The 137,973-nt window shown below is 59.6% G+C and overlaps 2 protein-coding genes across 4 annotated transcripts; one reads left to right on the forward strand and one right to left on the reverse strand.

Annotated features, from left to right (window-relative positions):
- Window positions 1-44,255: 44,255 nt before the first annotated feature.
- Window positions 44,256-88,859, forward strand: ADARB1 (adenosine deaminase RNA specific B1). Of its 2 annotated transcripts, none has more exons than XM_059164932.1 (9): window positions 44,256-44,330; window positions 47,470-48,404; window positions 52,757-52,871; window positions 54,813-54,981; window positions 55,811-55,959; window positions 57,139-57,307; window positions 66,891-67,072; window positions 84,341-84,475; window positions 85,377-88,859. In XM_059164932.1, exons 1-9 carry the CDS (start codon window positions 44,303-44,305, stop codon window positions 85,715-85,717), a joined length of 2,223 nt encoding a protein of 740 aa, XP_059020915.1. In that variant the 5' UTR covers window positions 44,256-44,302; the 3' UTR covers window positions 85,718-88,859. The 2 variants fall into 2 exon arrangements, with proteins under 2 accessions (XP_059020915.1, XP_059020916.1); XM_059164933.1 differs by having other exon boundaries at window positions 84,341-84,519; window positions 85,377-85,697.
- A 15,577-nt stretch (window positions 88,860-104,436) lies between these two features.
- Window positions 104,437-113,614, reverse strand: POFUT2 (protein O-fucosyltransferase 2). 2 transcript variants are annotated; one of them, XM_059164940.1, is made up of 9 exons: window positions 113,440-113,614; window positions 112,346-112,596; window positions 110,216-110,360; window positions 109,630-109,740; window positions 108,234-108,300; window positions 107,317-107,442; window positions 106,460-106,640; window positions 106,132-106,255; window positions 105,209-105,502 (listed from the first exon to the last, which is right to left on the reverse strand). In XM_059164940.1, the coding sequence occupies exons 1-9, from the start codon at window positions 113,571-113,573 to the stop codon at window positions 105,349-105,351; spliced, it is 1,293 nt and encodes a 430-aa protein (XP_059020923.1). In that variant the 5' UTR covers window positions 113,574-113,614; the 3' UTR covers window positions 105,209-105,348. The 2 variants fall into 2 exon arrangements, with proteins under 2 accessions (XP_059020924.1, XP_059020923.1); XM_059164941.1 differs by lacking the exon at window positions 110,216-110,360 and having other exon boundaries at window positions 104,437-105,502; window positions 109,630-109,679.
- Between the last annotated feature and the right edge of the window lie 24,359 nt (window positions 113,615-137,973).

The following is a 137,973-nucleotide window of genomic DNA, read 5'->3' on the forward strand; positions in this document are numbered from 1 at the left end:
CCACACTTGACGGATCCTTTGGCGAGGTCCAGAATTCCAGGTTCTGAAAATCTTCCCTTCAAACTCAGAGAACATCTCCTGTTCTTTTCCCTAGTCCGGTGTTGCCGCGGAGAAGTCAGCCGCCCGCCGATCCTCGCTCTTCACGGGTCCGGGTCTTCCGCTCTCCCCTGCGCCTCTGGCGCTGATGCCTTGATGGGGGACCGCCCTGTGCTCTGATCTGCTCCTCTTCCGAGACCAAATGGCCACGTTTGGATCCCCCCCTTTGGAAAGCCCCAGACCGTCTTTGCAGGGCAATTCTCCGGCTCAGCCTAGAAGTGAGAGCACTGCCCCGAGGCGCTTGCTCTTCGGAGCCCGGTCTCTGCTGTCTTGCACTGTGGTTCCCGCCGCTCCTTCAGGTCGACCCGATTCCGTCTTCTTGCCTTGACCACGGACGGAGTCCCCGTGTCTGTTGCTCAGCCCGCTTCCTCACGGTTCATTCCTCGGATGGTTCATTGCCAGGAAGTGCCTTTTTTGCCATTTTGATGGGGTTTTGGGAGGAGAAGAAAGAAGATATGTACTTTCTCACCATTTTCAATAAAAAGCCTTTTAATCTTTTTTTAAATTTTTTTTTTTTTTTTTTTTTTTTTTTTTTAAGAGAGCGAGTAGGGAGACTCCACACTCAGTACGGAGCCCAGCATGGGGCTCCATCTCACAACCCCAAGACCGTGACCTGAGCTGAAATCCAGCCGGAGGCCCCACTGACTGAGTCACTCAGCCCCCCCAACCTTTTCAGATCACTCTTAATGGCAAGATTCCACACCTTGAATATCTGTAACATGGTGGTTTTTTTTCTAGTGGAAAATTGCTCAGCTTTATCAAAGAATTGGTTAGAGATGAAGCGAGCCGGCTCAGGAAATCCGTCGGCAGCATGTGTGAGTTCTTTATGAGAGACGTGGTACTTTCCACCTGTCATTTTAGAGTGTGTAAGGGCCGTCCGTCTGCGTCAGCACAGCGGGGTAACCGTCCCGTTACCTTGTAGTGTGTGGCAAGTCAGAGCTCGCACTCTGAGACCGAAGGTTGCCAGTGAATGGAGTGTCACTGCCTTATCGAAACTGGGCAGGGGGGGCGGTTCTATACGTCTGTTTCAAAACGAGGCTGGAGATGATTCATGACACCGAGAAGTTTAGTTATTAAAAAAATATGCATAAAAACCGGATGAAATTTTCATCACTGTGGACACAAATAACCCATATTACACCAAAGCGCACCGGTAAAGCAAAATTTACATCATAGTGATAGACGCAGGGACAGTCGTCGTGGAAGCCCGTGGTCACTTAGGGCGGTGAGGAATGGTGACCGCCGTCTGGACTGCGGGCCTGTGGCCCTCTGCCGCTGTGTGTGGGAGCCGCACGGCTCGGAACTGAGCTGGGGGCCTGTCAGCGCTGGTGACGCTTCTGGTCTAGGTGACGAATCCCACTGTTAATGCACCTCCCTCTGTAGGTCACCATGGACGAGCCACCGCCGTGTGGGAAAAGAAGGGCCTGAAGTGTTGCCGGTTCGGTGCCACAGAGAGGACTGGGCTTCGGTCCGTTCGGGGTCCTCCGAGAGGTCCTTCTGAGCGCCTGATCGAAGCCGCGGACGTTGTCGTTAGAGAGATGCACGTGGGCTTAGAGACACACCATTTTGTGCACGATTTTGCCTTTCTCGTGGATGTGAAGCCTTGAGGGATACCTGCTCCGGACCCGTGTGGGAAGCGGCTGTTTCTCTGCCCGGGGCCGTCACCCAGGCTGGGGCCCGCGCACGGGTACGAGCAAAGGCCGTGCGGGCTGGGGTGCACCTCCCCGCCCCCGCCACGCCCTCTGTCTCTGCTCCGGTACCTTAAGGGGGACACGCGTGGATCTTCGAGGACACCCCCCCCCGAGCTGTCGCCAGCTCTGCTGCCCTCGGTCCTCCCGAGGGAAGGAACATGCGGCGATGTCTGTGTACTTGAGCTATTCTCATGATTGCCAAGAAAACAGTGTCTTCATTTTATCAGCTGCCTTTTTTCCCTCTGTTCTCAGTTTTTCACAGTTGGATCACATTGTTTGAGAAAAATGTCAGGTTCATTGTACTGAGGGAAATGTAGGAAAACACCAGTTTGGATTATTAAAGACTCTCAATTAAAGCTCTTAGAAAGAAAACGTAGAAGCTTTTACTTAAATTGCAGGAAGTTAACACGGACGCTCTCCTGAAGAAAACGTCTCGTCCCACAGGCCGCTCGCTTTTATCTCCACCTTCCTCGTCGCTTATTTTCTCTCGAAGGTCGCGTCCGTCCCGAATCGCATCCGTTAGGGATTCTCCCAGATTGGGGTCAGCGGGCGGCCCACATCCCGGCTGTGGGGTGCGGGGAGACGTCCTCATGGGCCTCGTGAGGGGAGGTGGCGTGGGCCTGGGCGTGGGTCTGGAGCCCCTGGCTCAGCCTTTCTCTCTGTCCCGCCGAGAGCTGCGCCTCCCCGGCTGTCTGGGGCGCAGCCTCGCCTGCCACCCCTGCCGTTTCCGGGCTGCGAGTTGCCTGGTGGCCTGTCCGTGGGGTTGGCGGGCGCCTTGGCCCTGCCCCGCGCTCCGTCCCGCTCCTGCGCAGGCTGCAGCCGGGTCGCCGCCTCAGCTGTCGGTCCCGGCTCGCTCGCCTTCTTGCGTCGGATGGATGTCACAACCCACCGTCGAGCCTTTAATGTTAGTGATTTTAGTCTTCAGTGTTTCTTATTGATAGGAAGTTTCTTCCTTCCTGAGTCTGACTGGTTCTTCATTTTCCCGTTTCTCTCTGGTTTTGTGTTCGGAGAGAGCGCGCCTGGGGCTCGGAGGGGCCGAGAGAGGGGGAGAGAGAACCTCAGGCGGGCTCCCCGCTGAGCACGGAGCCCGACACGGGGCTCGGTCCCTGACCCTAAGGTCACCGCCTGAGCGGGAATCGGGAGTCGGAGGCCGACGCGACGGAGCCACGGGCGCCAGCCCCGGCTCTCTGCTCGCTACTGACCGGGGATCTCCCGCGTCATGGGCTTGGCAGCTCCGCGCACCCGCAGGTCTGTGTCTTTTGTCTCTTGGAGATGCTGCTTGCCCTTCAGGCCTTGCTTCCTGTGGGAGTCTCACTGTTTACTCTCAGTGGTATGGATTCTTCGAGGCCTCAGATGATGGTGCATTTTTCCAGAGACGGTGTTCCTTCGTCTCTGCCACGTGTCTGTGTATACCACTAGTGCAGGGAAAGCTTTTCTTTGGGGCCCTTTGGCTATGTCTTGGGGCATCTGGATGGTGTGATTTGGGGCTCGGGAGATTGGCTTCTGACACACCTTGCCAGGGAGCTTCTGTTCCTTTTGTTCACCAAGGAGAGGAGGCGTTGGCATCCCCTGGTTAAAAACTTAAATCTGGTGTTACATATGACAGTGAGATCTATTTGAGAGATTTCTGTAAAATAGTGAAAGGTGGTTTTTAGACAATTCATCTCCTTGCAGTGGATAATATTACACTAAATTTTAGTGTTTGGTAAATAACCTGAATCATCTTAAAATTATAATGTCACTTAAATACAGACGTCCTATCTGTTTGGCTTTGAATGAACTTGTGAAGCTGTTCGTCGGACACGAGTGTGTTGAGAGCAGCGGGGATGTTGCAGTCCACGGAGGCCGCAGGTGCATGATGACCGAGGAGACCCGCGGCCACAGGTCCCTCGGCAAGCTTAGGGCTTGCGGACTGTTCTAGACCTTGAAGTCTGTTGGGGGTCCTGGAGCTGCCCACTGCCTGGGGCTGCAGTGCCCCCCGTGCGCGGCCGGACAGGTCTGCGCCCCCGTCATAGGAGGGCTCTCAGAATCATCTTCCCGTCCACTCTCTTTTTCTTACTTGGCTTTGCCTTTGTGGAGAGGTGGTCGCCTGTCTTGCTTTTGTTCGTGGTATAATCCAGCCCGAGTTTCTTATGGGAGCACCTTGTCCCCTGCGTGTGCGTGTGCACTGCAGACACGGGGGCGGGCCTCGGGCCCGCGGCTCTCATGCTCCACGACGGGCTGGGGCCTGAAGTGCTTCTCTGTGGGTCGTGTTTGTTTGCTAGCAGTGATGAGGCAAAATCAGTCCTCATTTTTATGAAAAATCACTCTGTAAGACAACGGGGGAAAGTCGTAATAAAAGCAATGTGGCTGATCCTCTCTGCTGGTGTCGGGGATCTCTCGCACGACCCTATTAATCGTGGGAGACCAAGGGCTCGAGTCCCGCCCGTAAGCGGTGCTGACTCCTAATGATATGCCATATGTAACTAAATAGAATTAAAAAAACAAATAAAAACAAAAAAAACAAAGGTGTGGGCTCCCGGGAGGCAGCCCTCCGCTTCCCGCTGCCCGAGTACACAGGCCAGCCTGCAGCGGGTGGCGTGGACCAGGACAGGAGGTCCCTGTGTGCGGCACTGCTGCCGCGCCGGCATGGCCCCCCGTAGCACAGCCCCCTCTCCTGGCCGGTTGGCCTTTCTGGGTTGTTTTGCCGTATGTGGCCAAAGGGTGGACAGTTGTCCCGAAGGGAGCGGGTGCGGAGGGCAGGGAGGCTCAGAGCCCCCATGTCCTTCTCGCCGACCTTCCGTACCTGACATCCCGGTGGCTGAGGCCGTCCCCTCCGTGCCGTGACCTGAGACGCTGGTCTTTCGGGCTGGGATGATGCGGGTGCCACCCCCTACGCCCAGGGTCACTCGCCTGCTTGACCTCAGTGCTCCCTCCTTCCTTCCTCTGTCGCTGTCTCTCCGCGCACGCGCCTTGTGTCTGTGAGAGCAGAGCTCATGCCCAGGGCCGCGAGCAGGGTCCCTCCGGGAAGGGTCACACACCAGCAGAGTGGGGCTGGAGGGGAGAACTCTCTGGCCTGTTTAATGAGCTGTTTTAATGTTTGCAGCCAGCTTTAATGTCCCATAAAACATTAGATTACTCAGAGTTTAAAAAAATCATGTTTTCCCTCAGGTCACACAAATATTTTCAGTAACGTTTCCTAATTCGTTTCAGAAAATAAGATGAGGGGTTTTAAAATATAAAGCAAAGTAGTTTGTTTTTAAAGCCAGCTTTTTGGAGGTGTAGTTGATATGCCAAACAGCACGTATTTTAACTTGTGCAGCTTGGAAAGTTTTGAGACGCCGGAGAGGTGGTGGGACAGTGAAGGTGTTGAACGTGCGTCGCCGTTGGGGTCCCCGGCCTATCCTCTCCCTGCCCGGGCCACCGCCCCCTCCTTGTTGTCACATGGATCCCTCTGCCTCTTCGAGAGTTTCATGTAAATAGGGTCAGACAGTGGGTACTTTTGTCTGGCTTGGTTCACTCCCCGTTACTGCTCCGAGATTCATCTGTGCCGTGTGTCCTGGTTCATTCTAAAGCAGTCCTTCTAACGAGGCGAAAGACGTTCTCACTTGCTAAGAAAACGGAGTATGCTGAATTCGGGAAGTCGAAGGGATGACCAAGTCCATCGTGCTGGTTTTGTTAAGACCAGAACGCCGGGGAAGTGGAGGGAAGGGCGCCCGGGCTTTGTGGTTGACGTGGCGGGCGCAGTGTTGAGTCAAGGCCTCCGGACTGAGCGGGTCCCACGCTCCGCACCGGGGAGAGGGCGTGCGTCCTCCGCCTGAGCTGGGCCCCGCTCGGGCCCAGAACACAGAACAGAATGTGCTCTGCAAACCACTTCAAATAATATTAAAAAATCCAGATCAAACCAGGACCTCTGGACTAGAGCACTGTTTCCTCTTGCATTTCTCCTCCCTAGAAGCACCGAGGCAAGGGAGCCTGCGCCCTCCTCTCGGCCTCTTGATAACGCCGGGTGCCTGGCGGCGCGCCCGCGGCCCGCGCTGCCCAGTGGGTTTGGTCCCCTGTGGCGGTGCTCTCGCCTCGGAAGTGCTCACTGGTTCCTCAGCACGGGAAGACCTTACCTCTGCCCGTGGTCCCTAACGCAGAACGGACTTGTTCCTTCGGAGATGTCAGGCAGCCGGGGCGTTGTTGACGTCCAAGTATCGACGACTGTAGTTCACGTACTTTGAAGGTTTTTATAGTTGAAGACAACTGAAAAATGCCTCTCTTCTGAAGTTTCCTCTTTTCTTTCGATTTTCTCATGTTGGTTCTTGGAAATTCCATCACCCCTTTGACAGCGTCAGGGTCCTTGGAGCCACCCGCTGGGGGCACTGGCCCCGCCGCCGTCCCTCTGTCCCTGGCTGCCCTCCCAGACTCCAGCCGTGGCCCCCGGAGCCAGGAGAGCCGTCCCTCTGAAGACAGGCCAGAGCGCTTCCTTACCAAAGTGCGTGTGCAGTGCGTCTGCTGAGGGGCCGCCCCCGTCCGCCTCGGAAGCATCTTGACAGGCCCTCTGGGCTCATCTCAGCTGAGGAACTGTGTCCTTCTGGAGCCTCTGGGCTCATGACTCCGGCCCCACCGTGGCCCTGCTCTCCGTGCCCCCCGGCTTCTGGTCCTTCTCTTGGGGAACGGATTCTTAGGACTGACAAAGCACTTAATATGGAAGACGCTGTTGAAAATTAGGAAGAAGGCTTCTGTCTCTTAGCATCTTCCATTGGCTGCTTATTTCCTTCATTTGTCTTGAGCGTATCAAGCCTTTCTATCCTGAAATAATTGTCGTCTCTAGACACGAGAGACCGAGTAGCCGCCGAACATCTCTGTTTAGCTGTGTGGTCTAGTTACGTGTGTATGAGATGGACAGTGAGAGTAGTTACTTTTTGGCAGAGGAAAGCCCTAATTTCCACGGTCTAATTAAATTATGATGATAACTTTCACTTTAAAGGAAATGCAGTGGTTTTACTTAGTGCAGTTACTACCGGCACAGCAAGTCCGTTGAGTGTCGGGGGTTTCGTGTCTTTGAGTGGGACTAGTCCTGTCCTGCTGTCGGCGCTGGGCTTGGAAGCCCCGTGTGAGCCCTGTGTCATGGACAGCGCCGTGGCCCCGAGTCTCCTCGTGGTAGCAGGGAATTGGGCATCAGATGGTGTGGAGACCCCTGCAGCTCGGCCCTGCTTTCAGGGAGCCAGGAGCGGGTACTGGGAGAAGGCTCCAGAAAGGCGGTGGTGTGGGGTGAGCTGGGCTGTTGCCCTCGAGCGTTGCAGGAGCTGGAGGCCCCAGAGCGGCCACAGTGGTGGTCCCACACGACCTCCATGCCCTGTCCATGTCCTCGGGCCACCCCAGGGCCCACTGTTTCTTGGGGTGGCTCCGAGCAGATTGAGGTTTTGGTAACTCATTCCTTGCCTGGAGGGCATGTCTCCCTGTGCTTCTGCCTCCTGGGTTTCTCCCTTGAGACCTCTCCCTGCCTCACCGGCTTCCCCCCAGGCTGGTGGCGGTTGGCACCCCTGGTGCTCTAGCTCCTACCTTCCCTGCTGCCGACAGTTGGCTGCCGGTGGTGTCAGCCAGTCACTTGCTGCACGTTAGTAACGGCACGGCCACCGCTTGGTTCTGTCGTGGTAGAGCGTCCTCGGTGGGTACGGTGGTCACCGTTGGCCGTTTCTGGGTCCCGTTGCTGGGGGTTTCCTAGGCACGTTTGTTGTGAGTTCCGTTGTTCCTGCAGAAGCGTGCATGTGTGAAGGGTGATTTTCCTTACGTGTCCTGTCCCCGGCACCCGGCAGCGGAGACACCGCACACGCTGCGGGTCCGCGCCTCCCTCGTGCTGCTCGTTCGTGGCCCCCGCCGCCTGCGCTCCAGCGCATGGCCCTGCTCCCCGGCTGGCCGCGGGGGCGTGTGTCCCTACGCAGTCAGCCTCCATGTCACCTGCCGGTGGCGTCGCGGGTGCCCTCCGCGCCTCTCTCGGTTCCTTAGTGCGGCAGGTTACATTCGTTGGTTTTCGTCCACTGACTCGATTCTACACTCCTGGAGTGAACCCGTCCGGACCGTGTATCAGCCTTTCCGAAGGTCGTTGGATTGAGTTTGCGGATCTTTCCATTAGGATTTTTACGTTTGCATTCGTGGGTCAGTTTGGCTGACACTCTGAGCGTGATTTTTGTGTTGATTCTTGTTCTTTGTAGTTGAGTCAGATTTTCTATTTCTTCCTCAGTCAGTTTTGATAACTTATATTTTTCTTAGAACTTGTTCATTATACCTAAGTTTACAAAATTTTTGAAATAAAGTTCCTAATACCCTCTTACTATATTTTTAGTGTGAGACTTTGGCACGGTAATTCTGTCCTGGTGTCTCTTGCTGCCTGACGCCCTCCCCCGCCCCCAAATAAAGCGCAGCTCGTGGCTGGAGCAACCCCCATGCGGTTTCGGCGCTGACGCTGTGGGGCAGGAGGGGGGCAGGGTGCAGCAGGGACTGTTCGTCTGTGCTCCGTGGGCCTGGGACCTCTGCAGGGCCCCTGGGTGACCGGAAGTGGCCGTGTGTCTGCATCGCTGGTCCCCGCAGTCAGCATCTTGTCCATCTTGTCCAAGGAGGCTTCCTGAGTGATGTGGCGGGCACCTGCCTGGGTGGACGCGGGCCCATCCTCGGTGTAGACACACAGCGGGGTGGGCTCAGCCGCAGAACCGGCTTCCTGCACGGAGAGTTCTCAGAGCAGCTCCAGAAGGCACGGGGCCCGCACGCAGTGACCCTTCCGCGTGCACCCGACCCTCCGTGGTGGGCCTAGAGCCTGCTGAGCCTCTCAGGGACGCCTTGAAAGGACCACTCCGCTTTGTGGCAGGGGTGCCCCATCAAGGTGGGCACCCGGTTCTCCACTACCATTTCTAGGGCCTCCTCTCTCTCCTCTGTGTGTTGGGATTAGCCCGGCCAGCGTCCGTCCGTGTGTGGCTGCTAGTCTGTGTGATGAATGCAGGTTTATTTCTTCCTCCCCCCCCCTCCCATTTCTTTGGGCTTATTTTGCACTTATTTTGTTCTTCTGGGCTTATTTTTGTTCTGAGGTGGGGATTCACGATTTTCCCCCCTTTTCTAAAAGGGGGAGTGTTAGGCTACGCATTTCCCTCTGGTGTGCTGCCTTATCTGCATGCCACATGTTTCCACGTGGCATCTCTTTGGTTTTTAGGTTTAAGTAATTTCTGGCTTCTGCTGGGATTATTTCAACTATGGATGCCTTAGAAGAACACCGCCTAACTCACAAGCGCACGGAGGCCTCTCTAGTTATCTTGGCATGGGACGCTGTGCGTGGCGCAGTGGGGGGCCGTGAGCTGACCCCCGCCCCCGGGGCCCCACTGTTCGCTAGATGCGTCCCGGCACGTCTGTTCTGGACGCAGGCCTCTGCATCCCTGCTCTGCAGCGTGTTCCTGGCGCTGCTCCCTGCTCTCTGTCAGCTGCGTTGCTACGGCCCCCAGGACCACAGCCTTCTCCGTCTTTGCCTTCTGTCATGCCCCTGCTGTGACTGTCGCTGTCCCTGGGCCCAGCCCTCCACGACTGTGACTCCGTTCAGTCCTCACAATGCCATATGTGGCACCATCCTCCACGTGACCGCCAGGACCTGGAGGCTGCCCCACTCCTGCAGCTGCGGAGCCGGGCGGCATCCCAAGGCCACCCTCTTGCCTTGGGAACCCACAGCTCTACAGTCCCCAGGGTGTGTGGCAGCTCCCACCGCCCCATTCCTGTTCGTCCTGCTGACGCTTTGCAGTTGGCAGAAGCTATCCCCACGTGAGTCCGGCTCCCCCGGGGCAGCTGTACTGGGCTGTCCTGGTCCTGGTCCCTCCGGCTGACATCAGGGCTCCGACTTCTGCCCTCACTCTGGGCCAGCGGGTCACAGCATGGCCACTGGAACTGGCTTCTGTGAGCCGCGGCCGTGTTCTTCCTGCTGGTTCCCTTCTCTGTACCGTCAGACCTTGACTGGTGTGGTGACATGTGAATTCTTCCACACATCGTCCTTCCTCGGATTGTGGAGGCTCCGGGTCCTGCTCTTTGTTCCTTGTTGGGGGGGCGCCCTGTGTCTCCTGTACACCCTCCAGCAGGGCAGGAGCGATGGCCAGATTACCGAGCAGATAGGGGTGGCGTGGAGGACGGGGTGAGGGCACGGCACTCCCACTTCCTCTGCTGTCCTCAGCTGGGAGCGGAGACAGGACCGGCGGGGCGCTAACGGCTCAGTGACAGTGTGTGCAGACCTCTGTGCTCGGCCCCGACGCCTCTGTGCCGGATGGGGCGAGCCCAGGCTGAGAGGCCATTGTCGTCAGTCACTGTCAGCCCGGCGACAACAGCATGGGACGTGGGGACCGTGTCTGAGACCTGTCCTTACAGGCCTGCTGACATGTGTTACCGACAAACGGAGTCACGGCTGAGAGATGTGGGGCTTAGAGACGGGTCACTTCTGACCCTGGAGGCCCCATAGCCAGGGCACATGGCCCCAGGAGGTTCGTGGTGACTGGACTAAATCTGCAGGTGGGGCCCCTCCGCGTTCAGAGATGCACCGGTCTACACTTGCTGCCGGTCTTCTGGGCGCCCCCTCGGGGACTTACTCACTCTTCCCTGTGGGCGCAGCTCTGCGCCGGGGAGGCCGCACTCTGGACTCTCCCCTCATGCGGATATCGGTTTGTTTCTCTAAAAGAAAGTGTCGACATGCGTGTTTAGGCTTTGTCAGTATATAAGCATGTTGAGATGCTCCCTTTAATGAGCTGTGAGTTGAGAACATCTGTGCCAAGAGGAAGTGGCGTGGCGACGTTTCTGTGACGCACGCGTGGCCGGTGTCTTCGAAGCCCAGGCGGGAAGGGCAGGGGAGGCCCGCTTCTGTGCGTTTCTGATGTCTGTACGCATGCTTGGGTGCGTGCCACATGTGTGCACGTGGCCTTTCATCTTCCCGAAGATGACAGGTGCGCAGGGGGTTTCCCCGGAGGCCTCCCTCCGCAGCTCGTGGGTTGGCGCGTTTCCATCCGGACGCGGCCGGCGCGGGCGTGCACACCTGCCTCTCGTGAGCGTCAGGGTGGAGGTGAGGCTCATGGCTGTGCACCTGCTGTAGGAACGCGCGGAGGACACCAAAAATGACTCAAGCTTCTATTTAGAATGAGGACTTTTAATTAACAGTGTTTATTATTAGAATTCTCATCTGAAGTGTTGAGCGGGTGAAGTGATTGGGTCTTTCTCTTGCACAGAGTGAAGTCTCTCCAGCCCGGCATGGCGAGCTCCGGGAGTGACTGAAGGAGACGGGTCCCTTGGCCCCGCCTGCACCCGGGCCGCTCTGCCCAGGGTCCGAGCAAACACAGACGCTACACAAATCTAAAGGTAAGGTATAAACTTGCAAAATCCTGCAGATGTCTGATGGACTAAAAAACACCTTTTGCTTGATGTAAACTGATGAATTAAGGCTGTTTGCCCTATTAAGCAATTAAGGTGTGTTTTCTTAGTAACTTACAGCCCAGATCGCCGGCTGGGCTCGTCATCTCCGGGGACTTCTTGCAGGGCCAGCGCCGCTCGGGGTCGGTGCGCTGCTGCCCCCCCGTGGCTGTGTGGCCAAGAGCGGCCCCGGCGTCCTGGCTCCACCGGGTGCTGCCGTGCCTCCTGCCCGGCACCGAATTACGCTTGCTGGAAGCTTTTTACCATATGCTAGTGCCTTTGAGGTGATTAAAGGGAAACTTATTCAGTACTTACTTGTTTGGTGACTATTATGTGATTCAGCATCTGCTTTTGAGAGAAATTGAGGCAAATTTAAAGTCCCGATGAAGTTAATCCTAAGATTAATTTGCGGCTGTGGAGTCACTAATTCGACGAAGTTGGGTTTTCAACATCCAAGAGGACTTGTCTTGGGGAAGAAGCATGAGGAAGTCGCCGTGGAGGCTGCTGGAAGCCCGTGCTGGCTCCCCGTTCGCAGAGGCTGACAGGCAGCTGGCGACTCGGGCAACTGCCGCAGGAGTGGGCGCTGAGCTCCCGGTGGGCAGGGGTGCCCGCCGTCTGGGGGGGTGCAGGTGCACCCACGTCTGCTGGTCGTTTCGAAGTCTGGACGTGTCGGGAGCGGGAGGTGACGAGCTCCCAGGGAAGGGAAGGTTTGCTCTCTAACCGTAGGCCCCACCCCCACCCCTTCTGGCCCAAGAGCCCTGAAAGCGCGGAAGGGGTGAAGTTCTGGTTATTTCCCTCTGCCGTGCCGGTGGGGGTGCCTTCAGCCCCAGCTCTTCTGTGAGCCGGATTAGGGGCATGAAATCAGCGTCCCTGTAGCTAGAGGGTGTGGACAGGTGGTGAGTGGCACCGAGCGGCTGAGTCTGCAGGAAGCACCGTCCCTCCGTGTCGCTGGGGTCGTGCAGTCGGCGACAACCTACATGTGGTGCCGAGGCAGTGAGCACCACGGTCGCTGTGTCCCGTATGCCAGACGGCAAGTATTTCTGTCCCATGAAGCGTGCACCGGGGAAATGAATTATTCGTGATCCGTAGAAATAAATTGTCCTTAAAGGCATAGGAGCAATACCGAGGCCTGAAGGAGGGCCGCGGAGCGCATGCTGCGGAGTGAGGGGCCGAGCAGTGGGCAGCACAGCGACTCGGAGGCCCCCTTCTACGGGCGCTCCTCCGTGGCTGTTCCCGCGGCAGAGGAGAGAGGTCGTATTTCTCCCATAAAATGAAAGCTGATTTGGCAACACATAGTCTGACGTATGACACCTTTCCTTTTCCAGGGTGGTTTGGGAAGAAAAGTAAGCCCGAAAGCTTCTGGGCGGCCCGAGCCTTTGCCTGGGTGTGCCGCTGCCCCCCAGCCCACCAGGCCCTGCGGCTTCCGCAGAAGCCCGGGGCGCCTGGCGACCCCACAGCGCATAGCTTCATTTGGTTCCATGTGTGCTCGCTGCTTTTGCCTGCCTCGAAGAGATGGAGTTGTTTCTTGTGTCTTCTTTTCTAAAAATTTAAAAAGATTTAATCTATTTATTTGGCAGAGAGAGAGCGCACAAGCAGGCAGGCGGGGGTGCAGAGGGAGAGGGAGAAGCAGGCTTCCCGCTGAGCAGGGAGCCCGGCCACAATGACGCGGGGCTCGACCCCAGGACCCCGGGATCATGACCTGAGCTGCAGGCAGACGCTCCACCGACGGAGCCCCCCAGGCGCCCTGTTTCATGTGTCTTACACGTGAGTGTCTGCCGCGGTTGGGGCAGCTGGGGTTTCGCCTGAGGACGCCTGCAGTGTCTCCCCGGGGGCTCCCCCACGAGAGGGGCTGGGAAGCCACGACGCTTGTGCTTCTCATCACCACCACACCCGGACACTTTTCTGGAACAAATATTTATGAACTCCCCCGCGGTACTCTGAGTGAGGATGACAGAAGGCGCTACTTTGTATCATTCTCACCATACAATTTGAAAGAGGCATGTAGTGCCCACGCCCAGTAAAAGAGAAATTACGAGCGCACAATACAGGCCCCTTGAGTCATCCAGTGCGCGGCGCCCGGTACTCAGGCTCGGCTGCTGGCCGGGGACACCGAGGCGTGCCCTGTGGTGCCGGCACCTGCGGCTGGTGGCTCACCTCCGGCTACACCTGCAGCCTGGGGCGGTTCCGAAGGACACTGGCCCGCTCTTGCCTGTCCCCATGTGTCTGTTCTGTGTTTGCACGGTCAGGTGTGCAAAGACCAGAGAAACGCCTCATGCTTCAATGTAAGACCCAGTGGGGGTCTGGGCTGGGAGCTGGGGGGCTGTCTTCCCCACCGCGTCAGTCCTTTGGTGCAGGAGGCTTCTGTGTTTCTGGGACCGTCCTGTGTGTCCCCGTGGCGCCCTCGCCTGCAGAGCGCCGGAAGCACCCAGCTGGGTGGTGAGCGGCCATCAGGAGGGTGCTCCCTGGGAGCCTTGGGCCCAGAGTCAGCGGCAGTACCGGGTGGTGTCCCGGACGGCTGTCCCCTGGGGCTGTCCCGCAGGGCCTCCCGTGCTGTGTCTCCAGCTCACGGTGGAGGCGGTAACGGGATGCCGGGGAGCAAGTGACGCGGGTGTCCACGTGACAGTAATCCAGGTGGCATGTCCCAACAGTGAGGGCTGTTGCGGTGAAGGTTAACGCTGCAGTGGCACCAAGCTTTGGATTTTTTTTTTTAAAGATTTTATACATTTATTTGACAGAGATCACAAGTAGACAGAGAGGCAGGGTGGGGGTGGGGGTGGGGGTGGAGGAGAGGCAGGCTCCCCGCCGAGCAGAGAGCCCGACCTGGGACTTGATCCCATGACCCGAGCCGAAGGCAGCGGCCCAGTGAGCCACCCAGGCGCCCCGAGCCTTGAATCTATGGATCATGGCAATAGCTTGACCTTTTTTCCTTTAAAAGTGGTCTCGCTTTTGAGGAGCTGTTGGGCACAGATGACGCCTCCGTTTAGAAGCGTTCCTGAACTTTCCCGGACAGAGTCTGGCTGCAAATGAGCTGTGATTCTCTTTTTCTGGCATTGGTCACTGTCCCCGAGAAGGTGTCTCTGTGGGTCTGGCCTGGCTCATGGGGCTTCGCCGGACAAGGTGTTGGTGTCTCTGCGGTGCTGCGAGCTCAGACCCACAGCAGTAGCTGCAGCGGGAGACACGTCCTGCCCAGAGTTCTGGCCTCGGGGATGCTCTTCCAGCCGTGCCGCCGGCACTGGTGGGCTCTTGTGCGGTGGAACTGGGGAGCCGGAGTGGACGCGGCCCCCCGGGGTGAAGCTCCGCATCTCCTCGCGACCTCGGCTTGGATGGCCCCTGTAGGGCACCATGGCCCGCCCGGGGCGTGTGGCGAGAGGAGGAGCTGCTTCCAGGGGCGTGATGGCCCCCCAGATGGCACTGAGCTTCCCGCATCCCGGGAGGGTCCGTGGGGAACCCGCGCCCCAGGGCAGGCGCTCCCGCCCAGTGTGGCGCGGTCCCTGGAGACGCAGGGCGCTTGGTGAGCGGCCGCCGGCCCTGCTCCGGCGCGTGAAGCCAGTGGGACGGCGCTTCAGCCGGCGGGAGGCGCTGTGGGCCGTGCGGGGCTCCCGGCCCGGAGAAGACAGAGCTTTCTGCGGAGGCTCTTCCCAGGGCGGTGCTCGCAGGGACCCTGGCGCCCTGTGGGCCGCGTCACGCTGAACGGAGGGAAGGCGTGCGGATGGGCTCTGGGCTCCTTGCCAGACCCGCGCCCACGGTTCCAGCAGGTGCCGGCGCCCCCACCGCAGCTGCGCGGAGAAAGCCGGCGCCGCGGGCCTCCCTCCGGGTTCTGGGACCTGGGGGCTGGAGCATGGGAGGACCGAGGGTGGCTTCCCTTCTGGACGTCTCGAGGAGGGGGCAGGGGTCTCATGCTCACTGCAGAGCTGCTTTAGAGGCCTGGGAGGGGGGCTGGGACCTCGCGGGACAGTGGTATCTGCTGCTGCCCTGACAAAAGTGGGGGCAGGAGTGAGGTGGCTTCCTGGGCTGCAGCGGAACCCACCGGAAGGGTGCAGGGCTGTTTTCTGTGGGACGGGAGCACCGGGTAGGGGCGCTGCCGAGCAGGGGCTCGTGGGGCACTCCAGCCACCCGGTGCGTCTCTGACTGTGGGAGGGGGTGTGGTGGGGGGGTAGGGCGGAGGGAGAGGGTAGGGGTGTGGAAGGGCAGGGCAGGGCCTGGGTGGATGCCTGTCCCGCGGGGCCGACGCCGGGTCTGTGTTGTATCCGTTTTTATCCAAGTGATGCCTTCATAGGCAGGTCACCTAATTCAGGCTTTTGATGAAAATCGGCCATCCGTAGCCTTCACTTTCCTCTGATGTTTTTAAAAAGTTGTAGATATTTATACCTCGGGGTTGGTCAGTGTTAGGACCCGCTGCCCGTGACAGCGCCGCAGTGCAAGGGGCCCCCGGAGGGAGGGCTGCCCCGCACAGCAGCCATGCTCGGGCTCACGGGCTGGGGGAGGTCCCAGCTGTCCCGGCCCGACTCTGCTCTGTGTGTGGCCCGTCATGCGTGAGCTCACCTGCTGCTCCCCTACGGCGACAGAGCGTGCGCGGATGACAGAGTGTGCGTGGATGCCGTCTCAGGAGGTTCCCAGAAGCCTCTACGTCACACTTCTGTGAGACACGACTTCAGTTCCATGACACGGCCAGTCCCAGGGGGCTGGGAGTGTCATTCTTGGTGACGCGGCACGTGGGTGCTCTGCATCAGAGGAAGGAGGCAGTGGATGTTGGGATGAAGGTGGCAGTCCCTGCCGTACTTTCGTTTCTAAATAATAACTTTGCTGGTTTGTGATTTACATATTTTAGACGTTATCTGTTGATGTTTAGTTCAGATACCAGCAGCTTGAGCTCACGTCACCCTTTTTTTGCCCTTCTTTGTTGTGTTATGTGGGAATGGTTTTGGCTGAAAGTCCCAGAATGCATGACCTACAGTGCCTTACAGAGTGGGGATTTACTCCTTCACTTCATCGTGCAGAATGCAAACGCAGGTTGTTGCTAGAGTTGGTTGATGGTGCAGCCGTGTCAGAGGTCTGGATCTGTGTCTCACTGCTTCTCCTAACTCTTCTCTCATGGTGCACTGTGGCTGCTGAAGCTCCAGCCATCACATTTGTAGTCAATGCAACAATAACTGGGAATGGTCAGGCATCATGGCCCATGTCTGTCCTTTACATCAGGGCATTCCAGAAACCTCCATCATACTTTCATTTATAGCTTCTTATCTAGCACTATCCTGTGGCCAGCTGCTGTCCCAAGGGACCCTGAGAACACGAGTGTCTGACTCTTGTAGCACCCTTGGTGAAGGCAGGGAGCACGAGGCCAGGCAGCCCGGACTGGCAGCCATGTTCTTGTACTGCTTGTCCAAGGAAGCGGTTCTTAACCCTGGAGCTCAGGCTGCCTCCCAGCGGCCCGCTGCGTCAGGCGCGTGCAGACACCGGCCCTGCCCGTCTCCTCCTTCTCACTCTGCTGCTCCGCAGGTCTGGGTCCCGCCCGCTTTCCTCCTTTTACATAATCAAAGCAGAAAACTTTATTTTCTGTTCTGTCATCATGCGTCAGTCCGTTCCCAATTCGTAAGTGGTGTTTGTGTTATCACGAGGAGTAACTGTTCATTAGAGTCAAGAAAAATGTGTGTGGCCGTCCTCCCTTCTCCGTCATCCCCGTGCCCTCGCCGCCGTGTGCGCACTCCTCTTCCAGCTCTCTCTGCGCATGGTGGACGGTCGTGTCGCGCTTGAACATACCTTATCGTTGGCTCGATCGCGCCTTTCTGGTGCACGCTTCCTTTTCCTGAAGCTCACGACGATGCGGCCCGAGGAACAGAGCGGGCGGGAGCGTGGCCCTCCCCGTGGCAGCCCTGCGTCCCCAGGCCCCCTGCTCGGCCCCCGCGCCCAGCCTCCAGGTCTGTGCGCCGGGAGTGGCAGGGGTGCTGCAGCAGCCACGGGCACGCGGGGGCCGGTCTGGGCACGGCTGCCCGTGGAGCGCGTGTCGTGTCCTCGTCGGGTGAGGACCTGCACGCTCCATTACTCCCAAGCCTTGTCCGCTCGTTCTGTTCGCTGGACACATTCCTTCCTTCTTCCTGAAATCTGTGTGTTTTCTGTCTTACCTCGAACCGAGACCGGATTTCTGTGTTCTTCAGCTGCACTAGCTGAGGTAGGATTTACACAGGACAAACGTCACCTGCTTCAAGCGCACAGTTTGCCGCGTTCTGACAAGTGTGCGTGGTTTGCACGGCCCCCCCTGCAGCCAAGACATGGGCCCCGCCCCCCCGGGGCTCTTGGTTGTTCATGGCCCCAGCGGGGCCTGGTCTGAGTGCGCATCCCGGCGGCAGAGCGGGCTCCTGTGACCCCCCCGTCGCCGGCCCCGCGAGCGGACGACTCGCCACTAGGCGGTGCTGTGGGACCGCGCCGGGACGCCGAGCTGCGGCCCCATCTCCGGGCATTTCCTCTGTGCACCCCGATGCTGGGCTCCTTCCGAAAAGCTTCCGCTTAATGGCTTTATTAGGACCGTTTTTAGAGAACCCGGGAGGTCAGGGTACGGAGCATTTGGTTCAGTGAGTGGTAGGATTTGTAAATTAGATTTTATCAGTTTATAAGTTTAACAACGATTAATTGAGTCCGTGGAGGGGCCTGGAAGACACAATTTCATACATCTGTGCCAGTATTTAGAAAATCAGTACTTTGTACAGTTTACGTGTAACATGATGATGTGATTTTACTATTTTAGAACAGGCAAGATAAAATGCAAAAAAGCCTATACCACCAAGCTCTGAATGTGTGGCCGTAAAACCCAGCAGAGTTCGTTTTGAAGGTCTGATGGCTTCGTCCAGCGACCCCTGAAGGAGCCCCGGGAGCCAGGGAGCCGCACAGATGAGAGACCATCTGGGCAGGAGGGAGCAGGACAAGGACGCCAACCCAGGAGGGCCCGGGCTGGCTGGGCAAGGCCACGCTCCTTCAGGGGACCGTGGGGCCTGCCGGACAGATGACCTCCCTCGTGCCCGCCCAGTGACTCCTGATGGACATTGGGCTCCCGCTTCTGGGCGAGGCCGTAGATATGATTGGGTGACATCTCAGTTTGGTGACCTGGGGCTCAGGCTAAGTGTGTCCATTTTGGGGCCGGTTGTCTTGTCTTTAGTCGTGCTGACAGGTTGCCGGTTTTAGTAAGAGAAGAGCGGTTTGTGGACGTGTGTGTCTGACATGCACTGCAGAGGAATGTCACTATTTGAGTTTTAAACTCTCCCTTCTGTGAACCTGGTCTTGCACCTACTGGACCTCTACTGGCCAAAGGTCAGTCCCGTTCCCACTCTGCTGTCCTGTCCTTCTGCACTGCTTGTTCTTCTCTGGCGGGGCAGCAGCGGGGACCGGGTCCTGGGGGGCCGGCCTGGCCAGGCAACTGCTCACATCTGGGATGTCATCCAGGGGCGAAAAAGTCCTGACTCCGATTCTGCTCACGAGGCACAGAATGCTGGGATTCTAGATGGGGGGCAGGTCCAGTGTGTAGAGTTGCCTCTGGGCAGAGGGTTGGGGTGACTGCTACAGAACCCCCCCCTCAATGTTGGTCCAGGGTGCACCCCACTCTGCAGGCTCAGGGTGATGGGCCGCTTCCTGCCCACCACGGGCCTCGTGGCTTAGAGGTGGCTGTGCGTCCTCAAGGGCCGTGTGCACCTGCGTCTGTACAGACAGGACGTGAGGCCCGGGGGCCGCCTGCCCCAGGACCCTGGACTCGGTCGTGGATGTGCGACGACACGTGTCAGGGTCTCGGAACACCCCCACCCCCACCTGCTCTGTTTGAGCAGCATCTCAGAACTCAACTTCGGGGTCACATTGCCCTTCTCCTAGAACGGGGATGTCCCCCTCCCTGTCCTCTGGCCTGACTCGAGCTCCTCAGTGGTTAGATTCTCTCGGTCTAGACTCCCTTAGAATTCTTTCTTCTTGGATTTCAGGGATGTTGCTGAGAAAAACATGAGTTCTCTTTGCTTTTTATCACCTTTTGCACACGCGGGGCGTCTTCCAGTGGCCGATTCGGATTTTTATTTCTAGGACGTCTTCTTCCATCCTAACGAGTGTTTTCTTGGTTTGCGTGTTCGGGTCTGTGGACCCACGGGTTGTGTGGCTTTGGCTCTGCGCTCCGTGGGTCCAGGCCTTCGTGTCTCTGGTCCCTTGTTATGGCTTTCCTCTCCGTTGACTCTCGTTGGAGTTTGCAGTCGGAGCGAACACGCGTCCCTGTCCTGCGCTTCTTGTTCGCACTGAGGTGTGTGCCCCTTCCTTTCTCCGCACGTGTCCGAGTTAGAAGCAGCCCGACGTCACCCGCAGAGACACGCGGCTGGCCAGAGGTTTTCTACCCCAGACTGAGTAAAGTCACTTTGTCTTCTTTGAAGGACCAACCAGTTCTACTTTATATTTCAAGAGGTTTGTGTTTCGTTTTTTTTTTTTTTCATGTTCAGTAATAATAAGCGTTATTTTTAAAGGCTGCTTCAAAAACTCATCTTTAAAGAAATACCTGTTTGAACCATGGCTACGCATTGCATATGCCAGTTTAGTTTCAAATTTATATTTAGGCTTGATCATAGCATTTCTTTCTGAGTTTTCAGTGCATAGCACGTGTTCAGAGCTCTCCCTGGCAGCCCTGGGCCTGCTGGATGGGAGTTCTTGTCACCAGCATCGGTCCGCGGGCCACCTGGCCCACCCACGGGCCACCACCCGTGGCTGCTTCCTTAGCTCTAGGTTGCTTTAGGCTTTGGGAGCTAATTTTAGGGCCTTCAATTTAAGTGCCTTTTTTCCCCCTGCCAAATCCAACATCTGCTGTACTTATTTGAGAAATGTATGTTCTGATTTTAATATAAAATTCCTTGATAGAGTTACTGTAAAAGAAAATGGAAAAAGCTTAATTGAATTTACGATCTTAATTGAGCGGAGGAATTTTGTGAGCAGACGTAAACTATACTTATCTCCATCTGTTTGAACCCATTTTCATATAGGAAATAAAGATGTGTTAATTTAAAGAAATATGTATGTGTTATTTTGACTTAAAGTTGTGAGGAATCGTAACATATAAAGAAGTAGAATCGAGCAGTCATGGTTTTGCTTTAACTGGGCGGCACTGGAGTGAAGAGCTCGGGCCCCGGGTTCCAAGTGTCCTGGATTCTGAAGCGTGTTCTGCTGCTTACACGGTGTGTGACCTTGGGTGAGCTGTTCTGCCCTGTGGCTGAAGGGCTCCTTTTTATAAAGCGGCAGTGCTGACGGAACGATCGTGGCCAGAGCTCGCTGGGCACCGTGTCCTGCACCATCTTCTCTTGACCCCCCAGCGAGCCTGGGGCAGGTCCTGTCACTGCCTTCTGTGTTGTACTGAGGAGTCTGAGGAACCAGGAGGGTAAGAACTTGCCCAAAGTTCCCGGGCTAGCGGGGGGTAGGGTGGGCCTTGGACCAGACAGACTTGCTTTGGGCTTTGTGCTGGTTAGTTACTGCTGGCTGTAATCACGGTCACACTGTACAGCTGTATGGACTGTGCACTGCACAGCTCCATTCAAAGACTTGAGTGACATCCGTGATGGCTGTAAAACAGATGGCGGCTGTTTCTAGGCTGCCCCTTGTGCAGGCAGTTCAGAGGCTGGCATTGGTGAGGTGTAAGTGAGCTGACCCGTGTGTGGTATCTGGGAGGGACAGTTCCTGGTAAAGTCGTCCTCCACACTGTGCCGTAGTGGCTGCTCCCTTGCAGGCTTCTGCCCATCCTTCCCGTCCCGTCACTGCCCGCGGGGGTGCCTTCGTGGCCCAGGCCTGGCTTCTCCTGGGCTCTATCTGTACTCGTGACCTGGCGTGTCAGCCACATGCACTTCTGTCAGCCTCGGACCCTGGGTCTGCCCACCGTCTCTTCCTGGGCATCTGCACTGTCTCTGACTTCAGACAGCAAACTGGACCCCTGGTTCTTCATCCCACCCGAAGTCTTCCTATCTCTCGAGACTCTCGGGCCGCAAGCCCTGGCCGTCCTGTGTCTTCTCTTCCCTTCTAGGCCACCTGTCTGCTGTCCCTTAGCATGTGTCCGGGCTGGTTAATTCTTGCCTCGGCCATCGTGTGCCCTGAGCCATCGGGTGTGTCCGCACCGGTCTCCTGACAGGACCCCCTGTGCTAGCCCTCGCCCCGCATCGGTTCTTCACCAGTGGCCAGAGGCTAGGACCAGGCTAAAGCTCCTGGGCAGAGGGACTGCCAGGTCCCTGCACTGGTCCAGAGTCCCCGGAGCTGGCCTTTGGACCTCCTGGTTTTCACCTCTGCCAATCTGGCCTCCTGGCTGTTCCTGGGCTGTGCCCGCTGCTGCCACGGAGCCTTTGCCTGTGTTCCTCGACACCGTCTTCCAGGTGCCTCCTGCCAGTTGCTCGGATCGTCACGTGTGTGCTTCCCTGCTGTCGTCCTCAAGACCCAGAGAGACCGCTGCCCTCCCATGCCAGTCACCTTCTGGGGGGACACCTGCTCCCTCTGACATACGAGGCCAGTCGATGGCTTGTGGGGCCCCTTGTCACCTGTCTCTCTTCCCTCCATGAGCAGAAGCTGCTTTTGTTCCCTGGTGTGTTGCCAGCACCTGCTCAGGCCTGGCCCTCACTTCGCCGGTGCTCACTGTTCGTTGAAGGAATGGATATTTGCTGTTTTCATGCTAACAGATCGAGGCACTTTAATATTAAGTAGTGCCACAATTTCCCATGTGTTGATTCTATGTGGTAATAACAGACTCATTTCACAGACTTTAGAGTTCTAATGGAATCAACTCCTTTTTCTCTTATAAGAAAAAAATAGTTGTTATGAGTTTTTTTCATAAATTAATGTTCTAGGAACATTAAATTTCAGAGTCTTTACTCTGAGGACATGGATAAAAATAAAATTAATGAGGTACCAGGAACGTCAGATGCTACATGGTGTAGGGCTTTTTATGACATTCTCCTAGAATTCGGTACTGTTAACTCGCAAAGACGCGGCCGCTGAAGTCAGAAGCGGGTGTACTTGTGGAACAGCGAGTAGGACACAGCACGGAGGACATGGGGAGATGGAGAGGAGAAGGGAGCGGGGGGAAATCGGAAGGGCAGACACGCGATGAGATGGTGGACTCTGAGTAACTCGCTGGGGGTTTTGGAGGGGCGGAGGTGGGGAGTTGGGTGAGCCGGGCGGTGGGCCTCGAGGAGGCTCGGATCGCATGGGGCACTGGGTGTGCTGCTTACACAGTCTTGGAACACACACGAAATTAAATTAAATTTTAAAAAACAAAAGAAATGGATGTACTTTTACAGTTGCAGAAAAGATCTTCAAAGTATCTCTTTAAATTATGAACTGTCGGTTCGGTCATTGCAGAGACCGTATCTGGGCACTGAGTCGCTGCCGTTCTGCTGGGAACTCCTTGGTTCTCGTGAACGCAGGATTCTGTTTTTATGCTTTTCTTAAGTGATCGTAAAGGTAGAAAGAATCGGGAAGAAGGAAGAAACAACTGAGAGGCGCAGAGCCGGGACCTCACGTCGACTCGGGGAGCGTCCCCATGGGGCTTGTCCTCGGCAGCGGTGCAGGCCCCCCCGAGGCTGGGGCCCTGTGGGCCTGGTCGTGCTCGTGGATTCTCGGCTTCTCTGACTTTCAGGAAAGCAGAAAACACAGCACTTGTCACGGCAGGAAGCTCTGCTGTGCGCTGGCTGGTGTCCTGTGAGGAGGGACCCGTGATGAGTGTGGGGCAGGAGACTATGGGTGACAGCCGTCTCATCGAGCACGTCGTGAGCGCGCAGAGCGGGTGCGGGAGAAGGCTGCGCAGGGCGGTGGTCGGGGGCCAGCTGGCCTTTCGTTTTATAGCCCGTATGTGCCCTTTAGTTAGAAGGAAATGAAGCAGACTTGGTTCTGTCCGACCGTGCTGGCCTCGAGAATGGTACCGCTGTCCCGCTTGTCCCCACGGGAGGGTAGTTTATGACATCATGGGGAGGGAGGCCAGAGCCATCGAAAGATTTTACTACTCACGTTTTCCTGGAGGAGGAGCCGCACCACGCAGGGCCGTATGGGGAGCATTGGTCTTGGTCTGGAGGCAGAAAGAGCGAGGGGAAGGCCTAGGTAGGCCAGAGTCTTCTTGGGGTTTCCATAGGAAGGGCAGGGCAGGGCACGGAGACCGCTTACAGCTGGCAGTTTGAAGAACTATGGCAGGGTCTGGGCTCTGCGTGGTCTGGTTGCCTGGTACCTGACCCTGGAATGATTCAGGGCAAGGGCAACCCTGGCTTGACGTGACAGTTACAAGAGGAAGTGAGGGGGTCGTGTGCCTAGGAGGATGCAGTCCTGGCTGAGCCCTGGCGGGGGGGCGTCTCTCCCTGCGTGTGGAAGGCTCCCGTATGCTAGAGCATCAAGAGACAGAAAACACAGGAGATAGGACTTTCCCCGTGACAAATGTGTACCAACGAGACAAATACAGCCTCTGAGACAGCAGGTAGAGCAGCATCCCCCACTGAGAACACGGCGCAGCTGACCCAGGACACCAGACACACAGACGTGCAGACGTCCAGACGGTACCAGCAGAGGGTCTCCCGGCAAACCCACCGCTGTGGCTTCCATCGCGTCAGCTCTCATTTCCAGATTCATGTGTAAGGACGGCGGGTTTGCTGCGTTTCCACCTGCTGGGGCCGGAGGAGCTGCGCACGGGCTAGCCTTTTGGCAGTTGTGCCACTGGGCCTGGACGCACGGCCGGCCCCGTGCTTGCTGGGGCATTCGGGTCAGGGCAGCCGGCCTCTCACGCCAGCGCCCGACTTCCCGGCTTTATGGTTTCAGGTCGCCCTGATTCATGCTCTGGGAACTTTAGATCCAGGAGCGTATGCAAGCTTTTCACTTTGCAAGTTTTTCTTTTTATGAATTGTGGTGTGTCGTGATGTGAAACATTTTTGTCTCCTTTAGGTCAGGGTTATGATGGAGATGGAGAAATTAAAATTTTCTCCTTTCCAGGGCGCAGAGAGGAAGCCTGTGCCAGTTTGTTCTGGCCCTGAGGTGGCTCACCAGGGCTGTGCCTCAGGCAAGGTGGGCCCCCACCGGGAGGGAGACCAGATTCCAGTGAAAACCCTGATGCAGAAAGAGAAAACATTGAAAATGGGAGTGTCTCTGATAGCGGGGGACACATTCCCTGTTTTAACCTGATGTCTTTGAGCATTGTTTCCCCAAATGGTCTCGTCCTAAGGGATCTGGGCTCCAGACAGCTCCTTATCGCTTACCTCTTATAAAAACGGTCTGTGTTTGATTCGATCTGGACTCTCCAAGACTCTGAGGGCGCTGAGCTCTTTCCCATGGGTCAGAGGGCTCCAGAAGTTCCAGCTCTGTTCTCAAATCTTGCTTCCTTGGTTCAGCTCCCATCAGGAGACCCCTGGGGCCAGCGCCCATAGCTGTGTAGACCCGCCTGCGCCAGTGTGCTCCGGCTCGTCCTCGGCGTCTCCAGCCCAGTTACGCACGGCGCGTGACCATTTGCAGGGTTAGGCACCTAACTTGTTTTGGTGCGTGGCAAGGGAATAATTAACAAAGAAACTCATGGAAAAAATACCCAAACAGATTTTAAATACAGTAAGTAACTTCATATTTTAAAACAGGTCCAAAGAAATGTTCTTGTTTCTTATTTAAAATAATTGACGAATGTTTACGTTTTCCTTTTCGTGGTTTCCTCCGTGGTTTCTTGGTTCGCAGCCCCCTGGCTTGCTTTAGGATTCCTCCGTCGGGGATGGACTGCATCCGAACTCAGCAGAGGCTCTGAGCCCCCAAGTCCCCGGTGGCAGGCCGGCCGGCCGGGTGCTGGGTGCCGGCGGGGGCTTCCCCCAAGACAACCTGTCGCAGGAAGCAGTGAAGCCTGGGGCGGCCGGCTGGAGAGAGGGAGGCTGTTGGATCTTGTTTGACCACAACCCGCTGTTGTGGCTATTTCAGGCCAGGCCTTTGCGGGCATGAGAAATGCAGAGCCGCAGGAGAGGGGGCACATCCCGGCCTGGTGGGCACCAGGCCCCAGCACTCCTGCCCGTGCACTGGGCCCGCACACTCCTCACGGGAGCCGTCTGGGCATGGACACAGACAGTGTCCCGACCCGACGTCCTGGGGCCTGACCCGACGTCCCGGGGCCCCACGCCTGCTCCCCTCGCCAGATTGCAGGCTGACCTTTCCTCGTCCTGCCCTAGCTTCCTTCCCGCGGCTCCTCTCTGTCCCGGACCTTCCCCTGCTCCCTGAGTGCGGCTGGTCTGGAGGCCGGCCCCGCACCATGCCGCGTCTCCGTGGCCCCCTCCCTCCCAAACCCAGCTCCCGAGCCGAGAGTTCTCTGCTTTGCGGAAGAATCTGCACCATGTGTAGGGGAAGCCTTTGCCAGAAGCTTCTCTCCTGGTCCCAGCCCCAAGGCCATGACCACCTCCATGAGTTTGCGAGTGACAGAAACATACGGCCTCCAAGTCTGAAACACTGTCTGCTCTTTTATCCAAAGGATTCAAAATAAAATACATAATCAAGTTTAAAATATATAAAATTTGAATATATTTCTGTCAAAAATGCAAATTTTGCTAAACAACAAACCAAAACATTGTAATTTTTTCATGTTTTCAGAAAATGTCTTCACAATTATCTATTAAACGTAAGTTACATAATGTAGGTTACCGTCAATATCAAATTTTTAAGACAAAAGTATTTAAAGAAAGCTGGATTTTTAATTTAGTACTTTGAAAATTTAGTTAAATGGTATGAATAATTTTATGAAGAATGAAACTCGTGGCGATTCTGGTCTCCCCGAGCGGTCTGGGCTTCAGCGCACCGTGGGGAGAGGGACCGCTTCGTGGGGTCTCAGGAGGGGGCCCTCTGCTTCGGCTGGGACCTGCACGAGCGTGTGGGCCTTTGGGGGACCGTGTAGGCAGGCGGCTGCTGGGGGGTCCTGGAAAGGGGCTTGGCTCTGCAAGAGAGAGGAGCTGGGCGACTTCGTTGTCTTCCCTCTCAGCCAGTCTCTCCCACGGACGTACTCCCCCGTCCTGGCTCCCCCCGGCACAGCCCCTGATCGGCTGGCTTTCGGGTGCCGTGGTCTTTTGTTCCAAGGACACAGAGCCGTGATCTGGGATAGTGTCCCCCTGGGGCCTGATCCATCTGTGTCGGACAGGAGGCGGTTGGGGCTGTGCGTTGTGCTGTGTCAGCCCTAAATGCTGGGTCCCGGACACAGTCCCCTGGGTGCAGGGGACGCCGTGAAGGTTCAGTGTCTGCCCGCCCGGGATGCTGAGCCTGCGGAGGGGGACAAGCTGTTCCCCAGCGGAGGAGACAGCAGCATGTGGGCTGTCTGGTGGGCGCGGCAGGGAGGAGTGGCCCCTGACCCAGGGCTCCTCTGGGCACCCACACGCTTCGCCGGCACTTTTGTGGGTCCTGCGGCGGCTGGCCGCCGAGCCTCTGCGCTGGGTGCGGTGGCCCCGGGCTTTCCGCAGCTGTGTTTTGTGCACTGTGCTCCTTCCCTGGTGGCTCCCCTCATTGCCGTGCGAGCTCTGTCTGTTTTCAAGGTGACAGAAGCCTTTCTAAGGCGAGACTTGGTGTGTTTCTGTGGGGATTCCTGTTTCCCTGGAAGGGGTCCCGGCACGTCTTTCACTCCTTCCCGCGGTGTTGTGTCCGGGAGTGCGCGGAAGGGTTAACTGTCACACGTCACTGCTGGGTGGTGTGCTCCGAAGGCATTGTGGTGTCCGCGAAGCCCTCATTCTGCAGTTTGAGCAATGAGCCCGGGACGGAGGAGGGGCTGCTTCCCCGAGCCGGTGGGGGGCCGGCCCCGGGTGCTGCCGCTCCGCGGGCCCGGTGGCCGGGGGCAGGGGCAAGGCTGGGGCCGGCCCGGGCTGGTTTCGCTTGTCTGTATGGCCTCGCTCATTGCCGGGACTTGGACCACGGGGACCTTCTTCAGCATCGCGGGGCGTCGCTGTAAACGGAGGCGGAAGAAGCGCTCTGAGAGGAAAGGTAACTCCTTTCACTTTCATTCTAGAATGGGAAGTGCGGGACCTCACACGCGACACGGAGTCGCTTTCTGGGACGGACGGCTTCCTAGGGAGCTCCTGCTCCTTCCCAGCAGCCCTTCTGAAGGGCCTCTGCTTTCTGTGCTGGCTTTTATAGAATTTGGGGCTAGTTTAAATGCGAAGGTTTTAAAAGACCCAGATAGAAGTCATTTTAGCTCCAGTGTTTGGAGTATATTCTAAGGAAGGTGTTTATGAAGCCTTAGACGGCTGTGGCTTTGGGTATCAATGATCTTTCCTCCTGGGACGGAGCCTTGTGGTGCCATCTGCTGCCGTGCTTCACTCGTAACTTTTCTAACCTGAAAACTGCTCTTCAAGCTGTGGAAATGAGGCTGTGGCAGCCGTTGTTAAAACTGCTTTTGAGGGGTGCCTCGGTGGCTCAGTGGGTTAAGCGGCTGCCTTCGGCTCAGGTCATGATCCCAGCGTCCTGGGGTCGAGTCCCGCATCGGGCTCCCTGCTCCGTGGGCAGCCTGCTTCTCCCTCTGCCACTCTGTCTGCCTGTGCTCACTCTCCCTCTCTCTCTGATAAATAAATAAAATCTTAAGAAAAACCCAAAAAACAAAAAACTGCTTTTGACAACACAGAGAACAACTTCCTTGCATTCGACACTGGGTAGTTTTTAGCCTCCAGTTCAACCTGATGTTTTAAGACATTGAAAATCTCTGTGTCTTTCTTGACACCAGACCTAAACGTTGTCCGTGGCTGTAAAGATCACACCGCACTGGTGTGGGGCGCGTCGTTGCCATGAGGGTGTTGAGAGGGTGCCGTCCTCGTGTGCTCCGGGTTACCTGACACAGTGTGTCTTCGGGGTAAAGAGGCTTCGGGCGAGGGAGCCGCCTGCTGTCCAGGGAGCCTCTCTCTCTGGCCGGGTAGGGCTGTCACCGCCCCGGCACCCTGGGGCTGTTTTGTGGCAGAGACCGTCGGCCCTTCAGGGAATGAGGTGAGCCAGTTTTCAGTGGGGCCTCCCCGGGAAGAGAAGAAGAAACCGATTTTGGAGCAGCAATCTGAGATGACAGCATCCTGCTGCGTCTACGGAGATGGGTCCCGCAGAGCTCTGCGTCTGGGCGCAGCGAGGGCTTTGCGATCTGCCGACTTCAGGGGTGCTGTGCCTCCGGGACACACGGCGCCGTCCCCGGGGGACGCGTGTCTTCAGTGCGGCTGTCACAGACCCTTGCCTCAGGCGGCGGTGTTGCTCTTTGTTCCCGAGTTAAGCATCAGAAGCCGAATGTCCTTAGCAGGAGCCGTGGAGAAGGAGGACAAAGACAGACAACGGAAACTGCAAGAACTTTCGCTCAAATGCCCTCAATCCAGGCTGGCCGCTGTTTTCTCCTGGTCCTTCATCACTAAACATTTAGTTTGGGGAAAATACTGAAAGCCACAGGGATAATGGTTTTGGGGGGGAACTTGCTGTAATTCAAACGGTTTGTTAAAATGTTTCCTTCATGCATTCTAGAACCACCTTCTTCAGTAGAACAGTCACCCCCAAATAGGCTGCGCCGTCGGCCGGCGTCCGGGGAGGCCGAGCACGCCACAGGGTACGGCACTGCAGCCGCGGGGTCGAGCGAGTCGCGTGCGCCGGGCACTCCCGCGGGCGTAAATGCGCTGTGGCTGGCGCTGAGCGGCGCCTCATGTGGTGGCAGCCCTTCTGCCGTTCAAAATGATCAGTCTCGGCGCTGGGCAGCCATCAGGTTGGACTCTGGGGTTCAGCTCAGGTCATGATCTCCGGGACCTGAGATCGAGCCCCGTGTCAGGCTGCGTGCCTGGTGGGAAGTCTAAATCCGCTGGAGACTCTCCCTCTCCCTCTGCCCTTTCCCTGCTCCCGTGAGCTCGCTCGCTCTTGTTCTCTCAAAATAAGTGAGTAAATCTTGAAAAAATAAAAACCAGTATTTTTAAGCGTGGCCATTCCGTTCATACCGGATGAACCAAATTTTACAAGATGTACAGCATCTTCTCTTAGTATTCCGTAATTTTAAGGTGCTCTGAATCGTGTGTGTTGAATTTTTCCTAAGACTGGTATCAGGTGAGCTTTCTCAGTATTTTTTTTAGAGAGGCAGGGGAGGGGCAGAGAGAAGATCTCAAGCAGCCTCCAGGCCCAGCTTTTTCAAATGGAATTAGTTTTTTGAGAACAACAGCAGCGGGTTACTTGTTGGCTTCAGGAATGCTAAGATTTCAGGGATTTTTCGTGGCTTCTCAATGACCCACGTAGTTACTACCTCCTCTAGGGCAGGGCATGGGCTGTTGACTGGGTGAGGCTCAGACGGTTAGAGGAGTCGGCCGGAAGTTGCGCCTGGAAGGGAACCACGTGCAGCTCAAGTGCTGACCAGGCCCCCCGTAAAGCAGATGCTGCTGGGACAGGTAGGCGCTGCGCACCACCTTCCCTGGGCCCTGGCCAGCCCCGGGGACGGCGTCTGCTGCCTTCTTTCCAGGGCTGGCACAGCTGCTGAGTAAAGACACATTGGGGCGGGGGGGTCGGGGGGAAGACCCAGAGCCCCTTCCCCCCATCATTGTGTGAACGAGCTCTGTGTTCCGGATCAAAGGCTTTCTCGGGGAGCGTTTTGTCTCAGGTGTGAGAACCCCCTACCTGGGCGCAGGCCATCTGACGACCCCTGTCCCACGGGCCGCAGCTCTGCACCGCGCCGGTCTGGGGCTGGGCCCTCCCACGTTGCAGGGTGGAAGAGGAAGCGGGGTTTGGGCACCTTGTGTAGACGCGGAGACCCAGCCCCATAGAGGTGTGCTTCCTGACACTGCCGGAGGAAGGCACGGAAGCCTCCTGCCCTCTGTCCTTCGCAGAGCGAGGAGATGCCGCCGGCTGCGGGCCGATCGCGGACCTGAGGAGCGAGCAGGCTCCTTCCCTCGCGGCAGCCCTGGCTTCACCTTGCTGAGAACGTGCCTCTTCGTAAGGTGCAAAACACTTGGCAGCTCAAGACGCAGGGTGGGGTGGCATCTGTTCATCCGTCTGTCCGTCCACCCATCCGTCCACCCATCCGTCCACCCATCAGCCCCTCCCCACGCGTCCACCCCATCCGCCGTCCGTCTGCCCGTCGGGTGGTCCGCCCACCCGTCCACCAGTCTGCCCACATGCTCGTCCCTCCATCCGTCCGCCCATCCGTCCGTCCATCTACTCACCCGTGACCCACCCATCCTCCCAAGTGTTCATCCGTCCGCCTGTCCGTCCGTCCGTCGGTTCATCCATCCGTCTTCACACCCGTTCACGCATCCATCCGCTCATCACTGACCCACCCATCGTCTGCCCGTCCGTTTGTCTGTCTGCTCAGCCGTCTGTCCCCGTCTGTCTGTCTGTCAGCCGTCTTTCCCGCGCAGCCATCCGTCGACCCATCCGTTCATCCGCGCATCTCCTCACTCACCCCTCATCTCTCCGTGCGTCCCTCTGTCTGTCCATCCAGCCTTCCTTCCTTCTCTCTCCATACCCACCCACCCATCCATCCATCCGTCTGTCTGTCCATCCATCCGACAGGTGCCCATTAGAGCCTTTTGTGTGCTGGCGCTGGGGATTTGGGCACGCACAGGGCAGGTGTCGGAGCTAGGGCGGCAGAAGGACAGCCCAGTGTGAAGGCTCGGGATCTGCTCTGGAATGGGCCGTGGTGGAGGACGAGGGCGGATGTGTGACGCGTGGCTGCTCTGCTCTGTATCAGGGAGGGACGGACCTTCCAGTCTCCGGTCAGAGTGGAAGTCCCCGTGTCTGCCAGGAGAAGGACACGTGGCAGGACCGCCGCGGAGCTCCGCCCCCACCAGTGAGCAGCAGTGACGGATCGAAGGCCCAGGTTTCCTGAACCTATTGTGCCAGACGTCTGGGTGTATCTCCTGGCATTCACGCTGAGGGGCTTCCCAGCACACGAGGGGCCCCACTCGCTTGAAGGGGCTGCTTCGGCTAGCGGAGACATTGGGAGACGGAGCCGCGCTGGGCTGGCGGGAGACATTGTGAGGGAAACCCAGGGTGAGACAGGTGAGGTTGTTCTCGGAGTGCTGCGGGAAGGGCCTCGGGTCTCGGCCGTGCTCCTTCCTCCCTTCGTCATTACTGTCCGTGCGCCTTCCTGTCTGCTTTTCCTTTGATTCCAGAAAATGAAGCGTATTTTTCAAATAACCAGGGATTTAGTGAGGCAGTGGTAAGAGAGCAGACAGGATTGCAAATGCAGTGTGACTGTGTGTCTGTCTTGAAGGACGAAGAATGGTTGTAAAAACAGTGCTTTGTGAAGGTTTCTCTTCCCCTCCTCTTGGTTCTGAGCCGGTGATGGGACGCTGTGGTTCTGGAACCCAGCTTCCGCCAGGTGTGTGCCTCCCTGAGGTTGCTCTCGCCGCGTTGAGGAGCAGGAGAGGCAGCCAGGGGCGGGGGAGGGCACGGAGGTCTGTGTGCGTGAGCGTGCACACACACGCACGTGCGGGTGAGGGGGGTGGCTGGAGGCACTGACCGTGGGACGGGCCAGCCCGGTGCTCAGACACAGCTGGCCCTCGCAGGCACCCAGGGACTCAGGCCTCTTTCCTTCTTTGACAGAAGGTTCCGGAGTCACCCTGGGGGGTCACCGCCACCCCGGTCCCGCAGAGAAAGATGGGCAAGAATTCGGGGAAGCACACAGGAGGCCACGTGGCCAGGCCTGGAAGCATGGCCACAGCACGGAGAGTGCGGCGGCGGCCCAGGTGATACACCCGTGTCTTTGCCCGCCACGTCAGACGGCCCGCCCGGGGCGGGTAGCCTGGGACCACCGCTGGGGAAGTCTTGCCCGGCTGGGCTTATGCCCTCTGGCCCAGTGTGTTCTGAGGGGGCCATCATCCCCCAGCCACCGGCTCCGTCCCGGGGTTCTTGCTTGTCCTCTAGGGCCCCACCTGACGTGGCGAGGGCCGTGTGAGAGCCGGCGACCGTCTGAACGGTTTGCTGGGGGCCTCACTAGCCACAAAATCTAATCTTGGGCAAACCCGTTTCTGTGTATTTGCTGGGAGTAGAATAGGCGTGTTTAGAATCGTGTGTGTAACGGCGGTATTGAAGGGAGTAAGTGCCTCCGACTTACGGCGTTGTTCAGGGTTTAGAGTCCTTTGGTCCCTGTACGAGTGACATCATTTTACGGAGGCTCCTGGTGAGCTGGGCGGCCTGCCCAAGGTCGCTGAGCAGCCGTCCCCGCAGTGCCCCCAGGTAGCCAGAGTGGTCGCTCCTTCCCTGGCGGTCCCACGGCCCATTGGCTTGTCCTCTCCTGAGCAGGTCCTGTTCTGCCCATAGCTCAGCTCTGCACTGTCCCTCTGAGCTCTGACATGATGCCGAAGTCCGCGGGCATCTGCTCTCTGCTGAGCACCAGCGGGAAGGGCATGTGTCTGTCGGCGGCGGCCGCAGGCGGGCTGCAGGGACAGAGCCGCTGGCTTCGGATGGGGTCTGCCGCACCCTGGCCCACTTTCAGAGTCTGCAGTAAGCCGCGCGCCCGGGTGTGTAGAAGGTTGGCCTAGAATAAAAATTCTGCTTTTCTCGTTATAGAAGCAATGTTTATGGCAGGAATTAGGAAGTACAGACGCAGAATGAACTTTATAAAAAAGCAAAGGCAGTAATTCTTGTAACTAAATCTTTGACTATAAGGATAAGTCTTACTAGTTTCCTCCAGTTGTTAGGACCGGGCTCAGAGTGCGAAGGCTCGTGGCGGTTGAGCCTTTGTGTTGTGTTGTTATGGTGGGAGCCCAGGGACGCCGACTGTGCCTTGGGCCCTCCCAGCAGCCCCTGGGAGGTCAGCACCCTCTCGCAGACCCCCTCCCGACTCCAGTGCTCAAAGCATTTCTTACAGCCCCTGGCTCGCTCCTACCCAGTCCCTGCTGAGTCCTGGGAGGGTTCTGCTCTCTGGACGCCAACATGGAGAAGGCCAGAGCCTCCTGCAGCAGGCACGGCCTTGGCCTTCGTGGGGGCCACTTCTTTCCGGTCACTGTACGGGGACCGCTTCCCTGTAGCTCAGCCAGTCTGTGCTTTTCATGCTTCCTGACCGGTTGGCAGCGGACGTCTTCCTGGGCTCACGACGAACGAAGTGGAACTGGAAAGCTTATGAGAGCCCGTCCACGTTTGTCCTTTTGTAAGTTCTGTTCTGTCGTGTACCTTTTCTTAAATCAGGTGTCCGTCCTCGTGTTACTGACTGTAGCTGGCTCCTGAGACGTGGCCGGGGAGACGCGCGTCTTACTCTCAGGCACGCTGGCACCGGGAGGTCACTGAGGCTTCAGGTCAGCTCATCGAGAAGGTGTTGCCTTCTGGCCCGGGGGCTCCGAGTGCCTGAGCATGAAGGGAGATGCACGGCCGCGTGTCCAGGGGACTCGGCAAGAGCGGGTGGAGAGGTCAGCTTTTCCTGGAGGCGCCGGCGCCGGCTGCCACACCCACCGGCTGCTGGCCGAGGGGCCGGGGCTGGGGGGCACGGGGGCTCGGCTTTTGGAGCCCCAGAGCAAGTTGCCTCGGTGTTCTGTGTTTGCGGGTGCCGCAGTGTACCCACTCGCTTCCTCCGCCGTGGCGGTGGTGCCGGGCGGTGTGGGCTCGCGGACCGTGGCCGCTTGCTGACCCAGCTGCTCTGCTCTGTGCGGCTTCCCCAGCGCTCAGCCTAGAGAACTGGTTACCTGGAAGGGGAGAGTTGCGAGTTCATGTGTCTAGAATCCTGGTTGGCTGGAAATCTTTCTGGGTGGGACTCGAACACCTCATGTTAGGGGCTTTCATCATAAGTAAGAATGGGTTTTGTTGGCCGCTGGTGTCTTAGTTGGGGTTGGTGTTCCTCTGGCTCTGGTCTTACCCCCTCTGGCCTGGGGGTCACCAAGGTGTCAGACGCGGAGTTCAGGGGTTGCTCTGAGAAGGTCAAGTTGGGATGTGACTTTGAAAATACATTTCTTGGTTCCCCGGAGATTGCCAATAATCGAGGTTTCTCCCATCTGCCGTGGGACTTGTGGAACAGACAGAATCATCCCCTGCGTTTGTCGGCTGTTGTCGCGGTATCTGGTGTTTCGGTGACCGTCTGTCTCCTGTGGTGCGGAGTCACCAGCAGCAGCCTCGGGCGCCGGCACGGGGACGAGCAGGAGGGTGAGGGCCTGGCCGTGCCGCCGCGTCCGGATGCCGCCGGCGGTGCTCAGGGGCTCGACGCACGCAGGCCGCAGGCTGTGCGGGTCACAGCAGACCCTTGCCTGAGGCCACAGAGCTGAAACTTGAAACAGGCACGGGGGCCGGTCACCCCAGCGAGTGGCATCTTGCAGGCCACGAGCAAGTGGGTGCTGGGAAGCTTGGCCTCCCGCAAGGCTTTGACGGCCCATCTAAGAGCGAGGTTGTGGCTGCCGGGAAGACATTTCTCCTCCTGAACTGTCCTCTCCCACCGACGGGGACCACGCTACAGCTGCTTCGGGTTTAAGGACTCGAGGGGCAAGGGAGTGTGTTTCATCGTAGACGCGTTTCACAGACAGCTGCTCAGAGAGCCACAGGCAGCCGTCGAGATGTGGTCAGAGGGCTGGGGACTCCCCAGGGGGACACCCGTCCTCCACAGCAAGCAGCACTTTGGCTGAGTGCCGCCCAACGGGGGGGTTGCAAGCAGGGACCGTTGGCTCTGAGGCCTGGTGGGAGGGAGGGGTCTGCCCCGAGAGGAGCGCTCGGGGGAGGGGGTGCGGCCTCGTTGCGGTTGGACAGCCAGAGCCCTAGCCGGGGCTTCCGAGGCCTTCGGCACCCCTAGCTCCAGGTGTCGCGAGCCCAGGGGTGTGCCACCGTGGAGGGAAGAGCTCATCTGGGAGTGGAAGTCAGCGTGCCGGGGGTACGCTTGGAAACCCGAGATAGTGGGTGCTTATTGGTGAGTGGAAGCCAGTAAGCAGAATCGTGTTGGAACTTGGGGACTCTGATCTTGGCCATGGCTGTGCGCATGCTTACTGTCTGCTTTATGTCCGCTGGCTTGTTGCTGGCCTGGTTTCTGCTCAGGGCACCCGGGCGGGGGAGCGCCTCTGCCCGTGCCACCATGCAGAGTCGGGCCCGGCTCAGCGGCTCGGGCTGTGTGTGCTCTAATGAGGTCTGGATTGTTAACAGTAGCTCCTCTGTCTTTGCACGAGTTGACATCTAGTTGGCACATTTCAGTAAAAATTATAAATTGGGAAAAATGGGTAAAATCCTGCGCCTTTCCTTCTGGCACAGATGACCACATGCCCTCATTAGAGCAGCAGCTCTGAAGGGAACGGAAGCTGGGATCAGCCAGCACCCCGTGCTCCTGTCCCACGGTCGGGTGGGGGGGTCCTGGGTGTGTGTGGTTCTCGGAGCACAGTGCAGCTTGTTTTGGGGAAAACAGCTGTGGCAGCAAGTAGAGACTCTGGGCCGGGGGCAGGAGCTGGAGGCAGGGGCACCTATGCAGCTGTGAGCTTGTGCAGGTTGTCTGAGCAGAGGCAAGGCCTGTGTAGCTCAGACCCAGGGCTTCGGAGACGGAGCTGGAGCTGGAGGAGCTCGGGCTCGCTGTCGGGCCTGTCCGTGCAGGCAGGTGCTGGGCAACCAGAGGCAAGGCAGTCCGGAGGCCCGGTGGGGGCGTGGGGGAGACGGGTGACAAGCAGGGGTCAGGCCGCGCATCGTAAGCCTCAGTGAGGGGAGGAAGGTGGAGGGCGCCCTGGGTAGGACAGCGGCCAAACCTCCCGGGGGGGGGCAGCCTGCACTGACGGGGTGGAGGGCGCGGCGGGGGGAGCACGGCAGGCCCCGTGACCCAAGAGCACAGGGCCCCATGCAGAAGAGTAGTTGGGAGAGCGCTGAGGAAGGCCCTAGGTCGGGCATAGGGACAGTGGGGCCAGGGAGGTCCCCTGTGCGGGGGGAGGTGGCCTCCCGGTTCCTGGGGGCTGTGGGGAAGCCTGGATGTGGTTCTAAGTGCCATGCTTGTGCGTGGGAGGACTTCCCGGTCACCTGGAGAAGAGGCGGCTCCCGTGTGGGGGCGTGGCCACGTCACAGGCAGGTCGCAAGGGGCCTGGCCCCAGATGCCTGGTGAGCGTGGCCACACAGAGGCCGGGGGTGGGTGGCTTGGAGCTCCTGCTGCACGTGTGCGGGAGCTGGTAGGGCAAGCGAGGGCCCAGGCTCACACACACGTGCACTGATGGGATCACTACCAGACCTGCAGCCCAGCCAGAAGATGCCAGAGGCCCCGGCCAGGTCGCCTGGGAGCCGAGTCTCCTGTGCCCCCCCCCCCCCCCAGCGCTGTCCCCACCAGCTCTGCGTCCGCGTGCCCCTGCGCTCAGCCTGCAGCTCCTTCCTGAGGGGGATCCGGACCCACAGCTCAGCACCGCGCCAGCTCCTGCATTCGTCTGATGGCGAAGGACGAGTTGTCTCTAGCGGTCGCTCCTGCCGGTTTGTGCACCCGCTGCTGGCGACCTGTACGTGCACATGAGCCCGCTAACTCCACGCGCGCGCCGGCTGCCGGCCGCCCTCCCGGCACTGTGCTCCGCTGGCTCCGTGGATGTGCTTCTCATCAGCGTTCCCCACGGCGTCGCGAGTGTCCGTGTGCATTGGTGCTGTCTTCAAAAACGGGGACTTCGTGTTTTAGAGCAGTGAGAGGTTCCTAGCAGAACCGGGGAGACCGCCTGTGTCTCTCTGCCCCCGGAGTGGGGTGTGTGTCACAGCGGATAAGGCTGCACTCACACACTGTTACCACCTTTGCACACGTGTGGGACAGCTCGCAGCCACCCCTGCAGTGCCACACACCTTGTTTTCACGGCCTTAAAAAGCCTCTGTGGTCTACTCGTTCATCCCCCCTCCCTCCTCCCCCCGCCCCTGCAACACGACCCGTCACCAGCCCCATGACTATGCCTTTGCCAGAGAGTCCTGTCGCTGGGATCACACGGGCCGCAGCCTTCTCAGACCGGCTCCTGTCACTCTGACACGCACTCACGGCCCCCCGCGACCCCTCATGGCGGGATGGCTCATGTCCTCTTCGTGCTGAACACCCTCCCACGGCTGGAGGGACAGTTCCCGTGTCCGTCCACCCGCTGGAGGGCTCCTGGGTGGCTTCCAGGGGTTGGTAGTTACGCACGGAGCTGCCGCCGCCCTCGTGTGCGGGTTTCTTTGGGGGCGTGTGTTCCCGTCCGCCGTGGGGGACCTCAGGGAGTGCGATCGCCGGGTCGGGTGGGAAGAGCAGGTTTCGTCTTGGGAGAAACCACCAAACCTCCTTCCGAGGTGGCGGCACCACCTGCTTTCCCCGCAGCCGTGACCGGGCGCTCCCGTCCTCGCCAGACCGTGGCCGCTCTCGGAGGGGTGCAGCGGTGTCGCCGCTGTTTGAGTTTCATCTCCCCGGTGACCTGGGACGTGGGGCAGCTTTACTGATTGGCCGTCTGTGTGTCTTCTCTGTTCAGGTCCTTTGTCCGTTTCTAAAAGGTCGTTTGTTTCATTGTTGAGTTTCCAGAGCTCTTTATATATCACAGATCACTGTCCTGTATTGGAGGTGTCGTTGGCAAATGCTTGCTCCCAGGCTGTGGCTCGTCTTCTCACTCTCCTGACACGGTCTTTCACAGAACACAGGTTGACGCGTTAACAAAGTCCGGCTCATCCGCCCTCTCTTTCTCGGATTGTGCCTTTGCTGCTGAGTGTGAAAAGTCACCCCCTCTGCAGGGTCCCCCAGGATTTCTCCTGTGTTGTCTTCTCCAAGTTTGATCGTTTCGCATTCTGCATGGAGTCTGTGATCCACGGTGAGTGCATCGTCAAGAGCGTGAGGTCTGTGTCTAGAGTCACTTTTTGCGTGTGGACGTGCCGTTGTTCCCACCCACTTGTTGAAGACGCGGGTGGCCTTGTGCCTGGGGCAGCGTGTGTGTGGCTGTGTTTCGGGGCGCTCTGTGCTGTCCCATTGCTCTATTTGTCCGTTCCTTCTCCAGGGATATTATTTTGTTCATATAATGGTGAAAGCAAAATATAAATCGTGAGGTTTGTTCTCTAAAGGTGCTGGATTAAATTGTTGAATTTCAGATTATTTTCTTTCAAATGATATAAGAATTATATATTTCAGTTACTTTTGTTAAATAGCCAAATCATCACTTGGCATTTTTGCTATGGCTAAAAAATTAATCTAGACTTTAGCAAGTTGCTTGATTTGTAGTAAAGTATCAACACAAATCATCTCCATCCTAACACTTCTGTGTTTAAAAATTTGCTGTGTATGACTGTTAAAGATAAAACCCGTAGCAGCTGCAAATAATAAGTAAAACTTTTCTTACAGCCATTCTGTTTTGAGAATAAAATGGATAAAATCTAGTAATAATTGCTAGTAATCTTAACCAAGTTTACTGCTTGTTTTAAACACTTTTTATTTTTTTTTTTTTGAAGATTTTATTTATTTACTTGACAGACAGAGATCACAAGTAGGCAGAGAGGCAGGCAGAGGGAGAGGGGGAAGCAGGCTCCCTGTTGAGCAGAGAGCCCGATGTAGGACTCGATCCCCGGACCCTGGGATCGTGGCCTGAGCCGAAGGCAGAGGCTTAACCCACTGAGACCCCCAGGTCCCCCTTAAATACTTTTTAATCTATACGTTTTTAGTGAATTCCTAATGATAGCATTTCCAGCAGCACAATAGAATATATTCAAGTTCTGACACATTTTCAATACAAGTAAGTCATGTTCTTTATATTTCATTCCAGAATACCTTTTTTCACTAAGGAAGAGGGAGGGCGTGAAAGGGTAGGAGTGAGCGCAGCCTCGCTGTCTTGCGAGGAGAGGGCACTGCCGCAGTCACGCTGTCTTACAGCATAAGCATCTACAAAGGTGTGAATAATAGCACGTCCACTTAGGAACGAGCACATGGCCGGTTGACTTGTGTTATTTGAAATCAGTTGTGTGCGGTCACCCAGCGTCCAATCTGGTGTGTTAGGAAGTGCCCGTCCCTGACGCGGGCCACCACCGTGGCCACACTACGGACTTCTGAGTGTGCTCACTGCCCCCCAGCTGCTCAGCCGTCACCCTGGCGGTCAGTCTGAACCACACGTGCCGTCCTGGGCGCTGGCGTCCCATCAGGTCCAGTCCAGGAGGGCGAGCCAGGCCTCATCGCCGCACGACTGTTCAGACCGTTCCTTTTTCCACATAAACTCTGGATCCAGCTCGCCTCGTGCTGCCAGACAAAGGGAGGCTGCAGTTGTACCTGGAACCCACTTAAATCCGGTCTTTTGATGCCAACTTGAAGGGTCTTTTCACACTTCAGTGCCCCCCCAGTTTAGCTTACTTCCTGTTGCATTAGGGAGATTATTCGAATATTGCTGTCGAAGAAAGCTATTCTTTAACTGGCCATTTTTGGAATTTTGTTCCATATGCGGTTTTTTCACGGGGTTTTAATTCTTTCTTGTTTATCGTGCAGGCCATAAAAAGTGCTTTTGCGAATGAAAGAAAAATGGTTCTGTGAAATGCCCTGCAGTGCTTGCATTTATTATTTTGGTTTGTTTTATAACCTTCGGTACCAGAGTTGGCATCTGTAGATGCTGGAAATGTTGGCTTCTACTCTGCAAGAAATTTCTGGCGTCTGTTCTTAATATGCACGTACCCACTTGCCACTGTGCATAGCCTGATGATTTTCTACCGTGAGACATTTTCTGTGTCCGTTTTTAGAATTTTAGTATGTGGGAGCAGGTAAGCGAGGTGAGCTCCCCAAGTCAGGTGAGCTCCACGAGGGCCAAGCCTGTCCCGTGGTGCAGACTACCCCTCCCCATCACTGCACGTGCCGTCTTCCTGGCGCTGGACCTGCAGGGAAGCCGGCCCTCTCTGTGGACCAGTTATTGGTTAATGATCGCGTGTGCCTGTGTCTACGTCTAACTGAACTTCTCATTTTGGGATCACGACAGTTCACAGGCAGCTGTTAGAAATAACACGAGAGCCCTGCTTGCTTTCCACAGAGCAGTTACGACAAGGATATTGACCTCCATACAGTCAAGATCCAGAACATTCTAGCGCTGCAGGGGTCCCTCCTGCTGCCCTTTTATAGCCACAGCCACCTCTTCCCGAGCCCTGGTGGCCCCGACCTGTTCTCCATCTGCAGTTTTCTCATTTCCACAGTAGTGCACATCGTGGGCTGCACACAGGTCCATACAACGGACCATGAGATCGGGGTTTTCCACGCGTTCTCATTCTCTGGGAATCTATCTACCCAGGTGCTTGTGTATCTCAACAGTCTGTTCCTTTTTATTGCCACACCGTGTTCCGTGGTGTGGATGGACCATATTGTAGTTCATCGTTCAGCTGTTGAGGGGCCCCTGGGTTTTCCCAGTTTGGGGTTACTGTGAATCGAGTGGCTCTGAGCACGCATGTACGTATATAAAAATTTCTCAGGTCCTCTCTACCCCCAACGTGGGGCTTGAACTCACAACCCCGAGATCAAGAGTCACACGCTCCACCGAACCCACCAGCGTCCCCCTGTATCCATTTTCTATGTGACCATGTCTTCATTTCTCTGAATGAATGCACATGTTTCGTTTTTAAGACACCGCGAGACTGTTCTCCGGGGCGGCTGCACCTGTTAGGTTCCCGCCAGCCGAGTGTGGGACCCGCTTCTGCGCATCCTTGCCAGAGTGTGGGGTGGCCGCGGTTTTCCCTCGTAGCCGTCCTCACGGGTGTGTGCTGGAGCCGCATGTGGCCCGAGGCGCGTCTCCCTGAGGGGTGACGGCGTCCGGCACCGTCTCGGGGGCTCATTTGCTGTCTGTGCACCCCTGTTGGTGATACTGCTCTTCATGTCTGCTGCCCAGTTTCTGATAGGCTTGTTTCATTGTCTGGCTTTGAGAATTTCTCACATAGGGTGTGGGTTGGCTATGTGGCTTCCAAAGATTTTCTCCATGTCGGTAGCTTGTCTTTTCATCTTTTCGGTAAGGTCGTAAGCAGAAGTGTTTCATTTCGATGAGGTCCACTTTATCAGTCTTTCCTGTCAAAGATCATGCTTTTGATCTGCAAAAGAGTCTGCAAAGTCTTTGCTTCGTCCTAGATCCAGAGGGTTTTCTCCTATGAATTTCCTAAAGGTGTTATAGTTTGTGTTTTACGTGGAAGCCCCTGGCCCGCTGCAGGTGGCCTGCCGTGGGGGGAGAGGTCGCACCACTCCGGCATACTTTGCTGACAGGGCTGTCTGTCCTTTCTGCGCTGACCTGCCCGGGTGTGCTGGCGAGAGCTTCTCCGAGGTCCTTCCTCCTGTTCACTGCGACCTGCTTGTCTGTCCCATACCAATTCCACACCGTCCCGGGGACTCAGGCTGTCTAGTAAGCACGTTATGGTGGCTGCTCGGAAGCTTTCCTCCAGTGAGTCTGACATCTCTGGACAGCATCTCCTGGTTTTATGTTTTCATTCAGTGTGGGGTCTTCGTGGCTGTCTGTATGAGGAATGATTTTTATTGAAACATGAACATACTACGTTACAGGACCTGACTCTTACCTAAACGTGTGTGCTAGCTGACTGTCCCTCACGCTGCACTCCCTCTGGTGGGGGTCTGGTTCCCACCGGGCCTCCGCCGACAGCTTGCAAGTTTGCTCCTCTTCTGTGGTCTCCTGACAGCCCCAGTGGGGATGAGATGGGCCCCTCAGCACCTCGGCCCGAGTGTCCCCCCGACCCTGCACCGTGGCCGGGACGAGCGGGGTCTTTCCACTCCGCCCGTTCCCCGTGTAGCCGGCAGCTCCCTGTCTTGGACCTTTGGCCGAAAGAAAAGTTCTCGTTCTGTTTGTGTCTGTGCCCATCCCCAGTGTCGTCGGGGCGTCCTGGGCTCCCAGGCTGGTGATGCAGAGGCAGGGGCGGGCCCTCCCCTCTCTACCGAGCTCTCCTTGGTCCCCGGCTAGTCTGCCTTCCTCCCTCCCCCTCGGAGCCCCTCGGATGTTTGCTGTTTGTAGTAGTTTGGGTTTCTCTGAAGTGCTTTGTGACAGTCGGTCTCACACCAGCTCTGTGCTTTCCTCTCTGCCACCCGCGTCTCGTCTTCAGGGTGCGCCCCAGCTGGCCTGACCCCCCGGCTCCAGTCGGCACCCGTGCCCCCGTCGTCCCGCGAGGGACTCCCCAGAGCACCTGTGTCCCACCGAGGGCGTGTGGGACTTCTGCACTCGCGACTGTGTCTTCCCTCCCACTTTGGAACTCAGGGGAGTTACTTTTTTATTAAAACTTGCCATAATGGGAATATTAAAACACATGCAAATACAGAAGCGCATAAGAACACCCACGTGCCCATCGGCCGGCATGAGCGTACCGGCCTTCCGCCCCGTGTCACCCACACAGCGTCTGCGTTTCTCTGTGCCGTGCCGTGTTAGTTTATAAGAACAAGTCTCAGATGTTCTCATTTCATCTTGAAATACTGAAGTATAGGTCACTAAAATTTAAGTACTATTTTCACACTGAAGATGACTAATAATTTCTTAATATAATCAGCTATTCAAATAATATTGTTTTTAAGTATTCACTTACTTATTAGAGAGAGAGCGGGCTCGAGCGCGGTGGGGAGGGGCAGAAGGAGGAAGAGAGATTCTGTAGCAGACTCCCGCTGAGCACGGAGCCTGACGCGGGACTTGACCTCACGACCCTGAACTCACGACGTGCCGAAACCAAGAGTCAGATGCTTGACTGACCGCACCACCCAGGTGTCTCAGTGGCAGAATCCGTCTGATTTATTTAGGTTTTGTGCTATCCACAGTGTGATTTGCAAGTAGTACATTTTCAGAAACCATGTCTTGAAGTAATTAACTAATATAAAATAAAAATGCTTAAAAAATAAAATAAGATAATATAATATAAAATAAAAATGCTTTTAAAACTATGTGGAAGACTTTCTTAAAGGATCTTTTTTTAAAAGAATATTTTATTTATTTGAGAGGAGGGAGGGTCAGAGGGAGAAGCAGACCCCCCGCTGAGCAGGGAGCCCGATGTGGGACTTGATCTTGGGACTCCAGGATCATGAGCTGAGCTGAAGGCAGATGCTTAACCAACTGAGCCACCCAGGTGCCCCAAGGATTCTTTAAAATTCTAAAATTCTTAAAAAAAAAAAAAAAGATATATTTATGTATTTGAGAGAGAGAACAGGGGCAGGGCAGGGGTGGGGGGACGAATCCCAAGCAGACCCCCCCCATGGAGCATGGACCCCCCAGCATGGGGCTCGATCTCACGACCCTGAGATCCTAACTTGAGCCGAAACCAGGAGTCAGATGCTTAACCAACCCAGCCCCCCAGGTGCCCCTTGAATGAAGGATTCTGTATCGAAACTTATTTAACGTTTAGCCACAAATTTGGTGCATATACATTGAGGTTCAACAGCGTTAACAGCTGATTGCTGTGAAGACTACGTGCGTTTTAGAGAGACGGGAGATTTCTAACATGCAACGATTGGGCGCATTTCAGTCACCATTTTCCTAAAGGAACTGAATTGCCTCTCAGTGACTTACGGGATAAATTTTGCTCGTATACGAAGCAAATGTGGCTACGGCATGTGCCATGCTGTCTTCCTGGCTCGCAGTGTGATGGGTCCAGATGATGTACGGATGACGCCGCAGTACAGTGTCTGGGAAGAGGAGACTGTTACATTGTTAAGAGTTAGATCCTTGGAGTAATTGTTCTTGGAGGACTTCCTGTGGTTTCCCCGCCCACAGGATTAGAAGTTACAGGTTGCTCAGGGGTTAGATCCGGTTTGAATAGGCCTGTGCTCTTCAGCCGCATCCCCCTGAGACCCCTTCGGGGTGAAGAAGAGCAGCCCGGTGCGAGCCGCCCGGTGCAACCCTGGCGCTCCTGCTTGCGTCTGTCGTTTACGCCCTGGGCCAGAGTCCCGCGAGCAGCGAGCAAACGGCGGGGGGACCGGCGTGTACCTGGCACGTCTTTGTTCGCGCTGTGGGAGAGCTCCCTCTGACACATCCTTGTCCTCGCTGTCCCCTGGGACCCAGCCCCTGCCGCGGGGCCACTCTCCTCGGAGTGGCCCTGGAGTCATGGGACAGTCCCTTCCTGCTGGCGCCTCCTGAAGGCGCAGCCCCGGGCGGCGGCCCCTCGGTGTCCCTGACCACGCAGATGTCCCGTCCTGGGCCGCAGACCTAACCATCCTTGTCCGGGACTTTCTTCTTTAGCTTGTCGTAAAGGAGCACGGAGCAGGCGGACGCCATCTGCTCACGTGACGGGCACACTGACCAGTCTTTCCTTGCTGTCTTTCAGACAGAAACCACCTCCGCCGGTCAAGAAGCCCTCAGAAGGCCCTTGCCATGGACACAGAAGATGAAGAAAACACGAGTAAGACCGGCCTGCCGTGTGGCACCGAGTAGCTCGCTCTCCGCTCGAGCCCTAGTGTTCTTGTCAGTCTTTCTAATGGGACTAATTTGGGAAAAGTGATTCTTTCCTACAGTATTTCCTACACCAGTGACGGTGGCTGTTTGCAGTCTCTGATGTGTTCTCTACAGGAGGTGTTGGTACCTGGTGTGGGCATTTCCCTACGGCCGTGTGTGGGACCGTCTGTCACTCTGGGCCGCCGTGTGTGTCCCTGGAGGCAAATACAGGCCTCCGGATGCGCTGGCCACGGAGCTGCCCGGTTTCATCAGACATCACAGCCTGGTCTCCCACAGGCGGCCGGATTTTCATCTGTTCCAATCCAAAATACCCTTTGAGATTAATTTAAATACTTGCTCATCTAGGATAACACTACCCAGATTTTTCCCTGTAAATGCGATGGATTCTTCTCATGCTTTGAGGGAAGGGAGCTGATCTCGCTTCCAGACTTCCGGGAGTCTTTGGGCACTGTGGACCAGAGCTCACCGTTCGGCCTGTTCCGCGCCCCACACTGTCCTCCCTGGAGTGCCGGCTGGTGAGCCTCAGGGGCGCACAGCTTCCCTCCGCAGCGGTGTTCTCTGTGAGACGTTCCCCGAACACCTGTCCTCTGTTTTATCTTTATTCCCAGATAGGCTGCATTTGCGTAAGGTTTAAAGGCTCCCACAGAAGTTGGGAGCTTTTAGTGTGGAAATTACAGCAGAGCACATTTGGCGATATATGTACACAGTATTTTTTTCGGATATATGTACATGTGTACATTCTCATTTGTCTGTGTTCGGTGGGTCCCAAGGAAGACCTGCAGGTCGAAATGACGAGTGACCTTTTACTGAGCGTGGTCACCCGTGACTAGAGCGGAGGTCAGTCCAGCTCCCTGTAACTTCACCCAGAACCGGCCCGCTGAGGCCTTACCCTTGGGCCTGCTGCCCCACAGGCTGCTCCACGGGCTCTGCAGTGGGGAATGTGCCACGGGCCGGGCCTCTGTCACACGAGCCGCATGGAAAGTGCTCTCTTGGGTGGTCGGGGGGCGTGAGAGAGCCGGAGCACTTGCTTTTCAGCAGCGAGACCCGAGCTCCACCTCCCGCTTCCTGCAGGCTGCTGTCCCCATCAGTCCCTCCTCGGGAGGTCAGTTCCGCTCCCCGTGGCCACATTGGCCCGTGCGCTGCCCCACATGGGGACATGCGAGCACCTGTCCCCCAAGCCTCCTTTTCTCGGGCCCGTGGGCTATCCTCCACAGCGGCAGCCGTGGGTTTGGGTGGAAACATCGCGTGTGTGTAGACCCTGTGGTAACTCTCCAAGGTACACGAGTCTTCTGAGTGATTCTGCAGGAGACACGGATGCTGGTTCCCGAGCTGGAGGTGACGGGCAGCCCTAGATCTGCTGTGGTTTCAGAGGCAGCGAAAGAGCTCATCGCGGTTGTGTTCACATCTGTGGAATAAAGCAGCAGCTCCGTGTGTTTAAGAGCCGGGGCACTGGGGCCTCTTCTCCCTCTAATGTACTTTTCCTTCACGTAGTAGCAATTCCGGTCCGGTGAAAGCGGGGCCGTGTCAGCCCCGAAGCAGACGGCAGCCCGGAATCTGTGTGGCCTGTGTCCCCGGAAGCACCTTCTTCTGACGATCTCAAGTCTGTCTGTCGCCCCAGTACGGGTTGTGTTCATGCGTGCACGGCCAGCCTTTGTGTCCAAGGCTGTGTGTGTGATTGTGTGCTCGCGTGCTCGCGCGGCCGTGGCCCGGCCCTCGCGCTGGGGGCTTCTCTGGCTCCAGCCCAGCGGTACGCGGTCCGGCGTGCGCTTCTCTTACTCACTTGTGGGTCTGAATTTTGTCTCTCTCTGCCCTTTGTAACCTTTGTTTCCTTTGAGCACCGAAAGGAGTGACCTACCGAGCTTTTGCTGGAGGATGTTATAAATGGGAATTTAGTGTCCTCCGTCAGCTTTGCGAACTGGGAGAAGTGGTGTGTGTGGGGGCCCCGGGGCACTCGCCGGTGTCAGAGAGCCGTCTCCGCTCCCGCCTCTCGCCCTCGGCCGTGTCCAGGGCATCGTACTTGCATCTCAGCTCTGGAAGCTCGAGAACTTGAACTTTGGGGCCTGGTGGCCAGCAGCCCAGACTGTCTGTCCCGCTTAGCCTCCCGGCAGGCAGCCTATGAAAATGAATCTGGAAGACATGGGGTTTTTCTCCGTTTTTTTCTTTTTTAAGTCTTGATAAACTTACAGAGAAGAGTGAATACTTTCCTATTCCCCTTTTTGAAATTAAAATTATATTTATTTTGCCTTGAACTTTAAGGGTTTTAAAATTATCCTTATTAATTGTAAACAGAAACTATCCTTAAAAGGTAGAATAATCAAATTATTCTGTAAGTCCATCAAATATTTGTTTAAAAAAAAAAGACAAAATCACTGGCTTTACTTAGAATGTTAGGAAGTTGTAGGCCATTTGCAGTTTCAGTCTTACGTCTTTTTCTACATATTTTTTCCCTGTAGGGGAATGTAGTAAGGGTTCGCAGGGGAACAGTCCCCACACAGCGTGGAAAGAGTGGAAGCACGTACTGGAAATGCAGCCGCCCCCTCAGGGTCCCCCCAGTAGCCAGAGCGCTTCCCAGGACTCGAGAGGTGTCCCTTGAGATCGATTCAGGACTAAATCAAGGCACTGCACCTGATGTGAATATTCAGAGCCTGAACGCTGATGAGCTCAGAATGCCCGCTTGAAGTCCTGTCCCCGTGGGAAGCGCTGCTGTCCAGAGCCTGAGGGCCCGAGAGCAGGGACATGGGGAGGAGGGGTGTGTGTGCGCTGACGGGAGGTTTTCGGATTCGGCTGCCATCCTGCAGTTTGATAAGCTTGAACAGCGCATCTCTAGACACTCAGAATATTCTTGTAGGAGAAAGTTGTTTCCAAGATTCCCCTTTTAACGCAGAGCAGCTGGGGATTCAGACTAGCGGTGGTGGCGGGGCGACAGTCCGTGGGTGGCCCGGGGGGCTGTCCGCACGCCCCGCGGGGAAGGAGGGATAAGCACACATCACTTACCCAGTTACAAAGAGACGAAGGAATCTATAAATTTTGCATTTACAAGATCCTACAACGAAGGCGTTGTAAGTTACTCTTTCTGGGCACCGCAGGTTCGAGCAGCACAGATGTTAAGGAAAGCTGCGGTCTGGACAGCGCGCCCCCCAAGGACGGCAGCGCGCCCGGGCCCGGCGAGGGCGCCCCGCTCCACAATGGGGGCCGCGGCGGCGCCAGCCGGAAGCGGCCGCTGGAGGAGGGCAGCAACGGCCGCGCCAAGTTCCGCCTGAAGAAGAGGAGGCGGCCGCCGGGGCCCGCGCTGCCGAAGAACGCCCTGATGCAGCTGAACGAGATCAAGCCCGGCCTGCAGTACGCGCTGCTCTCGCAGACGGGCCCCGTGCACGCGCCCTTGTTCGTCATGTCCGTGGAAGTGAACGGGCAGGTGTTCGAGGGCTCCGGCCCCACCAAGAAGAAGGCCAAGCTGCACGCCGCCGAGAAGGCCCTGCGCTCCTTCGTGCAGTTCCCCAACGCCTCCGAGGCGCACCTGGCCATGGGGAGGACCCTGTCCGCCAACACGGACTTCACGTCCGACCAGGCCGACTTCCCCGACACGCTCTTCAACGGCTTCGAGACCCCCGACCGGTCGGAGGTGCCCTTCTACCTGGGCTCCAACGGGGACGACTCCTTCAGCTCCAGCGGGGACCTGAGCTTGGCGGCGTCCCCCGCGCCCGCGAGCCTCGCGCAGCCCCCCCTCCCCGGCCCCCCGCCGTTCCCGCCACCGAGCGGCAAGAACCCCGTGATGATCCTGAACGAGCTGCGGCCCGGGCTGAAGTACGACTTCCTGTCGGAGAGCGGGGAGAGCCACGCCAAGAGCTTCGTCATGTCCGTGGTGGTGGACGGCCAGTTCTTCGAGGGCTCGGGCAGGAACAAGAAGCTCGCCAAGGCCCGGGCCGCGCAGTCCGCCCTGGCGACCATTTTTAACTTGCACTTGGATCAAACGCCGTCTCGCCAGCCCATCCCCAGCGAGGGCCTGCAGTTGCACTTGCCGCAGGTGAGGACGCGCGCCGCTGCCGGAAACGGTGGCCATGTCTTGACAGTGCTTTCAGACAGGGCTCCTTCTCCTGGTCCCTGTTGATGTCCTGTTGGAACGGCACTGGTAAGTCTGGCTCCGGGCATCCTGCCTGCCCGGGTGGCGTGTGCTGGGCGGCCTGTCCGGGGCCAGGACGTGCACCAGCATCCACCGGGGCAGCGCTGTCGGCGGCCTCCAGGCCGAGCCCTGCCCCGCGCCCCATGGCAGCCCGAGGCTCCCTTCCCCCCAGGCCTCCCCTGCGGGGACCCAGGTCCCGTAGCAGCCTGTGACATGAGCAGCTCAGCGGTTTCCTGTGAAGTCTGCCCGGGGAACCCCAAGCACAGAAGAGAGGCCGGCTGGCCAGCTGCTGAGAGCCTAGCCTGGGTGCGAGTGGGTGTCTCCCAGCTCCAGCGGGGCTGACAGAGGCGGGCCGGCCAGGAGGTGCTCCATGACAGGCATGATCCCTCTCGGAGGGTGAGGGATGGAACGGGGTCCTCCAGTGGCCCTCACGGGACTTGGGAATCTGTACCTGGAATGTCCTAGGTGCGGTCCATGTGGGCCTCCCTGCTGCTCGGCCGGAGGGAGGCGTCCACTCTTGTTTGGGCATGGACGCCCCCCCCCCCCCATAAGACCAGGACGAAGACAGAATTTCAGGCGGGCTCGTGGCTTGCACACAAAAGGGGAAGCACGAAGTGGGGGATAGCAGGTGGCTGGCATCTCTACAGCCTAGAAACCTTTGTGTGTTGCTTCTCTTCTTGGAAATCCAGTTTTCTGGGTGAGGGTCACAATTTTTTTTAGAGAGAAAATCGATTACCCTTCTCTGTTCCTTTTTGTTGAAGTAGTACCGAGGTTGAAGATGAATTGTGTACTGGTGTGAGGAGAGAATGAAGGGACTCCGATCGGTGCACGGACTGCTTATATTTCTCGTAGAAGAATCTGGAAGGTCGAGGCTTCTCTGGTGCCTTTGAACACAATTAGAGTAATTTCTCTGTGCTGTTGCCCGAGGTGACCGGTACTGCTAGGGTTTAGAAGAAGAAACTATTCTGCCTAAAGCTGAGCCAAATACAGCATCATGTAAGAAGTAGCGTGTTCAGAGTGTCCTACGGGCAGTTAATGAACCCGGTGATTGTCGCGGCCGGCACGACAAATCGACCGGGAACGTGAGGGTAAGAGGGTGGTGAAAAGAAATTAAGAGATAAAGAGACGGGGCAGGAGGAGCACCAGGGAGGACATCCCATAGAGCTGATTTTATTCAAGGCTGTGAGGCATTATAGAGCTAACAGAAACAATCCTAAGAAAAGTATCTAATTTTAGCTGATTACTAAAGAGTTTGCAACAAGCACAGAAAATCCTCCAAGCTTTCCCATTATGTATTTCCTAAGCACCAATAGCAGACCTTCTAGCGCCAGATGTGCTGAGTTCAAGGCCACTCAAGACATAGTTTGTGTAAGCACAGCTCAGTCTTACTGTGGCGTACGCTAGAGCCCGTGCACGGACAGCAAGGTCCGGCCAAGAATGTCTGACCGCGGCCCAATCGTCTCTAGCTGACTAGCCAACGTGTGGGAAGTCACGTGGGCGAGCACCCAACACAGAGCACAGACCCTTTCTCAGTGCTACTCGACTTTATCGACCTTAGCCTTTTGTTCTGCTATTCGGCCTTTAACGGAGGCACAGTCAGGGCCTGGTTGGGTCCTCGTCTCAAGCCTTACCATGGCCTCCCACAGGTAATACGTCCCACATTAACCTGTTACGAACGTTTGTCAGAGGACGTCAGTCCACTTATCGTTTCATCCGTCGGTGGCACTAGTTCCCTGGAGATTTCCTGTTTTCAGGTCTGCTGTTTGCTGCACGTGTTCCAGCTTGAGTTCACGACTGTTCACGGTCTGCGGCCACCTGACTTCCCTTAGCATCAGAAGAGTCGCATGTGAGACGATTGGAAACCTGCCAAACGCTGCGAACCCCTGATGCCTGGGTTTTGCAGGGTGGAGGGGTCCCAGCGTGGCAGGGAGGCAGGCAGGGGTCCTAGCCTGGGCCCGGACTTCTGCGGGAGCAGAGACCAGAGCTCTGCTGGGGTCCGCGTGGGGCCTTACCGGGGGGGCGTCTGGGAAAATCCCACCAAGGGAGGGAGGAGGTAGGCGGGGGTCACGTCAGCCCTGCCCCCGGCCGCCTGCCTGGGTTCTGCGGGCTCCCAGTGCTCGTTTCTGAACCTTGTGGCCGCGGAGCCGTCTGTCCCCGTGTCTGCTCACTGGGCCCCCACCGTGGTGTCTCTGGAGCAGCCCCCGGGAGCTTTCCTTGGAGGACCTGGGGCAGTCCCTGCAGAATCAGCCCTCACAGCTTGATTTCTGGGCTCCGCCATCTTTGCACGGGACGTCTCCAGGCCCGTCCTCGAGAGCGCTGACCATCCACACCATTGGCCTGGAGTGGCCCTTGAGTCCCTGGTCATGGGACTTGTTGCCTTCATCGTGTCCATAGTGGCATTCCAGGGTTTAAACCCAGACGCCATGGACCATGGAGACGTGCAGAGCCCTCGGCCTCTAGTGGGTTCTGTGAGGGGCAAAAACTGGCCATCGGCCCCAGCCCAGCTTTGAGCCGCGGCCTCTCAGCACCTGGGGCTGTTGCAGACACACCTGGGGCTGGGGGGCGCGGGCATGGGCTGGGGGGCGCGGGTGTGACTCTGCCGCGTACGGCGCCCCCAGCACGTACAGAGACTCGCTTCCTTACCTGCAGTCTCTGAGGGGCTGGAGGAACAGTCCTGGTGCTGACCGTGCCCGCCTCTGACCAGTAAGTGTCCACGCAAGGACCTGACCTCCTCTGAGCATCTCTGAGCTCTGTGGTTTGGAGATTGGCTGGACCTGGCACGAAACAGAAGCTTTTCTTTTCTGTGGCTTATTCTGAGCCTCTCGAGACTTTTTCTCTTACGTAAACGGGAACACGTGGTCCTTCATCTCTGACCCCTTCCCACCGTGTCGCCTGCCCCCACGCGTGTGGCACTGAGGCCTCTGCCTGGGGTGCGGGGAGGCTTGCTGCCCCCCGTTTTCTGTCCATGCTCCCCACCCCCGACTTGAGCGCAGTCTTCTGGGGGCCCTTTGGTACTTACTGGGGCAAAGGCAGGAGGAAGAAATCCTGGTGACTTTTGTTTTTTTCAAAGAAAGTCATCATTTAAGGGACACCTGGGTGGCTCAGTTGGTTAAGCTGCTGCCTTCAGCTCAGGTCCTAATCCCAGGGTCCTGGGATTGAGTCCCGCATTGGGCTCCTTGCTCAGTGGGGAGCCTGCTTCTCTCTCTACCTCTACCTGCCACCCTGCCTGCTTGTGTTCTCTCTCGCTCCCTCACAAATAAATAAATAATTTTTTTTTTTAAAAAGTCATCATTTAGGATGATGGACGTTTCTGTCCATTTGGGGAGTGTTTTATCACAGGCCAAGCTGGGGACACCAGACATAGCCGTTTGATACTCACGGACCAGTGTGAGGTTGGAGGACGTACTGCCCACACGCACGTCCCGTCGGGCTTCACTTCCCAGAAACGCTTGTATCCAAGATACATTGTAAACCGTGAAGCAAGACCACGGCTGTGTTCGCTGCTGGGAAACACGGCCTGCAGGGCAGGCCGACTGGTCTGGCAGTGGACCAGCCACCTGTCACCCCTTCCCCAGGGAGCGTGGCCGTCAGTGCTGTCTGCGGTCGGCTGGGTCTGTGGCGGGGGCCCTCCCAGGCCTCACCGGCGCTGCTGCCAGACTGTGCAGCAGGTGCCCCAGGCGGAGGCTGAGCACAGCTGCGTGGCTCTTCTCCTGGGCGTTCATCACGCAGCCCCTTCTCTTGCCCTGATGTTGTGGGTCACACTCAGGGGAGTATTCCCTGGCCCCGTCAGCCCCCGAGTGGATGGAGCACTTTCACTTCCTCCAAAAGCCCTGTCGCTCCCAGTGGCCTCGGAGGCTGGGAGAGCTGGGTGCAGAGCCGCGGAGGGTGTGAGACGGGTGGCCGGGGGGGCGCTCTGGCTGGGGCCTGCCTCAGCTTCTTCATCCAGGGGCGGGGGGGCTGGGGTATTGGGAGGGCCAGAGGGGTGGCACAGGCTCTGGACTGTCCCTGTCCGTGAGACTCTCGAAGAATTCCACCCAGAGCCTCCAAAGCTCCGCAGGCCTGTGTTTCCAGGGAGTGTTTTGGAGGGAGAAAAAAGCCCGCCTGCCCACGCACAGACACGTGCCTGTTTGCCACATTTGCCCGTGTGGCTTTCCAGAAGAGAAGCCATCTGTAAGGCCACGCCGAAGGGACAGCCTTGTCGGTGTGCACGGGGCAGGGGCCAGTCCACACCCCTGACTCCCTGCTGTGGTCCTCAGGTGTTAGCCGATGCTGTGGCCCGCCTGGTGCAGGATAAGTTCGGCGACCTGACGGACAACTTCTCCTCTCCGCACGCTCGCAGGAAAGTTCTAGCCGGCGTCGTCATGACCACAGGTAAAACGCTGGGCTGTGCTTCACGCCGAACAGAGAGAGGACGTGCTCTCGGGCCGTGGCCGACCGTCTCTGGGACACTAATGGGCTGTTCTCCTAGTTCCTCACAATCCCTGCCACCTGCAAACGTGGGAGCCGCACTTTCCAAACTTTTCTCTTACATGTTCATTGCTTTAACCTACGTTTTCTTATTTGGAGAAAGCGTGCTGCTCTATTAGCATCTGATTCCTATAATCCCATGTGAGCGGTTTTGACTGACTCTGGAAAAGTCCAGCAAAATGGCACCACCCCCCCTTCCTGCTTCATTTGCCAGCGGGTCGCATCTGACTTACCCAGGAGTGACCCTGATGGCTAGTTTTGTGGGGACAGGCAGCTCTAGCAAGAACAGGAAATGCACAGGTAAAAAGCACACTTCGGGGTGGCAGAAGGAGCCCTGTTAAATTTACCCAGAAGTTCCCACCATCGCAAGGTACCCGAGTCCTTTCCTGCACCCCAGGGGTGAGGACGCTGGGCCCTGTCTGCCCAGGGACCACTCCCAGGGGCAGGAGACCACAGTGGTGGCCCCAGAGGGGACCCCTGCTCCTGTGGGGCCCTCTGCTCTGGGGCATCCACTCGGCCCCTCGCTGGCTGGCTGAGCCTGGAGGGCCGTGTGCAAAAAGCTCCCGAAGGCCGGAGAGCAAGCGAGTGAGCTGGGACCGCTTTGCCTGTCTCCACCTGCCGGTCAGGGAGGAAACCCCGTCCTCTGTGTGGGCAAACGCACTGTCCTTTCTTCCAAGGCAGCTCTCTCTCCCATCGCGGGCCGGACGTGAGTCCGTGGTCCCGGGGCGGCCAGCCCCTTGGTGGTCGACACCTGGTGCCGTTTTAGTGACGGCTTTTCCTTGCACCACGTCCTCACCCTGGCGCAGCTGAGCGTGGGTCTGCGGTCGGAGGACGTGCCCTGGACGTGCCCTGGGGTCTAACTCTGCGGATAGATGCCCGTGCTCTCCCGCCCCTCCCTTTGCTGCTGTCTGTCGCGTGACGAAAGGGGGATGCTTCGGCTCCTGGGACGCTGTCTTCCCTGGGCGAGGCTCTGTGCCCCGGCCAGCAGCAGGAGTGAGCAGCCGCCGGGTCCTCCTGGGCAGCTCTTCTCGCCGGCCCAGAGGGGGTGGACTGGCTCCCGGGCCGTGGTGCCCTCGCCATGCATCTCCCTGGGGACCTCATGCTCAGGGCCACCATGTTCCCTTGCAGATAGTGCCACCCAGCCCGTGGCCTGTGGCCCTGGCGTCAGATGGCGGTTCAGGTTGGGCTCCTGCTGGTTGAGTGACTTTGGGTGGCCATTTGGCCCCGTGGGTCCTTATCTGCTAAATGGAGACAGGCTGCGTGCCCCTGAGGCCGCGTGTGGGAATGAAGCGGAGACCCTGCCCTGCGGGCCGGCACTGCACCTGCTGCTCGGGGCGCGCCGTGCGTGTAGCAGGCGGTGAGGGAGGTTACCGCAGGGCCGTGTCCATGTCTTGCCCCGTGTCTGCAGCGCGTGGTCTGTCAGCAGATGTCCCATCAGTGGCTGCGCTCCCAGGGCCGTTCCCAACACCCCACGGGCCACGTTCTCTCTCTCCTCTTGTCCCTCGGGCGGCCGCACGCCCTTCCCTGTAGCCTAACGGCACTTTGATGGACCAGTTAGTCGGCCTGTACCTGGGGCTGCCTCCCGGGAGCCAGCGGGGAACGTTCAGGAGAAGACCAGGCTGCCCCAGAGGAAACACCTTCCTTGGGGTTAGAGCCTGTAGACTCACAGGCGAGGGAGGTTTGTGTCCAGAAGCGTCACGCCATGAGTCCTTGGGTGGGGGGGTTTCCAGTTTGCGAAGGTACCAGCCGGGGGCAGGGGCCTCTCCCCCCGGGAGCACAGGCGGCGAGCGCCACAGAGCCGGGAGGGGGTGAGGCATGAGGCATCCTCTCTTGCTCATTCTCCAGGCACAGATGTGAAAGACGCCAAGGTGATCAGTGTCTCCACGGGGACAAAGTGCATCAACGGCGAGTACATGAGCGACCGCGGCCTCGCGCTGAACGACTGCCACGCAGAGATCATAGCACGGCGGGCCTTGCTCCGCTTCCTCTACACACAGCTCGAGCTCTACTTAAAGTGAGTTCCGGGAGGGCGAGACTAGAGGAAACAGTTTTTGTTTTTTGTTTATTTTGATTTTTTTAAAGATTTTATTTATTTATTTGGCAGACAGACATCACAAGCAGGCAGAGAGACAGGCAGAGAGAGGGGGAAGCAGGCTCCCCGCCGAGCAGAGAGCCCGATGCGGGGCTCGATCCCAGGACCCTGAGACCATGACCCGAGCTGAAGGCAGAGGCTTTAACCCACTGAGCCACCCAGGCGCCCCGAGGAAGCAGTTTTTAAAAACCACGCCTCCCGTCAGAGTGTATCGCAAAACCATCGTTTCTGTAATCTCTGAAAAATTCTTAAAATAGTGACTTTATTGGCAAGGATGAAGTTGGGTCCTGTTTTCCCATGATGCTCCAGCTTCCGAGTCCAGGGGGTGACCACACATAGTGGGCACACGTGTGCTCGTGGCCCACGCGGCCATCGATCTGAGGTCTGTGCTTGGGGCGGCGAGCTTCTGGGCGCAGCGGGAGCCTGAGCGGAGCTGAGCCGCCTGGGGCCCAGGGCCCTTCGTTCTAGTCCCGTCTGAGCTGCTTTTCTTTCCCGAGCCGCTGCTTACGTGCCGTCTCTCTGTGTCGAAGTTCTGAATGGGAAGAAGGGACGCTCGTGCCACTCCGACGGCGTCTTTACTGGGTGGACTCGGTCACTAGCTGTGTTCTTCTCACCAACACAGAAACGTCCCGGTTCGAGCGACCTGTACCCTGTTGAAAGCAGTGGCCTCTGACAATCGTCGTGAGTTACGACAGACAAAAATTTGGCTGTATACGGCTTTAAAGTTCATTTTTGCAACTCTTCCTTCTAGTAACAAAGAGGACCAAAAGCGATCCATCTTCCAGAAGTCGGAGCGTGGGGGCCTGAAGCTCAGGGACACCGTGCAGTTCCACCTGTACATCAGCACGTCTCCCTGCGGGGACGCCAGGATCTTCTCGCCGCACGAGCCCATCCTGGAAGGTACGGGGCTCGGCCAGCTGCGTCTTTGGGAGGCTCGGGTTATGGGGTGACAGCAGAGCAGACCTACATTAGTGTCCTTTTCTTGAAACTTCTGGCTTCAAAAGTAGATCTGATGGGAATATATAAAAGCACAAGGTGTTTTTTTTTTTTTTATTTTTAAGGATTTTTTTTTAAGATTTTATTTATTTATTTGACAGAGAGAGATCACAAGCAGGCAGAGAGGCAGGCAGAGAGAGAGAGAGGAGGAAGCAGGCTCCCTGCTGAGCAGAGAGCCCGATGCGGGGCTCGATCCCAGGACCCTGAGATCATGACCTGGGCCGAAGGCAGCGGCTTAACCCACTGAGCCACCCAGGCGCCCCCAAGGCTTTTCTTTTCAAGGAATAATTGGATGAGGAAACCTGAGAGGTGCCCAACGTGCACTAGCGGGTTAGAGCGAGGCTGCTGAGTCAGACTCGTATTTAGATTTGGCCATCCGTTCTCCGCCTCTGGGCTTCAGACGAGCTGTGCTCTGGTGCGCGTGTACCTGCGTGTTGTGGCGGGCACGTCAGAAGCAGGCACACACAAGTGACCGGGGGCCCTGGTGCGTCGTCGCGCCAGGTCCGTGCCGCTGTCGTGGAGTGACCTGTGTCCTTGTTCATCTCTTGTCCTGAGCGGGAGCAACTCCAGTTCAGCATCTGAGGTCTCGTCCCCTTGATTACCGAGGAAACACGCGCCCACTATGGGAAATTGCTGCACGTTGTCCGGTGTAAGGAAACATTCTGGCCGCCCGGGTTCACGTAACCCAGAGAGAGCCCGTTAGGTGGGTGTGCGTGCCCGCTTCCGCCCGCTGATTTCAGCATCTCTAGGATTTGTTTCTGAAAGTTTAAAGACGCAGGGAGAAGACACGACACTCAGACACCCGTCATGTCACGTAGAGTCACGCACGTTCGCGTTTTGTCCTCTCTGCTCCAGCTCCTTTTTCACGAGGGAAACCATTTCGGTTCGAACGGAAGCCCTCCCTCCCGAACCCCGGACAGACCCGTGTCCCGGAGTAGGTCTGTCGCGCAGCCCGTCCGGCCCTTCTCTCTGCCGTGTTGCACGTCCGTGTCGGAGAGACGGACGCGGCGCAGGGCTGCGAGCGGACGTCCGCCGTCCGGGGCGGCTGCCCGTGGGGACCCTCACCCGGCCTCCCTCTCCTAGAACCGGCGGACAGACACCCAAACCGCAAGGCCAGAGGACAGTTGCGGACGAAGATAGAGTCTGGTGAAGGCACGATCCCCGTGCGGCCCAGCGCGAGCCTGCAGACGTGGGACGGGGTGCTGCAGGGCGAGAGGCTGCTCACCATGTCCTGCAGCGACAAGATGGCGCGGTAAGGCCGGCCGCGGGCTCCGGGCTCTGGTCGCCGTGCTCTCCGCGGGCCCGGGGCTCCTCCCCGGTGGGGATCGAGCTGGGCCCCGCTTGCCGCAGGCCCCGGGCCCCTCGCGCTGCTCCGCGTCTGGGTTCACACGTGCGGGTTCTGCGGAGTCCGGGGCTGCAGATGGTGACTTTACACCCGTCTGCCACCGTCTGAAGGGACAGTGTTCTCCTTCCTCCCGGCTGCCACCCGGGCAGTCCTGCTTGCCGCTGACCGGCCACTTCGGGTTACGGAGCGCAGGTGTCCCTAGCGTCCGGGCGGGGGGTGGCTCCGCGCGAGGCTGGGCTGCCGCAGACACACTGTTGGTCTTCGTGTGACAATGTGTCTTCAGAAGCAGGTGTGTCCAGGCCGGGTGACCATTTGCTCAGACGCTGGCGTCAGCTCCAGTGCTCGTAGGTTTTCACAGATGTCCACTGGGAAGAGAAACGAAGTAACACAGGGAGATGGCAGGGACTGGACGGTGCAGAGCCCATGAGGCTGAGATCTCGTCCGTCTTCCCGTCCCTGCTGGGCCGCCCGCCGCGAGCGTGTCCCGTCTGCGCTGCCAGAGCGGCCGGCCCCGCGAGCGTGCGCACACAGCGCCCCACGCAGGGGTCAGTGAGCCTCCCGGGCTGGTTTTCTTGAGTGGATCTTGTCAGGGAACCTCAAGGACATGGAGCCTGATTCCTCACACGCAGCCGCTGCCCCCCCAAGCACAGGTGCCCACGTGCCCACCCTGACGCCTTTGCTTATCACATGCCCTTCGTGTCCGCCCTCTGTTCACTTTCACGTCCTGCGCACGCGCGTGCGTGTGCATGTGTGTGTGTGTGCAGCCTTGAAAAACACGCGTCATGCTGGGGTATTTATGCGTCTGTTGTCATTTTTAGAGATGGAATTGGATTTGTATTTTTTTTAAGATTTTATTTATTTATTTGACAGAGATCACAAGCAGGCAGAGAGGCAGGCAGAGAGAGAGGAGGAAGCAGGCTCCCCGCTGAGCAGAGAGCCCCATGCGGGGCTCGATACCAGGACCCTGAGATCATGACCTGAGCTGAAGGCAGAGGCTTCCATGGAGCCCACCCGGGCGCCCCCGAAATTGGGTTTTAAATGCTGTCCTGTGTCTCACAGTTTCTCTCAAGCCAGTGTTCGGGGACTGTCCCTGATGCTGATTACTTCTCAGCTCTGCAAAGACCCTGTCGCTGTCGCGGACCCTACCCTGCCATTCCCTCACTGACCAGGCTTGGGTCTGCCCTGACTCTCCTCTATGGTTCAGCCTTGAGTTTCCGTGAGCGTAGCTCATTCTAGACCTTCGCCATCCAGGATCTCTGCTGTACTCGTGGGGAACTTCTCAGATGATAGCAGACGTGCCCCAGAGCGCTCATGCGGTTCACACCTCCACCATCCGTGTGAGACACCAGTCTCCTCATCTGAAAACTGGGGTCTGCTGGGTGCATGGGGTGGCAGCTTTCTCGTCAGACTTGCCTGGCGAGACCCTCTGCCCATTTGTCTTTGGGATCTCGTGCTTTTTCCCTCTTTGTCTATAGGCATCTCTCATGTGGTATATACTGCCGTCCTTGGTTTCAGAAGTCGTGTCGGGGCACGTGGGGGGCTCAGTAGGTCAAGCGACTGCCTTTGGCTCAGGTCAGATCCCGGAGTCCCGGAATCGAGTCCCACATCGGGCTCCCTGCTCCATGGAGAGTCCGCTGCTCCCTCGGACCTCTCGTCTCTCATGCTCTCTCTCTCTGTCTCTCTCTCTCTCAAATGGATAAATCTTTGGGGACAAAACGGTTCCGTGTCTTCTCCAGTCCAAACTCATGTCGTCTTGGTCCGTGCCGTGCTCTTACTGAACAGAAACCGCTTGCGTTGTTACTACCTGAGTCATTAATGTTTCACCCTGTGATTTGCACTTTCAGGATCTTATTTAAGAAATTCCTTCTCAAATTAAGGACATAAAAATGTTCTCCCGTACCTTTTTCTGAGACTTTTATCATTTTACTTTCAAATTCAGGCCCATAACAAGTTTGTACGGTAAGTAACAGTTTGGCTTTGTTATTTCAATATAGCGAACCTGTTTCCCGGATACTTTTTACTAAGTTACTGGCCTCGTGCTCCTCACTGATCTGTGAAGGCCTTTCTCTTCCTACGGAGATGGGTCCGTTCCTAGCCTCTTGAACCCCTGTTAGCTCATCGTCAGGCGTGACTGTACGGACCCGCAGTGTCTGCCCGTCTGGCGCTGCGGTGCGTCTGGCGACCTGACTGGTGTCGCCGTTGTTTTGTGCTCTTCCGTCTTCCAGGTATTTTGCAGCTTCTTACGCACCTCTGTTCTTCCAAGAATGTTTTAGAATCTGCTCAAGTGTCACCAGATGTCTTGCTTAGATTTTGTGTGGACTTGTGAAATTATGGGTGGAAATGGAAAGAATGAACATAAAGTTCAATCGATCCATCCAGGAATATTGGCTCCTTAAGAAGTGAACCATACAATGACCGTGTGACCCCGCGATTCCCCTTCTGGGTATTTGCCCCGAAGGACTGAGAGCGGGTCTCCTGGAGATCCTTGCTCACTCACGCTCACCACGGCCGCTCACGCTCAAGTTAGCTCACAAGAACTACAGACATGGTGAGCTGTCTGTTAAGACCTTTCACCCATTTGTTAATAGGGTAGTTTGTTTTCTTTTGGGGTTTTAAGAGTTTTTTCCGTATATTTTAAATAACAATCCTTTATCAGACGTACCTTTTGCAGAATTTTAGGTGGCCTGTCTTCTCATTCTGTGGATACTGTGTTTAACCGAAGTCTTGAATTTTAAGGCAGTCCAGCCTGTCGGTGTTTCTTTCATGGGTTGTGCCTTTCTGGTGTTTTGAAAAGTCATCACCAGACCTAGGGTCGTCCAGATTGTCTCCTGAGCTCTTTTCTAGGAGTTTTCCAGTTTTGCATTCTACGTTTAGGTCTGTGACCCGCTGTGAGTGAATCGGGAGGGGCGTTGGGTCTATGTCGGGATCCGTGTTCGCACGTGGCTGCGCGGCTGTTGGGCCACCCTTGCTGAAGACGCTCCGGTTGCCTCCTGGTGTGGCCTCTGTGTCTTCATCAAGGATCGTTAACTGCATCTCTGCGGGTCTGTCTTTGGGCTTTGTTCTGTTGCCGGGACTCGTTTGTCTGCTGTTCTGCCGCACTACACTGTCGTACCGTTGGATTTTGAATCCAGTTCCGTTGTTTGGGGGAGGGGTCGGTCCCTCAAGTCTAACAAGGAATCCCCAGCACCCGTTGGGTGTCCCGCAATTCGCCTGTGCTTCTGACCCGCCAGCTATAAGTTGGGGGTCTCAAGGCCCTCCTCCTTGGGTCCGATTAACTTGCTGGAGCAGCTCGCAGATCTCAGAGAAACGTTTTCCTCATTAATCACCAGCTTATTCGAAAAGGATTAACTCAGGGGCGTCTGGGTGGCTCAGTGGGTGAAGCCTCTGCCTTCGGCTCAGGTCATGGTCTCAGGATCCTGGGATCGAGCCCCACATCGGCTCTCTACTCAGCAGGGAACCTGCTTCCTCCTCTCTCGCCTGCCTCTTTGCCTATTCGTGATCTCTCTCTGTCAAATAAACAAATAAAATCTTTAAAAAAAAGAAAAGAAAAGAAAAGGATTAACTCAGAGCAGCCAGATGAAGAGACGCAGAGGGCGGGTCACAGGGAGAGGGTCGCATGAGGCCTCGGGAGGGAGCTTACCAGCCCTCTTCAGGGGCTCTGCTCTCGTCACATCCCCGTGTCCACCAGCCTGGAAGCTTCAGGCTCTGTCCTTTGGGGTTTTATGGAAGCCTCGTTACACAGGCACAGTTCATTAAATCATTGGCTATTGGTGATTTAAAAAAAATTTTTTTTTAATTTCTTAGGTAATCTTTACACCCAACGTTGGGTTCAAACTCATGACCCCAAGATCAGGAGGCACATGCTCTACCAGCTGAACCAGCCAGGCCCCAAATCATTGGCCACTGGTGATTACCTCAGTGTCTAGCCCCTCTCTGCTCCTTGGAGATTGGGGGATGGGACTAGAGGTTCCACCCTCGTCCTCAAGTGCTTTCTAAAACTTCCCTCATTCACGTAGCAAAAGACACCTCTAAGTGCTCTCCTCACTCGGGAAATCCCAAGGGTTATCGGAGCCATGAGCCGGGAAGCAGGAATGGAGACCAAGTGTTCGTCAGGCCGGATGCAGTTCTCAGGAATCACAGCATCACCGTTGCTGTAGCTTTGTAGTCAGTCATGAAGCCGCGGTCTTGGCTCAGCTTTGTTCTCCTTCTCTGCTGTCCGTGTTGGTTTCTCTGGGTCTTTTGCCTCCACTTGAACTTCAGAATCCGTTTGTCAGTACCTGCGGAATCCTTTGACTGAGCCTCGTCGAATCTGTGTGGAGTTGGGAGGAGCCGACATCCGGACCGTGTTGGGTATACCTGTCCATGGACATGGGATACCTCTCCCGCTTCTCTCTCGGATTCTTTTATCAGAGTTTTGTAGTTTTCCTCATATAGGTCTCGTATGTGTTTTGTTAGATTTATGCCTAAGTATTTAATTGTTGGTGTCAGTAATGTAAGTGGATTTATGTGCTATAATTTCAAATTCCACTTGTTCCATGTTAGTCGCACTGACTTTTGACCAAGGTGCAGTGTTAATTCAGTGTCGAAAAAGTCTTTTTATTTAACCAGTAGTGCTAGAAAAACTGGATGTCCGGAAGTAAAAACAAACACATGAACTTCATGTTCTGCACAAATACCAAGGTTAACCCCAGGTGGATCGCAGACTGAGATGTGTAGGAGCTGTAGAAGGAAGCAGTGACACGCGGTTGTGGTCGGCGCCGTCTTGCACAATATGCCAAAAGCACTCAACTTCATCACATTAAAATGATTTCTCTTGTATATTTTTAATTTTTAAGAAAGATTTTGTTTATTTATGTGACACAGAGAGAAAGACAGCAAGAGAGGGAGCACAAGCAAGAGGAGTGGGAAAGAGGGAAGCAGGCTCCCCGCTGAGCCGGGAGCCTGACGCAGGGCTCGATCCCAGGACCCTGAGATCATGACCTGAGCCAAAGGCAGAGGCTTAAACGACTGTGCCACCCAGGTGCCCCAAACTCTTTTAAACACACCATTGAAAGAATAAGAAGTAAAGTCACTGACTGGGAGAAAATATTCACAAATCAGGTATCTGATAAAGGGCCTGTTTGCATTATTAAACTTTAGACCCTCAAAACTCAACATGGGGGAAAAGCAATTTTAAAATGGGCAAAATATTCCATCTCAGGACACTTCATCAAAGAAGACGTCAAGAGGACCATCAGCCCCGTCCTCACTGGGAACACATGCGAGACACAAAACACACCCACCAGAACTCTGAGCGGATGTGATGTGGACTGCGATGCCGGGGACCCGTGCCCTTAGCCACCGAGGGTGGTCGTACGGACGGCACAACCACCCGTGCAGAGTTCAGCTGTGTCTTAAAAGTTAAAGATGTGCCTAGCGCACGTCCGGAGTCACACATGCGTGTGCCTAGCGGCTGTCCTTGTAGTCAGAAGTGTGAACAACCCAGACGGCCGTCTGTAGGGAGGTAGATGAACGCGTGCTGGTGTGTCCGTGCCGTGGGCTACTCCTTGGGGAAAATAAGAGTGAACAGTGCTGCCCTGTGCACCTCGGCTAACGCTCAGAAGGATGATGCAAAGTGAGAGAAACCAGACAGGAGTGTGTGCCGGTTGGTTCCATTTACAGACCTCCTAAAGAGTGCGCACCAACCCCCACAACAGGCCGGGGTTGCCCAGGGAGGGGCCGGAGGTGGGGGGGGCAGCAGAGCAGGCATAGGACAAGGTCTGAGAGGGCTTTGGGGGTGATGGTCTCAAGAGAACACACACAGATCACCTCTTGGGACATCTGGGTGGCTCAGGCTTGGTTAAGGGCCCGACTCTTGGTCTCAGCTCAGGTCTTGATCTCAGGGTCGTGAGTTCGAGCCCTGTGCTGGGCCCTGCGCTGGGCTTGGAGCTTGCTTCAAAACAAGCAAGCACACGCCTTACCTTACCCTGTGTGTGCCTTAGCACGCGCGGTATGTATGTCAGCCGCAGCTCCGTGACTCCCAGAAGGAACCACAGTGGAAATTAGAAAATGATTGTAAGATCACAGAAAGCCCCACAGCTGCTAAGTGACAAAGGAACAAATCCCAATACATCGGAAGAAGGAAACAGTCAAGAAATGATTTTGGAAGGCAACAGAGAAAGAGTCCTTGGTCACTGGTGCCTGCCGGGAGCTCCAGCCCTCTGCCCTCCCCAGGAGTGGGGGTAGGGGTGCGGGAGTGGGGCCGGGTGGCCCAGCCCTCCAGCCCCTGGACCAGCCTCCACCCTCTTGGGGTCACCTCAGCAGCATAGACACAGGTAGGCTTGAAGGGAGCAGCACGGGCCGGGCGGCTAGAAGGTCGCTCAGAAATGCTGTGGCGGCCAGGGTGTTGCCAGCTGGCTGCGGTGCTGTCCCTGCCCCGAGGGAGTGAGAGCATCCCGGGTGGCCCCTCTGGAAGGTGAGGGGCCTGTGTCCCTTACAGAGGGCCATCGCCCTGTGCCACAGACGTCCCTGTTAGGACAGAAGAACACAGAATCGGGGCAGTGGGCAGGCTGGGCGTGGGGAGGCAGGAGCGGCCCTGCAGCTGGGGGTCACCAGGTGCCGTCTCTCTGGTGGGGGCCTGTGATGAGAGGGTAGCCACGGGGCCCGGGGAGATGCAGTCCTGTCCAGAAGGAGCGGGGGCTCTGTTCCCGTGACCATAGCCTCTGTGCCCTCAGCTGCGTGGAGGGAAGGGGGGAGGAAGCACGGACCCCCTCCCTGAGGCGGGTGCCCTCCACTCTGCTGGGCGGGCAGACTCAGAGGCGGCCCAGGGTGGGGAGCAGGGCAGTACGGCCGTGGAGAGGAGAGGCGACCCAGGGCAACCGAGCTCTGAGCCCTGGCCTCGGAGAAATCATGTGCGGCGGGGATGGGGTGGGGAGAGAGAGGCCGTTTTCCCCGGACACCTGCGGGTTCTTCCTAGTATAGCCGGCTCTGTGCTGCGGATCCCGCGGGTTCTTCCTAGTATAGCCAGCTCTGTGCTGCGGATCCTGGCGCCCTCAGGGGGGTTGAGCCGGCCCCAAGGCATAGGTGGGTGGGCACACTGGCCCGAGTCTTTGCAGAGGTTTGCTTGGCGACATAGGGAGCCCAGCTGCCTCTGCGCTCCCCGCCCTCCCCATGCTCTGTGAGGCGCGTTGGCAGAGCCCATCTGCAGAAGTGCTGGCGTCCCACGTGTCCCCGCCCGGGGCCTCCAGAGCCATCGTGGCTGCTAGAATTCTTCACGGAGCATGTGTTCAGAATTACTGACTCGGCACAGACGCAGGGTTTTGCAGGATCACGCCTCAGGGTTTGCCCTGGGAAGCTGAATTCCACTTGGAGACTGTCTAAACCCCCTTAGAGGCTTGGATTTACATAAGAAGGGGGCCCTGTGGTTTTTGTTAGCGTGGAGCCATTTCACGCTTTTTCTTGGAAGACGGGAAAGTCTGTGTTTGAACTTCCTTTCCAGGGGGTGGGAGGAACATGTGGACTGGGGTACAGCCCTTCAGCAGGTTTTATTAGGGACGCGGTTCCGGTGCCCCGCGGTCTCAGTGAGGGAGACGAAGCCTGTGCGTCCGTCCTGGAGCTTGCACACCGGGGGTGGGAGTGGAGACAGATAATGAGGATTAGAGCCCCCGGGGGGGGGGGGGTTGCTGGGACGTCCACAGCTGTGGCAGGTGGAAGCCCTCCCCCCATCCCCGGAGAGGGACCTCCTGCAGAGACCGAGAGGTGCAAGCACTGTGGCCCGGAGGCTGCTGGGGACGGGCTCCAGGCTGGAGGGCCTGGGAGGAGTGGCCAGAAGCCCCCTTACCCCTGTGGCCCACGCCCAGGAGGGGAAGGGCAGGGGAGGGAAAGCCAGGCCAGATGGGGTGGAGGGGGCTTTGAAATGCCCGTGATTTCCAGGGGGAAGATGGCAGTGCTGGAGGGTTTGTGCACAGGAGTGGTCTGGCCTGGCCTGTGTTCACAGGGTCCCACGGCGGCTCTCCTGGGACGGGCCACTGCTGGTGGGAGACAGCGGCGAAACAGGTGGGGACCTGGGACTTGAGATCTGTGGTCCAATAGGGGCCGTGGCAAGATGGGGCCTCCTGGGTCCGTTCTGACGGGGCGTCCCCAGCTCTGCTAGCCGCCCACCGTGACTCTGCAGCTCTGGCCCCAGTGTGGAGCATGGAGCTGGGTGGGTCAGGAGTGTGGGCAGTGGGCCCTGTGCCACCACCAGTTGCCAGTGTTGACCCACTGGGCACTGCCCTCTGCCCCTTTCTACAAGGGCCAAGGGGGCCACTGGACTTGGGCCCGAAGTGCAAGCACGATGCAGCCACAGTGGCCTCGCGGTGTGGGCAGCGCAGGGGGCGGAGAGGGGCTCGGCACCTCAGCCCCACCCCCACAGCCTGCCCAGACCCTCAGCCCCGAACCTGAGCCCGCGGGCCTCCCTTCCTGTCCCCGCTCAGTTCTGACTCGTGCTGCCGCCATGGCGGCCCCCAGCAGCCTCCCCCGGTGGCTCCTGCCTCCCAGAGCAGCATGGAGGGGAGTCGTCTCCAGAAATCTTCCCGTGAAATCCCGTGCTGCTACTGCCTTGCCCAGAGTCCTTCGTGGCTCCCTAAGGCTCTCGGGCTGCTCAGGTTGGCCCTGGCCTGCCTTCCCCTGGTCTTCCTCCCGCTGCCACTGCGGCCCTCCAGGGTCTGACTGGGTCCCTCCATCCGCCTCAGGGGTCCCCCCTGGGCCTGAGTGTCAGGGCTGCCCTCGGAGCCTTCCCTGAGGTCCGCCCCCCGCGTCCTGTTCTTGGAATCCTGCTTTCCCTCCAGTCGCTCTCCCCTCCCTTGAGGCTCTCGATCCTGTGTCTGCCTTGTTCCTGCGTGGCCTCGGTCCCGACAGCCCCCCGGCCCCAGGAACACGGGGCGGGGCCTTCCCTGGCGCCGTGGCCTTGGCACCCAGCACCACGGGCTTCTTGCTGTCTGTGGGACTCCAGAAGGAGGAGGGGCCTGCTGGGGAGCGGGCAGCCGCGCGGGAGCAGAAGGCCTAGGTTGCCAGCGGCGGGAATGGCGCCGTGACTCGTGGCCCAGGGCGGCGGGGAGCTCGCCCTCCCCTCCCGTCCTAGCCTCCTCCCACACGTCAGACCTTGTCACCAGGGAGCAGGAAGCAGCCAGCTGGAGGTTTTCAAGATCTCCTTTGCCATTGCTTTTATTGGAAGTAAGAAAAATGTATGTGCTCTTTTGGTTTTTCTCCCAGGAAATGTGGCTCGTGGACCCCTTCCCAGCACTGAGCCTCAGGAATGCGTCCCAGGAGATAGAGTGGCCAGAGGCCATTGCACAGTCCCGAAGAAGCGCTGAGCAGGGCTCGCTCTGTGTCACTTCTGGGTGCCGCCTCTTCCCGGTTGCGCGGTCCGCTCGCCGGGAAGGACGTCTGTGTGCAGGTGCAGGGCCGCGCAGGGCTGTGGCGTCCCCCGGCACGGAGCCCCTCCACTCACAGTGTGCCCCCTCTGCCCGCAGGTGGAACGTGGTGGGCGTGCAGGGGTCCCTGCTCAGCATCTTCGTGGAGCCCATCTACTTCTCCAGTATCATCCTGGGCAGCCTCTACCACGGCGACCACCTCTCCAGGGCCATGTACCAGCGGCTCTGCGGCATAGAGGACCTGCCCCCGCTCTACGTGCTCAACAAGCCCCTGCTCAGCGGCAAGTGCCTGCGCCGCGTGGCTGCGTCGGTGTCCGTGACCGTGACCGGACCGTGTTGGGCTCTCATGGTCCTTGTTCCCGTGACTGTGACCGGGCCGCGTCGGGCTCTCACGCTCTGTGTTCCCATGACTGTGACTGTGACCGGGCCGCGTCGGGCTCTCACGCTCTGTGTTCCCATGACTGTGACTGTGACCGGGCCGCGTCGGGCACTCACGCTCTGTGTTCCCATGACTGTGACCGTGACTGGGCCACGCAGCTGCGTCGGTGTCCCGTGACCGTGACCGGGCCGTGTCCGGCTCTCAGGCTCCGTGTTCCTGTGACCGGGCTGGGCCGCGCAGCTGTCGGTGTCCTGTGACTGTGACCAAGCTGCGTTGGGCTCTCAGGCTCCGTGTTCCCGTGACCCGGCCGGGCCGCATCGGGGTCTCACCTGTGAAAACGCCGTAGGGAATCTCTTCTCTGTCCGAGCGGAGAGTGGGAGGCTGTGTCTCGGGGCCTCTGGGCCACTGACAGGTCCTTGTTCCTCTCTGTACTGACCGAAAGCCTTTGTAGATAGATCACAGCGCAGACTCGGCACCCACCATCTTTCTTCGCCTTCTACGTATTCACGTCCCGTGCCAGACGGAGAGACTCAGGGATGCGAGTGCCTCCTGCAGAGGGAGGCTGGGGATGGAGGTGTGCGCCCCCGGGACAGGCAGCGACGCGGCGGTGGCCGGTCCTGGCCTGTGGTCACTGACTTGTTTGCTGTGTTCCCTTTAGCAGCTCAGTGGTGACCGGTGAGGGGAGTAGAGCTCTCGAGTGCAAGGGTCCTAACTTCTCAGTTCACCCCTCTTTAAGGGACACAATTAAGGTATTTTTATTCTTTTGAAAATATCATTTTACTCACTTTTTTAACGCTCAGAACTAAAACCGTAACCCCAAACTAACACGTGTGTTTTGGCGTCGTGTGCACGCTCCTGGTTGCGGTGCTGGCTGCCGGCTCGCCCTTCGCTGGAGGAGAGCAGCACGGTGTTTGAGTTGAAGGCACGTCTGTTAGAGCACATAAGTTAGGCAAAATGGAGAAAACCAGTGGTTGTTTCTGATCACATTTTATGGCTTCCTGACTTTAACCTTGATCTTTTATGAAAAAGTGCTGACTCTGCTAAAACTTGATGGCGAGGGCCCCGGGTGTCTGCATGCACGGAGCCTGCCCCGGGGAGAGGGGACACGCGTCAGTATCCTGTCGTGGGGTAGGACGCGCATTTCCCATGGTGCAGAAAATCGCTTTTCCCCGGGGCCTCTGCGGTCTGTTCCATTTCAGCAGCCGGCCATCTGCGACGCCGGGCACAGGATGGGTGCTCGGGCATGGCCTGACCAGCGCCGTGTTGGCCAGGACTGTGCCCAGGGTCCTGTTGCCGAGGGGATGTTCTAAGACACTGGAAGGAAACTCATTTGTGACAGTCAGGAGTGTTCTTCCCACAGCGTGCGTGAGGTGTGCACGTACTTGTGAAAAGGTGGTGAAAACAGCGTTTGCGAGACGGAGACCGTGACGTCGTCCTGTGTGTCTCGTTGGAGAGACCAGGTCTGTCACAAAGTAACTGTCTGCTCTTCGCTGTCTCCCGGCGTTGCTCCCGCTCCCGGGTGCTTTGGTGGACGGAGCCCGTGGGTGCCGAGGGCCTCCCGAGGGGCTGGGTGGCCGGCTGCTGGGCCTCATCGGCGGCTTGCACAGTCCGGGCTCCTGGTCTTCCCCGTGACGGGGCCGGGCCGGTGCCCGCACGACCCGTCAGTGAAATCCGAGGGCAGCCCTGGGGTTCGGGAGGCACAGTGGTCCTCAGACGCTGGGCCTCTGGGCAGCGTCACTCTGCCGGCGAAGTCCGTCTCAGAACGCAGACTCCTTGCGGCAGTTTACCTTGGGCAAGGCTGAATTTGGAGGCTGTACTACTGCTTTACCTCAGGTCTGTGCAGCAAGCAGCTCTGGAGACGTCGTCAGGCCCTGGCGTCCTGGCGTGGCCGGCAGGGGCAGCGCACTGGGGGCACCAGCACTGCAGGAGGGGGTGCGGCCACCGCTCCGTGGGCCCATGACCCGCCCCGCAGTCTGGGCTGACGACGTGGCATGTGTGGTCCCGGACAGAAGGACTCAAGCACGGGGAGTCTAGAGCAGAGACTGTTGACGTCATACGTTTGGGAGGTCACACTCCTGTGAGGTGGGCCCCACAGTCAAGCCCTGCAGGCTTGCTTGCGAGGGAAGCCTCGTGTTGAACAAGGGACCTGGGCGGTGGAACAGCCGGGTGCTGGAGCTGTTGCCCTCGGGGTGTGCGTGCATTTGTTAAAGTTCCAGGTGTTCGTCCTGCCCGTCACCTCCCGTTGTCTCGCAGAGGGTGCCTGGGTTCAGGGAGATGGACAGCGCGGCAGCACCGAGGTCCACGGCATCTCGGGGACGGACGGGGTGGCCGTCAGCGCCGCACAGGGAACGGCCTGTTCCACAGAGACCAGAGCAGACCCAGGCGGACTTCAGCAGAAAGTGTCACTCTGGGCTGGCGTCCTCGGTGCCACTGAGGACAGATGAGTCATTTTCCTCTCAGCACAGAAAATAGATTTTTATGAGAAGAAAGCACTTCTCAGTGGCGAGCTGCTTCCATGGGGCCACGGGCACGTCCGTGACACCTTCCCTGACGTTTCGGACGTGGAAGCCTCTTGAGCTCTTGGATCTTCTTTCCGGATTCATTTCCAATCTGGCCCCTGCGAGCTGCAGAACACTTCTGGCTCCCACCTGTCTGCCCCCGAGTCTGAGCTTCTGTGCCGGCCCGGGCTGCCCTCCAGGTGCACGCAGCGACCTCGGGAAGAAAGGCCCATGGTCTGAACCTTCCCAAGGCCCTGGGGTCGTGGCCGGCTGCGCCATCAGCGTGGACACAGGGCATGACCATTGGCAACGCCAGGAGTGAGTAGGTTCCCGTGAATCCAGTCCATGGGGGCCTCTGGGACGCGTGGCAGAAAGAAAGCAGGGGCGCTGCTGGCCTGCTGGGTGAGACGTGCGCACCTTCGCCGGTGGAAAGCCACGTCCCCATTCACCGTGGTCGGAGGAGCCCACGTCTGCCTTTCGCCCAGAGCACAAGAGAGGGCCTGTGTGACAGGTGGCGGGTGAGGAGGGTGTTTTCCAGGCAGAAGCAGGTGCAAGGGGCTGAAACGGCCTCGGCCAGAGTTTCCGGACGGGAGCTCAGCCCCTGGAAGCAGCAAGTGCTCACGTTGGATGACCCCAGGGCCTACAGGGAACCCGGTGACGGCAGCTTCCAGTGGGAGGCCACCGAGACAACCTGCCCGTGTCTTCTAAACTCTTAAGTCCTGTGGACGTGGTCTGCAGAGTCCGGTGAGGATCCTGCCTGTGCCCCGGGTCTGTGTGACGGGCTCTCCCCCAGCCCCGGCCGCCGGCGTCATGCTCGTCTCTCGGCTAGAGCGCCCGGGCTCTTCCCCGGAGTCAGTGCTTAAAACCCCAAGGCCCGGTTCCAAGAAGAAGTGTTGTTTGGCCAGAGGTGCTGGTGTGAATGGATGTGGCCAGGGTCAGTGGCCACCCAGGAAGACGAGGCGGTGCCCAGGCCAGGAGGAGCCTGAGCTTCACTGCCCCATGTCCGCTCAGGAGTCACCTTCCTTAACAAAAATCAGAATGACCATCTCGCAGGTGCTCTGCTGCCAGCCGAAACGTCTGCAGATACAGGCCGAGGCTTGGGGGCATTGCTGCGGGAGGCCACATGCTCGGTGTCTGTACGGACGCCTTCGCAGGTCATGGGCTGTTTGCAGAACAGAGGCCACCTCCACCGAGATCGTAAACTCTACATTTTTCTGGTCAGCCAGCAAGTGGGAAACAGTTTCTGTAACGGGAACCCCTCATGGCCCTAAATATCTGTCACCAACCGTTCCATCCAGACGTCAGTTCTGAGGCCCCATCAGTGTGTGAGGAACAGTAGAAAACAGTCTGAGGAAGGGAATGCGGCCACACCACTGCCCCCAGAGCTCTCAGTGGCTCACGGTGTCAGTCGTCAGGCCAGCTCCCAGTCTGTAGTTTGGCTCTGAGAGTTTGGATTCAGCACACCTCATTCACAGCGGCGGGGGGCGGGGGGGGCGCCCATTACCAGCCGAGCTGCTCCTGCTTTTATTGGTTTCTGCACCACGGCCCATGATTGACTCATTACCCTAGTTCTCGCTCCGTGGCCCCAGAAAGAGGAGCTCCTCATTAGTGTCTGTCCCCACGGTGGTGTTGGCCCTGGGGACTCATAGACATACATACACTCTTGTGACCATTTGAGAGCTTTTCTGCCCCAGAAAAGGCATATGGTTTGCATTGAACCTTCAGGCTAGCTATTTCTTTTTGCCTTATTTTCTCCATTCTTGCTAAAGATGGCACTTTATTTAGCTGAAAATATAAAAACAAGTTGTACTTTAAAGTCTTATTTTTCTCAGTTAACTCTAGTTTTAATATGTGAAATGTTGTAATTCTAAGGTTTAAGTATCATTAAAAATAATCCTTTATTTTGATCTTATTGTAAACAGGTAATGGAATTCTAAAGGAAGATAATATAAGCATTATCCATTTATTCGTGAAAGATTCTATTCCATTATGGTAGAGATTCCCCACCAATTGTTCCTAAACAGGTCCCCACCTCCACTCAGGACCCCCAGGAGACCCTCCCTGATTCTGTCTACTTGAAAGGCCGTGCCCTTTGATGAGCTCAGTGGCCTGGAGGAACCTGCATGCCAGGTGGGTGCCAGAGAGAGGACAGGTGTGCTAGTAACCCTGTCAAAGACCCAGGGACCCTGGCAGAACTCCAGAGGATAAGGTATGGGTTCCTGATAACAGAGACTCGGTAAAATGAGAAAAAGGTGGTATCAGGACTATGTCTAACTCCTAACGGTGCCTTGATGTCCCATAGTCTTGCGACATCTGTAGGGAGAGGCCACCTGTTTCCTCTGAGGCAGTCTCACCCGTGGTGGGGCTGCTCTGTAAGTGGTTAGTGTCCCCTGACCATCCCGGCAGCCAAGCAGTGACTGGGCTGGACCTCTGGAGTCCTGGTCTCGAAGGTGATGTGGGTCCTGGCTGGACGCGGCTTCCCTCTAGGCTCTCCGTCCGGTCACACACACAGGCAGGAAACAGTATCCGGTTTATGTAACAGGTGGAAGAAACCACGCTGGCCACCCAAAGTAATCAACCGGAATTTTTATTCACAAACATGAATGAATAGCCATGATCATTTGAGGAAAATAAACAGCACAAACGTGAATGTTCTGTAGGAGAAAATCGAACAACAGGAGAAACAGTCCTAACTCCGGGCATAGAAGAGAATACAAAGAGCCAACCTTGGGCGTCGACACCGAGCACTCTGTGAGTGTGGGAAGCCGGTGTCAGTCTGAAGGTCTAGAAGGCATCCAACAGATGCACCAGTTACGTGTGTCATAGGCAGTGCTCTGGGTTGGGACAAGGAGCGAGCAGAACAAAACTCGCCCCCAGACTGTCATTCTTGTGAGCGGAGGAAGGTACGTCACGTGTGTCTCTGGAAATCGGAGCAGGAAAGCATTAAATGTAAAGAGTCAGGAGATGTGGAGAGCTAATCCGGTGTCCCTCTGGCGGCATTTCAGAAACCGAAAGCAGAGGAGGAGATGACAGAAGAAAATTGGGGGTGCTGAAGAAACGCACGAGTACCGCAATGGAAAGAACGCGCTGGGTCGTGAGCAGAATTAATTTTTAAAAATCCATTCCTAGCACATCCTTACAAATTTCAGACCAGCGGAGAGATAAAGAGAAGGTGCTGAACGCTTCCAAATTAACTAGAGTGAGTATCCGGTTTATGTAACACTTACCAGGGACACTGGAAGCCAGCGCTGACGAGAAAATGGTTTTTGTGGAATTTCTTATTTAACCAAATATTAAGCATTAGGACAAAGTGATAATTTTCAGATATTCAAGGGTTCAGAGGGTTTCTTTCCAATATATATATTTGTTTGAGAAAAAAAAGTAAAGATACTCTAGCAAAATGAAAAAGGCATCTAAGAGAGAGAGAAATGTGAAATCCAAGAAAGAATACTTTGTAAATCTAAGAATACAGTGAAATAGATAAGTTGTCAGCAAGACTAAATTGTAACAGTTCCACGTTAGAATGGAGAATCCTATCAGAGAACTCTAAAAAGAATGTTTTCTTCCGGAAAAAGTGAATGCATTTTAACATAGCCTAAGAAACTACCGTAACTATCGTAAATGGTCTTTGCAATAATGTGAAAGTAAATGTTTCTCAGTGAACAGTTAAAAAAAAAAAAAAAAGGAGAATGGCAACTCCAGGAAACACAAAAAGCTCTTAGGCAAGGAGGGGTGAACTGCTGTGCTGCGGTGGCTGATGTCATGTGTCCCGTTGAGTTGCCCCTGGCACCCAGATTAGACATTGCTTTGGTCCGGGAGGGTGTTTGCCGGGTGAAATTAGCATCTCCCCGCCGTGCGAGGACATCTTCTAGCCTCTGAGGAACAAAGAATGCACAACACAAAGTAGCACAAAGAGTGGCGGAGCGGGGAATGTACTTCTGTTTCCCCGCCGCACTGAGGGCGCCAGCGTGCGGCCTTCTCCTGCCGTCGGACCCAGGGTTACCCCATCCGCCCTGGTTGTCAGGCCTCGGGGCTCAGAATGAGCACCACTGCCAGGTTCTAACCTAGCCCTGGCATGGTTTTGAGGACTTGGTGTGAGATGGGACAGAGTCCGTTCCAAGTGGATGCTTGAAATGGTCTCCTTAAAGTCGTTTGGACGTAATAACAGGATGAACACTGTCTTCTCAAGTCTGTCACACTACTCAGCTCTGCCGGGCCTCACACAGTCACGGTCACAGGTAATTAAATCCGGACTCATTAACTGTACAGGTGACCTCCTCTTACTGCAGACCTCAAAACTCAAAGTTAGCTCTAAAAAGTTGATATTGAAACCAAAAGTCCTCAGCCACTGGGAGGTTAGACTCTCGGCAGTAATTCTTCAATCAGAGAAGAACCCAGTCCTTAAACTGGATGCCTAGAATACACACATCAAAAATGATGAGACAGAGCCACAGTTTTACTCGGCAGAATCGTGCACGGCCCCGAATGAATGAATGAAAAACAATGAGCTAAGCATTCGGCCCCGAACTGAGAAGGAGAACTGCAGCAGAGCTGAGTAAGACGCTGACTGCGGGAGGAGGGAAGAAAATCCGACACGCAGAAAGCAAAGGGGAGGGACGGAGCAAGGAACCAGATGACAGGCCGTCAGTAAAAGTAGACGTGCTGATTTGAAAGAACCGTGAGAGAGACCTACCACCATCAGAGAAAAGTCGTAATGTCAGGCAAAACAAAAGTAATGGTAGGATTCGCGGCACCTACCGATATGGAGGCGGCCACAGAATTTTAAAATAATTCTTTATTCAACTCTAAGACTGATAAATTTGGAAATCTCAACAGCAAGAACAAAAGGACAAGTGAGTTGTAAATTGCCAAAATGTACCCCAAAGGAAATGCAGAAATCTGGCAAAGGAAATTTCCAGCAAAGACTTGGAAAATATTATCAACACATTACCTTCCAGTACGTTCAGAGTTTAATCAGTCTGCCAAAAAACACATCATTCCACCTCTGTATAAACTTTCCAGGTCATAGGAAAGAACAGTTGACCTAATGCCAGAACTGGACAGAGAGGCACGAATAAAAAGAAAATCACAGGCAGCATCACCTACGACTAAAGATGCAAAACTCCTGAGTGAAACACTAGGAATCGAGTTTAGTGACAGACCCAGAAGTCGAAGTGTAGCCTGGTTTTACAGCTGTCATACCGCTCGGCTGTGAGTGGACGGCGAGAGGATCAGGATCGGTGCGTTCCAGAAGCGAGCCTGCGGGGCATGCGCGCCCCTGTCCTCTCGAGCGCGGATGCGCGGGCTGAACGGTGGGGATTAAAGTGGCGATTCTCATCTGGAAGGAAGAATTCTTGGCGGAGGGGATGTAAGAACCTTTGTAGAGTCTTCAGGAGTTTCTGGTGGCCAAGGCCACCCCCCCGCCCCCCCGCACACAAACCTACCCAGTCCGGTCTCAGAGGCGGGACAAACGTGCGCTCACACTTCAAAGCTTCTTGGATAGAAGCTTCTGTCGGCTTAAGACTCTGTGGGTCGTAGCTTGATCATTCAGGTTTGTGGAAATTTTTGAAATGTCCCGCAATGAGCAAGTGTCACTTTTTAATGAGAACAGTATTTTTTCTTTTTAAATTACCTTGCGGTGTTCTTTCTCGGCTTCACTGAAGTATGATTGGCATAAACCGTGTATTTAAAAGATACAATTTGGTGAGTGTTGAACTCTGTTCGCATGCAGCCCTCCCCACAGGGAGGGTACCCAGCCCCCCCCCCACCCGTGGCCCTTCCTGCATCCCGCCCCCAGGTAACCATGGATCGGCACTCTGCCAGTGGACAGTGGTTTGCATTTTCTAGGATTTTACAAAAATCGTGAGATACGTACCGTTTAGTCTGGCGTATTTCATTCAGAATGACGGTTCTCAGATTCATCCGTTTGTGGAGTTTATCAGCCGGTCGTTACTTTCGTGGCTAAGTCATGATGGGTTGTGCGGACGGACCACAGCTTGTGCGTCCGTCCGACCGTTGATGACATTTGGGGTGTGTCCAGTCTTTTACTGCTACAAAGGAAGCGCCTAGAACGTTCGCTACACACCATTGCACGGACATGCCTTGCCGCTCCTCTTCGGGGGGTACCAAGCGGTGTGAAGGGTCAGTCTGAAGACAGGTGCAGGTCGTGTTTCTCCGACGCCGTCACACCTTTCCGGAGGGGCTATGCCCCTGTGAGCCGTGGGAGCCTCCGTCTGTGCTCATTCTCGCCAGTGCCGTGTAAGGAGCCCCTCCGGGTTTCCGACGGGTGGAGGGGGGTCTCCGTGGGCTTTTAATATGCATTTCCCCAAGACCGAGGAAGTTGCGCGTCTGTTCGTGTGCTCTCGCTCTCCGTGTGCTGTCTTCAGCGGACCGTTCAAAGCTTTCCTCATTTCTTACTGAGTTGCTTAATCTCTTACCGAGTTGGAGGGTTCCTTACGTGTTCTGGATATAAGATCTTCATCAGATCCATGATTTGAAAATGTTTTTCTTTCCATTCTCTTAGCCGTGGCTTTCAGAGACCAAATAATTCTAGTTTTGGTAAAATCTTATTTATCAACTTTTCTTTGTTAAGTCATGTTTTTGATGTTCCATCTAAAAACTGTGGACCTAAGTCAGTGTCACAGAGATTTTCTCCTCTGTTGTGTTCTTAGAAAATCTACAGCTCAGTGTTTCAGCTTGGGACTACCTCCCTCCTGAGCCCGTGTTCATTTGTTTAGCATATCCCCGTCAACCCGCGCCGTCTGTGGGAAAGGTCACCCTTTCCCACTGAGTTCTTCTGCATCTTTATTAAAAATCCATTTGCAAACACACATGGAGGTCTGTTTCTGGATACTAGTATCTTCCATTGATCTTTTTGTCTTTTTTTTTTAATCAGAGGGAGAAAATGAGCACAAGTGGCAGAGGGAGAAGCAGGCTCCCCACTGAGCTAGGAGCCCGATGTGGGCTTCAATTCCAGGATCTTAGGAACTTAGGACCTGAGCCGAAGGCAGCTGTTCAACCAGCTGAGCCACCCAGGCGCCCCTACTGTCTTTTTAAAAGTTTTTAATTTAATTTAATTTAAATTGATTTCAGTTAGCATGCAGTGTGTTATTAGTTCCAGAGGTGGAGGTCAGGGAGTCACCAGCGGCATGCAGCACCCAGTGCTCGTCCCATCAGTGCTCGTGCCCTCCTGAATGCCCTCCTGAATGCCCCCCATCCCCCACCGCCCTCTGTTTCCTAGAGATAAGAGATTTGTCTTGTGGTTTGTTTCTCTCTCTGACTTCATCTTCTCTTATTTTACCCTTTTTCTCCTATGATTCTGTTTTGTTTCTTAAACCCCACATACGAGTGAGATCGTATAATTGTCTTTCTCTGACGGACCGACTTCGCTCAGCACAGTCCCCTCCGGTTCCATCCACGCCGATGCCAAGGGCAGGACGTCTCCCTTTCTGATGGCCGAGTCACATTCCGTCGTGTAGACGAACCCCGTCTCTCTGTCCGTGCATCTGCCGACGGACGTCCGGGCTCTTCCCGCAGTTCGGCTGTTGTGGACGTCGCTGCTGTGAACTCTGGGGGCAGGGGCTCCTTCGGGTCATAGGTAGCGCAGTTGCTGGGTCGTAGGGTAAAGGAACCTCCAGACTGTCTGTCTGTCTGCATACCAGGATCACACCGCCATGACTACTAGTCTTGTGAGTCTTGAAATCAGGGGAATTGGATCCCGACTTTCTACTTCCTTCTCGAAGCGGTTTTGGCTACGTGGGCCCTTTCTGCATTTCATAGCGATTTTAGAGATTTGATTTATTTGAGAGCATGAGGGAGGTGGGAAGCAGAGGGAGAGAGGCAAGAGCACTTTGCTTGGTGCTGAGCGTGGAGCATGACGTGGGGCTGACACGGGGCTCGATCTCGGGACCCCGAAACCATGACCTGAGCCGAAGTCAAGACCTGGTGCTGAGTGACTGAGCCACACAGGTGCCCCCATAGCAATTTCATAACCAGTTTCTCAGCTTTACATAAAACCCTGTTTGGATTTTGATTAAGTTTGCTTTGAACATGCAGATCGGCTCAGGGAAAACTGACATCTTAAGGACTTTGAACCTTTCGGGGACGAGCACAGACGCCCTCCACTCTGTTAGCCGCTCACATTTCTCAGCCATGCTCTGCCCTTCTCAGTGTGCGCATCTGACACGTCTTTTGTCGGGTTCATCTTTAACTGTTTTGTTCTTTTGACGCTGCTTTAAATGTTATATTTCTGTTTCAGACTCCAGTTCATTTCTGATATAGAGAGATATTAGTTTCAATAGCTGTTTTATGAATTTCATCGAATTTTCTTTGTAGATGGCCGAGATGTGTATGTTTCAGGTCTTCCTTGTAGTCAAGATGCCCGTGAGTTCTTCCCTCCCCTGTGGCGCCCAGCCGGGCCTCCAGGAGACCGTGGAGCACGGCACCGAGCACACACGGGGTCTTGTGTGCAGTCACTGGGAGAGAGTCAGCCTCTCTCCGGTAAGCGTGGCCAGCTGTGGGGTATACAGATGCCTCTCTCCGCTTAAGGGGCCTTCGATCGCTAGTTTGCGAAGGGGTCTTTCATCAGGAATGAATGGTGGATTTTGTCAGGCATTTTTTTCTACTCTCAGTGGAGCTGATCATTTGGTTCTTTTTTAGTTTGTTAATGTTTCGTTCGGGACATGGTGACATTGAGTTATTTAACTAAACCTTGTGTTCCTGGGATAAACCTTGTGTAGTCGTTATATATTCATCTTCTGAAATGTGCTATAATTTTGCTTAGAATGTTTGTATCTCTGGTCCAGCGGCCTGTGGTGGTGTTGGTCTGTAGCTGTCTTTGAGTATCTGTCAGGTTTTTGGCATCGAGGTAACACTGGCCCCATAAAATGAGCAGAGAACCATTTCCTCCTCTTCAGTTTTCTGGAAGAACTGGTTTAGATTCGATACCCGTTTTTTCTTAAACATTGGTAGAACTCACCAGTGCGAAGCCATCTTGCCTGAGGTTTTCTCTGTGAGAAGGTGTCCACGTATTCATGATCTGTAACAGGATAGATACGGCGAATTGTGTGAGTCTATTTCTGTTTTCTTCAGTGAACTTTGGTAATCCATGTCTCTCAGGAACATTTGTCTGTTGCTCCTAAGTTGTCAAATTTATTGGCTTGGAAGTGTTCATGACGTCCCTTTATTATTCTGGTAACAGCTGAGCGCCTCCGGGGACGCCGCGCCTTTCCTTCCTGATTCCACTGCTCCGTGTCTTCTCTTTCCTCATCCGTCTACCTAGAGGTCTGTCAGTTTCATTTTCCTCTAGAGAACCAGCTTTTGGTTTTATGGGTTTTGGGGTTTGTTTGTTTTTCAGTTTTCTGGCTTCTTTTAAAAAACAATTTCTGGGTGCCTGGGTGGCTCAGTTGGTTAAGCGACTGCCATACGTTCCGGTCAGGATCCTAAAGTCCCAGGATTGAGTCCCGCATCGGGCTCCCAGCTCCATGGGGAGTCGGCTTCTCCCTCTGACCTTCTCCCATCTCAAGCTCTTTCTCTCTCTCTCTCTCTCTCTCAAATAAATAAATTAATACATAATAATCTTAAAAAAAACAAACCAATTTCTGCTCTGATCTTACTATTTTTGCTTACTTTGTTATCAGTTGCTCTTTTTATTTCAGTTTTTAAGGTACTAGCTGATGCCGTTGTTTTGAGATCTTTCTTTCATAACATTTCACAAATTTTGACATGTTGTGTTACTGCTTTCACTCCTTTTGAAACACTTTGTCCTGTGTGCTATGTAGAAGTCTGCTATTTAGTTTCAAAATACTAGGGGACTTTGCAGAGGTGATTTTGTTGTTCATTTCTAATTTAGTTTCATTTTCTAACTTAAGTCCTTTAAATTTATGTTTATTTTACAGACCAGGATGTGATGTTTGTTGGCGTTCCATGAAAACTTGAAAAGAGTGTATCCCTGCTGTTTGTGAAGAGTGGTGTGTGAGTCGGTTGATTGTGTTGTGTGTGTCTTTTATGACTTTACTGATCTTCTGCTGGGTCTGTCAGTTACTGAGAGAAAAAGATGGAAAATCTCTTGACTATAATTGTGCTTTTGTGTATTTCTCAGGGTTTTTATCAGTTTTTACTTCTTGTACTTTGTAGTTCTGTGATTAGGATTGTGGGTTCCTTCTAATAAATCGGCCTCCTTTGTCATTATAAAATGATCTTTATCTCTGTTACTGTTCTTCACTCAGAAACCTCTTTTGTCTGGTATTAGTAGATCCTCTCTTTTCTTTCAATTAATACTAGCATAGTGTCTTTTAACACCCTTTGATTTTTAAATTGTTTTACATTTTTTAATATTTAAAATATGTTTCTTGTAGTCGGCATGTTTGGATCTGCTTTTTCCCTCTCCCCGACTGGCAGTCTCTGCCTTTTCATTAGGGTGCTTAGAGCATTTACATTTATTGTGGTATTGATATAGTGAGGTTTAAATCTGTCATCTTGGCACTTATTTTTTATTTGTTCTATATTATCTTTGTCCCTCCCTTATTCTTTTTCTCTTTATATTAATTATGTCTTATGATTCCATTTTAACTCCTTCTTGACCTTTGGCTATACCTTTTTGTTTTGTTAATTTAGTGATTGTTTTAGGGTTTTACAGCATACATGCTTAACTTATCACAGTCTGTCCTCAAGTGATATTATAGCACTTATGTATAAGAATCTTCCATTTCTCCTCTCCTGGTGTTTCTGATATTGTTGTACATTTAACATTTGCATATGGTAACAATCCCATACTATACTGTTACTTTTGTTTCAACAGTCAATTAGCTTTTCTTTTTAATTTTTTAATTTTAATCCAGTATAGTTGATAAACAGTGTTATGTTGACAACCAATTAGCTTTTAAGGAGATTTGCCACTTCTGGTGCTCTTCATTCCCCTAAGTAGACCCTCATTTCTCTCTGTTACCATGTCCCCCTGCCTGAAGGACTTCCTTTTACTTTTTTGTGGTGCGAGTCTTCTGGTGATGAATTCTTTCAGCTTCAGTGTGTCTGGAAAAGCCTTTAGTTTGCATTCCTTTTTAAAATATATATTTCTGGGCAAATATATTTTTGCTGAAATGGCAGTGTTTTCTTTTCTTCTCCTTTTAGCACTTTGAAGATGTTGCTCCCTGTCGTGCTGTGAGCACTATTTGCAGTAAGAAATCTGCCGCCTCATCTTTGTCCCTCCGTATGTGGTGCCGTTCCTCTGCCTGGGCTTGACGCTTCCTCTGCGCACCGGCGTGGAGCAGTTGGTCACGATGTGCTGGTGTCGCCTTCTGCACATTTCTCATGCTTGGGCTTTGTTGAGATTCTTAGATCTGTGCGTTTACTGATCTCAGAACATTTGTCTAATTTTTTTCTTCGTGTTTTCTGTACCCCCTTCTGCCTCCCCTCCTTCCGGAACTGAGTCACATGTGTGTCAGGCTGACAGACTTGTCTAACAGTGCACTGATTTGCTGGGTTTTCTTTTTCCCCATCTCTTTCCTGTGTGTTTCATTTTGAATAGTTTGTTATTGTATCCTTAAGTTCACTCATCTTTTTTCTATTCTAGATCTTTTTGTGTGGTGGTTGATGACTTCAAGTGTGTACCTAAACTCTTCATGTCTCTATGTGACCATCGGGCACGTTCTCTGGCCCTTTCTGGCAGTTCTTGCCCAGTGTTGAGCAGCGTGTGTGCTCTTATCTGCCCTCCGCTGACGCTCAGGGGACCCTCTGCAGCTCTCTGGCCTCTGCACCCTCCTGGCCACCGCCCGGCCACCTTAGTTTCCCGAGCCCTCTGTTCAGGGGGTCTGCAGGCTCTGCCTCGGCTCCTTCTTTCCACACTGCTGCCTGGACGCTGTCGGGACCGCAGCCTGGAGCACTCATGGGGTTCACCTCATAGGTCTCCTGTCTCTCAGAAACCACTGCCCTTCCTTGCCTAATGTCCAGGGTCTTGAAGATGGTATTTGGTGTATTTTGTCTGGTTTGCTACTATGTTAGCAAGGAGGGTAAATCTGGCAGCTCTTACTCCGTCTCACCCAGAAATGAAAGTCTGACCCTATATTTAAATCACAGAATGCCCATTCTTAAACACCGATCCTTTCTGTGTTCCCCTTCCAAAATAGAGGTGTTTGCAGTGTAGCCCTGATTGTGCGCCTAGTCATCTGAGCCAGCCGGTCATCCAGGGCTGGTTTTGGGTGGAAGTTGGAATGACATCTCCAGGTCTTGGTCTGCGTTCCCTGGACAGCAGAGACAGAGGGGAGAAGGAAAAGTGCTTTCCTCGGGAAGTGTGAGCTCCGAGCAGCAGGGTAGATGAAAGGGGAAGTCTGACGGGAAAGGTGGCTTGGGCTGCAGGAGAAGTCGCCGCACGGCGGTGCCCACAGAGGGCTGCTCCTCCCCCACGAGCCCTGACTGGGGGCCTGCGGGCTGTGTGGCACACCAGAACTGTGCTGTCCGCGGCCCGTCTGCTGTGGCCGGCCGGGGAGCTTGTGTATGGGGACCCACAGCCCTGTGATGGAGAGCACGTGACTGGGGTGTCCGGTTGAGCCCTGCCGCCATGCCATCCCAGGGAGGCTGGCCACACACGTCGCATTTCCTGTCTCAGCAAGATCAGCATGGGTTTAAAGCCTTTAAAAAAACAGATTCTGGCCCTGTCTTCCTGATTCTTTTTGTGCTGGGATAGAGCCGTAGGCTGGCCATGTGTCTCACTGCCGATGGCCCACGGGCTGTGGTTCCCTTTAATCTGGTCGTCTCTGGCCTTTTAGGTGGATGGACTGTGGCTTCTCATGGCCCTTCGCTTACTGACAGGACGGGGTTTTATCAAAATCTAACCAAAAGCTGTGAGTGATACCCCACCCAGAACCTTTAAAATTGTGTTTAATCTCGACAAATGGAAAAAGAAGCCAGTGCCACAGGTACCAGGGGCCGCGTGAGCCGTGCGGGCTGCGGGACGGTGCCAGCGCCCTGTGCGACCGCCTGCTTCGCGAGAACGGGAGCTCGTCCCCGCGCTGAAGTTCAGGGACTGTCCGAGCAAGTGGGGTTTCTTTGTAGGAAGGCAATTTTGTTGAGTCGATTTGTAATTTCAGTTGATTTTCCTGTGTTTCAAGTGGCTTCTTGAACGGTGCAGTGAGTCCGCAGAGTGCTGGGCCACGCGCGGCTCCCCAGCGGTCACTGCCACTCTGTTGCGTGGCTCCCTGTAGCGTTTCCAGGCGATCAAGTAAGAAATGTCTCTAGCCGGCATGACCTGGTTTGCCCGGTATTTTCAACGCTTCTGTGGGACATTGCGTGTACACGCAGCCGTTGCACGCCTGGTGTGCCTCCGTCAGACACCTGGCCCTGTGGCACCGACGCGTGGTCAGGAATGCTTACACACACTCTTCAGAATAGCCAAGTGCTAGAACAACAACAGAGTGAGGAATCCTCCAGTGGCCTGTCCCCCAGCAGGGTCCCGGGTGCAAAGGGGGGTGGGCGGCAGCTCTGTCGCGGGGTGTGTGACTCATCGTGAGGTGTGTGACTCACACACACGACCTCGAGCGAAGGTGCGGCGTACGGGAGTTTGTGTGTGTGAACGGCCCCACAGAGGTAAGGCTCCCAGCGGGCAGCCCCGGCCAGCGTGCTGGGGTCAGTGCCATGACCCGCGTGGGGCAGGACCGGTTGTGAGGCAGGAGAGCCCCCAGACACGTGGGCCCTGGCCGGTGACCGGCTGCTGGGATGCTGGTGACGGGTGTGCACCCTTTGTGAACAGTCCTGAGGTCGTGCCCTCGTGGTCTGTGAGAGGTCAGTGAAGAGGCCTCTAGGAAGGAGAAGCGCTCACTGCCCGGGGGCCGGCACGAGAAAGTGGCGACCACAATCCTGACTTCTTCCTCAGAAGCGGGTCACAAGGCGGCCCCCGGGGCGTTGCACGGGCTACGGGAGGAGTTTCCCAGGCACGCGGTCGGCTCGAGCTGGCACCGGCCGTGGCCAGCCTTGCAGAGAGGAGCAGAGGAGCCTGCAGGAGAGGGCCGGGGCTCCCGGCGGCCTGAGTGCAGCCACGGGAGTACTCAGCCTCCTGGCCGAGGGCTGTCGGGCGCGGCAGCCGTCCCAGACACGGGTGACTCATAAGGAGGACTTTTCACCCGGCTCTGACACCGAGGGCTGCTTTGCCTGAAGAACTGGGGCTTCTCCATGATGAAGCTTTCCTGCTGGCCCACCTGTGGTGTCGGCTCTCTGTCCGGGGTGGGGGGGCTCACAGTGGCGCAGAGCAGAGATGGAGCAAAGGAACCGGCGTGGGAGCCCCGCGGAGCTCGCAAGAAACCGTGCTGCGCTGCTTAAGTCTGCTTCCACGCGCCTCGGGTACATGCGTGCAAGGGGGTAGCCTGGCCGTGCCCCGCCCCTGGCGTGTGGGGCGCTCGGGGCGTGAGCGTGAGGGCCGCCCCCACCCATACAACCTTCGGGACCGACTCAGCCCCAGAAGGGGCTCGTGCGCCCGCGCTTGGAGCTGTTGATCCCGAGGGTGCTCAGAGGTGCTGTGAGGTCCGACAGGCTCTGGTGTCTGCGGGCCCGGCCCACCTCCCGAGCACCGTCAAGGCCGCTCCTGGGCGGCAGCAGGTGGCACTGGGCAGGGGTGAGTGCGCCTGGGCCGCACACACCGCTGGGCGCGCCCTGGGCTCCTGGTCACCCGTGTCTCTCCGCTCCAGGCATCAGCAACGCGGAAGCGCGGCAGCCGGGGAAGGCGCCCAACTTTAGCGTCAACTGGACGGTGGGTGACGCGGCCATCGAGGTCATCAACGCCACGACAGGGAAGGACGAGCTGGGCCGTGCGTCCCGCCTGTGTAAGCACGCCTTGTACTGTCGCTGGATGCGTGTGCACGGCAAGGTACCGGCCCCTCCTTCCCGCAGCGCCCCCCCCTCCCCGCAGCCGCCCCCCCGACGCCCCGCGCTGCCCGCACAGCAACTCCCCAGCCTTCCGGGGTCTTCTCCTCCAGCCTGAGCGTGTGGCCCCGGATCCCCCCAGTACAGCCTCCCCGCAGCTCCTCCCACCCCGCCCCGCACACCCCGGACGTCTCTTCCTGGCCCCACCCGGAGGAGGGGAGCCAGGGCTCCCGAAGCCCTCAGAAGGCTCTGGGCCTCTTTCCTGCTGGAGGGCGGAGTCCGTTTCCCCAGATAAATCCTCCTCTGGTCGACGGGCATTTTCCTGGTTCCCTTCGTCGGTCGTGGCGGGTGTTTGTTGCAAAGCAGGTGGTGCCCTCGGCATGGCCGTGTGGACAGAAGCCACCAAGTTCGGGCCCTGGTCCTACAGGGCGGGCGTCTGGGCTGGGGGACTTGCTCCGCATTTATTCTCACGATCTGCACCAGCACGAGTCAGGCGGCCGCGGGGGCAGTGCCTCCCAGTCCTCCACGTGACCAGTGGCCGGTCGGTGCTGGATTGTAAATGTCTGAAACCACTCACCTGGGAATGAGAATCAGCTCCCTGTGGGTTCAGAAGTGCCGGTTTAGAGCCTGGGGTCTGAAAACGCCCGTTTGGCCTGGACCCTGTGTGGGGAGAGTTCACAGACCGCCCCGGGGCTCACGCCCCGCCCCCGTGATGCCGCCCACGGAGGCAGGCGCCTTCCGGCAGGTGACGTCCCCCGGAAGCCTGCACGGGACCGAACACCAGATTTGGAATGTCTTACTGAGCTTTGGTGTCTGCTCTGGCTGCTTCCACACTTGTGCCTGTGTTTGAACTCTTCACAGGCTCCCTCCAGCCTGCTGCGCTCCAAGATCACGAAGCCCAACATGTACCACGACTCCAAGCTGGTGGCCAAGGAGTACCAGGCCGCCAAGGCGTGTCTGTTCAAAGCGTTCATCAAGGCAGGGCTGGGCGCCTGGGTGGAGAAGCCCACCGAGCAGGATCAGTTCTCTCTCACGCCCTGACCGGGGGGGCGTGGGGCAGAGGCTGCCCGCGCCGGCGCTGTCTCCGGAGCCTCACGTCCGAACTGGGGGCAGGGGTGTGGGGACACGGGGTGCTGGGCAGGGAGGGTGCGGGCTCCAGCGTCTCCCTCTACACCACCGTTACCCCTGGAATGACCCAGTGACCACTTTCCATCTCCGTTTACGTCTAGAAGTCGAGTTCTACTGAGTAGGGCTTCCTTAAGTTTAGGAAAATAGAAATTACTTTGTGTGAAATTTTTGAATAAATAATTTATTCAGAGTTAGGAACGTGGTTTATAAAGTAATTAGATCAAGTCACTCTTAGGCCACGTTATTTTAATTGCAGAAGAGCATTTATCTGTGGAGAAGGTGAGGAAGTCGCGGTAGGAGGAGAAGCCTCGCAGCCGTGCCGCGGGCAGGTCCCCCGGATCCCTTGGCGGGTCCTCCCAGCGCAGGAGACCCCGCAGGAGGGGCCCGGCCCTGCGCTCCCCCAAGTCCCCCACGCAGTGACGGCGTGTGCCCGGGGGGCGCATCCCAGATCCCCGGAACCTTCAGTCCCCTGGAAGCGTCTGCGCTCCTCCTGGAATCACATCATGGAAAACGTGTGTTGGTTTGCGTCTCCGTAACCAGAGATGAGACGGGGCAGTGATCCTGGCCGTGCTCGTGAGGTTCTCGACAGTGTTTGACTTTCAGGGACTAGGAGGAAGCCGTAGGGGCCAGTGCACAAAAGTCAGCCTGAAATCCCCCTCCCTGTCTCCGAATCCCACGGATGTGGATGACTCTCCAGACATCTTCACAGGAAGGAAATAGAATTAATTAAGTAGATAGAGTCGTTCATAGAAAATGCCAGTAAGGTGTATTTTTAAATTCTTCTTTCCAGCTTTATCAAAGACATGTTTGAGTCAGTATTCAGGCTGGAAGCTGGTGAGGCAGCGTGCCGCGGGCATCGTCCCCACCAGGGTCTGGACGTTGACGGTCACGGCAGGGAAGGGGTGCTGCTGGTGCCCGGGGTGGCCCAGGGGCGCTGCTGCACATCCCCCAGCACCACCCCCCCCGGGTGTCCCTGGGCTGAGCCAGCAGACAGTCAGGAGTGCGGGCAAGGGTCCTGGGGCACCTGGACCTGAGCTCAGAGATTTGCACCAATTGCCTTGTTGCTTCCACTCAGGATCAGACAGGAGCCCCGGGGAGCGTCCTGCCCCTGCTGGATCAGGGCCGTTTACACGGAAGTGGGCAGGGGCTGCTGTGGAGGCTGTAGGCAGAGCCGGGAGACCCCACCTCACCTTGCCAGACTATGAAAACGCAGAACAGGAGCAGGGCGGCCACGGTCCCCTCCGCCCGGGCCCCGCGTGCTCAGAGCAGGAGACTCGGACCAGAAGCGCCGTGCCTGCCCCTGTCGCCAGCGGTTCCTGGGGGGCGGGGGTGGGGCTGGCGTGCTGCAGGGACCCGGGGGTGTGGCTGGGCTCAGGGGCCGTGGCCTTCTCTCCGCTGTAGCAGGAAGGGTGTCAGCTGGTGTCGCCGCCCTCCCCAAGCAGGTGCCGCCGCGCACAGAACATCCGAGAGCTGCGTTTTTATTCTCTCGATAAATGGTATTTTTTCTAATGGGGATTGGGAGATGGACTTAGTTTTTAAAAAAAATACGTGGATTTTGATGAAAAGGTCAGTGGAAATACATTGCATTATACATACAAACACCACCCAGTATGTCCGACCTCCTGCCTCCCACTAACCGCTGAGGCGAGCGCGCCGTCCCCGCTCCGAGTGCGCGGCTGTCCTGTGCGCGTCCAGGCCCACAGGTGGCCGGGAGGGAGGAACGGAGCCCCGTCCGCCCGGGACCCGGCGGGAGCGGAACAGAAGCGGAGACGTGAACTCCTCCAGGCGCCGGGTCCGGAGACTCGGCCCTTGAAAGGGTCCCTTCCGAGGCTCAGGGTGCACCACCCCGTCTCCCCGGGCGTCACTTGGCATACCGTGCCCTTAGTCAGGATTCTAGAGACTTAGACAAATTGACACAGCCAAGAGCTTGGGTGTTTGAGAAAAATCTTCAATTTTGAGGACATTTTGACCAGGGGGTTGGAGGGTTCTCTTCTCTTTTGTTCGCTAAGCCTATTAATTCCAGGAAGACACCGGCCGCGGGCCACTATCCTGCTAGAGGAAGGCCTGAGTCACAGTGGTGTCCCCGGCGGGGCTCGTCCCGCGTCCGGGGTCAGCCCAGGCCGGGCGTGCCCTCTTCGCGGTCAGATGCCACACAGCACAGTTCTGATTATGAATCAGAGTGTGCTTGACTCATTTAATCAGAAACAGTTACTTTATTTTAAAACGTACAAGCCAGCCTCTCACCCGGCACTCACTTCCCTGGGGTGTGTTTATTCCCGTGATCCCCTGCTGCCCAGACGACGGGACCGCCGCTTTCCTTGTGACAACAGTGTTCCCGTGCTTTGTGCCGTGACGCTGGGACGGGGCCGCTCGCAGGCAGACCCCGGGGTGGCTCAGTGAGCGCTGTGGGTGAAGGCTGCACGCCCCTCCGCTTTTTCTCAAAACACAAATATCAGATGTTTTTTATTTCTGAAACATTTTACACCAAAATACAGGGTCTACCCCAACCGTAACTTGTTCTCGCAAGAGAAGTAACATCGGCTGGTTTTCCCATCCCTAAAGTCTACAAAGCTAGAGTCTCTCAGAAGATTCCTCGTTATCAGCCCCCACCTATGTAAGCGGGAAGGGCAGAGCATTTGTGACCATGTGCGTGTCCAGTGTTGTCTGTCCTAGTCCCCTGGCGTGTCCTGTGACCCCCTCTCCAGCCACGCGGCCAGTCACGTCCTTGGGGCCGGTGAGGCCAGGGTCTGGATCGATCCAGACGCGACGCTGTCCTCTAGAGCCGCTGTGCACTCACTCACGATGCAGGGATGACCCCCGAGCCCCAAGAACATGTAGCTCGGCCCCGCCGTGGGCTGACGGGACCTCAGGAGCCGACGCCCGTCCTTCCGGATGCCACCACCAGTGTTAAAGGCCGTCTGTGGAATGTGTGTCGAGTGAGCCTGGAAGCAGTTCGCTTCTCCAGATACTGGGCGATGTGCTTTTATTTTGTTTTATTTTAGAATTGGGACACTTTTCTATGAATGTAATTCAGCCAAGAGCCCTGTCGCTAAGACCCAGGCCCCGGTGTCCTCTGTACGTACACTGATGTATATACCACCCGTGCAACCCGCATGAGCTTGCCCTCGCACCGAGACCAGCCGGAACCAAGCATGAGACGCTGTCCTGTAGACAAAGGACTGGAGATGTTCTCAATAAAAGACACCGTGTTCCACCGCTGCCGTGTGGCCGGCTTTTCTCTCCTTCCTAGTTCTCCCCCGGTCCCTCGCAGTCTGTCTGAGGAGTATGATTGGGAGGGGTGCGTAAGCACCGGCTGAGAGGCGCCCACTGGTCTTGTCCCCTGTGCGCGGCCCCCGCGCTCAGCACATTTACCCAACTCAGGACAGTTCCCCTGAGCCCCTGGGACCCGTGGGCCTCCTGAGCGCGCATCACGCCCACTCCCACATGGAAGTTGTGTAGAGGACCGTGAAACGGCGGCCGCCGGGCAAGATCCCACGGGTAGGAAGGGAGGACGGAGTAGTCCCCGCTGACCTGCCGGGCCGTGTGAGGGCGGCAGGAGCGGGAAGACCCAGCGTGGACGCCCGTGGGCCGCTGGGCGGGGGGACTGGGCGGCAGCAGGTGCAGGGAGACGGCCCAGCTGCTAAGTTACGGGGTGGGGGGGACTTGACTATTCAGGGCTCACGTGTCTGCAGGACGTTCATAAGAAACCGGTGAAACCGGCTGCAGACACCGATTACCAGAGATCGGTGATTAACAAATTAGGGAGCAGGTAGTTAACGAATGCTCCAAACCCACCATTCGCTAATTGCACTGTTTTCCCACCGTTTGCGTTTAGTGCTAAAGAAATGCCGACGCTTTCCGTACACGCGTACGTGCGGCAGCCCCGTCCCCTGTGAATGACGGAGGATTTGGCGTAATTTTAATTCAGTTTTACTTTTTAAAGCTTACCCATTTGTCTGATGTTCCTACAATTCAGAGAAAAATAACCAGGAAAATGTTTTTAAAAGTAAAAATCCCCACACAAATAAAACGCACTGTTGCCAAATAATTTGCTCTGTTTTGCATCAATTTGATTCTGTTATTTTCCTACAATAAAAGCAACATTAAATGTGTGGGGCTCCTGGGGGGCTCAGCTGGGTGAGTCTGACGCGGCATCTGTGCAGGTCGCGAGCTCAGGGTCCTGGGATCGAGCTCAGCAGGGAGCCTGCCTGCGAGTCTCTGTCTCTCCCTCCCCCTTCAAACAAATCAATCTTTTAAAAAAGTTAAATAAAATGAAAATATGTTACCTAAAAAGACACATTAAGCTTCTGAGAAAGGCCCCCTACCAGCTCGTGGTGGGGGAGGGGAGGCTGCCGGCTGTGCCGCTCGGCACGCCCCTGATGGCCATGAGCCTGGGGACCCGTCAGCGTGTCCCTGCCCGCCCAGGTGCTGGTACCGTGGCCACCGCGCAGGCCACCCCGCAGGCGGAGCTTCCCCGGGGGAAGGACGCTGGAAGTGCCGGCCGGCAGCCCCCACGGGCAGGGAAGGGGTGAGGGAAGGGGGCGGTCAGCGGAGCCGGATGCTGGCTCCGGGCGGCCGCGCTGGAGGGAGGAGCAGTTATTTAATAAGCTTTCATATTAGTGACATAATTAAATGTTTAAATAATTAAAACGAATATTTAGTAGGAGCAGAGGCAACTATCCAGCAAGCTCACAGGCCGGAAGCTGTGGCAGGAGGAGCCGGAATCCGGAGCGGAGCTGGGTCAGCCGCTTGCTGGGCCCACAACCCCCCACGGAGAGCCCATGCCCGCCCCCCGCGTCCCCGCATCGCAGTGCCCAAGCCCCGTGGGCACCTGCAGGCGCTGCGCACCCCCCATGACCCTGTGGGCAGTGCGGGTTCCACAACAGCAGAGCAGCCACGAAGCCCTGCCCGCGGCCACCCTGCACAGCCCTGCGCACCGAGGCTCAGCGGAGACCCCAGCCGGCCACTCCGTGGGGCGCACAGAGCTGTTGCGGTTCAGCTTTTGGGCTGGGCTGCGACCACGGGTGCTCACACACCGTGGGTTGGGGGTCGTGGGCACGTCCCCCGCAGCAGTCAGGGCCGTGCAAAGGCCCTGTGCCCTGTGGGGGGCCCCGTGCTTCCCCGCCTGCCTGATCCCACCTGCAGGGCCACCGCGTCCTGCGGGCTCCGGCGTGCCCCGAGTCTGGGCCCTCTTCCTGGGGCTCCCACCTCTTCTCCCCCTCAGCACGCCGGGGTCACACCGAGCTCCGGAACACAGTCAGAGCAGACGGCCAACCCCCTCGGGGAGACGAGATGTCTGAAAAGCACAACCAGGAATATCCGAATGGTCGGTATTGGGTTAGACTCGGTAAGGACGCGTTCCATGTTTCAGAGCAGACCCCAGATTTTAAAGTGAATTTGGTAAAAGTTGTAAGAACGGACAAGGAAACAAGAATCGGAAACCACGAGCTGACGAGCAGGTGGAGTTGGCCGGCACGACGCAAGGGACAAAGACAAGGCCGTCCCGAAACGCTTGGGGGCTGATGGCAACCGCCACACCCGGCCGACCGGGTCGCCCGCCACACACTGACCTCCGCACGCAGGCGGGGGTCACAGCCGAGCTGCAGCAGGTGACCTGGCTGGGACTTCCTTGCTTTAAGAGTTTATTTGTTTACTTGGCAGAGAGAGAGCGCGAGAGAGCGCGCACCAGCAGGGGTTGGGGCGGGGGGAGCAGGGAGCCCGAGGCGGGACTCCACCCCAGGACCTCGGATCCTGGCCTGAGCCGGAGGCAGATGCGTAACTGACTGAGCCACCCAGGCGCCCCGAACAAAGACTTTTTAAAAGTTCCTTTTTTATGATATCCTAAGGGCTCGTGGATTTGTTTTTACAGAAACACAGGTGATGGACACAGAAAAAATAAAACGCCAGTGAATGTAGATTCCCCAAGTTTAAAAACCATTAAGGGAACTATCAGGAAGGGTTTTTGTTTGTTTGAGTCACCTCTGCACCCAACATGGGGCTCGAACACACGCCCCACAGCAACAGAGCAGCCGGGCGCCCGGGAAGGCTCATAAATGGAGCCACCGACAGTGTCTCCCGAAGTGCGCACTCACGCTCCACCGTCCCCGGAGCGTCCAGCTCCCGTGTGCTCTCTTCCTAACGCTTATGCTGCTTCATCCGTGCCCGGGACACGGGGACAGCGGGCGGCCAGAGGCGCGCGTGTGCTCGCGGTCGTCCTGCCACTCGCCCAAGCCTCCCGGGACGTCGGCCCTGGAAGAGCACGAACCGCTACAGGCTCGCGGCCCCAGAGCCTTCCCACGAGGACCCGCACCGACGGCGGCTTCTGCGAGATGCCCAGGCGAGACCCGGGATCCCCGGACCCGCACAAGAGCGTCCGGGGGGACAGTGGTCCGTGCGGGGTCCCGCGGCCGGCAGCTCGCCACACGCCAACGGCCAGACTAACTCGCTCGTAGCTGCATGTGCGCGTCTCCCTCTCATCAGACACGAAGGAGACGCAGGTCCTGATGCGCCATGGAAGTGGCGAAGGCCGGACGTTTCAGAGATGGTTGTACATGCAGTTCGCGGCGGTGCGGTATTCAGCAAACGCGGACACTCGATCTACCCTCCCCTCAGCGCTGGGTCACCTGGCACCGGCCGCACAAAGGGAAGCGGCGTGCAGCACTTCTTCTCTCCGTGGCTGTTGTAACGTGGGTCTTGTGCGGCTGTTTACCGCCTCCGGGAACTTGCTTCACAGCGTGTCTCCCACAGTCTCATTTCTCAGTGTTTCTCTTGGGGAATATCCTGGGGAATTACTGCAGCTGAAAAAGTGGGTCAGACCTTTCTTGGCAGAAAATCAGTCTAATTGGGTTCGATGGTTTGACGAGAAGAACGAGACCCCAGGCAGGACGTGGCCGTGAAGAGAGCGAGCTCCGTCGGCGGCTCTGAGTTTGGGTGACAGCGCGAAGATGATGGAACGACAGAGGCTTTTATTTTAAAACGTCGAGTTGGCATAAAGGCCATGAAACCAACACTTGGATGTCCGCAGCCCCCGTGGCACGTCCAGGAGGAAGGAACTAGGTAATACTCGGGGGCCACGGGCGAACGACAGTCCCTTGATGTGCGGGCAGAGCTGCCCGTGCCCCGGGACTAACAGCGACGGACAGCAGCGCTTTCCCAGGCTGGGGCTTCACACCCTTTGCTTTCCAAACACCGTGACAAAAGCCTCCTCGGACCGACAGGTGGTAAATTATTACGTAATTTCTGCGAACGACTTTTCCAGACGACCTTCTGACTCCGGAAGTGTTATGTGGGGGCAGACGGTGGAGACGGGAGGTGGACGGTTCGCGGAGGGCGGGGGGGGGGGGGATATTAAACGTGGGTCCTGGGTCCTGGCCATCACCTGTTGAGGGTCTCGCTGGCTCTGGGGTGTTCGGGCAGTAGAGGCAGCGGGGGCGACCTCCTGTCACCGTGGCTGCCGCCGCCTGGACTCTAGCTGCTCCGTCCATGCGTCCCCAGGAAGCTGAGGGCCTAGGAGGGTAGGGAGGGACCCTCATGGCCCAGCACGGTTGGGGACCGTGGTGAGGGCCAGCTGACTGGGGCAGGGTGGAAGCAGCCGTGGGGAGAGCCCCTGCCTGCAGCCGGTTCGTGCACAGGAGTGTCGGCGGGCAGGGGCCGGGGTGGGGGGGAGAAGGCCTGGTCCTGCCTGTTCGGGGACATGCACAGATGACATCACTACCCATCCCCCGCAGGCTCGTCCATGGCACAGCGAGGCCGAGGGGACATGGAGCCGTCCTGGTTTGTCCTGAAAAGACCTTTTTGTAGAAACAGAACCCCGAGTCTGTGACGGGCTGTTTCACGTATGTCGAGGCCTCACCGTCACCTCATGTGGCTCGAGGGCCCTGGCCGGCCAGCTGCGGGCACAGATGGCTCTGGAGCCCAGAGGAGTGTGCGTCAGGCCCGACCCCCGTTAGCCCCTGGCTAGGGAGCCCACAGCCCGGCTCCAGCCGGCCCCTCCCTGCGGCCTCGGCCTGGGATCCGCACAGGGCGCCTTTCTGGCCGGCCTCCCCGCCCAGCAGTGCTCCGTCCTGCAGGTCCTGCTCCGGTCGGCCGTCCGTTGGGCTCAGGAGCCGGGCTCTGGCACAGGACTGACGGGCAGGCCGACCACGGGGGCTGAAGGGTGCCTCTGGGGACGCGCGGCTGCCCACGCTGGGAGAGCTGCTGAGAATGTTCCGGGCCTCGGGGCAGAAGACACTGCTGTGCAGAATGAGCAGCCCTCTGTCACCACAAGCAGCGGGATGTTTATCTCCAGTGAGCCTGAATCTCCACTTGCCTCGTATTTTCTGGGAGGTCGGGACATGGGCCCCAGGTCACAGCCGTCGGCTCCAAAAAAGGAGAGCGAAGGCCACCAGAGCCGCAGGCCAGCACCAGAAGAAAGCCCTGAAGCCAGCTGCCTGGGCCACGTGCCCAAGGGTCTGAGCCCTGCAGTGACCGGTCGTCACCTTCAAATCTCCTGTGCCCGTGGCTCACTCTGTGAGCTCGTGAACTCCTGTTGCACAGCAAATCAGCCCAAAACTTGGCGGCCACGCCAGCCTGCGTCTTCCAGAATTTGTGGGTGGGGACCCGAGTGTCCGCTGGGCCAGGGCTGTCACCTTGGTGTCCCCTGAGCTGGAGCTGATTTCAGGCTCTCTCAGTGGGTGTCGGAGGAATTCTGGGCCTCGGCAGGACGCTGCGCCGGCTGTCGCACCACGGGGGCCTCTCAGGGGTGACTGCGGGCGGCTCCTGGGTGAGCAGGGGAGAAGCGGGGGGGGGGGGGGATGGGGAGAAAGTTTGTGACAAGTCTGGTAGAGCTGGCCGTCCCCTCGGCAGGGCTGGAGCGGGCCTGAGGGCAGGTGTGGGCGGACAGCAGCCCCGGGTCTGTGCACCTGCTGTGCTGGTGGGAGCACGGAGGCCCATCCCAAACCGAAGTCTGGCGCAGCCCTGGGACGGGGGCTCCAGGCTTCCCTCCCAAGCAGGGACAGGCCTGTCCCCGCCCTGCCGGGTCCACCTCCCCCCGCAGGTCCCGGATTTGCCTCTGGAGTGTGCGGACTGGCAGAGATGTAAATCGCGCGGGATACTCAAGGCTGATGCCCTGCGGCGTCCCGAGCACCCCCCGCAGAGCCAGCCAGGGGCACAGTCCAGTGACATCGGGCAGTCAGCCCGAGACCTGTGCGTGTCCTGAGGCCGCCACAGCAGAGCCCACAGACGGAGGCCTGAAGCCCCAGCACGTAGCCGCGCTCCTGGAGGCCGCGGGGGGACGGCCAAGCTGGGCTCCCGGCGGCCGCGGCGTCTCGGGCCCTGCCCGGTTGTGGCGTGGCCCTCTCTGTGGCTCCTCTCCTCCCTGTGGGGGCCCCCAGACTGGATGTCCCCCAGGACGATGTCCTCCTGAGACCATCACTGAGGCTCACCTGCGAGGACATTTCTCACATGAAGCGACACTCTGTGGTCCCAGGAGGAGGGACAGGAGTTTGGGGAGCGCGGCTCTGCCTGCCGTAGCCGGGGGAACAGGCCCGGGGACGTCCGTCTGCTCCTGCTGTCACATGAACGTGAATATTGATTTGAACTGAATTCAGCGACAGACACGAGGGGATTTGTCCCTCCACCTGTGGCTCGAGTTCTCCGGAGGCCGTCCCGGCGGCCCTGGGGAGGCCGGGTGGGACCCAGGCCACCACCTGCCACCAGCTGCCTCCCTCCTGGACCCAGGACGCCAGCCCTGGGAGGGTCCCGGAGCCCATCTGTGGCCCATGGCTTTGGGCGGAACCCGTGTGCTCCTCACCGCTGGCGACTCGTGCTCCCCGCGCCAGGCGACGGCTGCCGGGGCCGTCCAGCCCCTCGCGGACACGTGTCTCTCTCCGTTAGTTTCCGCGGGGTGGGGTGCGCCCGGGTCGGGCTGCTGTGTCCCCAGGAGGTTGTTGGTGAAATGCCCCTGGCTGCAGCCTGGTGACTCTCCAACCCCGTGGGACAGGCCACCCAGCGGCCGCCCCAGCGTCCCTCTGCCCTGGGCGGTCCGGCCCCACGTGCGGAGACGCCATCTCTGGTCGATGGCTCAGGCGCCTTCCTGGGCACTCTTCACCCCACGGGTCTTGAACTGGAGGTCGTGGAGGTTAGACCAGGCCCCAAACACCAGGTCCTAACCCTGGAACCTGAGAAGGTGACCTTGTGAGGAAAAGGGCCTTGGCAGCCCGAAGCTCGGGTGCAGAAGTGGCTTCTCCCGTGGCTTCTCCAGTGGCTTCTCCCGGGGACCCTGACGCTTCCAGGGGGCCCTAAAGAGGGAGGCGATGGTGGGGGTGGGGTCAGGCGGGAGCAGGGGACAGGCCACATGGCCACCGAGACGGAGCCTGGGGTGAGGGCCGCAGCTCCCGCAGCTGGAGGACTATCCTTCCCTGGGCCCCGAGGAGCCCGTGGTCGGGAGCAGAGGGCGCGTTCGGGAGGCTGCGGGATGTACCTGAGATGCTGGTCAGTGTTCTGTGGCCCTCTGGTGGCCGTGGGCCCGGGGCATGACCTCTCTCGGGCCAGCTCGCCTGCTCCACGCCGCCTCCTGTCGCTTGGCTCCCCGTGGGCGGGGCCGTCCTGCTGAGGCAGGTGGGGGTCTCCCTGCCCCCTGGGTTCTGTCCTGCTCTGCTGCTCTCCCCAGCCCTCCGTGGGTGCAGCTCAGTGGGGGCACCGATGTCACTCACCCTTGCGTCCCCAGAGCCAACAGCCGGGCCCCCTTGCTAGAGCCTGAGCGGCTCCCCAGGGTCCCGGCAGGGCCCAGTGAGGGCTGCAGGTGCAGGGCAAGGTCCGGAGTTTCATGGGAAGTGACCTTGGCCCAGGCCTGGGGGCGGGGCTTGGACTCACCGGAGGGAGCTGAGGCTATGGGAGGCCCCGTAGCCCCCTGGGTCTGGGGGAGCACCATGGCCCCTTTTCCCACCTGAACGAGGCAACCTGCCCACCGGCATTTCTAATCTCTGAACGGAGGCCCTGGGCCAAGGCTGGGACCCCAGGTCCCCTTGGCTGGAGCCAGACCCCCCCGGGGCCCCTCAGGGTGGCTTGGACGCCCCGGGGTGAGGGTGTCTCTCGCCTCCTCACCAGCAGCCGTCCCCGGGGTTCCAGGCCTTTCCGTGTGTGGCGCGGGGTCTTTGTAGGTGGTGGGACCCAAACAGGACCGGCACGCGAACATCGCTACGTCCCCAGAGCCAAGAGTGACGTGTTCACGGTCTCCTTCCCACCGGGCGGTGAGGGGACTGGCGCAGGAATCGGGGTGAGGCCGGGCTGCAGAGCGGGGGTGGGGGGGTGGGGCCTGGGGCTCGGAGGGCAGGCCGAGGGCAGGGGAGGGTTTGGAACGCCTCTTTCTAGCTGTCCCCCGAATGGAAGGGGCCGAGGGGTCTGCACCCCTTGATGTCCGCTGTGGAAGTTCCGAGCCCGCCTGGAGACAAGGTTGCGGTCTGGGAGGATCTGAAGCGGTTCAAGGGAGGTTCGGGGGCTTGGGACTGGCCTGGGGTGCAGCGAGGGTTTCGGGGGCTCAAGGGCAGGAGTCCGGACGGTTCCTTCTGCAGGCCACGGGCGGGCTCCACAGGTGTTCAATGAAGCCAGGCCTTGAGGTCCTGCTTCTGTTCCCCCAGCGGCGGGCGGCGGGCACCAGGGGCCCAGGTCAGAGCGGAGGCCGAGCCAGGGGGCCCCAGGGTGAGGACTGGACAGAGCTGGGAGACGCTGGCTCTGGCTGTGGGGCAGGGGAGTCTCCGGCGTGAGGTGGGGAGCCATTCAGACCCCCGGGCCCAAGGGCCGGACAGGGCCCGTGTCTGAACAGCCAGTGTCCACAGAGATGAAAGTCCAAGGCTGGCCAGCGGTCAGTGGAGGGGTGTGGACAGCCTCGGGGTCCCAAACAGGGACGTGGGTGACAGCGACTGTCACATCTTCTGTGAGTGCCCTCGGCGAGGTCAGCCGAGCGCCGCCCACTGCCCGGGGCTGGGGGCCGAGAGGCGGGGCCCCCGGACCAGCAGCGGGGACGACTGTGCAGAGCCCCGACGAGGCTCGGGACTCAGCGCAGACCCGACCGAGGTGGAACAGCAGGTCGAGCCCGGGCGGGAAGCTTGTGCTCTGCCTCTTCAGGAAGCACCGGGGCAGGTGGTGGGAGGTCAGAGAGGAAGAGAAGTGGGCTGGGGGGTCTCTGCAGGGGTGCAGAGCAGGTCCCTGAGAGCAAGGGAACCTGAAGAGCTCTGGTGCCCAAGGCCAGGGCTGTAGGGGGACGGAGGACCAGGAGAGGCTGCGGGACTCCTGGGAAGGGGGGGCTGTGGTGACATCACCCCACAGGTGCCCGGGGAGGAGGTGGGGGTGGGGCTGGCACCGGACAGGCTCAAAGTCCCTGACAAGGCCTGCGGGGCTGTGAAGCGTCAGGGGGTGGGCCGGGGTCAAGCAGTGCATGGGGCCATCACTAGTGTCCCCGCCCTGGGGATATGGGGTTCAGCCACAGAGTGGAGGCAGCATCAGGGCGGGGCAGGGATGCGTCCATGCGGGACAGTGGGACCCAGGCCCTCCCCTGCCCACTTGGCTCCTCACCCTGCCGTCTTGGGGTCCCGGGACACCTGGGGTTGGGGCCTGTGTTTCCAAGCTCACTGGGCCGTCCCGGCAGGAGCCCCGGGCAGGACGACAGGGGCCATCTCTGCAGTGCTGGGAGGAAGAAGGGGCCAGTGGGCATTTCCTGGGAGTCGCAGAAAGGTGGCCACTGACGCTCCACGCTGTGGTGGACTCAGAGCCTGGCCCAGGGTGCTGACGGAGGGGCTCTGCCGCAAGACCAGGCACCTGCCCGCGGGCGCCGTCTGGGGTCGGGGGCAGGGCCATGCCACTCCTGAGCCTTCCTGGTTCTCCGAGCCCTGACGGGCGTCCATGGCCGTCTGCCGGGGGGTCTGCGGGCCGGGTTAGAAACATATGTACGCGCATGTACGGTGGGCCCTGGGGAAGCAGAGAGCCTCCTGGTGCCCTGAGCAGACTCAGAGCCTGGGGGGGGACGTGGAGGTTCCGGACGGCCAACCCCCAACAGGGCCCCGGGACGGCGGTCATCTGAGGATCCAGGGGCTTCGTCCTGTGCCCCGCGGGCCTGGGAGCCTCAGGCAAGAGCTCAGGTGTGTCCTGGGGGAGGGTCAGGTGTGTCCTTGGTGAGCTCTCAGGGTGCCCTGGGGAAGCACTCAGGTGTGTGGCTCCCTGTGTCTCTCCTTCCTGGCACTCGGGCAGGTCGGGGAGGGCCTGCCTGTGGCCCAGCTGAGCCTGCCGTGCACGGTCCGGAGCCGCTGTCACCAGCGCCCCTGCGGAGACGCGTGCGCATCTTCTGTCTGGCGTCTCGGCTTCCCTCCCTGCGCCTGCAGGCAGACCCGCTCCTCAGCTGGCCGGGGGCGCGACCTCCTGCTGCAAAATCCCGTGTGGGGGTGGCTGGGGCATCTCACACTCCAGGGAGAGACCCACCGTGCGGCGGGAGCACCCATGGCCTGGTCCCAACACGGGTGGCCTGTCCCTAGAGCGGCAGTGAGTGGGCCACGGCCGGGGGCCCTGGAGAGGCACAGGAGGGTGGGGGCGGCCTCCGGAGGGGCTTGGGCCTGGCTGTCTGCTGGGAGCGTGGTGCCCCCCACCCCGACACCCAGCGCAGAGCCTCCGAGTCAGGCAGGGGAGGCTGGATCCGCTCCCTCCGCTCCCGGGCTCAGGGATTAAGACACAGACGCAGACAGAACGATGAGAAAGAGTGATCTCAGGAGGAAGAAACGAGACGTAAGGCACGACTTCTGTCCTGAAGTCTCCCCAGCCTGTTTAGGGGAGTGCGGACAAGGGTTTCCCGGATTACCGTGTGGGACTGAGGGCCGAGTCCTGGGGGCAGAGCGGCTGTGCTCAGGTAGAGGGGGGTGGCTTCCCTCCCCGACCTGGCCTGGGAGGGGCTGTACCCACACCTGGGGCTGGGCCCAGGGGTGCCCTGGATCCAGCTGTGCCTGAAGGTGGCCACTCCTGGCCTCTGAGTGGTGCAGTTGTACTTGCTGACTGTGGAGCAGCTTTGGCGGGTCTCTGCCGTCTTGATGGACACACGGCCCCCGGCAGGAGCCTCGTTGGAGAGGGCCAGGCAGAGCTGCCACAGGCCTGGGCCAGCAGCTGTCCCACCTCCTCTGGGAGCTCTTCTGGGCCAGGACCCACCGGACCCACCCAGACCCTGTCTGACACCCGTGCCCACCTCTTCAGGGAGGCCTCGGACCCTCGGTTGGGGAGTCCCTCCCCGAGCCCTGTGTCCCGCATGGAGATAATGCCTTATTTTCGTGAAATCACCCAAAACCTCAGTGGCATCGACCCCAAGGGGCCCGTGGTCAGAGAGGCGCACAAGCAACAGAAGAAGAATTTCTGAAAGTCTGTCTTGAAATAACACCTTGGATTTCGTATGATTTACCTTTCTTTCTGGTACGAAGGTCCACAGGACGGTCCGCGGCTTTTCTAGCGCCAGCCACAGAGCAGCGAGTGTTCACAGCCCATGGCACCGCCTCCGGAACCAGGGCCCACAGAGATGTGCGCAGGCAGGAAGGTGCAGCTGGCCTGGCAGGGCGGAGGACATGGTCACTGCAGAGGTCATGCCTTGCGCCTCTGGGGACGCAGCGCCAACCGCGTCCTCGCTCACGTGCTCCTCTCCGTGACCCTCCAGATGCTCCCCGGTCCCCGCAGCAGCTCCAGCACAGGTGAGGACACGAGCCCTTGCATGCCCCCGTGTCCGCACGTGCTGTCCCGCTCTGGCCGCAGGCTGGAACAGGAAAGGTGAAGATCGAGTGTCGCCGTGTTTCTCAGAAGCAGCTGGAGAGGGCGCCGTCCTCCAGGGAAGGGCTTGGCTCTGGGGATGCCTCTTCTCATTCGCTAGGTAGAGCCTCCAGGCCCCAGGAGAAGGGGCGCCCAGCCCGGGTCTCTTGGGGCAACAGTCTAGCTCTGATCACGTCCCCATCGGACGCCCTGGGCTTAGGACTTTGCCCACTGTCCCACCAGGGACCGATGGGCACCTGGTTCTGCTCCTCGTGCTCCCAGCTGGCCAACTGTGGAGGCTCCTTCTGGGCCCCGTCCTGCCACAGCTGGGACCCTCTCCACAGCTGGAAACCGCAGCACAGTGCTTCCCACCCCAGGCCCTTTGCCACTGGCCTCGGGCCCCGTGACTGTGGGGCTCCTGCCATCCTGTCCGGCACCGTGCCGCGCCCTGGCACCACTGTACTGGGCTGGAACCTGCTTTGTGTTTCTCCAACAAGCCAGACTTGAGCTGACCTCAGGGCCTTTGCACGGGCGCCTTTTCCTCTGGTGCTCTCCCACCCTCTGGGGCCCAGCTCTCTCCTGTCAGGCACACCTCCCGGTGCAGGTGCCTCAGTCCCCCTGCGGGAGTCCTCACGGACCTTAGATCCACGGCCTCCAAGCACATTTTGCACGCAGCCCTCGAGTCAGGGTGGTCCTGCTCGCCTGAATGCTGGTCCCTGACCACCCGTCAAAGGACGGCTCTCACCAGCCCCATTTCCAGCACAGAGGACCCTGAGCTCTCGATTCCATTGAACGGCATTCTTGTGTGTCCACCCCAGGGAACGCTGCTCCTGGCAGCTGTCCCAGCCCCTGCCCGGCGTCAGGGCTGCTCCAGTGCGCAGGGTCACGGCGGGGCTGGTGCGCCCAGAGGGCATCTCAGGCTGAACACGGTGCGTGCCGTCCGCGCGCAAATGTGTGCTGGCTTTACACAGTAGCCCCGCTGTGAGTCGGCACACACGCCACCCAGACGCGGGCCCCGCCCACAGAAGCCGCGTGGACTGGAATGTTCCGTCAGTATGCTGCTAATTAAATGACGCTAACGCCCCGAACATGAAGGGGTTGATGGCCACTGGGGGAGCAAAGCCAACCCCCAAAGGCTACGGATGGCACGATTCACTTCCGTTGTCCTCACAAGGTGACAGATGGCAGCAGCGGGGACTGGGGGGTGGCCGCCAGGCGTGGATGGGGGCAGCAGAGGGGAGCCAGGAGGGGGCCCTTGAGAAGGGACTGTCTCGACTGTGGAGACTCACACGTGCACACACACATGAAGACACGCACTGACACACACCCACGCCACACGTGGACAGGCGCACACACACACACACGGGCGCACATGGGCACACACACATGGCAGTGCAGGGGGCAGCCTGGGACCCATCACCGCGGGCGGCCAAGCCGGGCAGGGCGTCCACAGAGGGCACACGGGCTGGAGCTGTTACTGGACCCCGTGGGCGTGTACGGCGGTCTGGCAACCAGCGAGCTGAAACCACATCTTGTGGCCGCGTCTGCATGTGGTGGCCACGGCCTGACCTGCCCTTGGCCGTTCAAAGGCTGCTTGACGCACATGTCCCTGATGATGTCTTCAGGGACACGCTTGGGCCCACGGGATAAGGCATCCGAGGGAAAGTGCCCCCCATGGGAGGGGCAGGACGGCGAGGTGGGGTGGGGGGCGCGGCCGCGGGACCGTGACACTCTGCTCTGCTGAGGGTCCTCCTGAGCCCAGGCCAGGGCGGGGGGCTCTGTCTGCACTCGGGTCGCCGGCAGCGGTCCTGGCCAGCGTCCCACTCAGGCCACGCAGACCTTCCGGGCAGCGTGTGGCTTCACTCTGGAGAGCGCGGCGGAAACCCTATGACGGGAACGCTCCACGGCAGGGACAGGCTCACCCACGGGCTCTGACCGCGGCTCCTGCTTTGCCCACCAGGGAGCTCCCGACGGTTTACTGTGTGCCGCACACTTGAGCCTGTAGCCGGCAGGGGTGACCCTGCTGCCGAGGTGAGCCGGGCTCCCCGGGCTGAGCAGAGGGGAGAGGGTGAGGGCACCCGGCGGCCGGATGAGGGGCGCACAGACCGCGGCTCCTGCCCACGGACGCTGGCGGCCCCAGGGCCCGGGTCCAAGGGAGGCCCGGTTCAGGGAGGTGCCGTGTCCCCAGCGCCAAATGCTCCGGTGGGTACAGGGTTTCCCCAGGTCGCATGCCTGAGCTCCAGCCTGGGGGGCCAAGGTTGGGGGGCGAGGTCGCTCAGGAGAGTCGGTGGGGGGCACACACGAGGTGCACTGACCAGGCGCTCTGTCAGCCCCTTCCTGCCCCCGAGGCACGACCCGCACGGAGGAGGGTTGCAGAGGCTGGGCCTGGGTCAGGCTTCCGGTCCCACAGTGGCCTTGGCAATTTATTTTGCCCTGAGTGGCCTCAGTTTCCCCATCTGTAAATGGGGGAGAAGGGGCCAGCGAGCAGACATACTCCATGGTCCACACTGTTCTGCCCCTCTCCACAGCCAGCCTGTCCTGCCGGGGGCGGGGGGGGGAGTGTGACAGGCTGCGGCAGGTCAGCCCCCGGCCCGGAGCACGGCGGGGTGTGCAGAGTCAGGCCGGAGGCTGCCAGGAGTCAGGGTCTGTGGCCGGCGGTGGGGGGGGGGGGCATGCCTGGGTCGCCAGGGGACCCGGCCCCTCTATGCTCGCTCAGTGCCCAGCCCACGATCAGAGTCGACCCCGCGTCCCCAGCCCTTCCAGCACAGCTCCGAGGTGTGGCTCCGAGGTGCCCGGAAGCTTCCGGTTCTCCAGACTGGGGTCGGAGGCAAGGTCAGCCAGATCCCCAGGCCCAGCAGTAGCCTCTTCAAGTGCCCTGCCCCCCTGCGGTGCCCAGCACCCCACCAGCGCAGGAAGGGCAGCCGTGGTCCCCCCGCCCATGGCCCCTTGGACCCTCAGCGACGGTCCCCCGTGCCCAGAGCCCCAGTGGGGAGTTGGCTGTGCCGCGGGAAACCGCCGACCTGCTGAAAGGGAACAGTCTTCGGGAGCGGGAGGCCCAGGCATCACAAGGGGCCTGTTGGCCGCCGCACCCCCCTCTCCCACGGGGCGGTGCCGACGCACGGACGCACACGAGTCCGCGAACACAGTCCTCGCCGCGCACCTGCCGTCTGCCCCATGGAGCACCGGCCTGGCTGCCCTGGCTGGGATGCCGAGCTGCCCCGTCGGGGGCAGGGCCAGGCCCAGGGAGGCACCGGGTTTCTGCTGGGCTCCAGGCGTGTGCATGGCTCCCCCGCTCCCACCTCTCACGTGCGGGGCTGACCCAGCCCGTCTTGGAGGGGGGCGCACAGGTCGGGGGGCAGGACCACAGCAGCTCCGCCGACCGGGGGCCTCCCCCAGACAAGCCGCCCGATGGTGCACCTGCCGGGCTGAGGCCACCAAGGTGGACGGCTCCCGTGCTTCCTCCTGTGCCCGCGCTACCCCTCCCCGCCCCATGTCCTGCCACTGCCTGGCCTGCCCCCCAGCCCCGCATGAGTCCTGCCCTCCGGGACGGCCCCGTCCCATCACCTGGCCTGCAGCTGTGGGCTGTCCACCCCCTTCTCTGCTCAGTCCCTCCAGGGGGTCCCGGGAGACGCCTTCCACCCCTCCTCCCACGCTCCTCCTCCCGGGGGCCGGGCCGGGCCGTGGTCACAGCAGCTCCGGCCACACAGCGGCTCAGGGACGTGGGGTCCCAGGGCCGCCCACAGCTGAGCCGCCCGCTAGCACGGATGTGCTGTGGGGAACGGACCCGGCAGGACCGGCCTTCCCGGTACCTGACCTGCTGCTCTCCCGGGGCCCTGCTCTTCCCAACAGCCTGGCAGCAGCCGTCCAGCGGACGGTGGGAGACGGTGTGCTCGCCGGCCCTGCCACCGCGGTCCCCAGGGGAGGCCACACACGGAGCAGGACAAAGCATTCCTTCTCCTTGAAACAGAGTGAGGACAAAGTCTGGACTGTTTGTGTCGTTTTCAGCTGGAAAAATTCAAGGCGTAAGAAGACACTGTTTCTAGAATTCCACTTTTCTAGAAAATGTACTTTATTAATAGCATCTGAAGGTACAAATTAGCAGAGAATAAATACTTCATCATCTCCCCGCACACCACGGGGACACCACGGGAACCGAGCGCGATTCGGGGCGGGTTTTCAAAGCTCGGGAAGAAAACACAGAAGCCGTCTCTGGGTCACCCGGGCAGTCTGTGCGAAGTTGGGGCTCCTGGTCAGAGGGGGTGTGTGGTGGCCACACCTGAGGCCCAGAAGGGGGTTCTGGGCAGCGGCACGAGCCCTCCGGAGGCCAGAGTGACCGTCCTGCTCGCCCCCTACCCTCCAGCGCACTGCGCCCACCGCGAGGCAGGGCCCAGGGTGTCCGACCCCCAATGCCGCCACACTCGCCGTGGCCTGCCCGCAGCCCCTCAGCCAGCCACAGGGTTCCTGTGTGTGGACCTGACAAAGCCCCAAAGCCCTGCTGAGGAACCTTCCAGCGCCCGAGCCGGGGAGCAGAGAGCCCCTCACGGGCCAACACAGGACTCAGGCCCAGTTCTGCAAGGTGGGGGTTCGCCTTCCCGCCAACGCACACGGCGCCTCCCGCGGGTCCAAGTGCAGGACACGCGGGCCGGCAGGCTGAAACACAGCAAGCCCGTGGGGATCCGGACGCCCTCCAGGAGCCCGAGCCCCCGCACCTCCTCACATCACACCGGCCCTGCCAGCAGCAGAGCCCCAGGCAGCCCACGGCGGGGGAAACACCGACAACGGGCATGCGCCGTGGCTCACGTGGCTGTGAGCAGGGACCGTGACCCTGAAGCGATGGTGGGGCAGCCTTGCCTGCCGGTCAGGGCCAACGCGACCCCGAGGCCACACGGGCGCTCAGAGGAAGACGAGGCCACGTGTGCGGATGTCCTGGGCGCAGGGCCCACGAGGAGCCGGCGGCTCAGTAGGCCACCCTCCAGTGCGTGGGCTGCTCGCACGCCTCCTCCCGGTCCCCGCAGAACCGGTTGTACGTCGTCCGTGGGTCGAGCCCGAGGATCTCTCTCTCCTCGTGGATCCGAAAAGAGAACGTGGAGACCGAGGTTCCGATGAAGAACCTGCCAAGGAAGCAGGGTCACGAGAGCCGCTCCAAGGGGCCCAGCACCCACCGGCCTGACCTCTCACCCCGCAGCCCTGCGGCCAGGCCGGACGTGCGGAGCAGTGGCCACGGGTCCCGCACGGGCGGGGTGAGAACGCGGCCAGTGCCCGGCAGTCTGGGGCTTGGGGGCAGGGTGCCGAGAGCCAGGCTGAGACCTGGGGACAGAGGTGGAGAAGAGGACCCTGGCCCCACAGCCTGCATGCACGGGCGCAGGGGCTCTGGGGACCCTACAGATGCGGAGAAACCAGGCCCCCTACTCGAAGCGTGCTGGCCTCCTCCTGGGCCCAGTCCCCCCGCTCTCCTCTGGGGTGGGCCTGCCTCCCGCGACGACGACACACGGAGGGAGACCACAGCTGTGCTCCGCGGGGACACGCGTGACGGGAGGTTGTGGCCGGGCGCAGGGGAGCAGAGTCCCGGGTGGGGTCCCTACGGGGACGGCCGGGACCCAGTCCACTGGCGGGACCGGGGAGAACGCTACGGGTGGGGAGTACAGCCTTGAGACGAAGCCGGGTGTCAGCCTAGCCCACGCGGGACCAACCGCCACGGAGATGGACAGACCACGGCAGGGCCAACCGTGGGCAGAGGCACCTGGCGTGCGCGCAGATCCACTGGTCGATGATGGCCACGCCGCCGTCCCGGTACAGCTCCAGCTCCTCCCACGTGGGCTCGAACCTCACCATCTCGGGCAGCAGCCGCCTCAGCTGCTCGTGCTCTGCAGAGCGATGGAGAGACGGTGACCGGGGGCTCCGCGGGCACCGGGGGCTCCGCGGGCTCCGCGGCTCAGGTCCGAGGCCCCGGCACGAAACCCGGCGCTGCCTCCTGGCCACGCTGCGGGCTCGCAGTGCACCTGGGCCCGCCCGGGACAGGACGGGACGGGGACCGGCAGACGGGGGCCGGCAGAGCCGGAGCCGCGTACCCGTCCTGATGGCATCTGTGGCCACGAACACCCTGTCCAGCTGGTGGGTCTTCATGAGGCTGCGAATCTTCTTCACAGCCCCATCCAGGCTGGGCACATCCTCTCTGTGGCCCCAGATGAAATCTTTTCTCCTCAGGTGAACCGCGAGGTACGGGCCCCCCAGCGCGGAGCCCAGCGTGACCTGGCAGAGGAGGACGGGGAGCGCTGAGCGTCCAGGCCGCCGCCAGCCCCCTCACGGCAGCCCTGCCCACGGGCCCGTCTCGGGGACTCTTGGGGCCGCGAACTGGCGAATCACACAGACCCTCTATCCGAGCGCCATCAGGTAAACACAACTCTGGGGAAAACGTGCAAATTAGATGACCAAAACCACCTATTCCTGCATTTTCCCCAGAGATGCGATCCGGATGCCCCCGTAACCGCCATGGGATCCCACCACTGCGCTGGAAGGCGCCCAGGGGACCAGCGCCGGGAGGCTGGCCGGGACGCCTGTGACACTGGAAGCGTCGCCCGCTCGGGACAGCAGCGAGTAACCGGCTGCGGTTACGTGCAAACCCGACCCTCCAGAAGCGACTTCTACGGACACCGACGACCCCGCGTCCGCCTGCGCAATGGTCGCCTTCCTCGCTCTCTGCGGCTCCCGCACCTCCGGGCAGACGGCGCGGACCGGTCCGCGGCTGCTTTCATTCCCAGAGTGGCGCCTCCAGCTTGCCGAGGGGAAAGGGAGCCGAGCCGTCCCCCGGAGCCTGTGGGGACACACGGGGACCCTCCCGAGGGGCGTCTGCGGCTCCCCAGAGAGCAGCTGGGCGACCGTGCGCCCGGGCAGGCGCCTGCGCGTCATGAGCAGTGGGAGGCGCTACCTTCATCTTGGTCCAGTCCTCCTGGAAGGGGGTCCTGTCGGCCTCGTCCGTGGAGTTCAGGTACTTGCTTCGGAACTCGTCCCCCACGGCCCGCAGGTGCTTGGCGAACACCATGCTCCGCCGGGTCTGCGGGCGAGAGAGCCGCTGCCGAGCGCCCCGCCCCGCCCCCGCCGTGCCCGCCCCGCCCGGGAGCCCCGCAGCCCAGGCCGCCGACCGGCCCCCGACTTCGACAGGGAACCCGAGGACGCCGCCCCAGCACTCGCGGAGCTCGGATGCGGACGCGCTCCTGAGTCTGCCGGCGACAGCCCAGTGACCAGAATGCAGAATGATCCACCAGGACGGTCCCCACACGCAGGGACAGGCCTCCCACTGACGGGAGCCACTGTCCTCACCACTAGCTCAGGGCCACAGTGCCCATGAGAGGCGCAGGCCCTGTGGGCGGCGATGAGAAGGCCCCTCCGTGCTTCGGGAAGGACCAACTTGGGAGGCCCCCATGTCACGTGTCTAGGGAGCAGGGGTCTCTCGGGTCCTCCTGCCCAGCCGCCCACGGGAGCGCCCCACCCCTCACTCAGGGCAGACCCCCAAAGCACAAGCCAGTGGCCACGAGGAGGTAACATGAAGCCCAATTCTGCAGGCTCCTGCCCGAAGCGCCAGGCACGCGCCCCAGGACGCAGACGAGCCGGTCACCCACAGCAAGCGGCGGCGTGGGGCCGGAGCTCATGGCAGGCTGCGTTTCCTCCAGCCATCGGCTGCCGCAAGCAACAGCCCCACTGTGAGAGACGCCGACCGGCCGACCACGTGCACCCCGGCGGCTGTGCCACCCCCCGCCGCACCCCTGCCACGCGGGCCAGCCAGCGCCCCGTCTCAGATGTTCGCAGGCGCGCCGAGCCGTGTGGCGGGACCCATGGGGCACTCACGTTCCAGTACTCCTTCCCCCCGTAGTGGTCGTGCAGGAGGTTCTCGGCTCTGTCCAGCATCACCGACCTGTTTTGGAACGACACGGAGCGTCTAACATCCGGTGCGGCTGCCCCAGGTGCGCTGGGAACCGAGCTGAGCCCCTCCCGGGCGCACGCGGGCCCATGGGGGGACCCCTCGGGGAGGAGGCTCCGCACACACTCCCGGGGCGGGCGTGCAAGTTCTCAGCGTCCGGGGACGGGGGTCTGTCCTCTCCTGTCCCAGCCACTGACCTGGGCAAGGCCCCGGGACGACCCGCACCAGACACAAAACAGACAGGATGAGGCGAACGAGTGAGACGGCCCCGGCAGCCTACGGAGCCGGACCGCGCCGAGGCGGCTCGCAGCAGGAGCGCAGCCGCGGTTCTCTACGAGGTCGGGGACTCTCGAGACTCGAGCCCGAGGGCAAAACCGCACAGGAGGACGGCTGCGTCCCCCCTGCACGCAGCCACCCGCGAGAACCCAGCCGGCCGTGCTGCTCGAGGCGCAGGCCCGCCCCTCCTCCGAGAGCGCTCAACTGCTCCCCTGCAGAGCGAGGCCACGTCAGGCCCCGTCCAGGGCGACCAAACAGCCCGAAGCATCAGAACGGGCAGAGGGGACACACCAGCAGGGGCCATGTCCACTCGGACCTGGAGGACGCGGGGGCACGCGTCTGGGAGAGGCGTGTGGTCTCCTACTCTGCCCTCGTCCCCGTGTCCCGAGTGGGACAGGGTGCCAGGGAGGGGACGGCGCGGACAGGAGGCCGCGGCCACCCCTCTGACCACTCCGAGGTCCAGCTCCGAGGAGGCTGAGTGAGAGACCCACCTGCAGAGGCGAGCACAGGTGGGACCCGGGGTGACGCGGCGGACCACCTCCTCACCCCGTGTCAGCCACCCGGGCAATCACCGGGTCCGGTGAATGAGGAGGGTCAGATCGCCGCTCCCTTCCAGTCGGGCCTGAGCCCTCGCTGTCCCCTGCCCCCAGGACTCCACACCTGCCCACCGCCCCCTCGGTCAGGGCCCCGGGCTATCCCGGTGTGACTCCGACTCCCCCGCCCACAAGCAGCAGAACGAGACGCCGGCCGCTGAGTTCCCGCCCGGCAGTGGCTGCCCTCGCCGCAGGGACCCACGTGTGGGGACAGTCCCGAACCCGGCTCTCCCCAGGGACACGTGCAGCCTCCTCCCCCCTCAGCCCTTCCTCACTGTGGCCCGAGAATGGGGTCCGGACGAGGTTTACCTCTCCCGTGCTGGCCACAGCCAAGAGGGATCCCGACGCCAGCAGGATGACAAGCACACAGGCATACGTGTGCACACACACGCGCACACGCGCACACACGCGCTGCCTCACCGGCCGGTCACCAAGCGGAGCCGGCGGCGCTCACCTGGCCGACGTGTTCCTCAGCAGCACCGGGGCCATGATGGAAGCCGAGCCCTGGACGGACAGACACGAGACGTTGAGCGCTCTCGTTTCTTCATAGCCCCAAAACCATCCCCTGGAAAACAAGAGCCGGCGCCCCCGTCAGCCTGGGCCCAGCGCGCGACGCCTAAGCCCAGACGCGCACGCGGACGGCTTCACCCCGACACGCCGGCCCCGCTCTCGTGGAAGAGCGACCGCTCGGGACTCCGGCCAGTGACGCTCTCCTGAGATCCTGAGAAGAAACCACGACCCCCATCCGATTCCACGGGGCCGGGGGGCCGCTCGGGGAGCTCCGGCCGGCAGAGCGCGCAGAGGGGCAGGAACGGGACCCACACGGGGCCTCTTGGCCAGAGCCCAGCAGTAACGGCCCCAGAACAGCCGCGCCCCGTCAACGACCTCCCGGAGCACGGAGTTTCGAGCACCCAGTCATTCGGATGCTTTGTCCACGGGTGCTGCTGGGGGGACAGCCCGCCGCGGGCAGGTCTCCTGATGGCAAAGGGGTCCGGGCGACCGGACCACCGCGGCTGCAGCGCGGCCCCGCCCAGCCGCACCTGTAGTACTCGTGCTTGTCCGGCGAGTACAGCAGCGGGTCGAGGCACGGCCGCTCGTCCACCTTCTCTTCCCAGGTCCCCTCCTTCCACCCCTCCGCGTAGCTCTGCAGCACGTACACCTGGTCGATGAAGGGGCCGCCGGACTCTGCAACAGGCCAAGAACGACCGCGTGGCGAGAACCAGAACGGCCGCGGCACGAGAACCATCGCTTCCCCGAACGCCACCCTCCTTCCCGCGCGCCGCAGAGAGCTCACGGGGGCAGACGCGGGACTCGAGCGGCAGCAGGGCACGAGGTCCCAAAAGGCGGAGAGGCGCTGCCTGGGGCAGCGGAGCTCACCCGGCCCTGCTTGCTCTCAGGGGCTCCTCACCTGCCCCGCTTCCAGCTGCCGGGCCTGCCCTCGCCACCCGCACTGCCGGTCCTCACGACAGCCACGGGCCCCACACGTGCTGTCCCCCACGCTGCCCCACCAGGACACGCTCCCCTCCCTGCAGGGACCAGCCTCGTGGGGACTGCTCCCTTCAGGGCTGACCCTGACCCCTCAGGAAGCCGTTTACACCCCAGGACACCTGCCAGCCACAGCCCCCCGCCCCACAGCCCGGTGCCGCTCTCATTTTCTCCAGTCGCTCCTCGCCATCCGGGGCCTCCTCCCGGTCACCTGGCTTCCGCCTCCCCGCTCCCCACAGGAGCCCCAGGAGAGCAGGAGTCGGCATCCGTCCTGCCACGGCACCCCCTCCCCTCGGAACCTGCCGGCCACGCGCACAGTGTTCACGAAGACGGGTGAGCGGAGCCCGGCCACGAGAGAGCCGCCCCGAGCGCAAGTCTGGTGTCTCCTCCACCCTCCCCCTCGCTCGGCTGCACTGCGGGTGGCGTCTGGTCCTGGAGCTCCAGAGGCCCCGTCGCAGGAAGGCCAAGAGGCCTGCTGCCCTGTTGCACGTGTCCCGGCAGCAGGTCCCAGGACAGGCTCCCTTCCCGCCCCCTCTGTAGAGGGAGACGGCTGGGCAGGTGGAGGCCAAGCGGGTCCGCCCGCCCACGGCACATCACCCAGGATGGCCGCCTTCTCCGCCCAGCTGCTCTGGCCCCAGGCTTGAGGCTTCAGCAGCAGCAGGGAGGGGACCGGGCGCCCCACCCCACATACCCCGTGTCCCCCACTGAGCACCACCTCACCTGGTGGAAGCTCCCACCTGTCCCCATATCTGCCTGTCAAGAAACCCCCTGGCCACAGCCCTGTGCGGAGGTGAAGGGCTGTTTCCCGGGGAGGCTCCATGACCCGTGGCTGAGACAAGTCTGAGGCCGATGCCCAGACTCGGTCAGACCAGGCGCTCGGCGACGGCGCCCGTCATGGGTCCCAGAAAGATGCGCTCCACACGTGCTTCTTCCAAATCTCAGAGTTTGCTTCTTCCCCGTGAACGAAGGTTTCAGCAGGTCCGTATCGCCCCGTGCCTGCAGGCCGTCCTGGGACTGACCCCGCCACGGGAACGGCCCAAAGGGATGGGGACTAAGGTGCCATGAGAGCAGAATGTGGAAAACGCAGCGGCGCAGCGGCAGCCCGAGCTCCGTGGGTCCTCCCGTGGCAGGAGATCCGCATCGTGTCTGCGCCCCCTTGTCCTCTCCCCTTGACCGGCTGAGGGGGCAGCAGAAGGGTGTTGCGCCCTTTTAAGCACGAGTCTTCTGGAAACACAACGCTGAACCCTGCGCACCCTCGCCCTGTGAAGATCCTCGACTTCGCTCGCTAAGAAGCTGAGACTGTGCAGGATTCAGGGGAACGAGACACACTACGACGAGAATCTTCGCCAGCAGCGCAGGGAGATGCCAGCAGGTCAGCGCCCCCTGGGGCACGGACAGCTGTCCCTTGGGGACACAAGGCCGTCTCCGCAGGGGAGCCCGCCTGGCCCCTGCACAGACAGCTTCCCCACCGCCGTGGGAGCGTCCTGCGCGGGCGCACCCGCTGCCCCAGGCTTCAGAGGCAGGGGCCACGCGCTCGCACACTTCAGATCGGTGTCCCTACACCAGTTCTGGAAGGAGCAGGACGGCGGGGCACTGTGGGTGCCAGATGGCAGCGGCCCCGCGCACACGAGGGTCAGCGCGCCCGGCCGCAGACAGCCGGCGGACCGCCCCGACCACGGCCTCACCTGCAATGAACTGCTCGTACTCGATGACCGGGACGTTTCTGTTGAGACTCGGAAGGTCGAAGAAGTCGGCCCAGGGAATGCGCACCTGGTGGATGTCCGGGCTCTGCCAGTGGTAGAGGCGGCCCCAGGGCGGCAGCACCAGCACCCACTCCTCCGTCTCCAGCAGCGTCTTCAGGAGGGAGGCCACGCGGATGTACACGTCCCTGCGGAGGTTGAAGCCCTCCGGGGGGTTGACGTCGTACAGGAGGTACCTGGGGGCGGCAGGAGAGCGGCGCTTGGGCAGCTCCCGGCGAGGAGGGGCAGCGGCCAGCGCGGCACAGCCCACCGCTCACCGAGCCGGCCAGGGGCCAGCAACCACGCGCCCTGCGACCGGCGGAGTCCGGGCCACAAGAGCCCGAGGACGGTCTCCCGCCCGGCTCCGCTCTGAGCGGCCACCGCAGAGCCCGCCGTCTGCGGGATGACCGGCGCCTCCGCACGCGTCGGTTCGCGCAGGACACCCGTGAGAAGCCGCGGCGCGGACGCGGGGTCGCGTCTCACGGTCTAGCGAAGACCGTCGCCGGCAGCGCCCGCTCGGTCCTCCGCCCCGCGCCCGCCCCGCACGCCGGCCTGACACGGCGCGGCTCCCGGGCCCGCGCAGCCCCCGCCGCGACCCAGGACGCTGGGACGTCACCCCCGCCCGCAGTCGCAGGGGCCCCGCGGGCCACCCCGGGCCGTCAGCGCGCGGCGGGGGCTGCTCGGGCTGAGCCCCGGGAGCGGCGGGACCGCAGACACCCGTTTCCCGCCGCGGACGCTCCCGCGGGCAGCCGGGGCGGCCCCGCGCGGACACGCCCAGGAGGTCGGGCCGGGCCCCGCGCCCCCGCTCGACGCTGACCCGCAGCCGGCCCTTCCGGGGCCTCCGGGACGCCGCCGCTGCCCCCGCCGAGCCCGGCTCGCCGTGCAGTTCCGACGGCCGGCGGGGGGCGGTGCGGGGGTGCGGGGTGCGGGTGCGGGTGCGGGGGTGCGGGGTGCGGTGCGGGGGTGCGGCGCTGACGGGGTGCGGGGCGGGGGCGTCCGCGCCGTGGAGCCCGCCCCGCCCCGGCGCGGACGCCCCCTACCGTCTGCGGGACGCCGCCCCCGACAGGATGTCGGCCGCCGACTGGCCGGGCCAGAACTCCTCGCCCGACCCCGAGGCCGGCGGCCAGGACGCGGCTCCCAGCAGCACCAGGAAGACGACGCCGAGCGCCGCCATGGCCACGGGCGGCCACGCACTTCCGGCCGCCGCGCCCCGCCCCGGAAGCGCCCCCGCCCGCCCTCCGCCGCGCGTCCCCCGAAGCCACGGCCACGCCCCCGCGTGCGTCCTGCGTCACTCCGAGGCCGGGCGTCTCCCGGAGCGGACGTCGCTCGCGGGCGGCGCAGGGCGCAGGCCGGGCAGGTGCCGGGCCTGGGCTGCGGCTGGTCTAGGGGCGGGGCCCCGCGTCTGCGGGCGGAGCCAGAGGGCCAGGGCGGGGCCTGGGTGTGGGCGGAGCCAGGACGGGGGGCGGGGCCGGCCTGGGGGCGGGGCCGCGCCGGGCGGAGCGCGGCCGAGGTGGGCTCCGGCAGGTGTGCGCGGGGCGCGGGTCTCGGCCTCCGCGGGCGGCGGGCGGGGTTCGGGGCCGGCAAGCCGCAAGGCCGACCCGAGGCCCGCCCAGCTGGCCAGGTGCGGCCCCCGCGCCGCGGACCCGCCCGGCCCGGTGACCCGCAGAGCCGTTTCGGGGGGACGAGGTGTCTCCCGCTGGGTGCGGGGTCTCCCTGTGGAAGACCGCGGCCTGGGGGCGGCAGAGCGGCCCCTCTGTGTCGGCGGGCTCAGGACGCCGGAGCGGCTGGGGTAGGAGGGGCATCTGCGGAGCCGGACCTTGGGGTCAGCAGGCCAGCGGCTCCCGCGCCCCGTCCCTGGGCAGCCCAGCTCTGCGCCCACCTGCGCGTGGGGCTGCGCGGCGGCGGCAGGGGTCCCGCAGGAAGCTCAGGGCGGTGCGGGGAGGCCTTGCCTCCGGGCCCCTCCGGCCACCCCTCGCTATCCCGGCACCGCCCTCCCCTCCCCCCAGCAGCTCCCCGGGGACACTGTCTCTCTTGGAGGCGCTTAACTCCGCGTGGCTCCTGCCCGAGGGGGACCCTTTGGGTGACCGGAGCCTTCCTAGTTTATGGCATGAAATGCACCCTGGGTCCCGGGCCGGGGGAGGGCGGCCTCAGCCTGTGCCTAGCAGTGTAGGGACCCCGGGGGCGGGGGCAGCGAGGGGGGACGGAGTGGTGGAGACGTCCACACCCCGCTCCCGTCCTGGAACCGTGATCTCGGGCTTCTCCTCGCCGGCCGGAGCGCCTCTACTGTTGAAGCCACGTGCGGTCCAGCGCGCAGACCAGGTGTTTGCCGGCTGCCCTCGCCTGCACAGCACACAAGGTCACCTCCCGGTTCTCTGCTCCAGGAGGGCCAGCAGCACGGACCCCTGCCCCCGGACCTGCCCTTCAGCCCTCGTCCCTGGGGCTGGATTCTTGTTCTTCTCTGTCTCAGTAAAGCCGTCCCCAGACTATTCCCAGCAGTGTCTGTCCTGACCTTTCAGCCGCAGAACAGAAAGGACAGAACTGGGGGCCTGTGTGCTGCCCCCAACAACCCTGGCGCCTCCCACCACACCGACTGCGCCCAGCCTGTTCCCCTGGTGTTGCCTCTACTATTTTAGAGTAAATGACTTTTTTTGGCAATGACATCAATTTGCTCCAGTTGAAGTATTTCTGTATGTATCTCTGAAAAGTAGGACATGTTCTCACAGCCACGATATCATTAATTCACCGAAAAATGTGCTACTTCTGCTATAACATCAAGTGCACTGTCCCATGCACCGGCCCCTCCCCTCGCGGTTTCAGAACGTCCTTCATCACAACAGGTTTGCTCAGATCAGGGCCCCCCTGGGTTCTCCAGAGGAACCCCGGTGGATCTGTGTGAGGAGATGGGTTACAGGGATGGGCTCCGTGGGCTGTGCAGGCCCGAGGCCCCAGGATCTCTGTTGGCAAGCGGGGGGCCCAGGGAGGCGGGTGGTGTTGGTCAGTCCAAGTCCAAAGGCCTGAGAACCGGGGGCTTCATTGTCCGAGCGCAGGATGAGACGGCTGTCCCAGCTCAAGAAGGGGGAGAGAATTCACCCTTTCTTCCTCCTTTTGGTTCTACCCGGGCCCTCAGAGGGTTGGGTGAAGTCCACCCATCGGGGGAAGGGGATCTTTGGTCTGTCCACCAGTTCAAACGCTAATGTCTTCCGGAAGCTTCCTCGGGGGCACACCCACAGATGGATGTTTTCCCAGCGCTCTGGGGGGACTTAGCTGGGACGAGCTGACTCAGAAAATGCGTCACCACAGGCTCCTTGTCTGAACCCGCCACCTGGACACCGGCGGATCCCCCGCCTCCCCTCCCCCTCCTCCCCACCCCTCCCCTTCCCCCTCCTTCCGCCTCTGCTGTTCAAGCTCTGGATTACGGGAATGACCCAGCAGAGGTCTGTGAGTCTTTCTCAGAAAAAATAAATCAGTAAGAAAAATAACCAAATTCCTTCCTCCCCCGCACAATGGGAGTCATTCTGAAGGTTTCCTGCCCCCGTGTGAAGCCAGAGCCGCTCAACGTCCCTCCTCCCCCCACTCCTGCATCTGCCGGAGGGGACTTTGCCACAAGAGGGCAAGAGAGGCCTTTGACAGCAGGGATGGAGGCCCTGGGCGGAGAGAAGGGGCTGGGGAGGGGCCGACCTGGAGCACACAGGGCCAGGCCCCCAAGAGCAGGGAGCTGCTCCCACCCAAGGTCCCCCCAAGGCTGAGCCGCAGGAGCCACCCCTGAGGGGGAGAAGGAGAGGGAAGCCCTTTGACCTGGGGTCCAGCAGGTGTGCTGTGCGAGTCCCGGGGTCTCGGGAGATGCCAGCCCTGAGGTGGCCGGGCAGGCAGGCAGTTCTCAAGAAGAACCTAGAGATTCTTCTGGAAGCTGGAGCTCCAGGAGGAGGTCCTGCTAGAGCCAGGGAAGGAGTGGGGGGAAGGGGCAGCTTTAGGGCCACCTGGCCCCACCTTGGGTCCGCAGAAACAACCCCGGGGTGGGCAGGGAGGGGGTTGGGCCGCGGGGGCTGCAGGAGGTGACTCACTGCGGCCGAGACCCCTCCGAGTTCTTCACCTGGAGAGGTTGGCGGCAGACACGGCGGGGCTGGGCAGACAGTTGGTGGAAGTGGGTGTGGGTGTGGACGGGGCCGAGAAGCACGCTGAGGCGGGGGCGCACACACCCCCCCGGTTCACACTGTTTTCACACCAGGGATGCCCTGCTTTTCAGTGTTCAGAGTGAGTTACCGGGACCCGTGAGCAAGACGTTTCTAGACGGTGTGGAGCTCCCTATGTCCTTGCCTGTCACAGTGTCCCGCCGCAGAGTCCTGCTTCTGTCCCCAGAAATGCATAGCAGAGCTGACTGCCAGGTGAGTCACCGCTGGTGAGAAGCCAGGGACTTCCGGTTAGGCCAGGAGCCACGAGGGCTTTTTAACAGGAGCCTCTGGGGCTTGCCTGCTAGGACTCGAGGGACAGCCCCAGTGCTCTGGGGACCCAGGCCACCAAGTGACCAAGACGTGAAGGCATGCCGACTCCTGCAGTTGGCATGTGGGTCTGGCTTCCCTACGGGACCTGCCCACAGTGGGACCACAGTCAACGGGACCCGCCCACAGTGGGACCACAGTCATCTTGGGTGGTGGTGGACCAGGACCTGCAGAAAGGCCAGTCCAGGGAGTCCCAGGGCTCCGCAGTGAAAGTGCGACCGACCTATCTCAGAACTAGGTCATGGGGGTGGGGAAGGCCTGCGGGGTCACTGCTCGCAGGGATGCTGGCTCGGGGTGGCAGGGAGGACGCTGCCTGGCAGGTCCCCGGGGCTGGGTCCTGAGGCTGACCTGTGTGTGGGGCGCAGGGCTTCTCCCCTCTCCAGGCAACGAGGGGAAGCTAGACTCCCAGTGAAAAGTCAGCCCGACACGGCCGGTCCACAGTTCAGGAAAACAACTTGGCCTGCCCCAAGGCAGGTGACTCAGAATGTCCTTTGCAGATGCCCTGGGTCCCTCCTTTGTGGCTCAGGGTACTCCAGCGCCTTGCGTGTGCCTTCCGGGGTGAGCTTCCTGCTGGGGCTGAGCCGGGGAACCGCCGGGTCCCGGAGACTGTGGGAAGAGCCGTGAGTGTGCGCGGGGGCGGGGAGGGGATCAGGCCACGGGTGGGGGCCAGGACTGTGGGAATGGCCCACAGCCTTTCTGGAATCGAAACACTAGCAAATGTCAAAACGTGCGTAATTTGTTTTACAGAAACAGGCTGCTTATTTGTGTCTGGAAGGCCTGTGTCAAGGATGCGTCTTGGCCCTTCTCAGAGGATCGCGTCAGCGGAAACACACACAGATGGTGGGGGTCTGGGGGCTCGGGACGAAGGGCAGGACAGGAATTCGTGCGGGCTGCAGGGAGACGCCACCCACGGAGCCCCGGGAGGACGACTCCACGTGACCCTTGCTCTCTCGGTTTGGGGCCCTGGATCCCGCCACGGTTGTGAATTCTTCCAGACCTGCCCAGGCGAACTTGGGGGCTGCGGTCAGATCCCGCCCCTGAGAACCTGGGAGAGGCTGGGTGTCCTTTACCCCGTGCTCGGGCGGCCTAGTGCACTGTAGCTGGGGGGCCCGCCGCCCCAGCACCCAGGTGGCCACAGGCTCGGGCTCGTCCCCGCTGCTGGGCCTGTCACTGCTCTTGCAGGCCTCCCCCCGCCCAGAGGCTGCGGCTGAGGCTGTCCTCTGCCACCCTGTGACCACCTGTAAGCTCCGGCTCCTCCCCTCCCGTGGGCTTCCCTTCTCCGCCGGGGACGTCTCCGCTCCCCAACCTCTTCTCGGCCCCTTTCAGAACGTCCAGGCTCCTTTTGCTCAACAAGGTGGTGACAGACACACCACCAGCGTGAGGTGGGCCGCGCATCCCCGGGCTCGGTGGAAGGCAGAGCAGGCGAGTGGACAGAGCCCGCTGGGCTGGGAGGTTGTCCTTATCAGAGGCACAGCGAGGGACGCAGCATCTTGACCGGGCAGGGACCCCGTCCTTGCCGGCATGAAACGCTGCCATCGTCATCTGTCAAACACTCTCTCTGTCTCTGGCCTTTGCGTCCTGACCCGCGGACCTACCTGTCAGTGTCGGCCCGGGACACAGTTCACTCCCCAGGACGGCGCTGTAGCCAGGCCCCTCCGCGCATCCCTTCAAACACGCCTGCCGGCCGGTCTTGCACATTGTCTCTTCCCCGCGACGTCAGAAGCAGTGACGTCACCCGTTCCACAGGCATCTTCTGGGACTGCGCTGGGAGCCTGGGCACAGTCGGGAACATTGCCACTGACGTGACACGGAGTTGCTCGGGAATGGGTCTCTCGACTTATTTAGAACTCTGGGGGAAGTTTTCTGGTGTTCTTCTCTGTCGGGTCTTCTCCTCCTGGGCTCATTCCTGGGCTTTATTGCCAGCGCAGATGACGTGCTTTCTCCCATAAATGCTACATATTGTTTTACTAAATTGTATTATTATTCTATACTGACCTTAAAAGTGGCCACTTGTAAATCTTGCTGTTTGCCATTGACTTGCCAGTTGGGTTTTCCTAGTCAAGCAGCCCCAGGAGTGTGTGGTTAAGTGTAGCTTATCTCTGCCTTCCGTGTTCGTGATCACGTGTATTTCCTTGTGTTACTGCGCTTGTGCGGAGTCAGATGTAAAATCGGGCGTCTTCCTGTTGCTTTCCTTGTTAAGGTTGCGTTTATGTGTTTAGCTCAGTGATCGGAAGCGGAGAGCGTGCACGAGCGAGGGAGGAGAGGGAGAAGGACCGGCAGGCTCCCCTCCAGGAACGGAGCCGGACGTGGGGCTCGATCCCGTGACCCTGAGGTCACAACCTGAGCGGAAATCAGCAGTCGAGGCTCCACTGGCGCAGCCCCCAGGCGCCCGTCTCTTGTTCCCGACGGTAACGTGAAGGCTTCTGATGCGGGGTCTGCAAACTCTGGCCCGGGGGTCAGATCCAGCCCATGTGGCCCCTTTTCCTAAATAAAGTTCTACCGGCACGCGGCCGCTCCCGTCATCAAATACAGCGTAATGGCTGCGTTCTTGCGGCACGGTGGCCTCGAGTGGGTGGGAATAGGCCAGCTGGCTTGAGAACCCTGAAAGCTTTGCCCTGACCTTTCACGCAAGTTTGCTGACCCGCAGTCTCGCATCAGCTCAACGTGGCTCAGGGCTGGGGACTTTCCCCACTCCTGTTTGGTCCCTAAAGGTCTCATGGCTGCGTGTGTCGAAATTCAGGATTCGATACCCAGTTTTCCCACACGCTTTTTGGGGAACCGACTGTCTGTTGAGATGGCGAGAGCTTTGCCTCTTTAATCTCTTACTGTGACGCGTCGTAGGGACAGATTTTGTGACATTCCCGGGATGGACGGCACTTGCTCCTGCTGGCTTCCGTGCTGTTCGTCACTGCTTTTATTAGGGTTCGTGCCCTACTGCAAGTCGTGCGTCCCTAATACGGATAACGTGTGTCCTAGCAGCGTGCCCGTGTGTGGGAGTGTGAGTGTGTGTGTGAGTCCGAGTGTGATCCCAACACTGGTTTTCCACTAACTGTACGGACTGAACTGTGATGCTCCGTCTTCTGGGCTTGGGAGCGAGTAACTCTTGGTAACAACTGAAACGTGTCCAGCAAACAGTTGTGTCCATTTCCTGTGAGTCACGTCTCTCATCTACAAGCACAGCCTGTGCATTAGCTACTGTTTCCACGTTCGCAGGACGGATGAGGAAACTGAGGCTGCCGGCGTGTGCGTGGCCCGCCCGAGGCCACACGCTGCTGGCGAGGAGTGAAGACGGACAACCCCCCGCCGCGGTCCCGCAGTCCCACGTGCACGGATTCCTGAGAGATCGTGGATTCGTGTGAAGCTGCCGGCGCCTGGAGCCTCTTTAAGGTTAAAGTTTTGACTGTTTTTTCCTGCTCCCAGGCCATTGGACTAATTAGATTTCCTGTTTCTACCCGAGTTGCTTTGTACTTGAAAAATGTATTTCCTGAGAAAATCGTCCATGGAATCTAGCTTTTGAAATGTATTGCTAGGATCTGGAACACGATCGTTTCCCGAGATCCCCCTTCTCTTTCCTCTTCTCTCCCTTTGTTCTGGGGTTAGCGTGGGCCGCTGGTGTGGCCTCTGTCCCAGGGCAGCGGGGCGGCCGCGGCCGTGTGGGACATCAGCCGTCTTGCTTTGTGGCAGGGATTTGCCCAGAACTTGTTTCCATGCAGGCGATGGAGAACGTGTCGGACGGCCTGGAATATCACAGGCACAGACGACACAGATGCGTTTTCGAGATTAACCCGTGCACAGCGCCCTGACGTCCCCTTCTCTCGAGTCTCGTTAATGGATAGATCGGGCTGGGGAGGGGATTGTCAGCGGAGGCACATCACAAAGTTACATCCCAACACCCGCTCCAAATCTGGGAACGCGGAGTTCGGTGGCTGGTCAGCAAGGTCTCCAGTGCCTGGCGCGGGTGCGGTTGGCAGCCCCGAGCGGGGGCCGATTCCTGCGGGGAGGTTATGGGGCTTCCGGAGGAGCTGCGGGCACCGTGGAGGGAGGCGGGGAGGTAATCCGCGTGCTTCCCAGTGGGAACCTTCTACATGGCATAGTCCTGTCCCGGCAAGTTATTTCCAAAGGGGCTTAGAATCGAGCCCCAAATACCACCCGAGGCCATGGATGGGATGTTGACGGCGGTGGTGTCAGATGTGGACCGCCGAGTACACACCGAGTAAAGCCCGCGCGTGCGGAGTCCTGCCCCGTGCCCAGCTGGCCACGCGTGGCGGCTCTTCCAGCCTCTTCGGACTCCTTGGAGGCGGGCGCCCTCCTCCACGCTGGGGCTCCTTGGGCGTCCAACACAAGAGGGCTGCTGGGTGTCAGAGCAAACAGCCGGTGTGGCGGCCGCAAAGGAAGTCTGGGTCCCCCAAGCTCTTGCCCTCGGCACCTCCGTCTGACTCTCCACTCCCTCAGTCTCTGTCCCCAGCACCCACCCCGGTCCGGGGCCTTGTGCACAGGCTGCAGAGAGAGATGCACGTTTTCTGAATATCACATGTTTCTGGGGTTGAGGTCTGGAGCCCGAACTCCTCAGAGGTCTGGGTTCAGGCTGCATGTAACACCGTTGGCACCCACTGACCTTTCCGGGCCCCACAGCCTCTCGGAATGAGGACAGACTGGGTCTGGCAGGGAGTTCCCACAGCCGGCCAGTCCCTCCAACTCCCGGGAGCCGTTTGCAAATAGTCCACGAAGCCCGCGGGCTGGAATGTCCACCATCTAGCGGGACCGTGTCTGCAAACCACAGCTTCCTATGTCCAGCTCACGGAGTGGGAAAGCTGGAGGCTGAGAACCTCAGAAAACCCCTCTGGAAGCTCGCAGGCGCTTTGCGGGCAGCTGGGGGATAGTCAGCGCCTTGGGAACCTTCTCCGGCCTGGAATGGGCCCCACCCCCAGCATCTAACCGCCCCCTCTGTCCTCTGGCCCGGTCCCTCCGGCCACTGCCCTCACCTCCTCCCCGTCTTGCAGCTGATGCCCCACCGAGAATCTCCGGACAGCTGGCGAGGACGGTGCCCCCACCCCGTCCCAGACACCCCGACACCCCTGCCTTGGGTCCCGCATTTGCTGGCCTCCCTGGGCCCCAGCAGCTCACATGCTCTCCGGGGCTTCTCACCCTGAGCCCGGAGATCAACAACAAGGCACTCCGCCCACCCCCTCTCCTCCACAGCTGGCCCTGACCATCCCCTCTGCTCACCAGCCTCGCTCCCAGCCCCACCGCCCCTCCCTGGACCTCCCTCCACGTCCGTGTCTGAAATCTCCCGCGAGTTCACCCACTGCAAACGCGCTTGTTTCTGCCATTTTATTTGACGTGGGGGAGGGGCTCCTTCCTCCCCACAGCAACCTGGGACCCACGGGGCTCAGCCCCGGCACTGCCCCCCAGGCTCCCCACGCCCAGCCTCCCAGACCCCAGCGTCTGCACCATCAGGGCAAACGCGACCTAACGTGTGGCTTTCCCTGGGTCCTGGGAGGCTCGGCTCCCATTGGGAGCGCGAGCCAGAGATGAGGTTCAGTCCTGACCCACCTCTCTGCGCAGCTCTAGGCCAGTTGTACCCCTTCTCCGGGAAGAGTTTCCTCTCCTTGATGCCAGGAGGTTGGACCCAGCCGGCCGGCCCCAGCCTGGAGCTGGAGGTTGGCGGGATGGCGCCCTGCTCCCTGTCTGCCTGTGGGCCTGGGGGACGTGTCTGCCCCAGCACGGGGGACAGTCTCCATCTACTCTTCTCTGGGACCTGCTGGTCCCAAGTGGCCTTTACGCCGTCAGGATAAGGCATGAGTGCTGCCTGGTACTGGTCCCAACCCTCGGAGTCATGGGGTCAGACCAGCTCCCGGGGGCCATGGTCCTTGCTTGGCTAACTCAGCAGCCCCCAGAGTTGTGACCCCAGAGCTGTGACCCCACGTGGCTGGGCAGCTCAGACTTCCCAGGAAGGCACAGCCTGGCAACGCCTAGCTCCTCATTTCGGCCACCGGAGGTCCCTGTGCCGCCTGGGGCCAAGGAGACTTGTGATGGGCGTGGCAGGACCGGGGTGGGGGGGGTGGAGCTGGGGAGCTGGGATTTCCCCAGGAAGGCTAATGGGGCTAGCAGCCGTCACAATATTTACCCAGAGATGCTGGAGTTTTAAAGTCCGTGCCCACGACAGGATGGTCTGAGAAAGTGCTTCTCGGTGCTTTGATCCCAAATCTGAGCCACAGCAGCCGGCCTCCCCCTCAGAGGAAGTGGCTGAACCTTGGCCAGGAAACTGTCTCCCTGAGCCTCACCCTGCGCTGTGGTGCGACCCTGGGGACTGTCCCCAAATGCTGGCCTCACACCCTGGAGTGGACAGGCCCCTCTGGCCGGTCTCGAGGGAAACAGTTATCACCCTGATCAGAGACGGACAGACAGACAGGGCCTGGCTGGCCAGAGCCAGATGTATCCTCTGCCGTCCAGAGGCAGGTGGGGAATCCATCAGCGTCTGCGGCACGGGGTCTGGAGGCTAGATGGTTTTTCCTGACATTCCCGTGATCCCAAAGCGTCCCCAAAGCAGCTTATGTCCCTGGGACTGGCCAGCAGACGTGGGGGGAGGCCGGCGGCTGTCTGCGCAGCGCCCCATGCCCAGCCGCAGGCCGGCTCCCAGGAACAGGAGCCTGGAGAGAGGGCCGGGCCCAGCCTGCCACGGCCTGACCCGCGAGCGGCTGCTGGCACCATGGGCAGTGGGCGCAGGGCACCGGGCACACCCCAGAGCCGCATGTCCAGGCGTGACTCTGACTCTATGCTGGTCGCCGTGATGGGGGATCCCAGTGTGGCTCGTCCCCGTGTGGGAGGAGGCGGGGGCCTCCCTGTGCCATTCTTGGGGCGCGGGCGTGAAGTCCCGGGGCACCCCCACAGACGCTGGCATTAGAGGTGCACAGAGGTCCCATGTCAGCGTCCAGCCTGCAAGGCCGCATCTCAGGGGCTTACTTCGTGTCTCTGGCTTCCCTGAGCTCCTGAGAAGATCTGCCCATTGTCCAGCACCGGGGAAGCTGCCGCAGCCAGGGAGCAGTGCGGGGCTGTGCCTGTCGATGCGGCGTGTTGCCCCAGAGCCCCCCAGGCCAGCTGAGGCCGCACTGCGTGGCAGACGGGGGTGGGGGGCTCAGGAGCGGCTGGCGCAGGCCGGGCAGTGTTGAAGGACAGCATGGCCAGCAGATGCACTCGGTCGATCCCGCGTCATCCCTGCGTCTAGAAGGTCCTGGGCTGAGCTGCGTGCCGAGGGCACGTGTGGAATCCTGACCCCTGCACTGAACACCGTGGCTTTGAAACACGATCCTGACAGAAGTGACTGCGTCCGATGAGAGCACAGACGTGAGCCGTCCCCAGCCTGCGGGCATCCATGTCCGAAGGGTAGACCAGGATGCAGATGGGCACACAGGGGTCCCTTGGGGAGGAGAGGGCCTTGGGGACCCCCGCCAGCCCCGCCGTGTGGGCTGTCTGGCGGTCCGGATATGCTGCTGCTGTTTGAGTCACTGGTCTGGGGCTCTGTTTCGGCTGCCCACGCTGACCAGCGCGGATGTCAAAGCTGGTTTTGCTAAGTGTTAACCTTGACCCTCAGCCACTGTGCCTTCAGCCAAAACAGGCAGGAGCTGTGCGGCCACATCGCAGGGGCTCCTGGGCACCCGTCCTGCCACGGGACCCACCAGGGGCCATGCCAAGCGCTGGGCTCTCGCCTCAGTTTCCCTCTGAAGCCACCTCCAGTGGGCAGGCCGGAGAGGGTGAGGTGTACTCACCCATTTCGTCATCTGAGCCTTGTCCCAAACACTGTGGGTGGGAAACCGGGGCAGGTGGGGGCCGTAGGTCCTCCAAGGGGTACAGCGGGTCCGGTGATCTGGCTCTCCTTAGCCAGAGGTGCTGGGAAGCGTTTGCTGAAATAAGGCCTAAGTGAATAAGCGTGTCCCCAGGGTATGGCCTGGGTGGTGGAAGCCGAGGGTCCGCGGCGTCGGTTACCGGGCACGTGAGCCGTCCTCACGGCCTCTCCTGTGGGGGCGGCGCTTGTGGGGCGTGGCCCCTGCTCCCCTCCGCCAGCGCCCCCAGCAGGCGCCCCACAGCCGGGCGGCCACTGTCCACCCTCCGGGACGTGCTTCCGATGGCTGGACGTCACCGGGTCCCATGTGGTCCAGGACCTTTCCTTGTGGCCAGACCTTCCTTGGGGCCCACCTCACCGAGGAGGCTGGAGATGGGCTTTCTAGTGGGAAGCCATGGCTGAGCTCCCCGAAGACGGTGTGTTGAGAGCCTTGGGGAACCCCCAAACCTGGGGCCGTCTCTCTCCTCGGGGGGCCTGGCTCTCAGTGCCGAGGTGCGCCCAGCCGGCCCTCACAATGTTCTCCTCCCAACCCTGCAGCCAGGCCCGTGGCCTCTCCCGTGGGCGGGGAGCTCCGTGGACGGCGCTCCTGTTCTAGTTGCTGCTGCCTCAGCCGTAGCGGCCGCAGGTGCTGTGGTCAGGGTCGGGGTCTGTCTGTGGAGGGAAGGGGGGCTCCCTCGCTGCGGGCGCTGCTTGGCCGGATGGTTTTGCTCACCCTCCCACACACGTTGGTCCCCGAGTGTCCCCATGCACGGCTGGGCCTCCGGGGACCGTGGCATCCAGAACCGCGAGGGTGCCCCATCGCTCCTCCCCGCAGCTGGCCATCGGCCTGTCTGGCCTTCTGGGTGCTGGTGGAAGACCCCAGAGGCCTGGGGCAGAGGCAGACGACAGTCTGTCAGGCATGGCTGGGACACCAGCCAGGGAGGGATTTCCCTGCGCTGTTCCCTGAGCACGACCCCGCAGGGCGGGCTGCGTCATACAGAGAAGCTGAGATCAGGGCTCCGGACTCCTGTGGAAGGGACAGTCTACCTGCTGCCCCGGACAACCTTGAAAGGAGCCCGGTGTCACTCCCGGGCCATGCAGCGTCCAAGAGGCCCGTGGTGCTGAGCAGACGCCCACAGCGTGGCGGTGTGGACAGTGGCCCAGGCTCGTGTCAGCCACGGCCCCGGCCCGTCACTGTGGATGTGTCGGCTGCCTCGATGACCCGACGGCCTCTCCGATTCCTGGCCCGACTGTCCCATGCGGGTTCCGTGCAGCTAATCCGCTTTCCCATCGCCCCAACCCGACCTGAGCAGACGCACACTTGGTGCCCGGCCTCACCTGCAGAATCAGGTCCAGACTGAGCTCAAGACCTTTCCCGCCGCACACCCCCCGTGTCTCCCGGGGCCACGGGCTCCTGGCTTCCCACAGCGCCCAGCCGCCCTGCTCTGCACCCGCAGCAAGGGGGGGCGGACGGCTTAGGAACGAGCATCGACGTGGTTGGTACATCTCGGTTCCAGGCCATCCCAGCCTCTCCAGGACTTTGAGGGGCTGGTCCCCCACCCCCACCCTTCTCCCAGAGCACCCCGTCTGAGGTCAGGGAGGAAGGTCGGGCAGGGCACAGTGGCCAGAGATGGAAAACCCTGCGCAGGGCGTTTTAAGTTCTGCACTTTCTTGGGGAGAGCACCAGAATCTACCAAGACCGTGTTTTCAGCATCTGAGAGGTTGGACGTGACCTGTTACACAACCGTTTGCTTTCTTTTCTTTGCTCGTATTTTTTGGAAAAAGACTGTTTGTTGTTTTGGAAAACTCCAATAAGCAACTCTTGGAAATTCAAAACCGTGGACAAGCCCCACCCCAGAGATGGCGGTAATGGGTCGGCGCGTCTCTCTAGCCTTGTCTGCAAGGGGACGCGTGTGCGTGTGTGCCGGTGTACATAGGCACGCATGTGTGTTTTACGTGCACACACGTATGCGTGTGCACGTGTGCGAGTACATGTGTACACATGCGCACACGCCTGTGTGCACATCTGTGCGTGTGTACGCGTGTGGCCACGTCCGCATCCAAAGCTGTGTGTCCCCGTGCTGAACGCGCTCACCGAAGACCCTAGTGCATCCTGTCATGTCTCGGGACGCGTCCCCGCGTCTCCGTCTCCTCCAGCGATCTGTGAGAGCGCTCGCTCCCTTTTCTACAACTTGCAGTCACGTTTCCACAGTCCCCGCTTTTTAAAAATGAAAAACAGGGCCCTTGAGCTCCCAGGGATGTTGGTTGGATTCATGGCCGGTATGTGACCATTCAAATCCAGGGTGAGAATTTGAACACATTTGTCTGTAAATTCCATTTATAGTGATTTTTGATATAGTGACACTTCATTTGTGCAGAGTCAACTGTACGACTTTTTGGTTTCCTTTTTGGTCTTCAGCTTAGAGACATGTTTTCCACCACAAAGAGGTTCATGATAATTATTTCCGTCCTGTGTCAGGTACACGGGACCCCTGGGTGTCGTTAAAAAGCATCTTTATTTTTACACTTCACTCCTCCTTGAGCATTGTTCCAAGAGGACTGTTTTCTCATGTTGCAGTTTGAAAACTTGGGTCAGGATCTGGAACTTTCCGGTCACTGTTAGTCCTGCGATTAATTCAAGATGCTTGTCTCATGCCATCTGTCTCCAGGGAGCGCACATCCCGTCTAGAGGACAGACCCGCACCCGCCAGCCGCGTCCACGGGCTCCTCAGCCCCCACTGTGCCGGCTCCCGGAGACACCAGCCGTGGAGTCACGTGTCAGACCGCCCCATCCCTCTGGGAGCCCGCGTCACAGCCTCGGGTCGGGTGGTGGACATCCCCGAGGGTGGGGACATGAATCTCAGCCCCTAGTCAGCTCCAGGGGTCCTTCCACGGAGCCCTCAGCCCCAGCCACGCCTTCCCCAGGGACAGAGGGACAGGGTGGGGGGAGGGTGTCCCACAGGCTGCTCTCGGCCTCTGCTGGGAAGACCCCTCCAAGGAAAACATGCACGTGTGGCTCGGTGGCTCCTGATCGTGGCCCTGGGGCCACGGCCCACATTCCCAATCTCACATCCCATTACAACCACCTCTGTGACCTCACTGAAGGATGTCACGCTTTGCGTCCCCGTGGGGCTGAGCCGATCATCGGCAGAGACAGGAGTCCTTCGCGTGATCTGTCTGTGGACCACGGGCTGGGGTCTCCCCCCGGGAGCAGCGGTGGCAGGCTGCGGTCTCCCCCACGGACAAACAACCTGGGGTCCCGGGAGAGACGTGGGGCACATGCTGACCTGGCAGCGGGGGGGGCTGGGTGTGAGGGGTCGTCGGGCGTCACCCCTGACCCCCAAGGACCACAAAAGCGACAGCCAGGCCAGGCCCTGCGGTGAGAGGGGTGGACGCGGGAGCAGGGTGGCTCGTGGCCCGTGAGCGGCGGGGAATCCTGCGAGGGGCTGGGAGGAAGCAGCCTCCAGGGGTTGGGGTCCCGGCTGGAGGCGGGGAAGAGTGGGGCACCGGCCAGTCGGGCTCTGCGGGATGCGGCAGCCGCGGCGCAGGTCGACCGGGCCTGTGGCAGGGGACATGACGGGTCAGCGTGCAGGGAGAGCATCCGGTGCGGAGCAGGGGGCGGCCACACGGGCTCCACCGCCGCGGGCGTCCCCACGGCCTCTGGTGCCCACCCCATGCCGCCTGTATGGGTCAGGGCTCTGCGAGGGGCCTGGGAAGGTGGGTTTTAAGAAACCCTGGGGGTGTCTGACCACTAAGGAACTGGGAGTCCAGTCACCGGGCTGGACTCCTGGGACTCCTACTAGGGCCAGCAGGGGTTTGGGGGCGCCCTGAGTCCCCTCCACAGTGTGGACAGGCACCTGTGTGCCCCATAGACTGTGACCCGGGTAACATGCTTGGGCTCTGGGGAGCGGTCCCAGAGGCAGGACCAGGCCCTGCGGGTGGGTGGCAGGGCCTCCAGCCGCAGGACTTGGGGTCCATCCCCTGACCAGCCCAGGCCCCCAGCTGGGTGCGGGTGGGGAGTGGGGGGTTCGTCAGTGGGAGGGAGCGGGGAGGGTCACGGCTGGGGTAAACTCGGCCGGCTCCCCCCGCGCGAGGGCAGCGTGGCGGGGGTCTCTGGCCCCGAGGTCCCCGCGCCTCCTCCCTGTGCCGGGGAACAGCTCCTGCCCCCGTCTCTGGAGGCCCGGAGCGGGGTCCCGGCCGTGAGGCCCTGCGGCTCTGCTCTGCGAAGACAGGCAGGAGCGAGCTCGTCCAGATGGCAGAGGGGACGCCCTTTTAAACATATTATTTTTACTGCACAACAGTTTTCTTTTCTTAAAAGACTTAATTTATTTATTTTAGAGAGAGAGAAAACGCCCGGGGCGGGATAGGGGGCGCGAAGCTCCGCAGACCCCCTGCTGAGCGCTGAGCCCGATGGGGTTCGATCCCGCGACCTCAGCATCAGGACCTGAGCCAAACCCGAGCGAGAGTCGGATGCTCGGCCCACGGAGCCCCCGGGCGCCCCTCGAGCGCGGATCTTCTAATTCCCTCATTTGTTGGCTGGTTCTCCCGTGAGGAAGCGCTTCCCCCGAGTCATGAACTGAGTTTCCTCAGTCAAGAGAGACTCTTCGCTCCTCATTTCCCGCGGGGGACGGTCATCTGCTACTGTCCTGACGGACTTTCCTCCGGCTCGCATCTGCCCCCGGGAGCCGCCCCAGGCCCACTTCCGAGGCTTCTCCCCGAGCACCTGCCGCCGGCTCCTCCCTGCCGGCCCCAGACCCCGGAGCCCTGACAGGCCCCGGAGCCCCCCTGCTCCGTGGGAGGACAGGACGAGGCTCCCCTCGGAGAGTGAGGAGAACCGGGGACCCGAGGGCAGAGGTCCCTCGGAGGTGCGGGTGCTTTCCTACGCCTGGTGTCCTGGGCCGGGCAGCCCCCGTCAGGTCTCGGGCCGGCAGCGGGAGAGGGAGGCTGGGACCCACCGCACTCTCGGGGTTGCAGGGAACCGCAGCCGGCCACGCTCCCCAAGGCCATCGGGACGCCCACAGGGACCCCAGGCTGCCCTGCAGAGCCCTCACACGGCCTTTCCTCCTCAGACCCGGGGGGCTTTGTGCCCGAGCAGATGGAAATCACCCTCTCGTCACTGTTCCGTGGCTCGAGCAAACCCCGGGGATCACCCTATGAACTGCTCCGCCAGGGAGAAAGTGCCTTGGCCACAGCCGGCGTCCTCTGTTCCGCTGCAGGTTCAGGGACAGGGCTTGGTGTGACAGGAGGCCCCAGACGCTGATGTGACAAGGAGGGGAGCTCTTGTCCCCCGGGCCAGCCCGGCGGCCAGACAGCCGGTCCATTGAGCCGTGTGGAGCCACCGCAGCCGCCGAGCGCACAAAGGGGCCTTGTCCTCACCCGTCACGTGCTCCCGGCCGCTCCCGACTCTCTGGGGACACGATTAGGTGTGGGAACTATTTCCCTTGGGGCTGCATTCGACATTTGCCATTCACTCCAGAGGAGGCATCTGGACCGAGGGGGCCCCTCAGCCTCCCCCAGCCCTGGCTCCCTGCAGAGGACTCGGGGCAGGCTGTCCCGACGCCCCGGCTGACCTGAGCCCGGGCCAGAGCTCGGCCGTGCCCTCGCCCTTGTCACCTTCCAGTTCCGCATGAGCACACGGGGCCTGGGGTAGGGCTCAGAGGGGAGAGATGGAGCTGGTGAGAGGTACAGAGACGCGTGCACACACGTGCACAGACACACGGCGGCACACGTGGGCACAGACACAGCGGCACACACAGCCACACACGTGCACAGACACACGGCAGCACACGTGGGCACAGACACAGCAGCACACACAGCCACACACGTGCACAGACACACGGCAGCACACATGGGCACAGACACAGCGGCACACGCATCCACACACGTGCACAGACACACGGTGGCACACGTGGGCACAGACACAGCGGCACATGCATCCACACACATGCACAGACACACGGCGGCACACGTGGGCACAGACACAGCGGCACACACAGCCACACATGTGCACAGACACACGGCGGCACACGTGGGCACAGACACAGCGGCACACGCATCCACACACGTGCACAGACACACGGCGGCACACGTGGGCACAGACACAGCGGCACACACAGCCACACACGTGCACAGACACACGGCGGCACACGTGGGCACAGACACAACGGCACACACAGCCACACACGTGCACAGACACACGGCGGCACACGTGGGCACAGACACAGAGGCACACGCATCCACACACGTGCACAGACACACGGCGGCACACGTGGGCACAGACACAGCGGCACACGCAGCCACACACATGCACAGACGCATGGCGGCACATGCATGGCAGGACCACATGCACAGATACACACAAAGATGGAGTATTCCCTTTGGAGGGTAAGGGATGCACAATTCCTGAGGGTATTTACACACACACACACACACACGGTGGCAATCTCAGGGAAATCAGGAGGCTGGATGGCATCACGCCCCTCTCAATACTGACTTCCCCACGGTTCTGCTCGGTGCGGGGGGCTCAGGGCCTGGAGCCGGTCCCCGCTCTCAGGACTGGGATCGGAGCCACCGTCGGGCCAGCGGGACGGAATGTCTCCCAGCTGCCAGGACGAGGCAGGAGAACAGGCGCTCCAGGAACTGCGGATTCCGACGCCGGCCCGGATAACCGTGGGGCCTGGAGCGCAGCGCTGGAACCGTCCGCCAAAACCACAATTACGCAGCCCCCGAGAGCCAGGCCCGCCTGTATACAGCATGACCGCCCGGGGAACGGAAAGAGGCTCTTGGAAACCCTGCAGGGGCATTGCAAAACTGAGCTCTGTGGGACCAAGGGTCAGGTGGGGCCTCACATGCTGGGCTAGGGCCTGAGGCTCTGCGGGCCTGTGGCTCTCAGGATCCCGAGACCTGCTGTCCCCTGCAGACCTCGCTGGCCGCCACTGCCGCCTGGCTTGGCGAGTTAACTGGTGGGCAGGGATGGGCCACGGATCCCAGCGGGCTCCCTCCTGCCGTCCTCGAGCGATGGCCCCCAGCACCCCCGCCCACTGGCTGAACGCCCTCCCCTCCTCACTGCCTTCCCGGGACCTGCCGGTGCGGGGGGCCGGGACCTGCCGGCGCGGGGGGCCGGGACCTGCGGGCGCGGGGGGCCGGGACCTGCCGGTGCGGGGGGCCGGGACCTGCGGGCGCGGGGGGCCGGGACCTGCCGGTGCGGGGGGTCGGGACCTGCGGGCGCGGGGGGGCCGGGACCTGCCGGTGCGGGGGGCCGGGACCTGCCGGCTCAGGGGGCCGGGGCCACCCTTCTTGCCCCTGCCCGTGGAGGGCAGAGCCACGCAGCTCCCGTCCACGTTCAATCCCCAGAGCACGTGACTGTGACCTTTGGAGGAAGAAGTGCCTTTGCAGATCTGGAGGAGTTAGGGTCTCGAGACGAGGGGACCGTCCCGGGGTCCCTGGTGGGCCCTGACCCCCACTGCGAGTGTCCTCGTGAGAGGGAAGAGTGCAGCACCGACACGGGGAGGGCCCGGGACACGGGTCTGGAGGACGGCAGAGGCAGCTTCCCCGGACCCTCCTGGCTCCCCGGGGGAGCCGCTCGCTGTCTCAGCCGGGGCAGCCGCAGCCCCCGACAGCGTCGACCCCAGCACCGGAGGGACGCTTTTGGTCAAAGTTCTCCAAAACCAAGGGTACCAGAGGAGGGAAATTAAGGCTTTGAGGGGAAACGTCACGAGACGCTTCAGTGAGGAAATTAATTGCTGATCGTCAGGGATGAGTTCCGAAATTTCCCGAAATACCTGGTTTTCCTGGACTTGAAGTTCTCCCACATGGACCAGAAACTTAAAGCAAAACGACTGGGCATGGGGATCCAGGCGGCCAGCGTCTGCTCTGCTCTGGCCAGTGCCCAGGAGAGCCCAGGATCGGGAGCCCAGTCCAGACCCCAGGACCGACCCCGAGGCACCCACCTGACTTCTGCGGATGGGCCTCCTGGGCTTGGGGGGCCAGGCCCGGGACCCCAGCCCACAGTACACTCGGGGTAGCTGCCTGAGTCCTGCCTGACCAGGAGAGAACACAGGGGGGCCAGTGACCCGGCTGAGGCCCAGTAGCCACTCCGGAGACCCAGCCGCTTCCTGCCATGGGGCTGCCGCCTCTGGGTGCTCGGGACTCCTGGCCTTCCGGAGAGCCCCACGGCTGCAGGGCCGCCCGCTGTGAGCCGGGACGGCAGGGGCTGTCCCCCGCTGGAGGGAGGGCCACGTGCCCAAGCTTCGCTGGGTGATGGGGCTACTCCAGGAAGAGTGTGCGGGCGCACACACGTGCACACACACACGCACACATGCGCGCACACCAGCATGTTCACAGCAGGAGGTGAGCGGGAAGGTCGCTCCTGGCTGAGTGAACACAGGTGTGCGGGGACCGCTGGCCGGGGTAGGGGCTGGCGCTGGCCGGACGCCTGCCTTTCCCAGAGCCGGAAGACAGAAGACTAAACACTTCTGTCCACTTCTCATTTCCTGAGAAGTCCTTTCTGCCAAGATGAGTAGATGTGTATCAGCCGCCTGGCCGGCCACAGAAACCCTGCCTGCTGCAGAGACGGGGTGCAGCTACCCCGCGGAGGGAGGGTCGGCACGGCTCCCCAGCACGGGCTCCTGCGCCGGCCCCCAGAGCCTGGGGTTGCCAGAGAGCAGGGGGAGGCCTCCCACACTGGCCTGTCCCAGCACCGGCTCACAGCCTCATCTGCACGGGCTCCCCTTGGGGTCGTAGACCCGGCCTCAGGGTCCAGACCGCACCAGCGGCCCTGCCGCCCACTCCCCGCACCCCAGGGGCAGCAGGGGGACAGGGGGACAGTGCATGGGCCCGCCCCCATGGACACTGCCGTTCCTAACCCATCTGCCGCTCGAGGTCCCTCTCCACACCAGGCTTCACCTTGTCCACTCAGAACTCTAGCCGTGTGTGGGCCCCCAGAGGAGGCTCTGAGTGACCCCTCCCTGTGCTTTCCTTTGACGGGGTGGGCGGAGGGAGCAGAGGCTCCAAACTTCAAGGATTGCTTCTCCCCACGTGACACACATGTAAACGGCAATCTGAGGGGCCCCTGGGGGCTCAGTCGTAACGCATCTACCTTCGGCTCAGGTCTGATCCCAGGGACTTGGGGTCCAGCCCCGCATCGGGCTCCCTGCTCAGTGCGGGGCCTGCATCACCCTCTCCCTCTGCCTGCCCCTCCCCCTGCTTGTGCTCGCACGCGCTCTCTGTGTCAAATAAATAAAATCTTTTTCTAAAAAGCAATCCTAACCAAATCCCCAAAGATTTTTGATGGAACCTGACAATTAGAAATAATAAATAAGAAGAAACAAAAACAGTTTTAAAACACCGTTAAGAACAGCGACACGATAGTGAAGAGCAAAGTTGAGGAGCGACACCCCTGACTTCAGGAGTCACCATCGGGCGACTATGGTACTGGAGAAGGAACAGACAAATAGAGCAATGGGACAGCACAGAGCGCCCCGAAACACAGCCACACACACGCTGCCCCAGGCACAAGGCCACTCGCGTCTTCAACAAGTGGGCGGGAACAACGGCACGTCCACACGCAAAAAGTGACTCTAGACACAGACCTCACGCTCTTGACGATGCACTCACCGTGGATCACAGACTCCATGCAGAATGCGAAACGATCAAACTTGGAGAAGACAACACAGGAGAAATCCTGGGGGACCCTGCAGAGGGGGTGACTTTTCACACTCAGCAGCAAAGGCACAATCCGAGAAAGAGAGGGCGGATGAGCCGGACTTTGTTAACACGTCAACCTGTGTTCTGTGAAAGACCGTGTCAGGAGAGTGAGAAGACGAGCCACAGCCTGGGAGCAAGCATTTGCCAACGACACCTCCAATACAGGACAGTGATCTGTGATATATAAAGAGCTCTGGAAACTCAACAATGAAACAAACGACCTTTTAGAAACGGACAAAGGACCTGAACAGAGAAGACACACAGATGGCCAATCAGTAAAGCTGCTCCACGTCCCAGGTTGCCGGGGAGATGAAGCTCAAACAGCGGCGACACGGCTGCACCCCTCCGAGAGCGGCCACGGTCTGGCGAGGACGGGAGCGCCCGGAGCGCCCGGTCACGGCTGCGGGGAAAGCAGGTGGTGCCGCCACCTCGGAAGGAGGTTTGGTGGTTTCTCCCAAGACGAAACCTGCTCTTCCCACCCGACCCGGCGATCGCACTCCCTGAGGTCCCCCACGGCGGACGGGAACACACGCCCCCACAGAAACCCGCACACGAGGGCGGCAGCAGCTCCGTGCGTAACTGCCAACCCCTGGAAGCCACCCAGGGACCCTCCAGCGGGTGGACGGACACGGGAACTGTCCCTCCAGCCGTGGGAGGGTGTTCAGCACGAAGAGGACATGAGCCATCCCGCCATGAGGGGACGCGGGGGCCCGTGAGTGCGTGTCAGAGTGACAGGAGCCGGTCTGAGACGGCTGCGGCCCGTGTGATCCCAGTGACAGGACTCTGTGGCAAAGGCATAGTCATGGGGCTGGTGACGGGTCGTGTTGCAGGGGCGGGGGGAGGAGGGAGGGGGGATGAACGAGTAGACCACAGAGGCTTTTTAAGGCCGTGAAAACAAGGTGTGTGGCACTGCAGGGGTGGCTGCGAGCTGTCCCACACGTGTGCAAAGGTGGTAACAGTGTGTGAGTGCAGCCTTATCCGCTGTGACATACACTCCACTCCGGGGGCAGAGAGACACAGGCGGTCTCCCCGGTTCTGCTAGGAACCTAACACTGCTCTAAACAATAATGTATTACCAAAAAAAAAAAAAAAAAAAAAAAAAAAAAAGGGACGCCGTGTGGCTCAGTGGGTTGTCTCCGACTCTAGATTTCAGCTCCGGTCATGGTCTCTGGGTCATGAGATCGAGCCCCGTATCGGGCTCAGCGCTCCACAGGGAGTCTGCCGGAAAGTCCCTCTCTCCCCGCCTGCCCCCCTCAAAACAAAACACAGCAGAAGTAAGAAGGAAATTTGCCTTAATGGGCACGTGGACACGTAAGAAAACCCGAGGAAATAAAAGGTTTTCTGGCTGCAGGAACAGAGAAACTCATCAGGGAACAGAAGTGAGGGCTCGGTGGGAACTGTTCCCTGGGTTGGGGGCATCTGAGACGGGAGGCGGCGGGGCGGGCTGGGGGCGCACGGGGGGTCAGACCCACTCCTGCCTGCACCCACAAACGGAAACACAAAAGTGTGAGATGAGCAGGAGAGAAGAGGAAGGCTTGTTCTGGACCCCAGGCGGGAGTTGGGGGCACAGCCGCACGGACTCGTTCAGTCGGAAGCAGGAGAAGTTAAACTTTTGATGACATCAGACCTATACCCAAAGGACAGGTGACAGACGGGAGGCTAGGCAACAGGAGGGACCACCCCCCCGCCTGGCTGGGCCTGGGGAGCTTGCAGCAGTGAGACCGTGACCGCAGAGATGGGGCCAATGGGCCGATGGGCCGCCGCCTGCCGCCCCGGCCGCCCGTCCTCGCCTGTCCTCTGTGGCCCAGAGCAGGCTCTTCTAGGCTGTACCGCGCACAGCGTCTGCAGTCTCTCAGACCGCCCGGCTCCTTGTGCTTTATTTTTATTATAACTTTTGAAGATTTTTAAAAATTTATGTTAGAGAGAGAGCGCACACAGGTGAGACTCCCAAGCAGACTCCCCACGGAGCTCGGAGCTGGACACGGGGCTCGATCCCACGACCCTGAGGTCCCGACCAGAGCCAAAATGGAGAGTCAGGTGCTCAATCGGTGGAGCCCCTGGGGCGTCCCCCCACCGCCCCTGTCCTTGTGATCTTGAACGTCAAAGCATGCTTAGCTCCGGGTGCAGATGGCGTGGGCCAGCGGCCTGTGGCAGAGCTGGGCTGGCCCCTGAGCTGTTCTGAGCTGCCCCTGCACCCCCGGGACACTGCTGGAAAGGCCCAGCCGGCCTCCCCCAGAGCCAGGCTTGGGCGGGGCTGGCACAGGACCAAGGACGCGCCCTCCGGGTTCTGACGCGCCTCCCAGCAGGCGGTCCCGGGAGAATGCTGGTGCCAGTGCACGGACGTCCAGGGAACCCACCCGGGGTCCACCCAGCGTGCTGGAACCCCGGCTCCTGCTCGAACGCAGGTGCCCGTGCAGCAGGCCTGGGGGCCGGGAGGCTGCAGTGCCCTGCCAGGCCCACCGGACACCACGGCTTCCTCCAGGTGCCTTAAAACCGCACCCCAGAGCTCTGTCTTCCCCGTGCGGCAGGCAGCTGGGAATGGAAATGATTGTCGCTCTATGGGGGATGTGTCCTTGGACCCCGAGAACGTAATTTTGGGGAGAGGGAATGGGAAACCATTGTGGAAGTGGGAGAAGTTCCGGCCACAGAGGCCAACAGCTGCCGTCCTTGTCCGTGAACTCGCCCTGCTTGGTGGGTGAGGATTTCTGTGGGTCCTGGAGGACCGTTAGGCCTGGATCCCACTGGTGTGCCCTTGGTGGGACTCTCCGCTGCGGAGCGGGACCCACGGTGGCTGGCTGTGTCGTTAGTCCAGACCACCTACCCCGGGCCTCCCGATACCCCAGCTACAGAAGGAGGCCACTGGAGGGGTCAGTTCTAGAAGTGGGGGCGGGGAACATGGGGGTCCCCATGGCCCTCCAGAAGATGCCACCACACTCGGGTGCTGTCACTGGGCTGGTTTTGTAGGCTCAGCGAGCCCACACCCCGTCGGGCTGGGGATATGCTGGGCTGGGGAACGCCCCGTGGATGGTCCCCTGGGGGGCCACAGTGCCCCTTCCCCCCACTAAGAGCTCCAAGGTCCTTGCCTACAGCTGAACATTTTTCAAGTTTGAGATGGCAGCCGCTGTTCCCCCAACCGCAGGACATCTCCCATACCTGGATGTCTCCCCAAGGCCGGGTGCCCACCTCGATCTGTGGGAGCTTTCTTTTCACCCGCCGTGGCTGCTGGGCCAGGCTGGGGGCCTGTCCTGGCTGCCCAAGGTCTCTCAGGGGCCCAGGTCTTGTACTCGGTGCCTGGAGCACCCCGCACCTGCCTTCGCTCCGTGGTCTAGCCTCATACCCAGATCCCGCCCAGCGACTGCGCCCAGCGAGCCCTGGGACATCCACGAAGGCTGACTGCCCTTTTGCCCAGGCCACATCCCTGGGGGGGTCATAGCTGTGCCCTGGCCTGCTTGGGGGCTCAAGGGGGTTCACCATGGGGGCAGACCCTACACCTCCTCCCCGGGCTCCACCCTAGATCCCAACCAGGCTTGCCAGCGCACCGCGAGCCCACGCCC

The sequence above is a fragment of the Mustela lutreola genome, chromosome 2, assembly GCF_030435805.1.
Source record: "Mustela lutreola isolate mMusLut2 chromosome 2, mMusLut2.pri, whole genome shotgun sequence".
NCBI lineage: Eukaryota > Metazoa > Chordata > Mammalia > Carnivora > Mustelidae > Mustela > Mustela lutreola.

Coding starts and splice junctions, on each gene's coding strand:
- ADARB1 (XM_059164932.1), top strand. CDS start 44,303: ATGGACACAGAAGATGAAGAAAACACGA. Junction 57,308..66,890: donor TGCAGCGACAAGATGGCGCG/GTAAGGCCGGCC, acceptor CTCTGCCCGCAG/GTGGAACGTGGTGGGCGTGC. Junction 84,476..85,376: donor GGGCCGTGCGTCCCGCCTGT/GTAAGCACGCCT, acceptor AACTCTTCACAG/GCTCCCTCCAGCCTGCTGCG.
- POFUT2 (XM_059164940.1), bottom strand. CDS start 113,573: ATGGCGGCGCTCGGCGTCGTCTTCCTGGTGCTGCTGGGAGCCGCGTCC. Junction 109,741..110,215: donor GACAAGCACGAGTACTACAG/GTGCGGCTGGGC, acceptor CTTGTTTTCCAG/GGGATGGTTTTGGGGCTATG. Junction 107,443..108,233: donor GGGGGAAGGAGTACTGGAAC/GTGAGTGCCCCA, acceptor TCTCGCCCGCAG/ACCCGGCGGAGCATGGTGTT.